The sequence below is a fragment of the Osmerus eperlanus genome, chromosome 4 (genome assembly GCF_963692335.1).
Source record: "Osmerus eperlanus chromosome 4, fOsmEpe2.1, whole genome shotgun sequence".
NCBI lineage: Eukaryota > Metazoa > Chordata > Actinopteri > Osmeriformes > Osmeridae > Osmerus > Osmerus eperlanus.
In genome coordinates this window covers 5,090,452-5,234,630 of record NC_085021.1, presented here as the reverse complement: position 1 = coordinate 5,234,630, position 144,179 = coordinate 5,090,452, and the positions used below count along the sequence as shown (strand labels likewise).

At 41.8% G+C, this 144,179-nt stretch overlaps 2 protein-coding genes across 5 annotated transcripts; one reads left to right on the top strand and one right to left on the bottom strand.

Annotated features, from left to right (window-relative positions):
- The first annotated feature begins 25,840 nt into the window (after nucleotides 1-25,840).
- cpne5a (copine Va) lies at nucleotides 25,841-116,581 on the top strand. 2 transcript variants are annotated; one of them, XM_062458286.1, is made up of 21 exons: nucleotides 25,841-26,261; nucleotides 41,728-41,768; nucleotides 43,095-43,141; nucleotides 59,250-59,353; nucleotides 60,513-60,552; nucleotides 62,281-62,295; nucleotides 62,500-62,576; nucleotides 70,630-70,693; nucleotides 74,477-74,580; nucleotides 74,915-75,019; nucleotides 78,668-78,709; nucleotides 79,208-79,283; nucleotides 81,051-81,104; nucleotides 82,779-82,840; nucleotides 106,947-106,993; nucleotides 107,373-107,554; nucleotides 108,489-108,616; nucleotides 110,052-110,154; nucleotides 113,236-113,293; nucleotides 115,258-115,331; nucleotides 115,502-116,581. In XM_062458286.1, exons 1-21 carry the CDS (start codon nucleotides 26,152-26,154, stop codon nucleotides 115,709-115,711), a joined length of 1,743 nt encoding a protein of 580 aa, XP_062314270.1. In that variant the 5' UTR covers nucleotides 25,841-26,151; the 3' UTR covers nucleotides 115,712-116,581. The 2 variants fall into 2 exon arrangements, with proteins under 2 accessions (XP_062314270.1, XP_062314271.1); XM_062458287.1 differs by lacking the exon at nucleotides 62,281-62,295.
- Nucleotides 116,582-124,433: 7,852 nt separating this feature from the next.
- dclre1b (DNA cross-link repair 1B) lies at nucleotides 124,434-143,169 on the bottom strand. Of its 3 annotated transcripts, XM_062458285.1 has the most exons (6): nucleotides 143,153-143,169; nucleotides 141,945-142,006; nucleotides 126,957-127,158; nucleotides 126,671-126,836; nucleotides 126,395-126,577; nucleotides 124,434-126,266 (listed from the first exon to the last, which is right to left on the bottom strand). In XM_062458285.1, the coding sequence occupies exons 3-6, from the start codon at nucleotides 127,146-127,148 to the stop codon at nucleotides 125,092-125,094; spliced, it is 1,716 nt and encodes a 571-aa protein (XP_062314269.1). In that variant the 5' UTR covers nucleotides 127,149-127,158; nucleotides 141,945-142,006; nucleotides 143,153-143,169; the 3' UTR covers nucleotides 124,434-125,091. The 3 variants fall into 3 exon arrangements, with proteins under 3 accessions (XP_062314269.1, XP_062314268.1, XP_062314267.1); XM_062458284.1 differs by lacking the exons at nucleotides 141,945-142,006; nucleotides 143,153-143,169 and adding an exon at nucleotides 127,487-127,945; XM_062458283.1 differs by lacking the exons at nucleotides 141,945-142,006; nucleotides 143,153-143,169 and adding an exon at nucleotides 127,298-127,447.
- Between the last annotated feature and the right edge of the window lie 1,010 nt (nucleotides 143,170-144,179).

The window sequence follows — 144,179 nt, the reverse complement described above, 5'->3', positions numbered from 1 at the left end:
GACCTTGGGGAGGAGGGACATTCCAGGATGTTTGTTAACTGTGTTATGTTATGTGTTACGTTGTTAGAATGATAAAATGTCAAGACCGATGTTTCTCCAAGACCAGCCTGGGGTTATATATATATATATGTAACCTATACCCCACTGGCTCTTCACTAAGAACCAGGGCCCGTATCCTTAAAGATTCTGAGAATCCTCTCAGAGAGCTCCTAACTTAACCTAAAAATTCCTTGCCAGGAGTTTTAGCTTAGAAGTGATTCCAGAACATTTTCAGTGAACTCTGAGCCAGGAATGGATGAAAAATCCTATCTTAGTGAGGAGGTGTGGTTGACCCCGTTGCTAGGTATGAGTCATCATTTCAAAAGCCGTGATTGGTTGATCCTACAAGTTTGATGAAAATGAACTTTTGGTGATAATGAGCAAAGGATGTACCCTCAAATCAATAAACATAATTATACACTCTTATGCAGACTATAATTGTAAATAATATTTCACATTCAATAAAATATCTGGAAAATGAATAGTAAGCTGTAGGGATTATAGCCTAACATTAGAATCTAAAATATGTGAAAACTTAAGCTCATTACACCCTGTTCAAATAATGATTTGTGTCTCATTTGCTCATATTAATATCCTAGCTGGCATATTTTGTACTTTCACTTCCATATGGACCCCATTGAAAACAAGATGGCCTATCTCAAGGGGCTGTCCTTAATGAAGTAGAAATTGCAACGTTACAACTCAGTGTGAACTTAACGAGGGTAACACAGCTCAGCTTTTAACAATGTCTGTGATTGCTGGCTGGTCTATTTATGAAGGCTTGTTAACAAATATCCTACAAACACAGAAAATGGAGAAAAAAAGGAATCGCAAGCCGAACTGGACTGAGGAGCAAGGTTTGTTGCTGGCCCAGTTGGTGAACGAACATAAAGGTATGTTACGAGGAAAATTTGGCCCAACTGTCACTAGCCAAGGCAAGAGGCGCGCCTGGGACACAATATCCCAAACAATCAATGCCTCTTTTCCACTGGTGGTGCGGACAGGCGACGATTGTGAGAAAAGGTGGTATGTGCTGCAGTCCAAGGCAAAAGATGAGATTGCAGCACACAAGCGGGAATCCTCACTCACAGGTGAGCAAAATACTATGGCCTACCACATAATCTGGCAACTTGCTCCTGCTGGCAAAGTTAATTTACATGCCTAAGTACTGTGTTCATTGACTGTTTCTTTCTAGGGGGTGGACCACCTGGCTGTCCCAGGTGGCCAACACCTGGGACAGCCGTCTTTCAAGTCCTGGGACACTCTGAGGTCAGTGTCACCGGGCTGCCAACAGGCATTGACACGTCAATGATGCAGGCCCTTGAAATGCAGCAAAGGTAGGACACAGGGTTATTCATATCAACAGTGTTTATTCATTGCAGAAGCCATTTCATGTGTTATCCATGCTCATTGTATTAAATTAATTTAATCAAAACAATAATTAAACTAGGCCTATGTATTTCTGTAGCATGGAGCCATCACAAGAACCGGGCCCATCAAGTTTGCCGCCTGAACCATCTGCAGCTGCTACTCAGGATAGCCCGGCGGATCAAACACCATTCCCATCCGCAGCACCTGCTCCGTCAGCATCCCTGCAGGAGAGAAGATTGCAACTCACAATTGATGTGTTTGAACAACAAAAAAAAGTCCTTTCCCTTCAGGAGGAGTACTACCGCCTTAAAATTGAACACCTAAAAAATAAACCATTTAGAGATTGTGTTCTGTGTCTTGCATTTAACAATTGCAGGTGATGTGCAGTAAAACTGTGGTAGTTCTTAATACCATCACAAGTTCTCAAATGACATGGGGCTACAGCTTGCCTGAAATGTAAATTTGTGAAGTTTGCCCTGTAAGGCAGTCCACTCTGGGCTAGGTTCCCCTGTGGAATGTGAATATCTTCTTCACCACCATCCTCATCGTTGTCTCCATCCTCATCGCCATCCTCCAGAGGTTCTGCAATCTGTCTAACCTTGCAAATATTGTGTAATATTGCACAGGCTATGATGACTTTGCTGACTTTTTCAGGCCTCAGCCGCACCTCTCCGTGGAGAACATGAAAGCGCCTCTTAAGCTGGCCTATGCCACGCTCCACCACCGCTCTTGTTGTCTTGTGGGCCCTACAATAGAATACAGACCTTTAATTATTTGATGGAAATATTGCACTACTTGGATGCTCTAACATATTGCTTGCATTTCATTTCCATGATTTTTGTATTGTTTGGCTTACCTGTTATAGTTTAGTTGGGGCCCTTGGCGTGGCTGGAGGTAAGGTGTAAGGAGCCATGGTTTGCTTGGGTAGCCACTGTCCCCTAACAAGTGGCAATTAGCTGGCACATAGCGTCTCTCAAAAAGCTGTCTGATGCCACTCTCGGAGAGCATTCTCGCATCATGTGTGGAGCCTGGCCATTTAGCCACAATGTCCAAAATCTTCCAGGCCGCATTGAACACTATTTGCACATTGATGCTGTGGAAATTCTTCCTGTTAACAAAGACAGCCTCGTCCTCTGATGGCGCAATTATTCTCACATGTGTTCCATCAATTACACCCACAACGCCAGGGAATCCTGCAATGTCCATAAATGCCATTTTATGTGTGTGTAAAGTGCGGGCATCCAGCGGGAATGAAACAAATTGTGTCACAATATTAGGTTGTGACAAAGCTGTCAGTGTTTGGGTGATGACTCTGCTGACGGAGGATTGGGACAGACCCAAGTCATCACTGCTGCATTGTTGCATTTTCCCTGTTGCCAAATACCTCAGGGTTGTGATTACTTTCTTCTCCGGTGTAATAGCGTTGTGGCGTCGAGTTGGTGAAGTACTTGCATCTCTAAGGAGATCCACCACAAACATGATTCCTGCACGATCCAATCTGTAGCGTCTCAATAATTCCCTGTCATCCAGTGTTTGCAGGACATCTCTCCTGCCTCCTCTGTTGGCCATTTTGTGCAGCTGCTTAGGGTAACTCCTAAGCCACTAAAAGTCCTCTTCCCTGCTCTTAGCAGATCTCGCCTTAGGAGCCCTTTTAACCCTCGTGCTGCCTTCGGGTCACATGACCCAAAGGTTCACAACGAACCATCGTTGTGTTTACCCAATTTCACCCAATACAAAAACAAATAAAAATAATTTTCTTTTAACCATTGCAATGTGGGGGGTCTGAGACAGCCCGACAGTTAAAAGAAAATGCTTCACTTTGTTTTTGTATGAGGTAAATTTGTCGCAATACGACAGTGGGTCACAATGACTGATGGGTCAGAATGACCCGAAGATAACACAAGGGTTAAGCGCTAGGACTCTTGAGGAATAGCTTTTATATTAACTGGGATTTTCGTGTCACTTTTAGGGGATATTCTAAGAAAACGTCATGCCTCTGAGAATTTTCTTAGAATTTGGCCGCTAGGAGCCACTTTTTGCACAAAAATTCTTTAGAGATACGGGCCCAGGGGTAGCTAGAACGGTATTTCCCACAATGGTTTGTTCAATTAAATGAATGGGGGAGGAGGCGGCGTACTAAAATAATGCACTATTCAAAGTACGGTAAGGTGCTCACACAAGCTACTGGTACAACAAGCAGACCAAGGCTGCGATTTCGTTACAATGCCTGTTGCAAAATGTCAAATCAAACTAGCGTAATTAAATCAACCCAAGAGGGCACTCTCACTGCAAAGAAACAAAAAGACAGAATAAGGCCCGTCCAACAAAATAAGTGACACACAAAACAACATTGGGAGGTGGTTTCACATGTAATTAAAAGGCACACAACGGCAAACCGCAAGCCCTGAACTGCTGTCCTATAGTAGTTGCCCAGGAACAGCGACTGGTTTTAAATAGTTGATTTCATAAAAATCTACGGTGGGAAATACAGTGGCTACTTATGATCCCTGAAAGTAGCAAACACCATATTAGCCAGTTGTGCATCAAAACGTACTGGTTTTACATGCAACTAGAAAGTGCATTTCCTGCAGAAAATGCCTTGGAATGCTGAAAGATGAATTATTTGTTTTTAAATTGCTGAAAATAGGCTACAGAATTAGAAAATACCCGCAAGCTGAAAGCTGAAATGAATTTCAAAAATGTGTGAGTCACACAAAAGAGGCAGCGTGGAAGCTAAAGTGCATCATCTAACAAAGCTAAATACAATGCGGGAGAATAAGTTTGAACGTTGTGAAGCAATCGAAGAAATAGTAGAATTTCAAGAGGCAGTGTGGAAACTGAACTGCATCATCTAACAAAGAGAGCTTAAATAGCCTACAATGCGGGAGAAGCTGAACTGTTAACCTGTTTACGCTCCTGTTTCGCCCGCGAGACAAAAATGCTGCCTCCCCCTTCCTCAGTTACGACGCACTAAATTCTAAAAAATATATTTTTTAGACGCTACACATGTTATACATCGTTGGAAAGCTACGATTCTTGTGCTTCCATTGAAATAAACCAATTCAAGATCAAGTCGCAATAGCAAGCAAAGTCAACGTCTTTTTCCGGTGAACATTCCTTCAACAATGCCAAAGAAAAAAGTTGTACTCACCCTAAGTTGTTCAAATAGGTCCAGGTGTGCAAATCATGCCATCAAAACTTGATCTGCGTAAGTCCCAAGGGTTCAAAGTATCTAACCATGTAAAGTAATTCGTCCAAATACAATGTTTTACGTTCATGAATAGCCATTATCCTTTGTTTCATTATGCAAGTTAGCCGACGGAAGAAACAACTTGTTCACATAAAAGTGTTATTTTCTCCGATTTATCAACGGAGTATTTACAAAATGAAGGTCTCAAAATGTCCGTTGAACCCTCCCCTTTTGATTGACACCTTGTTCGACCCAATAGGAGCTTCCATGCCCCGTTGACAGCCCTCTAAAGCCAACTAGGTCTGTGCGTCCTGCCCCCCCCCCGCCCCCCCCCCCCCCACACTCGTTCTAAACAAATTTCTCGAACTGGCTTCGACTGGCTCTGAAATTAGCTCGTTAGCCTTGTAGCTGACAGCTAGCTGAAAATGCCAATACCTCATTTGTATGCGTCTGTGGAGCCTTCAAAATAACAGTCGATTGCGCAATATGGTTGACAGAATCAGTGTTCTTTGTGCGCCAATCCTTGGAATCAGATAAAGCACTCCAATGTGTTCATGCTTCAGTTTTTGTGTTTCAGTATTACTAATTAGGGATTTAGCTATTATATATGATATTTCTAAGTACCAGAGATGGGCCAGAGATAACAATTATGAAAAATAATACCTTTTTATTTGACCTTGACCTTGGTTACAAAGGGTCATTTTGGAGTCTCCAAAAGACCCTTTTAGAAAATTCCTGGATGTACTCTTATAAAAACATGTGTCAAATATGAATATATTGTGGTATTATGTTTGACTTTTGATTTGAATTGGGTAAGGCTTCAACCTGTGGTCCAATTTAGTCTTCCAGATAATACCTACCACCTCTAGGCCTCTTCAGGCCTCTGTTTTCAAAACAAAATCTAGGCGGAAATAGAAATTTTCACTTTCCTTGTGTTCAAGCTTCTATTACTCAACACTAGAAGGACTGACAGGGGTCCTGACAACAGGGGACATAACTTCAGAGTGTCAGCTTTCAAAAGAGATCATTTACATGCATGTACTCCAAATGGTTCAAGAACAGCTTCCAATTTACTTTGGGTATGCTGTTTAGGCGTTTTCAGGCAAATTTAACAGGAACATGAAAAGGTTAAACTGTAGAAGTAGTATATTCGTTTTAGTAGCTGAAATTATAGTGCTCTTAGTCTTTTAATGAGACGAGTTGACTGAATAGCTCTGTCTTGTGACTCCACTAATCAGCTAATACAAATCACCTGTGTGAGAGACTGAGTGGTGCGTGTCTGTCGTTGCCACGGTGATGGTGCAGCTATGATTGCTAATGCGCTGAGGGTAGAGAATAACAGAAATGTATCTTGAATCCACACCTCAAACAAGTTAACCTAGACGCAAAACTATACGTCCAATCCAAAAAATAAGGATATTTTCCGAGACCCAAGACTCTGCCGAAACCAGAGATGTCCTTTATATTTCTATTACGACGATTTTGTCACCAGATTTGCATTGGTCTCTATGGGGCGAGAGTTGGACTTTGTCTCGCTTTCGTGGGGCTCTGAACAAATGTGTACGTCTGTTGGATTCAACAGACAACTGTCTACGACCAGCACAAAATTAGCTATCCAAAAACGAAGCATGAAGAGCGAGAATTGTGGCAATGCTGGCAAACTAGAAATATTTTTTCAACGACATCCGAAGCTCAGGCCTCCACTCTAAGCGTTTCAGTCTGCACTCTAGGGTTTCACGTACACACCCATGTAAATCTCAGAAACGGCTTGAAAAAGTCATGAAACATAATCAGTGATATTGAAAAAAGTTGAATAGATATCAAAAAGCTGAAAAAAGTATTTTAAAGTTTTAATTGTGGCTCTAGCTGAAAGATTGAGGAAGAAGAAGGATTTGTAAGTTGAAGAAGTTTAAAGAAGTTTGAGAGGATTTGAAAGAAAACTCCATTGGAAACCCATGTTAAAAATATTATGAATATTGATTTATATTAATTCAAGCATAAGAGGTACAAAGCTGAAAAGTCATAGCACCCATGGCCTGAAACTGCTGAATTTTTTGATGGCTGAACGGTTTTAATAGCTGAAGATTTGAAGGCGCTGAAAGGTGCCACGGAAGAAATAGAAGATAAATAATAACTAGAAAAGGCATTTCCTGCTGAAAATGCGTTGGAATGCTGAAATCTGAAATTATTTTTTTTAAATGGCTGAAAATACAGAAATGAGAAAATACCCGCAAGCTGAAATGAATGTCAAGAAATGTGTGAGTCACACAAAAGAGGCAGTGTGGAAACTGAACTGCATCATCTAACAACGCTAAGAGCTGATATACAATGCGGGAGAAGCTGAAAGCTGAACTGTTAAAAAGAAGAAGTAGGCCTAGGCTAGCTAGTCATAAAAAGAATATTATTGTCTTATCAGCTGAAATTATAGTTGGGATAGTAATAGCAGTAGCAGATGTGTGCATTGAGTGCGTTTACTCGGCTTTCTTAGTAGGATTCAATGTGTTGATGAAATGAAACATACAGCAGTAGGGCCGATACAGGAAGACACGGCGACACTTTGTTGCAGAAGGATGATGGTGCAAGTTTTGTCCGTGGAGCATACAACGATTAATAAATAAGAATCATGTAGACGCGTTTATTGAGTAATCGCATAACTAATTACACATGTAAACGGAGTAATCTATTATTGGCATAAACCGACAATTGCTAGTAATCGGGTTTCTCATGGTCAAGTAAACGTACCAATCACCTATTTGAGAGACTGAGTGGTGCGTGTCTGTCGTTACGGTGATGGTGCAGCTATGATTGCTAACGCGCTGAGGGCAGAGAATAAGAGAAATGTAGCTAGAATCCACACCTCAAACATGATAACCTAGACGCAAAACTGTACGTCCAATCCAAAATCTAAGGATATTTTCCGAGACCCAAGACTGCCGAAACTAGAGATATTCTTTATATGTCTGTGCAGTCAGAAATACGACTCTACCTGCAGTTTCGAAAACGTGTTCCTTTTGCTTTCCTGGTGCGTGTTTGTTTGGGTGCCACGGTGATGGCGCAGCTGTGATGGCTAACGAGCTGGGCAGAGAGAATAACTAATGTAGCTAGAATCCACACCTCAAACAAGTTAACCTAGACGCAAAACTATACGTCCAATCCAAAAAATAAGGATATTTTCCGAGACCCAAGACTCTGCCTAAACCAGAGATATTCTTTATATGTCTGTGCAGTCAGAAATACGACTCTACCTGCAGTTTCGAAAACGTGTCCCTTTTGCTTTCCTGGTGCGTGTTTGTTTGGTTGTCACGGTGATGGCGCAGCTGTGATGGCTAACAAGCTAGGCAGAGAGAAAAACGAACATTTACCTAGCATCCACACCTCAAACAAGTTGACCTAGACGCAAAACTATACGTCCAATCCAAAAAATAAGGATATTTTCCGAGACCCAAGACTCTGTCGAAACCAGAGATGTCCTTTATATTTCTGTGCGGTCAGAAATACGACTCTACCGGCAGTTTCAAAATCTTGTTCTTTTTGCTTTCTCTGACGATTTTGTCACCAGATTTGCATTGGTCTCTATGGGGCGAGAGTTGGACTTTGTCTCGCTTTCGTGGGGCTCTGAACAAATGTGTACGTCTGTTGGATTCAACAGACAACTGTCTACGACCAGCACAAAATTAGCTATCTATTGATGCAAAAACGAAGCATGAAGAGCGAAAATTGTGGCAATGCTGGCAAACTAGAAATATTTTTTCAACGACATCCGAAGCTGCCCTCCACTCTAACAGTGCGTTCACACTGCAGCGGAGCGGGCGGCGCGTGGCGTCGGCTTCCAATTCATTTTCAATGAAACCAGGCGTTGACGCTCGCGTAGGGCATTGTGGGAAGGCGAGCGGAGCGGAGCGGAGCGTTGCAAGTTGGATTTTCTCAACTTTATGTAAATGAGGAGCGTGAAAACGCTAGCGTTGGCCAATCGGATTGGTTTCTTGTTTCTTGTAACGTAGCAACTGTTCGTCATGGTAAACATTTCTAGGTTTGACAATTTCAAGATGGAGGAGAAACTTTTCGTATGTGTCTGCACACCCAGTTCTGTTCAGAACAAAGTTACTAATGTGACGAGCCTGAATTTAAAGATTACATTAAACTAATAATGCATGGTGCATGGTTGCCGATGTCGTCATTGTTCCTAGTGTGTTTTTATAGCCTACTTTTAAATGTAGTCGTCACATTACGTGACTGTTCTGTGCCACTGCTAGCTCGCTAGCCCAGCCTACAAACGACTGGTTGAGTGACCGGTGGCGTAACATGTATTCTACTGTAATCTTGCACTAGTAAAATCTTGCACTTACATAAATGTTGTGTAAAAGTGGTATTTTGATCGATATTGTGAGTACATGAACCCAAATCTGCACGCTTGGCCATGACTACAACAGTGACCTTAGAGAACTACAACTCTGTATTAACTTGTCTAACACGCCCCCGAGCGTGGTGTACTGTGGGAAGGCAAGCGATGCAGAGCGTTAAAAAACGCTGCAGTGTGAACGCACTGTAACAGTGCGTTCACACTGCAGCGGAGCGCGCGGCGCGTGGCGTCGGCTTCCAATTCATTTTCAATGAAACCAGGCGTTGACGCTCGCGTAGGGCATTGTGGGAAGGCGAGCGGAGCGGAGCGGAGTGTTGCAAGTTGGATTTTCTCAACTTTATGTAAATGAGGAGCGTGAAAACGCTAGCGTTGGCCAATCGGATTGGTTTCTTGTTTCTTGTAACGTAGCAACTGTTCGTCATGGTAAACATTTCTAGGTTTGACAATTTCAAGATGGAGGAGAAACTTTTCGTATGTGTCTCCACACCCAGTTCTGTTCAGAACAAAGTTACTAATGTGACGAGCCTGAATTTAAAGATTACATTAAACTAATAATGCATGGTGCATGGTTGCCGATGTCGTCATTGTTCCTAGTGTGTTTTTATAGCCTACTTTTAAATGTAGTCGTCACATTACGTGACTGTTCTGTGCCACTGCTAGCTCGCTAGCCCAGCCTACAAACGACTGGTTGAGTGACCGGTGGCGTAACATGTATTCTACTGTAATCTTGCACTAGTAAAATCTTGCACTTACATAAATGTTGTGTAAAAGTGGTATTTTGATCGATATTGTGAGTACATGAACCCAAATCTGCACGCTTGGCCATGACTACAACAGTGACCTTAGAGAACTACAACTCTGTATTAACTTGTCTAACACGCCCCCGAGCGTGGTGTACTGTGGGAAGGCAAGCGATACAGAGCGTTAAAAAACGCTGCAGTGTGAACGCACTGTAACAGTGCGTTCACACTGCAGCGGAGCGGGCGGCGCGTGGCGTCGGCTTCCAATTCATTTTCAATGAAACCAGGCGTTGACGCTCGCGTAGGGCATTGTGGGAAGGCGAGCGGAGCGGAGCGGAGCGTTGTAAGTTGGATTTTCTCAACTTTATGTAAATGAGGAGCGTGAAAACGCTAGCGTTGGCCAATCGGATTGGTTTCTTGTTTCTTGTAACGTAGCAACTGTTCGTCATGGTAAACATTTCTAGGTTTGACAATTTCAAGATGGAGGAGAAACTTTTCGTATGTGTCTGCACACCCAGTTCTGTTCAGAACAAAGTTACTAATGTGACGAGCCTGAATTTAAAGATTACATTAAACTAATAATGCATGGTGCATGGTTGCCGATGTCGTCATTGTTCCTAGTGTGTTTTTATAGCCTACTTTTAAATGTAGTCGTCACATTACGTGACTGTTCTGTGCCACTGCTAGCTCGCTAGCCCAGCCTACAAACGACTGGTTGAGTGACCGGTGGCGTAACATGTATTCTACTGTAATCTTGCACTAGTAAAATCTTGCACTTACATAAATGTTGTGTAAAAGTGGTATTTTGATCGATATTGTGAGTACATTAACCCAAATCTGCACGCTTGGCCATGACTACAACAGTGACCTTAGAGAACTACAACTCTGTATTAACTTGTCTAACACGCCCCCGAGCGTGGTGTACTGTGGGAAGGCAAGCGATGCAGAGCGTTAAAAAACGCTGCAGTGTGAACGCACTGTAAGCGTTTCAGTCTGCAGTCTAGGGTTTCACGTAAACACCCATGTAAATCTCAGAAACGGTTTGAAAAAGTCATGAAACATAATCAGTGATATTGAAAAAAGTTGAATAGATATCAAAAAGCTGAATAATTTAAAAATACTTTAGGGTTTTGTCAACATTTTAAAGTTTAAATGGTGGCTCTAGCTGAAAGATTGAGGAAGAAGAAGGATTTGGAAGTTGAAGAAGTTTAAAGAAGTTTGAGAGGATTTGAAAGAAAACTCTATTGGAAACCCATGTTAAAAATATTATGAATATTGATTTATATTAATTCAAGCATAAGAGGTACAAAGCTGAAAAGTCATAGCACCCATGGCCTGAAACTGCTGGATTTTTTGATAGCTGAACGGTTTTAATAGCTGAAGATTTGAAGGCGCTGAAAGGTGCCACGGAAGAAATAGAAGATAAATAATAATAAGTTGAATAAAGATTCAAAGAACAATACTTGGAATGCTGAAGCAGCATTCCAACAATAAAGATTCAAAGAACAATACTTGGAATGCTGAAGCAGCATTCCAACAATAATAAGTTGATTAAAGATTCAAATAATAATACTTGGAATGCTGCTTCAGCATTCCAACAATAAGTTGAATAAAGATTCAAAGAACAATACTTGGAATAGCATTCCAACAATAAGTTGAATAAAGATTCAAAGAACAATACTTGGAATGCTGAAGCAGCATTCCAACAATTACCACTTGGTGCACTTAATACCTGTACATCTGTGCTGAGGTCAGACTGCACACGGGAACCATGTATTTCTAGCACAGGACACTACAACGACAATAAGTGCATAATCAATACAAAGCAGTACAAACATTTCCCATTTAATCCCACAATTTACACATTTACCGTCTTAAAATCTCAGTTAAAAACACAAACATTGGTAAGCATAGACTACGTGGTGACGCTTGTCCTTACCCGCTTCACATTAATCACCGCCGGCCAGCTCTGATTGAAAACAAAAGACTAACTGTGGCGTGCCATCTACCTGTATTTAATTTAAATTAATGTGATCATGTGACAGAACCAGGTGAACCAGATGGCTCCCTGGTTTATCCCCCTCCCACCTGTCACATATATATATATTTTTTTAGGGTTCCTCCTGTAGGAGGGAACCTCTTGTTTTTGTTAGTATTCCTATTATTATTATTATTATTATTAGGGGCCAAGCAGCGAAGCTGCTAGGGCACCTATTGTTTTTGTTCGTTTTATTATTATTATTATTATTAGGGGCCAAGCAGCACAGCTGCTAGGGCACCTATTGTTTTTGTTAGTTTGATTATTAGGGGCCAAGCAGCGAAGATGCTAGGGCACCTATTGTTTTTGTTAGTTTTATTATTATTATTATCATTTTTATTATTATACTTAGGACTAGGAGTCTATGGCAGCCCATAGAACCTTATGGTAAAAAGTTTTGAAATTTGGCACACTGATTGGGGACAGTCTCTTGATTATTGTCGACCACTAAAGCACTATAGTGCCACCAAAGGGTCAAAGTTGGAGGTGTGTTTACGCCCATAACTTTTGAACCGTAAGACCTTCTAGACTTTCTAAAGTGAAGTATCATTGGATTCCTTAGATGTAGACGATTCGATTGGACCCTATGACGTCATTTTCGTCATGAAGGTTTTTCAGCCATTTTGTATTCTTTGAAAAAACTACTTTTTCAAACTCCTCCTAGGCCGATTTTCATGAAAATCGTATTAGATCATCTTCAGACTATGCCGACAAAAAATCATCAAAATTGTATTGATAAGTCAAACCGTTCAAGAATAACGCGCAAACGATTTTGACAAAGAGCACGCCAAAGCGGACGTGAGGCCATAACTCTGCAATGGTTTACCATATGGAGACGAAACTTCAATGTCATCACAAGCATTATTTGAGCGTAGGTGCACTGTTTCGGCACAGCGCCACCCACTGGTCAGGAAATATAAAAACAAATGGTTTGCTTATATCTTCTGAACAATTTTGTCATAAATCACAAGATTAGTCTCTTCTGATTATATGTGGCATACCAAGTCGAAAGATATCACATTGTCCCGTGTCCGCCATTTTGGGCGTCGGCCATTTGGAATTTTCATTCAAATTTTTTTTTTTAACTCCTCGTTTGCCGTTGCTCCTATTTTCATGAACATGTAATCAAATCATTTTCAGACCACAATCACCTTGATATGTCAAAATATGACTGAATGACAGCTGTTTATACTTGGGTCAAATTTGAAAATGCTTGCCACAGGAGAAACGGCTTCCTTTTTTATACAGTAACTGAACACAGAAATTCCCCGCACTGAGAATAGCTCACTGGGATAAGATGGGCTCCTTTGAAGTGCAAGGTCATAGGTTTGAATCCGGCCACAGCCATTAAGCATGTCATGATACTGGATTGACTGTTTAGTGAAACAGGAAGCCAGGTACGCCACAGTAGCTGTCTAGCAGTATAATCATAATGGTAACGATAATGTTACATTCTCAGAGGGTTTATACTCAAGAAGAGACAGATTTATTGTGGTTTGTAGATATAATGCTGTTACATCTAGCCAGCGCATCAGATTTATTGCATCATAACTTCTGAACAGTTTGACCAAAAATCACAAGATTGGACTCCTCTGATTCTATGTGGCATACCAAGTCGTATAATATAAAACATTCCCATGGCATGCCATTTTGGGTGTCGGCCATTTAGAATTTTGTCCTAAAATGAAATATTTACTGAACGCATTGGCCTATCATTACAAAACTCAGTATACATCTTTTGCCCAATGCCATTAAGGTAATTAAAATGTTTTGGGGTAGTGCCACCATTTAGACAAAATATATTTTGCAATTTTAAAAAAGCGAATATTTTTAAATTTGTTTCTTTAGTGACTTAATTGTTGGAATGCTGCTTCAGCATTCCAAGTATTATTCTTTGAATCTTTATTCAACTTCTTCATATTCTTCTTATTGTTGGAATGCTGCTTCAGCATTCCAAGTATTGTTCTTTGAATCTTTATTCAACTTCTTCTATTTCTTCCAAGACACCTTTCAACGCCTTCAAATCTTCAGCTATTAAAACCGTTCAGCTATCAAAAAATTCAGCAGTTTCAGGCCATGGGTGCTACGACTTTTCAGCTTTGTACCTCTTATGCTTGAATTAATATAAATCAATATTCATAATATTTTTAACATGGTTTTCCAATGGAGTTTTCTTTCAAATCCTCTCAAACTTCTTTAAACTTCTTCAACTTCCAAATCCTTCTTCTTCCTCAATCTTTCAGCTAGAGCCACCATTTAAACTTTAAAATGTTGACAAAACCCTAAAGTATTTTTAAATTATTCAGCTTTTTGATATCTATTCAACTTTTTTCAATATCACTGATTATGTTTCATGACTTTTTCAAACCGTTTCTGAGATTTACATGGGTGTGTACGTGAAAGCCTAGAGTGCAGACTGAACGCTTAGAGTGGAGTGGAGCTTCGGATGTCGTTGAAAAAATATTTCTAGTTTGCCAGCATTGCCACAATTTTCGCTCTTCATGCTTCGTTTTTGGATCAATAGATAGCTAATTTTTTGCTGGTCGTAGACAGCTGTCCGTTGAATCCAACAGACTTACACATTTGTTCAGAGCCCCACGAAAGCGAGACAAAGTCCAACTCTCGCCCCATAGAGACCAATGCAAATCTGGTGACAAAATCGTCAGAGAAAGCAAAAAGAACAAGATTTTGAAACTGCCGGTAGAGTCGTATTTCTGACCGCACAGACATATAAAGGACATCTCTAGTTTCGGCAGAGTCTTGGGTCTCGGAAAATATCCTCATTTTATTGATTGGACGTGTAGTTTTGCGTCTAGGTCAACTTGTTTGAGGTGTGGATGCTAGGTAAATGTTCTATTTCTCTCTGCCTAGCTCGTTAGCGATCACAGCTGCTCCATCGCCGTGGCAACCAAACAAACACGCACCGGGAAACGTCATAGAATAATCTTCAAAGGGGGTTCTTTATTAATGAATGAATGCAATATGAGTAGGCTAAATGCCTGAAAATATCACGAGAAGGGAAAAACTTAAAAGGACGTTTAAGTCATAGAGATAAGGTCAATTTTTACACCGGTCTGCCAAATTTATTGGGTGTGCTTCGGCGAGTGTTCTCTCACATATATATTTATTTTTATTGTTTATTTTCGCCCCCCTAAGGATCAGTCAATATTTGGACTACATAGACAACGCCTGTGTCAAAATGTTCGTCTTGGTCTCGATTGCGTTGCTTGTATACGTTCCGTTGCACGGTTTAGGAGGTTACAACGTTTTTGTGGCAAAAAGTGCCTTTAGTCAACGAAGGGTACTCAGTGCTAGCTACGTCAGCACACGTTGGCAACGACGCATAGATTGATGTGCAGTTGCACAGCGAGTATCGTGCTGTGGTGTACTAGCAGCACATGTACATTTAAGCAAATCAAGACCTGCATGTACAGTAAGTAATGTCACATTAAATAATGTATTTAAACTCAAGCTTGTGTGGTGCGTCGCTGTCTTCAATGCCACAGCCTAAACTTTATGTCAAAAGAAACATTCTAATTTCTGGCGCTTTCAAACAATCCCCTCAGTGACGTTTGTCTAGCAACAGCACCTAGCTTGCTCGTAGAAAACTTCTTTTGAATTAGCCATTTCCCCCTAAATTAATGTCAAACTTGTTTACGTTTTTGGGGGCATATTTTCAATTAGCAGACGGTACTGTTTGAATTGCGATTCCATCTGAACTTCTGCCGGTGACAACGTTGTTACAGTAGCTTGTTTCAAAGGGGGTTCTTGAGTAGGCTAAATGCTTGAAAATATCACTAGATGGGAAAAACTTAAGGGGACGAACCCACCTGCAACCGACGCAAGCGAGCACACCCTACAATTTCCCCAGAAATTGTACCTTCTCAAGTTATTGTTTATTTTCTCCCCCCTAAGGATCAGTCAATATTTGGACTACATAGACAACGGCGGTGTCAAAAGTTTCGTATTGGTAGCGATTGCGTTGGTTGTATTTTTATTTACGTTCCGTTGCATGGTTTAAGTAGAAATTGAGTTTTTGTGGTGAAAAGTGAAGCTAACGGTGGCTAATTTGCTAGCCACAGTCACTGACGTTACTAACGTCACTACGTCACTAACGTCACGAAAACACGCGTGACTACCTGTAGCAGAACATTCGTTTCGCATCTGTTAACTTGGGGGATAGCTAGGCTAACTATAGCTTTACTGCAAGGCAGCTGCAGAAACGCCACAAGCAAAGAGGCCAGGGTGATAACTATTTACTAATTTTACTTTGTGATGTGAAACACAATTGTGAAATGTAATTTACAATATTAGCTGATATTATTAAGGAAGTAGGCCCACATCTACTTTCGGAAACGGTAGTCTACTATTTCACTGAAGCATTAGCATCATGACATTAGCCTCTGTTGCCCGGGCAACACATACTACAGTGGTCTATGATGCATCTGTTTTCAATCGTTAAAATAAACATTCCTCACAAATACATTTTCGTTGTAGGATTTATTATGACATTACATTACAGGTAAACGATTTGTTGGTGAAATTATCATTACCCGTGGTTTCAAACTGACGTTGTGTCCTTGGGCAAGGCACTTCACCCTATTTGCCTCGGGGAGAATGTCCTTACTGTAAGTCGCTCTGGATAAGAGCGTCTGCTAAATGACTAAATGTAAATGTAACCAACGCAATCGCTACCAAGACGAACACAGCAGTAGTCTAGTACTGTACTGTAGTAGTAGAATTTACGGGGCAGCTTCTACACACAGGGCTATATCGCATTTTGCGTTGTTACTGACAATGATCGCTACCAGTGAGCTTTTTATGAATGAGCGATTTTCCACTACATAAATGTCAAGCTTATTTACGTTTTTGGGGGCATATTTTCAGTTAGCAGATGGTACTGTTTGAATCGCGATTCCATCTTCTACTGCCAGTAACGTCGTAGAATAATCTTCAAAGGGGGTTCTTTATTAATGAATGAATGCAATATGAGTAGGCTAAATGCCTGAAAATATCACGAGAAGGGAAAACTTAAAAGGACGTTCAAGTCATAGAGATTAGGTCAATTTTTACACCGGTCTGCCAAATGTATTCGTTTTGATTCAGCTATGAGGCTGCCTCTTGCAGGGGAAATGAGAAGACATCTATTTCATTCTACACTTCACTCGTATTTTGAGTTGTAAATGAGCAGCAAAAAAAATATGCTTTTAAATATATGTCATCTTTATAAATAATAAGTATGCATTTTTATATAAAATATACAGAAATATCAGTTGTAAAAATGTCATTAAAAAACGGACCCCTGTGCAACCGACCCAAGCAAGCACACCCTACAATTTCTCCAGAAATTGTATCCTCTCTAGTTATTTTAATGTAATCTTTAAATTCAGGCTCGTTACATTTCGGGACTTTGTTCTGAACAGGAACGCCCGCTCCGCCCGCTCCGCGCCGCCCGCTCCGCGCCGCCCGCTCCGCGCCGCCCGCTCCGCTCCGCCCCGCCCCCTCCGCTGTAGTGGACACGCACTGTATCTCATAATTATGACTTAGTATCTCATAATTATGACTTAGTATCTCATAATTATGACTTTGTATCTTATAATTATGACTTACGTATCTCATAATTATGACTTAGTATCTCATAATTATGACTTAGTATCTCATAATTATGACTTTGTATCTTATAATTATGACTTACGTATCTCATAATTATGACTTAGTATCTCATAATTATGACTTAGTATCTCATAATTATGACTTAGTATCTCATAATTTCGACTTACGTATCTCATAATTATGACTTAATTTGTCTTTTTTTTTTTTTTTTACTGGCGGGAATGGGCTTCCATACCAACGCCAGTCTCCCTTCTCTGCAGAACGCATTAAAAAAATTAAATAATAAAAAACAAGCCCCCCCCCCGGTCTGACGGCAAACCCCATCCTACCACATTTTCTGTGGGAAACCCTGAGAGAAGTGCAATGAGCTCCATGATATGAGAGGAAGGAAGCAATTTGAGTTTTATCTTGTGATTTAGAGAGGTTAATATGATAGAATATGTATGGACTGAGTTCCATATGGGGCAGCGTGGATCTAGGTCAACCCTTGTGCTGGAAGGATAGGCTCCTTGTTAAAGTCCCTGTGATAAAAAAAAAAATGCTTCAACACATAACTATGTAGTACTGAATAGTGGAGTTAGACCGTTAAAACGTTTTTCAAAAAATGTTTGTTCAAGAGTGTAGCAGGGTTTGCTCGTTTAAAGATAGAAATACTTAATTTATCATAAAGTCTCGGGGCACCACCCGAATATTGGTTTAGGACATTAGGGAATCCTATGTTTAATATGTAATAATCAGTCTCATCTTTAGGAATGAATTCGTTCTAAGTGTAGAGCCAATCGTAACATCAGTGAACACGCACGTCAAAATATCTTTACAATGAATTTATTCAAGTAAGGTAAACAGATCTTATGAACAAGTGGGATTATGGGTTTGATATGAGAGATTGGTTTCAATGAACAGAATAAAATGGTCTAACTTAAAGAAAGACAGAAATTGTACAGTCAATGATTACATCCTTAAAAATCATAAACAGAGCTCACGCCAATGCCATGTCGAGGAGGAAAGAGCGTTAGCCATAGTTACGTTTGATCAGGGGTTGATCAATGATGTTGAGGGCGGTTTGCGCCAAAGGTCCATTTGAAGAATCTGAAGTCACAGCGCGGCTGCGCTGGGTCATGTGACTGAGTCTGCGGGATCTCAGTGAAGTCGCATTTGGAATTGCGTTTTTGGTTCTTCTGTTGAAACATCCAGATAGTGACGCGTTCACTGTGAAGTTGAATCTCAGGAGAAGCTTGGCGACGTCCTTTGGAACGCCAATCCTGATGGCGTTCATGCCATGGTCGGTTTCGCTGGAGTCAGAGATTGATGGTCATCTTAGGGCTTTATACAGTTCGAGAGAGGACCCGTCTGGGGTCAGATGTGGATTGGGGGAAGCTGGGTTCTCAACTCCCCCCTCCTTCCTTCACACCTACCAAAGGTGTGATCTGATCTCTGGCTGGTTCATTCGATGGTTCAAATATTGTTCTGGACATCTTGGTACAGTTACAAAATATAGTTGAATGATTGTTTTATTATGATAGCTTCGTGTAGATACCAATAATGACCTGGTTATCTTTCAGGAAGAAGGAGTTGTTACTAGAATCAAGATTTCAGTGAACACAACATTAAAACAAAGTAACAAACATGACACAAATATCCCTCTCATAATTCTCCACCTTGTACTCTTGTGGTAAAGGTGAAGTCTCAAGAACTTTCCTCAAAAGTTCTGATCAAGGTATGTATTTGTTCAAATCGCCGCCGAAACGGATAGCAAATGGTCGCTGGAGACGTGTTGTCTAAATCAGGCCCTTTGAAGCTTGCAAGCTAGCAGGAGGGCTGATTAGGTAGATTGGGGAGGTCCCCCCCCCCCCCAATTCTATGGTTCCTTTGCATCGGCGTTTGGTGGGTAATCAGCATACTGAGGGTGTCACAAGGGCTGATTAGGTTTGTCTGATGTGATTGAATCACTCTTCAGGTGTGGCAAGATGTTGGCTCCGTGTGGTCTTGCGGACCTCACTACAAGATTTTTTGGGGCGGGGCTGAAATCATGCTCGATGACGAGCCACTGGGTATAGCCCCTCCACTAACACTCTAGTAACTAGAGAGCGCATAAGTTATTAAAACGAATAAACTGTTATTTATTGATAGCCTAATGTTATTTGGCTAAGTCATGTTATTTACATATTGATGACATATACTCTAGCTTGCTAACTTGCATAAAAGGGAGATAAAAAATTACTATTCGGTTGCAGACCGAGAAGGACCAGATTAATTCCCGGCTAGCCGGTCAATGTGCTCTAGAGGCTCAAATTTATACGTCTGTGTAAAGCCAATCTTACTAGTAGCATCCATTTTTGTTGTAGTTGTAGAGTTTTTGTTGTAGAGTGTTGTAGAGCGGTATTGATAGTTGAGAGAGAAACAGCTTTCCCGCGAGTGGGGGTGTGGTTTCATCGACGTTGGCGGACACGCCCCCAGCGTTTGTTCAAGATTTTGATCACTTATTTTTGTTCCTTGGAGATTTTTTTAATAATTTGAAGTTGGCTGGCTGGTTAGAAACAAATATTTTCTGTGGTGTGACAAACTCAGAACACATATTTTATTGTCACTTTACAGGGACTTTAAGTAAAGCGTGGAGAAGTCACCCCCCAGGTGGCTTCCATATATCACTGGTGAAGAGTGAGAACATAACATATCTGGAACATTCTCTTATTGGTTTACAATGCCTTTATTGTGTTTATAGAGCTTATTGCTTCAACTCCATTTAACTCATTGAGCTCATTGACTTCCTTTAGCATCATTGGGGTGTTTTATTAAGCAGTTTCTTTTTAAGATTTTTCTCTCACTCTATTAGGAGTCTTTTAACTGCACTAGATTACAGCTTTTGTCAATTTTGCCAAAACTGTTATCTTCTACAGTACAGGTAGACATGGGAATGCTGGTCTGTTCAGAAGGTTTCTCCCGGAGTCCTAGAAAGCTGCTGCAGTATCTTTTCCTTTTGCCGTGACTAATTAGAAGCATCTGTGTTGACTCAAACACTTCTTTTCTGATTTGTTGTTAAGCCTCCAGACCCTCAATTTCTATCCTCCAGATGTATGCATTGTATCAAGGGACGTTTCTTGGACTTTCGTGGGGTTTGTCTTCTTGAGGACGATAACTAAACTTTTTCTCTACATAGTCCACCTGCTTTGGACATTCCTGTACAGTGAGTGTGAAAATAAAGATTGGCCATTGCGCGGTAGTATGGAAGGGCTTGTTGAGCCAATCACACGCCCACCGTCGTCAGTGCTGTCACATGTGTTTAGCCCCAAGATCTGTCAAACAAAGTACAACATTCCTCCAGTATGGTTTAATTTGATTAAACTCTACAATTTTTTCTCCCAGTACTACAATCAAACTTCAGGAATGATGAATACTTCTTATTGTTTCATGCATGACAGGGCTAAGTAAATATCTTTTTTTTATCTTGCTACAATTTAGAATAGTATTAGACCAATCACTCACATTTAGGACGATTTGTTTATGGATGTGAGTTTGATATTGAAATATTTTGAAAGTAATGAAAATCCTCCTAAAGAGGCTGGAGATGGAACACTAACCATGAAACACAAAGTATTTTAACCGTGACTATGTGAAACTATAAATGATTAGTACAAATATATTAAGATTCAGAAATTGATGCACACAGTTATTTTTTCTGTATGAGTATTAAGCAAAGTAATGACAAAATAGTATTAAGCAAAGTAATGACAAAATCGTATAAAGCAAAGTAATGACAAAATCGTTTTGCTTTATCCACTTGCTTTCTTCTGCGTTCCTTTCTTTTTTCACAAAGCAGCTCTCAAGAAACATCAAGACCAACCTTCTCTGCACAAATTATAAAATAAAATAAATACATTCTATTTGAAGTCAACCAGCCATTTATCTCACATTGATCTAAAGTATTACATATAACTATTTCTTCAGTATACAATAAAAAAATGGAATGTCCTTTGAGGAAAACAATTCTGAGAATGGGGAATTTTTACTGCAAAAGTAAAATTACAACCCCGGGTGTGATTTGTTTGACATGAAGAGAAATGCAGATGGTCACCGTCTGTCTCCTCAAAATACCTGGCCTATCTATCTCAAAACACAACATCGATGAGAGGTTGTGGAAATGGCTATACTGGCTATACTTCTATGGCTACGACCATAGAAGAAAACACAAACACAGTATACTGAATAAAAGTTTTGTAGGCCTACAGACAAATGAACCAGCCACCAGCGTGGAACGTTGGAACGTCCCGACCAATAATTAGCGGCAAGGTGGGGGTTGTTTGAATCTAGGGTTATCAAAAATGTTTACCCAACATTATTAAACACACACCTGCGCCCACCATATAAATGCTTGGTTCTACCATTTCAAAGTGCGACAAGCTGCTTTAGCCTTCACTGACCACAACGACACATTGCTCTGTCTCTGTGACAGAGAAGAAGAGGTTAAAGAAATCACACATGCCACTGCTCAATCAGCCAATCGCAACGGATCTGTTTCCTGTAAGAGACACTGATGAGAAGCTTATACTCTCAGACAACCTCCTGGCTCTTTCTGCCGATGGCGGCTTCGCTTCGCATGTGGCGGTCACACGCTGTCGTCCCTCTGACACTGTGTGGCAAAAGAATGAACCGGGGTCAGTCATCTGATGCCATTGCAGCCACATGTTTGCTCATGGTCCATTTACCCTGCAGCAGGGGGTTGCAGGGCCCGGTCTACTCGCTGGGGCACAATGGAACTGTTCCTTTAGAATCTTGCACTGGAAAACATCAATAAAGCTTTATAAGTGCTGTTGTACACACCTACTCAAAATAGAACTAAGAGAACAGAAAGTCCTACACCACAGATCTCAATTGAGCAGTGAGTCTGCAGCACCATACTAAAGGGATTTTGTAGTCCTCTGTTCCCTGTACAGCGGAAATATATGGACTCAGACGACAGGCTTCAGATGGTTTCTGCCTTGTCTACCAGAACATTAAGAGGATCAACTGAGAGAGAGACTGATACGTGTATCTGCACAGGTTTAGCGTTACGTACTGAAATTAAAAAAGAACATTCCTAATTATGGGCTTGGCCATAAAAGACATTGATGATGTTTGTTTTGTAATTTTTTTTGAACGTTCACATAGTAGAAACGGTGCTTTTGACTAAGAGACAGACACTGGAGAGCACATTTCTTTATGGTTTCTCACGTTGGTTGAAGTGATACTCCCGCACCTCTAAGGGGTATCCACTGCAACTGAGCTGTAAAATCGCATTTGTTGTCTCTGTGCACCATCAAAGCGCTTAGAGAATTGGCATGGCAGATTTGCTATTTGGTTTTCAGCTTGAAAGAGCATACAACAGTCAAATAGGTTTGTGTCAGTCAGTCAGTCAGTCAGTCTAAAGGACCATGGTCTTAACTCCGTGAGGCTATAACAGCAACAAGACGCACACATGCGTTATGATTATTAGACCTCAGCACCTGCTGAGTCCCTGTGGCGTTATTTGTTTTCCTGATGACTTAGTCATCAGTACAGCAGTACAGGTGCAGAAGAAACAGTTTTCTGGGGGAGAGGGAGAGTGTGTACCCCGCTGGGTTTGGTACTACTGTGGGACTTCCAGCATGGGTCCAAGTGAACACACACAGTCCCCAGTGTGTGTTCACCCATACACATACACGCCCCCCCCCCCCCACACACACACACACACACACCCTGTAGTGCCTCCCACGCATAACCACAATTACACACGGACCAAAGCTGATGGATGAGAGTAGTGTTGACAAGGGCTCAGCAAGAGCTGGGAGACTTGGGTGTGTACTCAGGGGGACTCGGTATTAGCCTAACAGGCGGTACCAGGAGGGCCTAATTATTACTCCTTAATGATGAATAAGGGTTCCATGACTGTGTGTCCAGAAGGATCAGGCCTTCACCAACACCACAACCTCCATCACAATCAGAACACCCAAGTGCAAGTACTAGCTCCCAGTTGAACAGTAAATGGTACATTAACATAGTGTTTAGTCCTCCCACACAGCCTGACTCCCCACTGAGGCCTGGGGCATGATGGGTAACCTGTGGACGTCATACAGTTATGTAGACTGTGTGCGCCTGTGATTGTGTTTGTGTGCTTGATTAACATATCTAGCACTGTGCTCTGGTAGCAAACACCCAGACTAGCCTTTACGAAACGCTGCTTGCCAGCTACGCCACTGAAAATGTGAAATACAGTGGAGCAGGTGGGCTGCATTTTTGCTGTTGAGTGAGTTACACCCAATGAATGTGGTCCAGGGCAAGCATTTGCCTCTGTTGGTCTCAATGATGTAATAAAATGCACTTTTATCTGTAATATGGTTGCTAGAGACAATTATTTGTAACAATAGAAGAACTCTTGCTAAATATTCTTCACATAACCAGCTACATATAATACAATTCCACACAGGACCCTTTCAGCTCAATAAGGTCTTGAACATTCAATTTGGAATTGTATAGACCTAAAAAGGGTTTTATACTGAGGCTTTTTTGGATTCCTTCTATCGTTCAAAAGGATTCTTTCTAGACACCCCTTGTTGATTCCTTGAGTATATCTATTCGCTAACGTGTTCCATTGATCCCCTATATGTCATGCTGGAATAGATGTGTATGTCATTTTATTATTCTCAGTTGAGTTGTGAGGCTTTGGTTTGCCCAGTAGTTGGAAACAGGAGATACACATTGGGATGTATTTTTTCCTAAGAAAGCAATAGTGACTGTGTGAGTTACCTTCATGCTTTGGTCAGTGTAGGAGACAACAATCCCAGCTGAATAGCCTCCATTTCCAGCGAACTGACGGTCCTATTATGAGTGATAGGGAACACACACAAACCCATACTGATGGAACATGTGCCAAAGCATGTTCCTTACATAAGAAATTGTAAAAAAGAAAAAATAACTAAACAAAAAAAACTGTTTGTGCTGCTTTGTCACATCTTGTTCATGGTTTTGTGAGGCGGCAAGACCAAAACTTGTTTTCCAGTCAAGGTTTAGTAGCATATATTGCTTAGACAGTATAATGTTGGTTGGTTTTCTACAGATTAGTTAGGTCATTCAACACCTTTGAAAAAGTGAATTGCCATTTTATTAGAAAAACTAATGAACCAGGAGTCCAACGGTACTTAGGAATGTTTGGCTGGACTTGATGTTAGTTTCCTCCAGGAACACAATGAGTCTTATAGAGAGACTTGCTGCTCTTGTTGGTTATCTGTAACTGACTTTAAATTATTGAACTCGCTGTGAAATATATTATTGTTGCTTGCTTTTTCCATAGGTACACTCTTGCACTTTTGAGGTTCATGCTGTTTAATTGTAACTTGTCTAACTACATGCTCTTATGGTTCTTCCCTTTGGACTTATTTGGTTTTCACAATGTATGCTTCATGTTTGGTTACCCACAATGTTTGGGGCTATCTGGTTGTTATGTTCAGTGACCTATGCACTTTTATAAAGCTCTCTCTTGGAAGTCGCTTTGGATAAAAGCGTCTGCTAAATGCATAAATGTAAATTAACCACAATCATGCACAACTTAATTAATCAAGCCTGGTCTTGATTCTGACGAATCTTTACAAAAGTGTTATTTTTCAGTATTTTTTGGTAGGCTGTTTTGGCATCCAGTTTTCTAAAACGTTTGAGTATGAGTGCATTTTCGAGGTACTCTGACGTATCACTGCGAAAGTTGAATTATTATGATTGCTATGATGGAAATGTTCATTTATTACTTGGAGCGTTTCAGGGAGCCCCCAAAATAACATTTTCCAAAAATCCCCCACACACAACTTTTCACCAGAAAGCAATTTTTTTAAATGATAAAGGGCAGGATAAGGTTGAAATAGGCGATTTTAGTATCACTTTGGGTAAAAGAAACGGCTCGAGCGTCAAAGCATGATGGAGCTGTCCTGGAAAAAGGTGCTGAAAGCGCATCAGCAGCCTGTCAATGGAGAAGCTATTGCGGCGTGTGCATTTGGTGTAATCAATTTTGCATTAATCGAGTTTATATAATATTCTACGAATTATGAACAGTGCATTTATTGGTATATCATTGCTTGACGCAGGACAGGCTAGGCTACATGACCTAGATTAAAGCAAATCTAGGAAGAAAAATTCATTTTAAATGATTGTCTATATTTGTCATTCAATACACGCAAACAAAGTTTAAGTGAAGAGAGGGCTGGCTGTGCCGTTTGATTAAATCTTCGTGCTTATTAGTCTAATAATGATAAAGCCTATCTTTTAGGACTGAATTGATTAATAATAGGCTATGTCTTACCTATTAACTTACCCATTAGTGCCACTATGGTGATGTCCTTGCTGGTAATAGTAATTTGGACAGCGAAAACGATCAATAATCAATAATGTGAATGAAATGGCAGCCACATTCAGTAGGGTAGCCTATGTGAAAGAATGCATAAAGGGGGTGGAGTTCGAAGCTCTTACTTTCAAGACACTCCATTGCCAGGAGAGATCATTCTTAGCCTGAAGACAGTGAAGTTCATTTCGGTGAGTTGGTGGGACTCTTCATGAATCTCTTACCATTACGGTCGGTTTACATTCAACACACGCTTTCCATTTCGTTTTTAAATCACTTGAAGAACATTTAGGAGATTTGGCAGATCTATTTCCAGCTCCCGCATTGCCGTTAGTTATTTATCCGGTCTTTAGTGCGCTCGCTGCTCACCCGCGCCTGGCTGAGGGTGTGAGGGCAGAAGCTAGACACACGTTTGCGGCCAGGCTGTGCGAACCAGGGAGCTGGCCCGGTTCTCCCGCGTGCATGGAGGGAGACGTTATGGACAAACTGGAGGCCATGGCTGCAGTCTGTGACTTCGACCCCATCACAGGGAGCATCCCAGCCACTAAAGTGGAAATCACCGTTTCATGCAGGTAAGTCACAAGACAGTTTCTTAGACTCAAGACTAGTTTACTTTTATTTGTGCAAAGCTGCAGAAGTTTAAAATACGGCTCTATCGTTATGCGTTCGCAGCTTGGCTTGATAGTATTTCCATTCGAATCAGGCGTATAAGAATCTCCCAACTATAACTTAGAATCAAGTTTCTTTATGGTTCAGCTGTCAGGCCTTATAGACTACTGTATGTTTACAATCTAAAGTAGGCTACTGTTTAGAGATGGCTGCTATACCATCGCCTAAATCCCCTAACCTTTTTCCCCGAATTGCCTATGCTCAAACTGTCGCGTGCCATAGCTGAAATCGACCGTTGGATTTGCACTGCTCTAAATTCACCTCCCGGGGATGTGGCACATGCAGACTGGATAGCCCGGCCCAAGAACGATCTTGTTGTACTAAAAGCATTTGGCATTGTCTGCATTGCTCTAGTATAGCTTTGTCACACGCTCAACCTTGTTAGGAAATCAGTGCTTTTTCGGGGTGGGTTATGGACGCACGATCATACAGATAACTGTCGAATGACATCAGTGGCGAGGGGGGGGGGGGGGAAGGAATTATGTGACATTTTCTCAAGATCAATTCCTGAGGGGGACACCAACATTACTGCTGTAACACATAGCCTACATTGTAATATGGTAAATGTATATTATTAATATTATTGAAATGGACTTATGTTTACAGTGATTTATTGGGGGGGACAAATCATATTTTTCCCAGGATGGGGGGGGGGGGTCATGTCCCCCCCGGCATTTCCGCCTATGAATGACATGCATGCTGAACATTGACCAAATTGTCCGCACAAAACCGCTTTGGTTTCTGTGTAGTCGGTTTGACAAGGTGATGGTGGCTTTCCATCTTTTGACTTGTAGTCTTCAATTGGTTAAGGTATACTGTAGAGTAGACTGTTTGTTGTGATATGTAGGCTAAATTGTAACAGTAGCCATGGTATTTGAAACACCTCGTACTGGGGACATTTCACCTCTATGCATTTGGTGGGGTATATCTATGTGTAAATAATGTCTAGCCTCCAGTTTTCTCAAATCGAGTAATTGATGCATGCGTCACTGAGATATCTGTAATCAATAGGATGCCAGGCACAGCGGAGAGATGTATTAGGCTTTGATGGCCTCCACCGTCCGGTTTATTCGAGGGGGGGGGGGACAGGCTAGGTTGAGGGAAATGGATCAAGTCTAGAAAATGGTTTAAGGGCAATTGAGTGTAAGAACTGTTTTCAGATATTCTGAATTGCGTTCAAGCACCCCACAGCCCTCTTCAAGAGGTTCCATAAATTGATCATTCGCATTTCACAACACACCCATCAAGTGGCATAAACATCAGAACTCTCCCACCCATTCAGAATTACTGAATGGGTGGGAGAGTGTGGAACATAATTCATTCATTTTCATTAGGATTGACTACTGTATCAAAAGTGCAGTTAGTCAGATGAGGTACATTTCTATTAAAGCCTGCCTTATCACAGTGGGGACTTGGAAACACTGCTGTGATGGCTTACAAAGGGAGTTGTAATGTTGAGCCGGCTCTGCTTTTCATTTCGGCCCTTGTTCCGAGCGGCTATCATTTTGCACAGAGGTGCCTGACTATTCCATTCATGCTATCACAATAACAATGTTACGGGTTAGCATCATTTGTGCATTTTGTCCAGCGTTTTCCAGACAACTGTGGGTGTGTATGTTTATGTGTTTCAGTGTCTTGCAGACATCACTGCTAGTTGAGATTGTTTTTCGCCTTGTTTTGGTCCATGTTGTTTGGTTCTTTCTGACCCTCCTGACTCCACAGTGAGGCTGCAACAAACGATAATTTTGTCGAATTATCGACTAATCTAACGAAAATTAGAATGATTTATTGACTAATCGCCGAGACACTGTCAGTCACCATTTAATTTACTGTATTAACAAGTAGCTGACTTACTGATGCAGCATTCTGCCTAATATCTGCTTTTGTATATCATATAAATATGGAACAAAATAAAGGTGAGTGATAAGATATCCTGGCTAGTTCTATGTGTCCTCTCGTGCCGGGATGTTTCCGCTTTAAATGCTCCAACATGCACGTTGTACTCCCATGAAAGGCAAGTTCCGCTCTGCATGTATTATACACAACAGCATTTTTCATTTGAAATTTTGTTAAACTTTCCCACCCTCTCTAAGGTCGGCTTTGTTTGCACTCCGACATTCTCATAAGCACAGTATCGTCTTGTCTTCTATTGGATTGCATACAGCGTGACAGTCTAGCGCTACAGCGCCGCGCTGATCAAATTGCGTTATCGCAGGCCCTTAAAATACGTCATATGAGATCAAACAACTTGTCGACAACAGAATTATTTGGTGGACATTTTTTATTGTCAACCTTGCCGATAACGTCGACAAATTGTTTCAGCCCTACCAGCTGCTCAGTGTAGATGCTCCAGAACACTGTCAATCCACTGCTCTCTTCTCTGACTCTGAGGTTCCCCCAAAACACAATTGCTACTGTGTACATTACACCCAGATAGCTGTTCACACCTTCCCATACCCTCCTATCATCTATGGCTGATTCAAGTCACTGTACCCATATGGATATTTCCTGTTATGTCTTTCCCAAAGCTGTGTTTTAGTTTTTGCGTGACTTTTAGATCCCCAACTGCTTTTCCCATTTGTGTATTTTTCAAATAAACAGTCATGTAATAGCATCACTAGGCTCATGTGGGTGTGTGAGGCTAGTATAGGCATCAAGCACCTAAACTCTGTAATTGGTTTACTGAGAGTGAGAACCCTCAGATTGCTGCATACATGGAATTCCCAGCAACCCAATAGTTATTCTCATAACCCTCCTCGGTTATTACAGAAAGGTCTGTCAATCCAGAGGGACTATAACAGAACCACCTTCCTGCCAGTTTGAAAACAAAGTGCATCTCTGTGATTGCAAATTGTTTCCCCTCTCCGGTTCTGATTGGCTTTGTTCATAGGTCAGTCGCCGAGGCGAATGAGAGCCCTTGTTTCCTGGCTAAAAGGGCTGCACTCCAACCCTAAGACAAGATGGATTCTTGAGACTTGAGTGGGTCTCCATTCCTGTTGCTTGTCTCCCATGAGAGATATATGGCATTGAATACAGCTCAGTAAGTTAGAGAGGAAGACAGAGGGATGTCAAGTCTTGGTGCTGTTCCTGGGGATTGAGTGTATTTTCAGTAGTTGTGGCCTTGGGTATCTTTTTTGAATAATTTATATCTCTTGTATGTGGCTGTATCAGGATTAACGATGAGACTCTAAATCCAGTACTATTTCAGAATGTGTCTACAATATACCAGATGGTCTTGTTACCCAATCAAAATGACATGTGGTAAACAAGCTTTTTGGGTGCCATAGATCAATATGAGAAACAACAGATGTGTTTTATTACTAGTAGGCCATCTTGGAAAGTGCAAAAGCAGCCCTGAGACATATACCTCTAAGTTTCTGAGAGGTACAAATTTTTATTTCTTCCGTTGATTATGTGATTTCTTCCTTGTTCCTTTTCACTCAAGCAGGGGCGTAGCCACGTGGTGGCCAGGGGGGGCCACGGCCACCATTGGTCAGAAAATGGCCACCCTGCCCCCCCCCCCCAACTTCACAAAAAAAAGGTTTTATTTTATATTTTTTTATATATATTTTTTTAAACATTCCTGGACAGAAACGGTATAAAGCTGAAATAAATGCATTAGTATTTTTTTTATAAAGTCGGCTTATATTGGCATTTGTCAATATGGGGCTACAAGCCCCATATTCGCAACATGTTGGGCCACGCCCCCATCAACAGCGCAAGACACAAACCAACATACCTGCATTCTGACAGCGCTTCAATGGAGACTAGCAGCTAACCACTGGATACCGTTAGAAAACTGCTGCTCTGAGTGATGCAGTGTGTGAGTTTTAAAATAGTAGTTTTTGACAATCAAGTGCCACCCCAAATAAAAGACTGGCCAGAGCTGGCCCCCCCAGAAATAATGTCCTGGCTACGCCCATGCACTCAAGAAAGACCAACACCCTCCTTGCAGGTAAAAACACAGACAAACCTCCAGTTCTTGTCATTGATATTCCTTCTGGAATATCTGTGGGGTAAGAAAACACGGTTAATTTTAAGATAGTCTTTCTGTTAATGTTTTGACACAATTTGCCTAGGTGCTTTTCTGGTAATTACTTCTATGAATATTCGCGTACCAGTTTTTGTAAAATGGTCTCTTTCTGCCCTTGCTGTTGGTGCAATCCCCTCTACGTTTGCCACCGACTCATCATATCACCATGTTATTGCCCTGAAATGTTTTCTTTGTAATATCCAAGATTCATTCAATACACAAGGCAATATTATGCAGAATACAATATTCCCCAAAGGAAGTATTGCATTTTTTATGACTGCATTGTCGTGCTCCCCTTTCCCAACCAATCTAAACATCAGAAACACAATTTCAGGCACCAAAACTTTCTTTCTATTCCTCAAAATATTGATAGCATTGATTGAAAGTGTATTGTCTTGGATAAGTGGTGGTACAGTATGGCGTGAAGAGCCTTTAATGGATAACCACTGTCTCTTCTCAGCCACCTCAACAAGTTAACAATTCATTTATAGAATTTTTGCATACAGTACAGAAGACCAAAACATTTTGCAGCGCAATAAAACCCTTGCGATTTATATACAGTAGGCTATATGTGTAGCCGGTAGGGATGCAACGAAGAACGATTTTTATGGTACGATTATAGTCCGAGGAATATTCATGGTTTAACGATTACTATAGATTAATTTATTTCACAACATTAGGGATGTATAAAATTACATGAATATTCTTAAATTAAAGGTTACTTTTTGTACAGTGCAATGTACCGTATTTTTATAAGCCACATTTTCTACAAACCGCACCCCACCAGAATGGGAGCTTTGTGTTTGTAAATCTGAGTATAAACCGCACTGGAATATATGCCGCACTTGATACGGGAACAATGATACCAAGCAATGCACGAGTATAGTCGATCCTACAGCATGCCATTGTGTAACACACTTTGAAAACGAAAGTAAGTGCGTAATGTATGTTTTCTATTGCCCGGGAATTAAGTGTTTCTACTGTTGTTTTGTTATAAAAACGTGCTATAAGCCGCATCGAAATATAAGCCTCACCACCACAAGAAAAATTTAAAATCAGGGTATAACCCGTGGCTTTATTTCCGAAAAATACGGCACTGTATGTGCATGTAACACAACTTAAAGTTGTGTTAAGAACAACAAACACAAAAATAATATCATAACAATAAACTACTTAGAGAATGCTCCTGAAGACCTAGGCATTTTCAGGGTAACACTTTATTTCGATAGTCCATCTGTTGACACACTATAGGTTATCAGTAACTACTCAGTAGCATGTCAACAATTTATCAGTTTACATTCAACAAAACTGTTTCAACAGATATGTAGTTGTGCATTCAACTAACTGTCTGTAGACTTTCAGGTGCATTTCAAGTGTTGATCTACAGATTTCACTGAATGTGTCTGCTGATTTTCAAAGCTTGTTTTCAACAGGTCATTAACCAATATTCAACTAACTGTCTTTAGATTGTGTGTTGCCTTTTGATTGTCCAACTGTTGGCACACTATAAGCTGTAAGCAGCTACTCGGTATCATGTAAACAATGTATCAGTTGACATTCAACACAGTTTCAACAGACAAGTACCATACATTCAACTAACTGTCTGTAGATTATCATATGCTTTTCAAGGGTTGATATACAGACTTTACAAAGTGTCTGCTGTCTTTCAAGGTTTTTTAACCAACATTCAACTAATTGTCAATTAACTGATACGTTTACTATCTGTTGATAATTTATTGATTCTCAACTAAAGATAATGTGCTTCTCTTCTTGATTATTTACAAACTATTAGTAGGCATTCTCCACTAAATGTTTGTAGACGTGTTTTAGGACCATCCAACTAAAGTGAAAAACCATTGGGTGTAGTAGAATGCCTATAAACTATCAACAGAACACATTAACCATTTGTACATAAAGAGGAAAGTTTTGCAAAACCGATCACTAACACTGGTTAACTGAAGTCAATACCAGGCTATAAAGTATAGTAAAACAGACATGATAGGCAGCAAATGAAATAAAGAAAGCTCTTTTACTAATCATCACACTGGCAACGTTTCTTTTTTGTACAGTTACAGTAACAATTTACAGAAGAACAGAACATACTGCCAACTGTTAGAAACACTACATCACCCCCCTAAGCTTGTTCATGAACTTGAAGCTTGTTACAAGCATTTAGTATTTTACAGTAAAGGGGATGAGCTCTTTGTTGCTTTTCACCTTGTTACCTTTTCTGCTAATTCGCCAACTATTTACCACTTTTGTGAAATAAATCCTCTCCTTCCGTGCTTTTGCTCGGGTGAAATGAGTGGCATACTGCCACCCTTGCTAGGCGAGGGGCGTTGTGTCGAATGGAACACGCGTACCTGCTCAAATATAATTTGAAAACAATACATTCTATACTTTAAGGCCTGTATTTGGAAATTAACTAACAATCAACAGGAAATTTACCCAGTGGTGGAAAATGTACTGAAAATGGGTACTTAAGTACAAGTACTGTTCATTGCTCAGATAATACTAAATTACAAGTAAAAGTACAGGTGTTAAGAAAGTACAAACTACTCTTCTTGAAAACTAGTACTAGTTACCTTTTAGCTGGTGATATTGAAAGCTTTTTCTAAAAACCTTTTAATACAATCCGATATCCATAGAGAAAATAGTTAATTTCAACAACAACAAAAAAATTACCTTATTGATTGATTAAAGACTTTTTTTAGATTAGAGGTTGAATAAATGTAAGTCAAAATCACCGCAGATGGCAAACAAAGTTTGCATTGTATTAGTATGAGCTGCGCTGCTGCATGCATCAAACACATGACATTCCAGTAACTTCATTCCATGCTGTGTGTTCAAATGCTTCTTCATATTAATTGTATTTCCTCCCTTCGACAAAATAGACTTTTTTACACGCGTTACAAGTGGCGTTGTCATTTTGTCGTGTGAAATACAACCAAACTTTAGAACACTTCTGCCTAGTTGCCATGTTTGCTGCAGTCTGAATAAACTATAAAAGTTCACGAATGCGCAACGGCACAGAGAACCGTTAGCAGAATCGTTAAAGAATTTGGCTGGCGATTCCAAGGAATCGGTTCACTGGGAACCGGTTCTAAACAAGAACCGGTTCTCGATACCCATCCCTACACATGCGGTTCTAGAGGGAGCAATCCATGGGGGATGTTGAGTGTCTTTTAAATCTCCACATGCGTGAACTTCTATCTCAGTCTTGTGAATTTAGGTTGTCAAAGTGTGCATAGTTACTCGCTTCTTTTCACACATCCCCCTTACCGTGGGGCACCTTATTGGTTATAGAAACCAGCCAAATTACGCAATTATTACATAGTGGGGTTTGTCTCACCAACATAATTGTGTGTGCAAGATAAAAAATAATAAAAAATTGCAAGCCTTAGACAATAGCATTAAATTATACACCAATGTGTTAGCTGCTACCCCAGTGCACTAGACCGTACTTCGGAGTCTTTACAAGTTCTCTGCCTTTGTGTTTTTGGATGACACAATAGCCTAGAAGCAGATCACAGACAAAAAACTGGTAGAGTGCAGCTGCTGACAAAGCCACCCAGCTCCAACCAGCACTGAGCTTCAACTTCCTCCAGGCATATTAAAGTTATTTCAACACCTGAGAACAATCTCTGTGGTAGGAAGACATTCTTCATTTTCCACAGATGACTATATAATTCGGGTTGGTAGAGGACGCAGTATTTGTCCGGTATTGCTTTACCCTACATTTGTGGCCTCAACACGTGCAGCACATGCCAATTCATTTAGAGAGATTGATTGATTAAAGCACTACTATAATCAATGGATTCCATGGCCGGGAGGGATGCAGGGGACTGCGGTGGGGGAGACTTCATGGGTGTCTGGGGGTATTCATTCCTGGCTGAAACACATGGCTGGGAGCATAGGGGGCATATCACATCCAGAATTCTGTGACAAATGGTTAGACGTGAGGGCCATCCCTGCCAGTTCTGGATGAGATTGCTGATTGCTATTCTCTGGGGGGCGTCCTGTGACCTGTGGGTTGGCGCTCCACTAACCCGGCCTTCCTTACGGAATCAATGAAGGGGAGGGGTAACAAAGGTGCTAGGGTGTGTACTACCGGTGCTGTTCGATCGATCAAAAAACGATTGTGGCATACGGAGAAATTGGTATTCGATCTGCTTAAACAACCTGGTGGTTATTTGCCAATTGGGTGGTTTTTCTCCCTCAGCCTACAGGTTTTTTTTATCACATAGCAGAAGATTTAAAGTGTTAAAGTAATGTGAGACCATGTTCTGTTCTATTGAGCCATGTTCCATAGTTTGCTAAGTGTAATTTAACAAGATATTTAAAATGGTCGGTATAAAATTAGCTAGTTTGTGCACCATCATTGTCCTTAGCAGGTTGAATTTATTCAGCTGCCGCAGGAAGTACATCCTCTGTTGTGCTTTCTTGGCGAGGGAGCTGATGTTCAGTTCCTACTTGAGGTCCTGGTAGAGGATAGTACCCAGGAAGCAGAATAATAATAATTATTTCAACACACCCAACTCCATAATGCATACTCACAAAACGTCAAATTTGTCCATACAGGAAAATATCATGCCAGGCCACTTAAATTAAAACTTTCACTTTTCAAAAAGAGTTTCTATTTCATCGCTTTGCCCATCCGTCAGTTCCACCATTCCTTGTTATCTATGTGTTGTTTTGACTGATGAAAATATCCAGCTCCATTCAGCCCCATGTCTCTGCCGGGTGGCTGAGAGACACAGTGCCAGGAGACAGGGAGCAGACCCTCCAATTTTGGAGATGTTAAGATAGTGAAACAGAGTCTCACAGGTCGTTGAAGCGGATAATTATTATGCATGAACCCCAGACACAGTGAAAATGAGTTTGGATCAGAGGCATTCTGGCCTGTGGAGCCGACAGTGTTATTAATAAAGTTTCAGTTGGGATTGTGTGACACTGGCACTGTGTGGGGCCAACAGAGATCTAAAGATGCACTTAAACCTTTCAGGGATGCTAATGACATCCTTCCTTGATTCTGTGTCTGTGTTGGTGTTTAAATTGTGTGTGTGTTGAATTGTATTTGATTTGTTGGATGGGGTGTGTGGTACACAGGAAATGTTTGGTAAACATCTGAAATAGTGAAAACATAATCAGTCAGGCTTTTTGATATTTGACCTCAGAGCAGTAATGTGTAAATTGGAGGGAAGTTATAATTTGATGAGTAAACATTTCACTATACAAAGATCCTTTCATTTATTGACATGCTGAGCTGAAGGGGTCGTCACAATATGTTACTGTCAAGCATGTTGACATGATTGTGTCTAACTTTTGTGTTATAAAATGTACATAGACAGAACTGTAATATTCGACAAAATATTGAAAAATATTATGAAACTATATTATACTACTATGTTTAACTATTACATTTAAAAACTATACTAGGCTTTAACATTTTAAGTTGGGTTTGGTTTCTAGGTTTTTTGCAGAGTAGCCCTACTTGTTGAAGTGAAAGTGCTGTGTAGTTATGTTAACCAGCTAGTTTGCTGAATCCCTGGCACCTCTCATCTCCCTATTCTCCCTTCCAATCTTCTCAGAAGGTTTTTTCTGTAGTTCTCGTTCTTATGGGTCTTATACTTGTGTGTCAGTGTCTGTGCTTGTGTGTGTGTACTCCGTACAGTATGTGTACTTCTGTTTATATCTATTTACAAATGTGACATATTGATAGTTTGTGTGTTTCCAGACAGCGGAGGGAGAGTGATGGGGTGAAATTGCCAAGAATTCTCACTTGGCAAAGTAGAAAGTGTTCTGTCGAGGTTGGTACAGCTAGAGTATCATTATGCACATCCCCCAACTCGTAGCGTCAAGGCCTCAGTCTATCTACAAATGCTTGGTTACATTGGGCAAATAGTAGTAATTTCCTTCCTAATCTAAAATTAACGTAGTCATACACAGTGTAAGGGGTTAAATATTGGCCAAACAACCAAAACGAATTCCCCTATGGTTTAAAGGAAGATGGGACCTGAACAGTTTATTAGCATGAACCAAATAATGCCAATACAAATAGAATTACAGTTATTTGACTCTATGGGTTAAATCAGAGCAAGAATGGTCAAAGTAAAGTTAAAATGAAATACGCATTTAATAACATTGCAAATGAATGAAGTCAATTACAAGGCAAACATGTTACAAAATGAAGGCTTTAAATCTTACCTACTCTACCATGATCATTGTAAATCAGAGAGAAAGCAAGAGGTGAGCAAGCAGTAGGACAGTAGGACAAGGGAGAACTGGTAACCCTTCCTTTTACAGTCGTCCCTTAAGTACTAGGTATTTACATAGAAAGTAAAGGGTATGTTATGTGTTTTATTGGGTATTACCGATTGGTACCAAGGCGGTAAATACCTAGATAATGCAAAGTATTTACCCATTAACTAAATACTAACGTGCTGGTTATTACTGGGTAATTTTCACTGGTCCTAATTAGGTAAAGACAGAAGACAAAACTTAGTATTTACCTGGAAACTTATAAATATTACTATTTAAATACCGCTGGTAGTAAGTTGGTAACTACGGGAGGTATATATGGTAAATTTTAATGTGTTATTGGGTAAATACCACTGCTACTAAGTAGGTAAAGACGGCCAAGCTCCAGCAGAATTACGAACAAAATACTTTACTATTACCCTGCAGTTACCTAAGGTTTATGTCGGTAACAGTCCACGTCTAATGAGAATATAAGATAGTACTTTACAATAAAATACCTTTTCAGATACATTTATCGATAATGTCCTCATTTACTTGGCTGGTATACCCATAGATATATATAAACACCATGTTTTACCTGGTATCGCCTTGGAACGTATAGTACAAGTTCACACTAAGGGTAACGTTGACAAAGTGGTATTCGCTTACAAAGGATATAAGAGCCTGGTAACACCATGGAAACAAACACGGCTTCTTTTTACAGTCAAGTTTCAGATTACTTACTGAGTAAATAGCCATGTTTTACCTGGTATCGCCTTGGAACGTATAGTACAAGTTCATACTAAGGGTAACGTTGACAAAGTGGTATTCGCTTACAAAGGGTATGGTAAGAGCCTGGTAACACCATGGAAACAAACACGGCTTCCTTTTACAGTCCAGTTTCAGATTACTTACTGAGTAAATAGTCCAAACATGCGTAAGAACATACCCAGTATCCAAGAAGATTTACCATGACAGTAGAGGAAAACTCTTCCCGCGGAGGTAGGTATACCAGCCAAGTAAATGAGGCCATCATCGATGGCCTCATCAAATGTATCTGAAAAGGTATTTTATTGTAAAATACTATCTTATATTCTCATTAGACGTATACCGACATAAACCTTAGGTAACTGCAGGGTAATAGTAGAGTATTTAGTTCGTAATTCTGCTGGAGCTTGGCCGTCTTTACCTACTTAGTAGCAGTGGTATTTACCCAATAACACATTATAATTTACCATATATATCTCCCGTAGTTACCAACTTACTACCAGCGGTATTTAAATAGTAATATTTATAAGTTTCCAGGTAAATACTAAGTTTTGTCTTCTGTCTTTACCTAATTAGGACCAGTGAAAATTACCCAGTAATAACCAGCACGTTAGTATTTAGTTAATGGGTAAATACTTCGAATTATCTAGGTATTTACCACCTTGGTACCAATAGGTAATACCCAATAAAACACAAAACATACCCTTTACTTTCTATGTAAATATCTAGTACTTAAGGGACTGTAAAAGGAAGGGTTACCGGAGAACTGAGGAGACGGTCTCAGGAGATGAAGAATCCACAGAACAATGCATTACAAGTCCCTTTATACACAAGACCAACCAATCAGACCAAATCTTGAATGGGGTGTGAGAGCCATCACGTTGAGACCGTCCAGAAACTCCAGACTTTAGCATGAGAGGTGGGGGCAGGTTTGACACCCAGCCTTATAACAGCCCTGTAGTGAAGACTGCCTTGGGGAGTCAGAGGGAGGTCTGTGAGTGCTGGTTGTGTCAGCGTCTCTGAACGCTACTCAGGGAGGAATGCTGCAGGTAGTCTGTACTTATATATATTCCAAAATGAACAGAACTGAATAATTGAACAGATGGGACTGAAAGAAAAAGCAACACCCAGTGCCACAATCACACAGAAAGTCATCAGGGAGCTGTCACTAATAAGGAAAACCAGATTGCTTATATGTGTGATTGATTGTGGGGAAGGGGATTATGAAGATTACATAAACTAATGTAGGCTCCATACAATCTGGATAGCTCTTTGAAAGATGGAAAGATTCATGCCAATTCAGTGCTTTCAAAATAACAAACAACCTGAAGAGTAGGCCCAAGGCGAACTGTGGTGTAGTTTTCTATAAAATGAATGACGTAAAAACACAAATAAAATCACACATGATCCTCACGGCAAGAAATCTCTATCTTAACGTTGACCTTTCGCTCCCCTTCTCCCATAATGCTCCCCTTGGCCGTATTATCCATGCGTTGCACTTCTTGTCTACCCCAGCCCAACCTTTCCGCGTCTGAGTGGAGAGGGGTCGCAGGCGAGTGGAGAAAGAGTGTATTCTTTACTCGAGCTTCCTTCAACCCAGCCCTCAAGCCGTTTCCCGGTGTCTAATGCACTGTATGGAGGCAACCTCCTCCTCTCCTCCCCTCTTTCTGAGAGAATCCCAGACTTTTCAGATCACATTTGTCTTGTACTCTTAGAACAAACGAAAAGTAAGAAGAACATACCCAGGTTGCCAGGTTTTCGTTACACCCCTCCACCTATCTCAGAACCCAGAATAGATGCTCTCTCCTGAAGGTGCCAATTATGAGTCTGACAACTTCTGCAGAGTTGGGAAAGGAGCTGTTCACCGGGATGATAAAGCACTGCAGGCCTGAGTGTTAACCCACCCACCGCGGCATCATTCCATTAACCCCCCCCCCCCCACACACACACACTTCCCCCTTGATTACTCCTGAGGAGGAGAGATGGCTGCTTACATGTCGAGAAGATCCACATGGAGAAGAAGAATGGGAGTCAGATGGCAGATGGCTAAGCGGTTAGGGAATTGGGCTACCAATCAGAAGGTTGCCGGTTCGATTCTGGCTGTGCCGATTGACGTTGTGTCCCTGGGCAAGGCACTTCACCCTACTTGCCTCGGTGGTATGTCCCTGTACTTACTGTAAGTCACTCTGGATAAGGGTGTCCCTGTTTCTTGGGTTGGTACCGAAACCCGGTGCTAATATGTACTGGACCGAATCAAAACGCAGATTTCGGTGTGCCATTTAAAGGTTGTGTAGGCAAGTTATGCAAAGCTAGCTGTTTTAGCTTCAATTCCAAAGGATTCAAACCATAATATCCCACCCCCTCCCTTCAAAGCCATTCCCACAAAACTATAGTAACGCGCATTGAAGGGGCAGAGTGCGCGCCGGTGGGTAGGTAGACAGATAACCCATCCAACCATTAGTCAGGGTACGGCTTAATGATCGTTTGTGTTTATTACAGTCTTGCGACGCCCAGTGTCGCCCACAGATGTCAGAATAATTTCATATTACCGTCAAACCTTTATATGTATTTGTTGCTATCAAGATGTTACGTTTATTTCGGCACATATGACAAAAAGTGCTTCTCAACAACACCAACCCTGCATTTAAATGCCTGTCGATTGAAATATTTGCCCTCTGGTGCTCCGAAACGGACGTATACAGGAAGCATCATCACCACACATGATTGCTAGTAAAATTATACTGCATTAATGTGGTGTCAGAATAATCCGAAAAATAATTTCCCGACTGAGAAGATTCACGTGAATGCACGTGAGTTGAAGAACATGGCCATTTTTTTTCACTGTCGTTTTGTGGCTCTTTTTAAGTAAGTATTTTTAAGTATTCTTTTTTCAAGTATTGGTTCAGGCACCGTATAGGCACCAGAACCATTTTAAAAGTATCGATTTGGCACCAGTATTATAAAAACCCAAACGATACCCAACCCAAGTCGTTTCACTCCTTCTAGGAACTGTGATACGTAAATAAACGAATGTGCACTTCTGTAGGTCATGTTTCTTTTGTGGGTATGAATGATAGGCCATGTTCGGGGCACAAAGAACTAAGAAGCTAATTTCAAAGGTTCGAGCTTCTACTCTTGCTAGTGCAACACCTATTAATTAGTCCTAATCCATGCAGATCTGAAAACTCCCAATTGAAATTCCTGCAGTGATCAATAAGTAAATATAACTGTGTTGATGATGATCAACAAAGATGATTAGACAAAGAACAGACTTTATTAATTCTTCATATTTCCTAGGCGAATTAGATAGTCTTTCCCCAACCCCTAACTGGTGGGAGCCTCTGTGAGATACATGTCAAACTAACTGCCACTGATGAATTTGAATGTTCCAATGATCACATCGTTCTGAGCTCGGTGTTTCAACAAACTCTGTTTCTGACTGATTAAAGGTAAATTAATTAAAGAGGAATGGGAACCGATGTGACTCTCTTTCTCCCTCTTGCTTCCTCTTACTTTGAATAAGCTTGTCACTTTCTTGTATTCCCTTATCAACAATAGAGCACCACCATTTAATGGGCAGCAGATTCATGTATTGACAGGTTGATGTCCATAAAGCAGAACCTATTGATAACCTACCAAAAGACCAGATATGTGTTATGACTTTTTGTTTGTTACTTGTTCCAACTATCTAAGTGAGTGGGTCAGATAAACAGTTACATCATATTTGTTGTTCCACAATTTCTCAGTTTAGCACTCCAGTGAACACCTTATCAGAGACAGTACAGTGGAAGCTTCCTGCTCTGTTGGTACGTTCTATTGGAAAAGGTGACAGACAAGCTAATTGGTTGAGGCTAATGGCAGTAACAGGTGGATGAGACGAGTTGGCTCGATACGGCTGACTGTTATCTCCGTGGATAATTACAGCCGCAATGCTGCAACCAGGTCAGCTTTAGACTAAATGGTGACTGTAACCCAAATGAAGTTACAGCTAATGGCACCAGGCACACACACAAGCACACACTTTTTACCAGAACTATAAAATTGTTTTCACATAAACGATGACTCAGAAAGTCAACTTTTGATTTGTTTTGTTAATTGCCCCTATTGTCTTATGTGGTTCCGTGTGTACAATGCTTATGTTGCTAATACAAAGGTTGTATCAACCTTATTCTGTATTCTGTAGATGACAAGCATTGCAGAGACTATAGACTAGAAGGCTGTAATCTATGATCATGAGGAGTCTTTGCATCTGAAGAGATGGTTTTACGCTGTGGAATTAAATGTAACTCTGTGTTGATACTGAGGATATTTATTTTCCTTTCTTTCAGAGATCTGTTGGACCGAGACACGTTCTCCAAATCAGATCCATGTAAGTACTGTACACCTACACACGTAGTGTTACAAATGTAATAGTAGTATACATATGCACATACAATTGCTGGGTCTGCAGAAATGTTGTCCCAGATAATCATTTGCCTAGTATGGTCTGTAAGTGGGTCTCTGGCCTTCCGTGGTCTGTGGGAAGACAGGTCAAGAACTACATATCAGCTCTCAGGGAAGGCAGCAGACGAACACAGGAAGGCTGCAGAGGTCTGGCCAGTTTTAAATAAGTGCTCTTCCTTTGCCAACCGCTGAATTCAAGAGATCAAAAGTCATGGGTCATGGGGCATCTCTTCCTGGTGAAGATGGTAATGATCTTGTTGGTGGTGTGGGAGGAAGTTATCTACTCTATACAGAGCATTTGGGACTCAGGTCTGGTCTGCTATCGTGCTTTCAAAAATGTTGAAGATTACACACGTTCCGCCGCTCCCTGCACGTGTGTGTACCACATGTGAGACGGATGACAGATTCTTCTTCCCCTCCGTCATGTCTTCCCTCGAAGACAACGTAACTTTGCCGCCTTCTCTTTCTCCTCTTTTTCTCTTCTTTTTACTCCCCTTCTGCTGAGCTTTGCCGTGATTCTGTTTACTCTGCAATTTCAAAGGCGTTCCCTCAATAACCGCATATCATTTGCACAGCAATGTGACAGCATTTCCTTTTAGAGACAGAACGAGGGGAGCCTTAATGCATGCCGCATTTCAACGGCAGCTTTTGAATACAAATGGATTTTTACGCTGAGCCACAGCACTGGCGAGCAGGGGTCCCTCGGGGGTCTCGTCATGGCAGCTTTTCTATTATAACCGCCTAGAGGGAGTGGGGTGGGTGGGGGCCCAAAGAAGCCTGAAGGGAGTTTAGGCTTTTGTATGTGTTTGAACGACTGGAGCGGATGTCGCCCATCTCTTCCCCCTGCTGATGAGATGATTGAACCTGGGTACGTGTGAGAGGTTGCATCCCTCATACCCGCTGTCGGTGCCATTCAAGGCCCATAAAACCCAATAAAGATGTGGAACGAACCTGCTGTTTGGATATTGTGTTTGGGTGGCGCCATACCAGGTTCATTTTCTTTGCCTTACAGGGTTTGTGAGTCTCTCCTCACTTGCGTCTAGTCAAATGCAAGAGCAGACAGTGAACAATGACAATGCGTAATGCCATCCTGGTGGGGTGTACATTCGATTTGAGGGGGAAAAAAGTGTTGTTTTGCTGAGTTGATTAGGTGTCTTTGTGCTTGCTGAGACATGTAGGAAATGATTACACAATGACACTATTTCTCTCTCTCTCTCTTTCGCTCTCCCCGTCCTCTGCGTTTTTCCTTCAGTGGTCGTCCTGTATACCCAGGGAGTGGAGACCAAGCAGTGGCGCGAGGTAAGCACTGAACATCACATTCACACCAAGGGCATCCTCAACCTTCCTCTCTTCCCCACCTAGTCTGAGTCAGCATCACTCTCCGGCCCTGTCTGTCAGCACATAAACACTATGGCTGTCAATCAACCTCCGATCACCAATGGATTGACTGATGAATATTCATGGAGCGGTTTTGTGCTGTGAGTGATTTGCCATCACAGCAATTGTGATGCGTACGGTGTACCTATAAAGAAAATCGACCACGTCGGTGACCTCTTGGACTGTCAGTCAGAAGACTCTTGCTTGCTCTGTGTTGTTCTTGCTTGGGACATTTTCTACACTAGCTATCGGTACCTTCTGAATGCAGTGTGTAGGACTACTCTACACTATTCCGCATCCCTATACTGTATTGATTACACAGTCTCGTCACTGGTCCTCTGAACAGCATTTGTTTATTGACTCTGATACCCTATGGTTTTATTTCCATGTAGGGAGCACCCAAACAAGGTTTTTGTGCTATTGACACAGGAGAATCAGATAGTTAGACTCCCTATGGTACAAATGGGCAATCTCAAGGGATAAATGTAATGGAACCTGTAGTGGAACCTCTACTATAGCAGTGTGGGGGCCTACTCTGACTTTATCATCCTGGCACTGGCTTACAGCAAACCACCTTGGGGTTCAGTCTGTAAATCTCTTCTTTTTAAAAGAGATATTAGCACTAGACTGCTATGTTGGGCGGCTCATGGGAGTTAGAGCAGAGTAAAGCAGAGTGAAGCTGTGTGGGATTGATATAGCTAAGCGCCTTGTTGCCCTGTCCCTCGTGTAATGTGTTTTTGTACCACCCCCCCACCCCCCGAGTAGATACAGTCAGGGCACCTTTTCTAACCGCCAGCAGCCGTCTGTAACCCAATTCCTCCTCTGTTGGTTTGACTGCCCCCACGACCCTCTCTCTCCCAGCATCTCTGACTTTCCTCTGTCAAGTTCCTACAGCCACAGTCCATTCAAGTTCAAGTATTTTTTTGTCAGGTACACAAAACACAAGGTCAGACTGGGCACTGACATTCTAAAGACAAGACAACGCAAGCACCTGGCATGACATAACATAAAAAATAAGTACACAGAACATAATGTACATCTATACTAAGCTTAAATAAGTAAAACTTCCTAAATATACAGATAACAATAAATAATACAATATACTAACTATAGGAGCAAAGTCCAAACTGGCATTCCTTGGAGGTGCAAAAGAAAAGAATCGTACGCGTAGAAAAAACGCTAAACCAGAAATCTTAGAAAAACGTAGAGTACAGGTTTTATTGCCCCAAAAACTTATATGCAAAAAACTTACATCTTTTTAGTGCTTTCAAAACGGTAAAATAAATATTTCTTCTTGCATGCTGCTTGCCTCCATTACCTTACAGCCTCATGGCCTTTCTTACTACCATTTCTCCTGTGAGTGTGGCCAGGCAGAACTGCGCAGGCGCGCTGCATGCCTACAAAACATTTAATAGTACAAAATAAATGGAATAAATAAAAGAATATACACCTTGTACATATCCAAGAAACAAATACTAATCACACTGTAAACCTGTAATTATTAAGAAACAAAAATAACAGGCAATTTACACAAACGTTGAATTGGCTCTTACATTCCAGCCCCTAATTGTCTTTGATTTCACAAAACAATTACATTTTAAACAAAGGAGCCAAACAGAGTGATCAAAACTTGAAACATACACTGTTCTCATGGCATTCAAGAAAAAGAAAAACGAAGACTATAAGTCTGCGCCTAAAAGTAAACAAAGTTTAGTAACAGGCCTTAAAAGAACATTTGTGTTTGTTTTAACTTGTGCTTGTCTCACAAGACCCTTGTTGTCTGCGAATACCTGCAAAATTCTGCCCATTACCCAAGAGTTTCGTGGAGCTGTGTTATCAACAATCAGCACAACGTCCCCAGTCTTAAGATTACTTGTGATGCCTTGCCACTTTTGTCTTTCTTGTAGGTCTGGCAAGTACTCTTTCACCCAGTGCCTCCAAAACAAATCAGCCATATACTGTACTTGGCGCCACCTACGCTTGGAATATAGATCCGATTTGTCAAAAACTCCAGGAGCAAACACTGGCTTGCCTTTTAATAGCAACAAATGATTCGGCGTAAGAGCCTCAAGATCATTCGGGTCACTTGACACCTTAGTAAGGGGCCGACTGTTAACGATTGCCTCAACCTCACATAGAAGCGTTTGCAAACCTTCTTCATCCAATGATTGCTGCTTTACAAGAGAATTGAGAACTTTTCTGATTGTACGTATCTGGCGTTCCCAAACTCCTCCAAAATGAGACGCGGCCGGAGGATTAAAAACCCACTGAATGCCTTTTGAAAGCAACATGCTCTGAATCTTGCATGCGTCTAACCCCTGTATAGCCTCACGTAACTCCCTTTCTGCCCCAACAAAATTTGTACCATTATCAGACCTAATTAACCGAACTTGACCCCGTCTTGCAATAAATCTGCGAAGAGCATGTATACACGAATCTGTGTCTAAGGAGCTTGCCACTTCAATATGGATAGCTCTTAATGCAAGACAGGTAAAAATGACCCCATACCTTTTAATCAAAGTTCTTCCTCTTTTGATTTCAAATGGGCCAAAATAATCAAGACCTACATTTGTGAACGGGGGTTCATCTGGCATTATTCTGTCACGAGGGAGGTCTGCCATAAGCTGTTTGTTGGTACTGCCATGTAAGCGCTTACATCTCACACACTGAGTCCAAATCTTTCGTATGGCAGCTTCCGCTCTAGGAATCCAATAACTTTCTCGCAACCTTGACAGAATGTGGTTACGACCACTATGACCTAGTTAAACATGTATAGATCTTAAGATCAGGTTCGACACATGATGTCCTTTTGCTAAAATAGCAGGATGCTTGGATTCTTCCGGCATTGCTGATTTGCTAAGCCTACCACCCACGCTCAAGATCTGGTCCTGTAAAACTGGCGATAACTTGTAAAGAGCGCTACTGCGCTTTACCACCTTTCCTTGTTGGAGAGTTTTGACTTCCTCAGGAAACATGACTGACTGACTATAACGCCTTTTTAATGTCGATAACCGATAATGTAACCTCTGGCAAAGAAGCTTTGACGTTCTTCATACTCCTTTCAACATCAGACACCACCATGTTGTTTTGTCCCACACATTGAGACAGCTCTTTTCTTTTCTTGACCAGCAACCTAAGTACGTTCTTAACCTTAAGAAGCCATGCTACAGCTTTTTTCAACCTGTACCAGTCTGAGTAGGGCAAAACAAACTGAGAAGTGTAATCAAAACCTTCGATAGACAAGGAGTTGACTGTGGTTTCCTTAACCTCTGAGTCGCCGACAGACATCTTGAAAGTGTTAACTGATATTACTGGCCACTCTAAGTTTGGCTCTGCTAAAAAAGGTGGACCTGAAAACCACAACAGCGATTTAACCCTTGTGTTCTCCTCGGGTCGTTCTGACCCATCAGTCATTGTGACCCACCGTCGTATTGCGACAACTTTACCGCATACAAAAACAAAGTGAAGCATTTTCTTTTAACCGTCGGGCTGTCTCAGACCCCCCACATTGCGAAGGTTAAAAGAAAAGTATTTTTATTTGTTTTTGTATTGGGTAAAATTGGGTAAACACAATGATGGTTCGTTATGAACCTTTGGGTCATGTGACCCGAAGGCAGCACGAGGGTTAAGAAAAGCATCTGCAGTGAGACCTCTTGAGGCACTGTCAGCTGGATTCAATGACGTGTTTACATATCGCCATTGTGAGATGTTTGAAAGCTCCCTAATCAAAGTTACTCTGTTAGCTACAAAGGTTTGAAACCTTGCACTTTCATTGTTGAGATACTTTAGGACTGTAGTACTGTCCGTCCAAAACACAGATTCCTGGAGCTCCATGTCCAACTCAGATTTCAACATACTGTCCATTTTTGCAGCCATTGCTGCAGCAGTAAGCTCAAGACGTGGCACAGTAACTGGTTTTAATGGGGCTACTCTCGCTCTACCCATAACAAAAGCACAGTGCTGTTTACCTTCCCTGTTCTTCATAAGTATGTATGACACGGTGCCATAACCTCGTTCGCTGGCATCTGCAAAATGATGCAGCTGGGCTGAAACGACTTCACCAATGTCAATTGGTTTTATACATCTCTTAACCTGAAAATTGTTTAGTTTTTGTAGGTCTGCCAACCATTCAACCCATTGATGTCTGAGAGTCTCAGAAATGCTGTCATCCCAATCGTGTCTCATTCTACAAAGCTCTTGCAATATCTGTTTTGCAAGAAGAACAACTGGAGACAGAATTCCAAGGGGATCATAAATGGAGCTGACCATAGACAATATCCCTCTCCTTGTCAACGGTTTTTCCTGTAGATTTACCTTGAACCTAAAGGTGTCCGTCTCTATACACCACCTCACTCCTAAAGCCCTTTCCATAGGCAACCTGTCTTTCTCCAGATCCAAGTCTTTCACTGCCTTTGCCCTATCCTCTTCGGGGACAGATGCCAACACACTTCGACTGTTAGAAATCCACTTGGTTAAAGTGAACCCTCCAGACGCACATATAGAACGCAGATCACGAATCAATGCGATGCCTTGTTGCTCAGTAGCCAAGGACCTTAAACAGTTGTCAACATAAAAGTTTCTCATCACTGTTCTAGTTACCTCAGGCTCGTATAGGTCCCTGTTGTCCTCTGCACACTTTTGTAGTGCATATATTGCGCAACTTGGAGACGACGTGGCACCGAATATACAGTTAGGTCCATAAATATTTGGACATTGACACAATTTTCATCATTTTGGCTCTGTATACCACCACAATGGATTTGAAATGAAACAATCAAGATGTGCTTTAAGTGCAGACTTTCAGCTTTATTTTTAGGGTATTTACAGTACATCCAAATCAGGTGAACGGTGTAGGAATTACAACACATTTTATATGTGCCCCCCCCCCTTTTTAAGGGACCAAAAATAATTGGACAAACTAACATAATCATAAATCTAATTGTCACTTTTAATACTTGGTTGCAAATCCTTTGCAGTCAATGACAGCTTGAAGTCTGGAACCCATAGACATCACCAGACGCTGGGTTTTGTCCCTGGTGATGCTCTGCCAGGCCTCTACTGCAACTGTCTTCAGTTCCTGCTTGTTCTTGGGGCATTTTCCCTTCAGTTTTGTCTTTAGCAAGTGAAATGCATGCTCAATTGGATTTAGGTCAGGTGATTGACTTGGCCATTGCAGAACATTCCACTTCTTTGCCTTAACCCTCGTGCTGCCTTCGGGTCACATGACCCAAAGGTTCATAACGAACCATCGTTGTGTTTACCCAATTTTACCCAATACAAAAACAAATACAAATAATTTTCTTTTAACCTTCGCAATGTGGGGGGTCTGAGACAGCCCAACGGTTAAAAGAAAATGCTTCACTTTGTTTTTGTATGCGGTAAAGTTGTCGCAATACGACGGTGGGTCACAATGACTGATGGGTCAGAACGACCCGAAGATAACACAAGGGTTAAAAAACTCTTTGGTTGCTTTCGCAGTATGCTTCGGGTCATTGTCCATCTGCACTGTGAAGCGCCGTCCTATGAGTTCTGAAGCATTTGGCTGAATCTGAGCAGATAATATTGCCAGAAACACTTCAGAATTCATCCTACTGCTTTTGTCAGCAGTCACATCATCGATAAATACAAGGGAACCAGTTCCATTGGCAGCCATACATGCCCACGCCATAACACTACCTCCACCATGCTTCACTGATGAGGTGGTATGCTTTGGATCATGAGCAGTTCCTTCCCTTCTCCATACTCTTCTCTTCCCATCATTCTGGTACAAGTTGATCTTGGTCTCATCTGTCCATAGGATGTTGTTCCAGAACTGTACAGGGTCTTTTAGATGTTTTTTGGCAAACTCTAATCTGGTCTTCCTGTTTTTGAGACTCACCAATGGTTTACATCTTGTGGTGAACCCTCTGTATTTACTCTGGTGAAGTCTTCTCTTAATTTTTGACTTTGACACAGATACGCCTACCTCCTGGAGAGTGTTCTTGATCTGGCCAACTGTTGTGAAGGGGTTTTTCTTCACCAGGGAAAGAATTCTTCTGTCATCCACCACAGTTGTTTTCCGTGGTCTTCCGGGTCTTTTGGTGTTGCTGAGCTCACCAGTGCGTTCTTTCTTTTTAAGAATGTACCAAACAGTTGATTTGGCCACACCTAATGTTTTTGCTATCTCTCTGATAGGTTTGTTTTGATTTTTCAGCCTAACGATGGCTTGCTTCACTGATGGTGACAGCTCTTTGGACTTCATATTGAGAGTTGACAGCAACAGATTCCAAACACAAATACCATACTTGAAATGAACTCTAGACCTTTTATCTGCTCCTTGTCAATGAAATAACGAACTCCCATGAGGGAATAACATACACCTGGCCATGGAACAGCTGAGCAGCCAATTGTCCAATTACTTTTGGTCCCTTAAAAAGGGGGGGGCCACATATAAAATGTATTGTAATTCCTACACCGTTCACCTGATTTGGATGTAAATACCCTGAAATTAAAGCTGAAAGTCTGCACTTAAAGCACATCTTGATTGTTTCATTTCAAATCCATTGTGGTGGTATACAGAGCCAAAATGATGAGAATTGTGTCAATGTCCAAATATTTATGGACCTAACTGTATGAACGGTCATCCTATATTCCTCTATATTTAGTGCAGCCTCTTCCTGCCACCACAGAAACCTCAGCAGGTCTGTGTCTTTAGCTGGAACCCTAACCTGATGAAACATCCCTTCTACGTCTGCTGCAAAAGCAACCGGCTCTTGTCTAAACCTAATTAACACACCAACAAGAGAGTTGTTCAAATCAGGTCCCTGCAACAGCTGAGAATTAAGAGATTTTCCTTGGTAAGCAGCCGCACAATCAAACACCACTCAAAGTTTGTGCTTCTGGGGATGGTACACCCCATGATGAGGAAGGTACCAGGTTCTACCAGGGATACCTTTAACCTCACCATCATCGATTTTCTCTGCATGACCCTTTTTTAACATGTCATTTATGAAGTTGCTATACTCCTGATGGAAACCCACGTTTCTTTTGAATTTCTTCATTAGAAAATGAGCACGCTGCACGGCAACTTCACGGTTGTTGGGAAACACTGCATCTTTTCTCTTTAACGGAAGATCAATGCAGTAGTGACCATCGACAAGCTTTGCGGATTGAGACACAGACTTCATGAACTGCCTATCCTCTATAGACATTTCCAATCTTTCGGCCTGCTGACATTCAGGAAAGTCATACTTCAGTTGCTGCTGAGCGAGATTCTCTAAGCTTACAACAGAAATCTTATTAGCCATCGCCAGTGGCGCTTCCTCGTCCTTCTGAATACCTTCTCTAACCAAAGGTCCGTTAACGACCCAACCTAATATTGTCTTGACGGCGTAAGGCCCATCTCCTTGGCTATTGATGACTCTCCATGGCTCGAGTGCCTTGGGTATGTTTGTCCCTATTAACAACCCAACTTCCGCATCAATTTGAGGGAGATTTACCTCCTGGAGGTATTTCCATCTTTTGACATCACATTGTTGCGGGATGTTCTCTCTTCTAACAGGTATTTCCTTTTGAGAAAAAACTTGAGGAAGATCAACAAACTGATTCCCGCTCAGACCGCTTATCTCGAGATAAGTGAGAACGCATGTACCAACAGACCTCTCCTGACCCATTGTACGTAGCACAATGTTTGACCTTTTGCCGGTAAGTTTCAGCTCATTCATTAACTGCTCAGTACAGAAAGTGGCTGAACTACCTGTGTCCAAGAATGCATAAGTCATCACTTCTTGACTACTCTTTTTTGACTTAACCCTCGTGCTGCCTTCGGGTCACATGACCCAAAGGTTCATAACGAACCATCGTTGTGTTTACCCAATTTTACCCAATACAAAAACAAATACACATAATTTTCTTTTAACCATTCCAATGTGGGGGGTCTGAGACAGCCCGACAGTTAAAAGAAAATGCTTCACTTTGTTTTTGTATGAGGTAAATTTGTCGCAATACGACGGTGGGTCACAATGACTGATGGGTCAGAATGACCCGAAGATAACACAAGGGTTAACTCTGACTGGCACAATGGCAAGAGCGCATGTCGATTGACCAGCCCCAGTAAAGCCACACATTTCATCACTTGTGACATTTGAACCTGCATCAGCTGATAACTTTTTTTGACTATGAGGGGTTAAAGAGCTCTTATCCGTTATATGAAGCACAGTTGGATGCTTCAGCGTACATGTCTGACAAGTAAGTCTCTGTAAACAGCCTTTGCTCAGATGTCCTGGTACCAAGCAACCATAGCACAACCCTTTACTCTTGAGAAAATCAAGCTTATCATTGTGTGGTTTATGTTTCAGAACGTCACAAAATTCTAAGCTATGCTCATTGCTACAGCACGGACACAACTTACTGTGAACTGCAGTCCCCTTTTGTGCTCTTTGTTTCTTAGACTCTGGAACCACGATTGCACTGGTTGCAAAAGCATTTTTCTTTTCTTTACTCATTTCACTTTTCGATCTGTTTCATTGTAACTTTGTATTGTCTTTTGGTGGCTTGTTGTCCTGAATATTACCAAAAAGTGGATGTGAAACAATCTTTGTTTGCTTCTCCACAAAACTAACCAGGTCAGAAAATCTGGACCTTCTACCTGTTCTTTCTTGATATTCACAAGCCATAATTCTCAATTTTTCTCTCCATCTGAATGGAAGTTTTGATAAGATGGTGCGCATATTGCTAGGGCTATCCATCTCTTCTACATACCCAACGCTGCATACTGTATTGCAGCAACCGGTAAGAAAGACAGCAAATTCTGTTAAAGCTTTGCTATCCTCAGGCTTGATAACTGGCCAATTGAGAGCTTTCTCAATATATGCGGTAGCTATGGTGAACTCGTTACCAAAATGTTGGTAGAGAAGTTTCTTGGCCTCTTTGTAGCCTCTGTCAAAAGGCATGTCCTGACAACTGCGTACGAGTAGTTTAGGTTGCCCCTGAGTAAACTGCTCTAAGAAATACAACCTATCTCTATCATTCTGAGTTTTACTCTCTACCCCATGCTCAAATGCTCAGATAAAAAAGATAAATTCGAGCGGATCGCCACTATAGACTGGGATGTTCATAGATGGGAGAGCAGATAAAGACTGTTGTTTTATCAGAAACTCAGCTATGTCGTTTTGACGTTGCATGATGCTGAACAGACTTCCTGCTTCAACCTGTGCTGGGACATTTGCATCAGACATAGACTGTTGAACATTATCAAACCCTCGTTGAACACTAGCATGCTTTGTAAACATATCAGCATCAGTTGGAGCATCACTATAAAACGATTTTGGAATAACTACATCATCCAATGCAGTTTCGACCTTTTCCTCTGTTTTACTGCTCGTATCTACGATTACAACAGCCTTTGACGCACGATTAACAACAGAACCGCTTCGTACTGTTTCGTACGTTGATAACACCTGAAGCTTGGCTTCGGCTGCGGCTATAGCTGTTTGAAGCTCCAAGTTTTCTCTCTTTGCAGCGAGCGCTGCTTCTTCTAACTCAAGCTCTTGTTTTTGCTTCAGAGTACTAGCTCTTGCTAACAACTCCGCTCTTTCAGTTTCAACCTTTAGTCTAGCGGAAGTTGTAGATGAAACGTTTGACCCTATTTGACTACTAACGGATGCTTTCCTACAGAGGGGTATTTGAGAGTACGAGAGTATCCTAGAAACGCTATCGTCGCATCCAATCTCATCGTCACATTGTTGAGCTTCGCAAGGTCGAACCTTTACTCTTTCGACCCAATCCTTAACCTTATCCACAAAATGCTCAACTGCTTGTGCTTTAGGTTCGAACCAGTTTAACTGATCTAAGTATACGTCATCTTCAGACATAAGCTCTTTAGCCGCACTATTAATGTCTTGGAACACAGCAAAGGACTGTGCAAACTCACCAGCTATACATTCATATACATTGTTCACGTTACCAGAGTCCTCTAGTAAGGCTTCGATTTCGCGCATCTGCCTAGTCAAATGTCCCAACTTGGCTCTCCGAGTTCCTATTAACTGGTTTAGCCGTTCCTCTTGGGCTTTGACAGTCATCTTCGGCACTCTTTTCGAAGCAGCTTTCCCGTCCTCTGGCTCCATATTAGTGTCCATGCTTGCAGCGCGTGACTAATCAGGTGCAAGAACCACTCTCTTGCGTTAGCATAAGCTAACTACACGTAGAGCTAGCGTGTCCAACTCAAAACAAGTCAGAAATGGTTGAAAATCCATCGAAAAGCGTGGAAAAGTTAATTAAGTCCACTCAAAGATTGTCCTTCAACAAAATTTACAGATGACAATATGTTCCAGGCTTAAAAATCGAAAATATCTCCGCGGCCAGAAATTCTCCTCACGGATACGTAGCACCTAGTTAGCTAACTTTCTCGTGTTACCAAAAATAAAAATAAAACGAGATTTTCAATAAACAACAAAAAGAAGATTTATTTTACTAAATATAGGAGCAAAGTCCAAACTGGCATTCCTTGGAGGTGCAAAAGAAAAGAATTGTACGTGTAGAAAAAACGCTAAACCAGAAATCTTAGAAAAACGTAGAGTACAGGTTTTATTGACCCAAAAACTTATATGCAAAAAACTTACATCTTTTTAGTGCTTTCAAAACGGTAAAATAAATATTTCTTCTTGCATGCTGCTTGCCTCCATTACCTTACAGCCTCATGGTCTTTCTTACTACCATTTCTCCTGTGAGTGTGGCCAGGCAGAACTGCGCAGGCACGCCGCATGCCTACAAAACATTTAATAGTACAAAATAAATGGAATAAATAAAAGAATATACACCTTGTACATATCCAAGAAACAAATACTAATCACACTGTAAACCTGTAACTAGAGAGGGTACAATTTCTGGGGAAATTGTAGGGTGTGCTTGCTTTCGTCGGTTGCACAGGGGTCCGTTTTTGAATGACATTTTTACAACTGATATTTCTGTATATTTTATATAAAAATGCATACTTATTATTTATAAAGATTACATAGATTTAAAAGCTTCTTTTTTGCTGCTCATTTACAACTGAAAATACGAGTGAAGTGTAGAATGAAATAGATGTCTTATTTCCCCTGCAAGAGGCAGCCTCATCGTTGAATCAAAACAAATAAATATGGCAGACCGGTCTAAAAATTGACCTAATCTCTATGACTTAAACGTCATTTTAAGTTTTTCCCTTCTCATGATATTTTCAGGCATTTAGCCTACTCATTGCATTCATTAATTAATAAAGAACCCCCTTTGAAGATTATTCTACGACGTTACCCGGCAGTAGAAGATGGAATCGCGATTCAAACAGTACCATCTGCTAACTGAAAATATGCCCCCCAAAACGTAAATAAGCTTGACATTTATTTAGTGGAAAATCGCTCATTCATAAAAAGCTCACTGGTAGCGATCATTGTCAGTAACAACGCCAAGTGCGATATAGCCCTGTGTGGAGAAGCTGCCCCGGTAAATTGTACTACTACTACAGTACAGTACTAGACTACTGCTGTGTTGGTCTTGGTAGCGATTGCGTTGGTTGAATTGGATTTAACGTTCCGTTGTACGGTTTAGGCTGAAATTAATTATTTTCATGAACAGATGGACAACGTTTAGGCTGTGGCAATGAAGTTCAGGTTAGTAGTTAGATAGACTTTTGATTTAAGTAAGGGGAGTGCCGAACATGTTCTGTTGCCGTTTGACTTGTGTAGATGTTTTTGTAGTGTCTCGCGTAGGCTACAGCGTTGCAGTGAGCTACACTGGTTTGAAACGACAGGTAATGATAATTTCACCCACAAATCGTTTACTTGTAATCTAATGTCATAATAAATCCTACAACGAAAACGTATTTGTGAGGAATGTTTATTTTAACGATTGAAAACAGATGCATCATAGACCACTGTTATGTGTTGCCCGGGCAACAGAGGCTAATGTCATGATGCTAATACTTCAGTGAAATAAAACTACTGTTTCCGAAAGTAGATGTACTTCCTTAATAATATCAGCTTATATTGTACATTACACATCACAATTGTGTGTCATATCACAAAGTAAAATTAGTAAATAGTTATCACCCTGGCCTTTGCTTGTGGCGTTTCTGCAGCTGCCTTGCAGTAAAGTAGTTAGCTTAGCTATCTCCCAGAAGTTAACGAGCTGCTAAATTAATGTTCTGCTAGAGGTAGTCACGCGAGTTTTCGTGACGTTAGTGACGTAGTGACGTTAGTAACGTCAGTGACTGTGGCTAGCAAATTAGCCACCGTTAGCTTCACTTTTCGCCACAAAAACTTAACCTAAGCCTAAACCATGCAACGGAACGTAAATCCCAATAGAAGCAACTCAATCGGCAAATATTGACTGAGTTTTAGGGGGGCAAAAAGAATAATAAAAATAATAATATATATGTGAGAGAACAAAGGTTGTGCTCTCGCCGAAGGCTTGAGCACACCCAATTATTAAGAAACAAAAATAACAGGCAATTTACACAAACGTTGAATTGGCTCTTACACTAACCCTAAATACACATAAAACCTATTACAACCCTATAACCTATTCTAACCTAGGTGGAGTACAGTGAGTGCAATAGTGCAAAATTACAGATAGTGCAACCAGCAGCTGAAAGTGACAGTGTGTAAGTAACTATTAAGAGGTCAATCAATGACTATGTCAATGACCATACAGGAGCCTGATGGCGAAGTACAGTTAAGTACAGTAGTGCAATGTTACTGATAGTGCAACCAGTAGCTGAAAGTACTACATTCCAAGTAGGAAGAATCCTAAATTCTATGTTTCATTGCATACATTTATTGCTTAAAAGTCAGTGACTTTTTGTTATTTTTGTTGTTTGTTGTTGTCAAGTACATGGCTAAGACCGTAGCCTATAATTCTCAAGTTTTCTTTCCACGTTTCAAGTATTTGGCTTTTGCAATAAGTATAGGCAGGGCCTACATTAGAATTATTGGCCTTGCTCCTCTGCAGTTTTTCTATCAATCTAAGTAGTATAATCTCATTTTGTAATAAGGTTACATTTCATGTGTAATCATTCAAGTTGAATATGTAATTACATTTCTCCCATCAACTATTCTACCCCTTCTATAGTTAATTACCAAAGGTGTGTATAGTTTTAGTATTCTTCTGAGTATGGGTTGTAATGTCAAACCAGGCTGACCTTTTCAGACACTAATTACATGGAGCCTAACCATTATTCCAAGTTTGAACACTACAACTGCAATTCATTCTATTTAAAGCTGGTATAGGCAAGTTTTGCGAAGCTGGCTATTTTAGCTTCTATTCCAAACGATTCAAACCATAATATCCCACCCTATCAGTTCAAAGCCACTCCCACAACACACATGAACGCGCTGCCTGACTACAGAACTGCCGGGAGACTAGTCTAGTTAGTCCACGAAAGAGAGAGATTTTGAGAGAGCAGCATCGTTTTTTTCACAAATTACCCCATGTCACATTCACATGTAAGAACACACACAACACTATCATAAACATGGCTAATGTTAGTACTCACTTCCTTCACTACTGGGAAATTCTATAATAGAATTTATACCTATTGCTGGTGAGCTATCAACAGCTGGCAGCGGTAACATTAGCTAGGTACAGTAAGTTATCAGTCAAGTGCAGGGGCAGAGTGCGCACAGGTAAGTAGGTAGACATAGAGGTAGCCCCTCCAATCATTAGTCTCGGAACGTTCTTAACGATTTGTCGTGTGTCACGGCCACAGCCGTGCCCCCCCCGGTTTCAGTTTTTTGCCCTGCCCTAGTGTTTCCCTGTCATTGTCTTCATCTGTTCTCGTTAGCGTTATTGTGTCCACCTGTGTGTCGTTTGGTTCTGTGTATTTAGGTTTCTGTTTTGTGTCCAGTCTTTGTCTTGTCCTTACCATACCTGTCCGTGTGAGTACCCTATCTGTTCCCGTTTTTGAGAAATAAAACCCTTGTTTCTGCCATGCCTGCCGACTCCCCTGCGTTTGGGTCCAACCCCACCTCACGTCGTGACATCGTGTTTATTACAGTCCTGCGATGCCTACAGATGTAGGATTGATTTCATATTATTGTCAAGCCTTTAGATGTGAAGTTATTTAGGCAAATATGACAAAAAGTGCTTCTCGAAAACATTGCCTACACCATCTTTAATGTCAGAGGGATGGAGGTTATGCACTTGCAGGGCTTTGAGATTCCCCTTAGCAGGTGTGGTCTGGGACTTGGAGGCTACAGTAGTCTAGGCAACCTGGTCACCCTGGCTTATTCCCCTTAGAGAAGACACACACAGCTTACTTCTTCAGCCGATGGAGGCTAATCTTAATACCCATTCTTTTCTTCTATGTAACGAGTCCGAGACTAAAGTCAACGTGCTGTTGGCCACCAGCCAGCATCTTTCATCCTTGAAATATGTATTCCACCTCGTCTTTGCAAGATATAGTTGCCTCTCAATCTATGAGCTAAGGAGCTCTGTGTCTGACAGAACAAGATAGGTGGAGGAGGAATGGGGGGAGAATTAATAGAGAAAGTGGTGTAGAGGTAAAAAAAGGATGCAATAGCAAGAAATAGGGAAGGGCACAGATGGAAAGCAGAAGGACATGCAGTGTTTAAAGGGAGTGAAACTTGGATGGTCACAGAGGATCCCCTTTCATGTTTAATTGTAGTACACACCCATCTACATCCATATGTCTACACAGTACTGTCCGACTTCCCAATCCAATCTGGAATTTCAACAGTGTGGTCAAGGGAATTCTGGGATATATAGTTCCCCAGTCCCGGGCAAGTCCTACTTGTCCTGTCTCAGTTAATTGGAGGAATGCTCAAACTTTCCCTCCATCAGAACGGCACTGTAGTCCTGGTGTTTCATCTTGTCATTAAGACCTAAGTCTGCAATAATTAATTCACTCTGTCATTTTATGGTAACACTTTCTACCCATCATCATTTATTCATGGCATCCCCATGTTGGGTCTCAAGCTATGTATTATTCATTTTGAACACAATTAGCGCAGAGGACCAAACTGCAGTGTTTCTCTCCCCCCTCTCTCTCTTTCTTTAGGTTTCTCACCCCCTCTCTCTGCCCCCCTCCCCCCTTGCTGAGTTTGTATAATTTTCAGCTCATGCACTCTACCAACACTGGAGACCCTCTCCCAGTGTTTGCAATGTCCTCCAAGTCCCCTGCAGTCTCCCCTGCAGAGGCATCTGGAGACCCCTGGATGGACTGACAAGTGTTTCTGTTATGTAACAAGAACAAATCCAGAGCTCTCGTGCACACACCCCTCCCCCGCCTCCCCCAAACACCCCTCTCTCCCTCTCAGTGTCACTCCCTCTCCACTCCACTACTGTACGAGAGGAAGTGGGGAGAAGGCATGATGGAGAAAATGTAGTATTAATTAACTGAGTGGCAACAAGAGCCACGATGCTGCCAGCATCGCAAGCCCTCCGCCGACAGACAGGACAAGTACAGAATAGAGTGGAGGAGAGATAGATGTAGAGAAGACTAGGAGCCCATCATCCATTATATTTAGATATGATTATCGATTCCTGCCTGAACAAATCTGTTTATCAGCTTATGTGTGTCCACAGAGAGACAGGGAGGGAGAAGGAAAGATGGAAGGGGGGGAATGATTAGTTAGCCAGAGAGAAAGGGAGTGAGAGAGGAAGACATAGGGAGAGAAGATTTATATTAAATATACAGTAACAGTCAAAAGTTAAAGGAAAATGTGTCCAGACTTTTGACTGGTACTGTATAATATACTGTAAATAGTGTTATGTTTGTTACAATGTTTAGATAATGTAAGTGGAGTGAGACATGTACAGTTAAAAGTCCCAGTGAATGTTATCTCCAAATATCAGTAATCATGGAATGCCTCTTGTCCAATCAAATTACTTGGTTGGAATTAATGGTTGTGTAAAATAATGTAAGTACCTGTATGTTATAGCATGAGCGACAATGTATGTATGTGCTGTCAAGTTATTTTCCTCACAGCCCAACTCTATCTTCCGTTCTGTCTGTCATCACTTCTTTTGCTCTTTCCTCCTCTCTGTTCTGATCTAGTTTGGAAGAACCGAGGTGATTGACAACACACTAAACCCAGACTTTGTCAGGAAGTACATTCTGGACTACTTTTTCGAGGAGAAGCAGAACCTGCGCATTGACGTGTGAGTTATTCAGTTTGATCCAGTCCTCCGAGGACAAGGCTGTGTGTGTGTTTGTGTGTGTGTACATGTGAGAGATGTACAGATATGCCTATCCAAACCTTTCTTCCCTCCCATTCCCAATTCTCAAGCTATTATTCTTTTCCTTCTTTCCAACTTCCCCCTCTTTCCGTCCTTTTCCAACACCTCAGCTCTCTCCTGTGTAATTATTAATCGCCTCTTTTGATTGTTGCGTGGCGGTGAGTTAGATTGGTATGGTGCATGGTGGGGTGAGATTTTATAAATATTTTATACGCTGGATTTTATCTTCCATTTTGGAGCTCGCTGAGCAAAGCGAATATCTGAAGGCCGGTACCCTAAGAATCACACAGTCCTCTGGCATACTGTTGCTGAATAGCCCCCGTCTTCTCTTTAAAAGGCCATATCAGCCGACAGGCGCTTTGACAGCTGAGGCAGGATCATTTTCTGAACTCCCCTCATTGTCAAACAGACCTGAACAAAAGAAAAAGAAATCTGAGAAGCTCCTTAGCCTCTTTTTTCTTCCTTTCACCCGTTGCTGAAAACATTGATAAACATTTAGTAAAGTATCCGAGGATCTTTTTGCAAATTAACGGCTTTATTGGATGTTTTTCATGATACACCATATCTTCACTTTGAGGAAGGAGAGGAAGCATATCCTCTCCCGATTATCGTACACCACATTAGCATTTCTTTTCTATAGCAAAGGTGGAACTAAGGGCTTACTGAAGTTTAATTACTTTTACTGCAAGTTGACTGACAGCTCCTCCAAACGTTTGTTTCTGAACGTGAAGTCGTCTCTAGCGATGTCAATGATGGAGAGTGTGGATGTAGAAGCTTATAGAATTGTCCTAAACAATGGAAACAGTGAATTAACGGTAGATTAGGTGAATGAATGGTCTTACTGTTTTTAATGATGGCCTGTCCATGTGTTCCAAATTTAATTAACGGTCTTTTAATGGGTCAGGCTGAAATAAACAGCCTGACCTTTTCGAGAGACGTGACTTTATGGTTGACTTAAGTTGTGTTGTGTCCATGTTTACTTTTATCCACTCATTTAAGATGACAATTCAAAAGTCATGCCTCAGATTTCCTCTGCCCCTCTAAGATTTGGCTGTCTCTCTGTGTTTTCTTGTGATTTCAGATATGATATTGATTCCAAAAGTCCAGATCTGGCCAAACATGTAAGTGGATGAAGCTTTTGTAAAGAGCCTGCCACACCATATCAAATGCTTGTTGATTTGCTTTGCCCTAGCATGGAAATGATTTGATGGAAACCTTGGTTTCTAAAGCATGCCCCACTTGTTTTGGTTTTATGCAAACCACAGTTTGTGTCTTCCAAATGGTCATATACAATTTGCACCAAACATCTTGACAGAGACACATTTTTGATATCTGTCTTCTGTATTTGTTGGATTTTATATGGTGAAAGTGCAGACTGTTAGCTTTAATTTAGGGTTACTAATCAACACAAAACAGATGAACCACTCAGATATTTGAATTCTTCATGCACATTGTCCTCCCATTCTAGGGTACTACATATATTTGTTCAATTGGCTCTAAAGCTACGCGCAGACAGGTGTAATAATTTGTGTTTGTATGCGTAAAAGAAGTTGTCATGACTAGTCATGTCTAGCCATAATTTTAGGCTTTTGCATGGACTGCTGAGGACATAAAATCCAACATTGTCCATGCAATTGAATCTGTGAAAGTGAAAATACATATTTACGGAACAATAGTCATGTCCAGAGCTGTTCGCTTTGAAACAGAAATAAAACAAAATAGACTATAGTTAAACTATTGAATATAGTCTGGTAGACCAAGGAAGACCCATTGGAAAGTAAATAAACTGGTTGCATTTATTCATTTAGCAGATGATTTTATCTAGAGTGGTGTACTTAAATGCAAAATAGTAAGTACAACAGATATTCAAGGACTATAAGTGAACAGTTCTAACAGCATTGCAGTAATTAATGCTTAGGAACAGTCTGTGTTCCAAAACAGTACAACAATAGGGTTCATCCAATATGCATCCAATATTGCTGCACTTTCACTTCAAGGTCCTTGTTTCCTATAAAATGGAAACAACACAGGACCAAAATAACAAATAGTGTGTCAGTGTCCAAATACTTTTTCCACTGGACATATATATGTATATTTGATGAAAACGTGCAATGTATATTTTGGGACGAGAAGGTGGTAGTACAGTGCTCCCTGAAGCATCTTTGATTCAGGCCAATGTGTCACATGGAAGCATTGCCATGCATTTTCATGGCTGATGAGAAATCATGAAATACATTTCCAGATGTGATGCATATTCATGAGTACATTTCAGTACGGACTGAAACATTGCCTATCACCATTGTCAAAGCTTTTCAAATTTATTTTCCTCATATTTTCTGGAATGTTCCATAACAAAACAAGGAATGGTCTCTCAGGTATAGTTTAATGAAGACGAATGAATGTTTGTTATTTTACTTTACTGAAGATGCTTTGATAAAAACCCATTTCTCATACACACACATTACTCATACACACACAATGAGAATGTATTTGTAGTGCATGGTTTGCATATCACCAGAAAATGTATTATGATTTTTACATTTGTAATTTTTCTGTGTTTTGTGCATTTTGTTATGTATTCACATTGGTTTTACTGAACAACCTCACTCACACACTCAAAACAACTGTTCGCCTCTCTCTCTTTCAATTTCTTTCTTTTGTTCTTTCTTTTTTACTTTATTTTGCTCTGTGCTTCTCTCCCCTCTTACACTTGTTTGACATTTTGGACTGTTTGAGTCTATTGCCTCCTGTCCCATGAAATGCTTTGTTGTGTCAATGCTGCTGCCCGGTGTTCCCCTCCTCCTCTTCCTCCTCTTCCTCCTCCTCCTCTTCTTCCTCCTCCATGGAAGCCCTGCGACTTCAACGTACGTGTCCACCTCCTTCAGCCTACTCTTTATATCACAATGCTTTTCAATGAACGCACGCCACGCCACTCTGTTACCTCACGCTCCTCACACAGTGTCTTTGTCATCCCTTTCTTGTTTACCGCCTCACCCCCCCCCAAATTCGTTCCCCAAACCTTGCTCCTCCCTACTCTCTCTACACTTCCCCCCTGTTCCCCGTTCCAGGACTTCCTGGGCCAGGTGTTCTGCACCCTGGGGGAGATTGTAGGCTCACCCGCCAGTCGCCTGGAGAAGCCTCTGGGGTGAGTAGCGAGCCCCGCCACACGTACCACACACACCACGGACCACGCACACATAACACACGCACCACACATGCGGTCGGCACCCGGCCGGATCGGCCTACCAGTTTCCCCGTTGACATCTGGTCCGACATAAAAGCGACTCTTCCGGCATCGGAAAAATCAGCGTGCTGTGTTGAGATCTGTGTTTCCTCATGCAGTCAAATGACACTTTGGCTCGCCGTGCGCCTGGCCAAGTGGCTCCCCTGCTGGTAGGCACACTGATAATGAGAACTCTTAGCAGATACTCGCTATCTCCATACGAGGCTATGTTCAGTCAGACGAGACTCGGTTCCTTATTGGGCTTCACACGTTCTCCTGTTGGAAGGATGACATATATATATATGTGTCCTCCATTTTGCAGCCATCTGCCGATTGCATTATCCGAACAGATTAGACCAGTGTGCTTAGATGGGGTAATTGAACATGACCGGGGGCTCCCTCTGCACAATGACTGCCATTAGGGGAGCAAACTGCCATGTAGAGGGGCTGAAAGTCAGCATGACAGCAGGAAAGCCCCCCCACCCCCTTCTCGGTTAAAGACACACACAATGTGCCAGTGTGAAGACTGCTACAGCTGTGTGTGTGTGCCCTTTTATAGTTGTGTGTGCGCACGCATACACACGTTCTCTTGCTGCGGGAGTGGTGTGTCCGACCCTTCTGAAGAACTTGAGGCGTGTTGCTCGAGCCCAGCTAGAGTATTCTGATAGGAGATAAGAACTGATCCCCTTCGGAGTAGAGGGAAGAGGATCAGCAGGTTGTTTGCCGATATGCTGTATAGGCCTGCTGTTTGCCCCCTTGTGATACACGCCTGGGGGCCCCAAAGCAGATGCTGTAGACAGAGTGGAGAAGTTTTCACATATTTCCGAGCACCTTGGTTCTGTTGTAAACTCTTGAGTAGTGTGATTCCAGGTGGGAGTGATGTGTGTTGTGTCAGGCCTGGATGTGTGTTGTGTTAGGCCTATAATGTGTGTTTGCACTGGGTAGCAACTTGGGATTCTTAGCTGTATCTGAGTTAGAGCCTCACCCACCAACCATAATTGTTGGTGATGAAAATATTTATATATATATTTATATATATATTTTTAATATTTATATAAAACTTACTTTTCTTAAGGAATGGGGTATTCTATAGGATACCTGTGTCACCTGTCACACAATATTTAGGTAGATAATTGTGTTGTTAGGGTTAGGGTAACTGTAACAGGATTACAGTTACCCTAGGTTGTAACTGTAATCCTGTAGCTCTTTGTAATTGTTCAGTGGTAAAACAGTTTTCCCCCTCTCTTGTAACAGAGAACTTTGCTGTTGTTTTAATGGCTCTTTGCTCTGTTGGCTCTGCCCGTACATGCGAGCTTCATCTTTCTGCTGTGTCTTCTTCTCTGGGTCTGAACCACACACAACCCCCCCCCCCCCTTTCCCCCAAGCAACACACTCAATTACACATACGTACACTGCCCAGCAAGCATAACTAACAAAGCTCAGTGCATTTTCCTGGAGCCTTGAATATCCTCATGTATTTTCAAAATGGAAATATAGGATATTTAACACTAAACCATTACAGGACTTACAGTCTGTGGTCATAATTAGGGTCATACATCAGTTTGGGAGGGCCTCAAAGGGCACTGGAAATGGATTGGTGACCGTTGCCAACAGAATGGCATCTTTGATTGAAAATGCTCATTTTAAATGTCATTGTGGCTATCAAACGTATGGGCCTGTTCGAGGAAAATCTTAATGAGATGTGAGATTGTTTAGGAACTGGTCCCAAAGGAATGTTGTAGTTTGTTGTCACATAGTTTCAGAATTACCATAGTTTAATAGTGTTCCATATTGGTGTCAATGATATCAATATGGCATAAAGCAGATAAAGCTTTGGAGCCATCTCATTGGACCGATAGAGGAGATTACAAAACTGTACTGTAGTCTGTATATGTGTACACATCGTATCCTTGGCACATGGCAAGCCGCTGTGGCAATTCATGGACGGGGAAAAACTTGACAGAAGTGCTTTCAGAGAAAACTGGAGCAAAGCGAGAACCCGTTTGTCTCATCTCGACTTCAGAGCCTCCTGCTTCTTTAAATTGTTGGTTAATAAATTTTGCTGGCTGACTGGGGGCAACACTCCATGCTGTTCTCCACAGATGAAAAAAAATAAAACGCTCTGCAGATTTAAATAATGAGAGAGTGAGGAGGGGGGGGGGGGCTTGTAGTCTATGTACTATACAGAATGTTTATCTGTAGTTTTTTAAGGGTGATTTTGGGCTGACCTGTAAGTAGTGTTCATCGTGGGCCTCTCTCTATTATGGGACATTTGAGCGGGCCATTAGTAATCATGGTTCTCTAAGCTTTTCTAGGCAGCAATTGAAATACCAAAATTAAGCTACATCAAGCGTCACTCGCTAACGAGGTTGTCTCACTAATGATGCCCATTCCTACTAGATTCGGGAAATTGCTCAAACATTGCTGGTCGTACAATAGTTTTCTCGTCTAATTTCTTGCACTAATGATTTTGTGGTGAGCCGTTAGGAACCAATAATATGCTAATACCCCTGCGCATGTTTGCTGGTACACTTTGTGCTTCTATTTTTTTGTGTTTGTTGCTCTTCACAAGTTGACATTTAGTGCAATAAATCGTTTTGTTTATATGTTTGGGAGGGCTTTGCTTGGGTGCCCTATAGGGAAATCTCTTGGGTGCTCCACTTCCTGGGAAAATATAACATTTTCTGTTAACTGTATACATTCATTTAGGTGTTATTTTGAAAGGGTTCCGGAGATTATCAGACAAAACAACTATAATGCTCTATTGAAACAAGCCGCCTCAGAGACAAGACCATTAACTGAATATATTTTCAGAACAGAATTAGTGCTTTGGGCCCACAAACCTAAACAAGGTACATGTGGTAAACAAGGTACATACCACATTCTAAAAAGGTTTCAAAGAACCCCCCCTCCCCTTACCCCTTCAAAACACCACCTCAATGTCTCAGGATTTCACTGTGTTGAGTTGGTAACACCACCTCCTGCCCACCACAAAGCCCCATTTCTGTCCCTGGGAGGGTCCATAAGCAAAACCATGACCCGAGGTCAATCTTCCCCCGTGTAACATGATTACCAATATGAATTCTATCAGTCAGTTCTATTCCATCAGTGTCAGGTGAGGCGCCTGAGGGGGCATCCCCCCTGACACTGCGAGGATATGAGAGAGAGAGAGAGAGAGAGAGAGAGAGAGAGAGAGAGAGAGAGAGAGAGAGAGAGAGAGAGAGAGAGAGAGAGAGAGAGAGAGAGAGAGAGAGAGAGAGAGAGAGAGAGAGAGAGAGAGAGAGGTTTCAGAGCTTGCTCTGAAACCTTGATGTCTTTATCCTATATTGGTGTGTGATGAAATGCGATGCTCTATTTTTTCCACTAGTACATGAGTTTGATTGATGAGTACTTATGTCTGTTGGAGTTTGGGACTTCTCTGTAGAAGAGAGAAAAAGGATAGGTGCAAGAGAAGGACAGTAGAAAAAAATTATATATGGTTTCTGTTAGGAGGAAGAAGTTCTCCCAGAGCATGAATAAATGTTCCAGTGTCTGCAGGAGGCTGATGAAAGCTTTGTTTATTTATCCATACAGGGGATCACACAGCCATGGATTTATTCATCAAAGCCGTGTTTCATAATTGACGTAATCAAAGTTAGAACAGCAAACTCATTACTTTGCCAAAATGTCACTTGGAATTGTCAGCACCCCAAATGCCATCGGCGGAGAGTGTGTTCGCACATATTCATCCTTCAGAGACTCATTTGGAAATGCTTGTGGTGTAGTAAGGCTTCCTTTGATGCCAATAATACTATTCAGACGAATACCATTGTGTACCTACTGCGATGTGAGTTATAGTGTGCTGTTAAATAAGTGCTGTATATTTCCCATTTCACAAAGGTAATGAATAGCAACTCACTTTTAGCCTCCACAATGCAAAGAACATTATGCTGTCTTCAAGACCAGGCATTCATAAAATGAATGAATTTATTATTATTGAATATTACATATTTAATTGTTTACACCTTCCTCATTGACTCAATATTGAGCATCTTCTTCATGTATTTTTTCAGTTAGGTGTCCTTTTTTAGTTTAACTTTGCTTTTGATATTCAATATTTAATTTATTGGTTTTAAAGCAGATGCATGGTGCAACCCTGGTCTTAAAGGCAGGGTAGGCAAGTTTTGCGACCCTAGCAATTTTAGATGCATTGGTTACTATCAGGATGTGAAGTTTATTTCAGCAAATATGACAAAGTGCTTCTGAACAGCAGTACCTACCCAGCCGATAAATTATTTATTAGTCTTTGTGGACTACTGTTGTTACCCTCTTTCCTTTTTAAATTAGCCAAATGCTCTTTTCATCCACTTTTTAAATCCTGTGGCAAGGTTAAGGTTTACGGATGCCCATCCACGTATGAAGATCAAGAGGATTATCGGGTATAATCCCATTTTTGAATCCCCACAGTTTCTGCACATCTACCAATTATTTTCGGTTCATGATCTGCCCCCTGCCCCACAGGTTAGCATGGCACAGTGCCCCCTAATCTCCCTCCACTCCATCTCTGTTTATATTAGTTTCAGCTCAAATGAGTGGGACATGCTCTTTGAGACAAATCCTAATCCTAACCCATAGACCAGGATTCAGCGGATGCAATGACCTGGACAACAAATGTGTACTTACTCGTCAAAATAGGTACTTTGGTTCTGCTGCACACTGAAGGCTTAATGTCTCAAGAGTGACAGATATATGTGGACTTGTTCCCTCCTGCCCCCGTAAAGGTAAAGTGACACTGTGAAATTATCTCCCCGAGTAGGTGAGAGGACTATTGATAGAGCCACAAAAATAAGACCTTTAGAAAGTGCAGTGTGTGTCATGAGAAGCAGGGGTGTCGTTGTTCATATAATCCGTCCCCTTCCCCAGTCTCCCACCATGCCTCAGCCTGACGAGAACGTGAACCGCTCCTGCCTTCTCAGCCTCCTCCAAATCCCTTCAACCTCAGTTTCCTACATTTATCATCTACTGCATCCACTGCAGTGTAATGGAGTATATCCGTATTCTAAATGAGGACTTGCAAATGGAAACTGCCTGAGGAAGGGGCGAAATATAGGACAATATTTAAACCTTCGAAAATGCTTAGTTTTGCATGAAGAACTCAAACGTATCCACTCTATCAGAGTAAAGGAATCTGCCTTTATTTAGAATTCAACTGCATTTATAGTTTATAGAATCTCTCATGGTCAACATATTTGGCCAGCGGTCTGTAAACTGCAGGAAACAAGATTGGTCTTTATTCCAGTTGAGAATGAAATATTCCCCTGAAATATCTGATTTTGGTGATGCATAAAAATTAGGTATGGGACTTAAGTATTTCTTACAACGTGTGACTGGAATACAGCTTACACATGGGGCCCCAGTGACTTGATGGGTTATGCTACGCTACACAACAGCATAAGAGATAACAGATAACAAAAGATAACCCGCAACAGTGTTAATGCTTTTGCTAATGCCCCTGTACTACCAGGATACCTATAGTATCATATATCATCACATGGTACTTTAACCATGATTATATGATATATGAGGCCAGGTCTGATTGTACTGAATGCATCCTCAGTCTTCTTTGTGATAAATATTCTTATCAGAACGCTTTTGAACAGTCTTCGCTTAACAAAAATCCAACAATACTCCTTCACTGCTGTGCCGATCAATTCATATGCTTTATGCATTGGTCTGTGCCAGGCAAAATCAGACAGACACAGTAGAATGTATTCATTATCCCTGAAATTCAGATAATATTCACTTATTCAACAGGTTTTGAGTTTTTTGAGTACCTTCTCCAGTTGAGAGAAAGCCAGTCACTGTCTAGGCTAAGCAGTGCCACCTTTGAAGAAGCTCTACACAGAGTTAGGGTAACTGGGGGTTAGCCATGTACTAAGCTAGCCTAGCATAGTTCTCTTGACAGATTCCATACATCACATTCCGCGAACCACTTGCTTTTCAGATATTGCAATGTTGGATGAGAAGTTAAATTAATAGGTGCGATTGATTTGGACCATGCAGTGTGACACAAAAGGCTCGGTGTGCCGTTGGAACATCATCGTTCATCATAGACACACGACCCACGGGCTACATTTCACAAAGTTTCATCATCATCAGCGGCTGCCATTCGTTTCCCATGGTGGCCCAGCTTGTTAACGACTGCTCTGTGAAGGCTCTCTCTCTCTACTGCAGAACAGACAGCCATCCCACCTTCATATTCAGCCCTGCTTGACTGAAGTATTCTTAACATCTTATCGTGCGAGGGAAGACAAACGCAGTACACATCAATGATCACATCCGGCTAGCGCTAACCTTTACGTGTGAGCCGCTGCCACAAAATCAGGATCCGCATTCATTAATGTATGCTTGGTTTAATGGCCCTACAACCCCACTGTAACTGAAAATCCCCTCCCTCCCTCATTGGAGGTTATTTCCCCGGGTGATATTGGCTGTGCCCTCCTGGATGACCTAGGGATATGGCTCGACTGCGCTGGGAATAGGTTTGGTTCCTCCATCACGTGCGCAAGCTTCATCGCCTGATTTAAAGACCTCATCAACCTGTCTGGTTAGGCTGACTCGGAAAATAAAACATCAATAATTAAGGGCAAATTAATTCAACTTGAGATTGGCCCCTAACAAGTGTGTGTACTATCCGTTTGTCTGGGATCGGTCTTGGGAGGGCTCAAGGTTTTAGCCCACCTTTGACTGTGTAGTCAAGCAGATCTTTAATGTGTTGCTTAGACCTGTGGATGTTACGGTATCAGAGTCCAAAAAGATAAACGTTCTACAGGTAGTTACAGATAGATTTTAGGCTTGAGACGGTTCCATATGAGCCAAGAGTACAGCAGAACCTTCGCAAGAACAATAAAGGTCGATTTTCAATTATGCAGAAAGTGCAATTCCCTTAAGCACTCAATAGACAGATAAGAGGAGGAGAAGGTGTGCTATCTGTCTGTCAAAAGGTCATCATTGGGTCCTTGGTGTTCGCTCATCTCACAGAGAACACGCTCCTAGACCCACGTGTGAGCTTGTGGCAGGTTCCTCCTCTAAGCATGCACAGGTAACATCCCGTCCTCAAACGCAACTGTCAGGCCCATCAGTTGTCCCAGCTGGATGTTTTATTTGCTACAAGTCTGACCTTCTGATGATAGGCATCCAGCCAGGAACACAACAGGGGTCACATGTAATTTCCCAACCAATATCTGGACGAATGACAGGCCTGTCGGTAGCTGGAAAGGACCCATCTGATTGAATGGTAGATATCCTGGTCCTCCTCAATGTAAGAGTGTGGGTGGCTCAGCTCATCATCGAGACTGAGAGACTGAGAAATTGTCTTGACGGAAACCTCATTTTTGTCCCACAAGGGTACAATCTAAGTGGTATATACTGAGTACTCATGAACAATGCTGTGGTGGGTTGCCAGAGCTATTAGATTGGCAGGTCATAAGGGAGATGAGGTATCTGATTCCTACTCGCAAACACACACACACACACACACACACAACAGTGGAGTTTCAGCGGAGTCTCCCTTCTTTGGCATAGTGGGACCCACCCAGTGCTCTCATTTGTCTTGATAAGCTGTCAGAGTTGGAACTAATGGTAAACAAGCAAAGGCTTGTGGAACCTTCCAGCTAATCCACCAGTTCCTTTTGGACAAAAAGCACTGTAATACTTTCTCAAGAAATAAGGAAGCTCCTCAAATGACACATACAACCAAAGTTTACTTTACAGCGGCTCTAAAATGTTCATCCGAGATTCTTTTCAAATTCCCTTATTGAATTTCTTTAAAGGTTCCATTCCTTTTTCTTCTTTCTCAGAAATTCCCTGCACGCAGGAGATATAGTATGTGCTTGAAAAGCTGACAGATCTCTGTAATGATTTTTTAATGTGCCTTCTGTCACTTGGTTTGATGAATTGTGTTACATTTTATGTGTTGTTGTTGTTTTTGTTGCAGTGGGATACCTGGTAAAAAATGTGGCACCATTATCTTGTCTGCCGAGGAGTTGGGAAACTGCAGAGTGAGTACAGAGTGTTTTCATCATCATATTTTCTCATAGTTCCTAAATGTTAGTACCTCGACTGACATTCAATCTGAAACACACTTATGCATTCCATAAGGTGTGCAAAAGTTTTATAGTATCAACCAGCCTTAGATTTGACTAATGACGGCATATCCATGTCTGCTAGGGTTGCCGATGGTCCATTACCGTATATGGAATGATTTTCGTGGTGAAGATCCATGAATATCAATAGCTCCTAAATCACGCCATATTTGTTCCAGTCACTGGAATGGCCATTTGCTCCCACACACGCTGTTAATCTAGGAATCAGTGTTAACTGCTTGTGTCCATTCATTCATTCTCTCTGCACCGTTAAATGAGAGTAGTAAATAATCTCATTTGAGCTGCTGCTGTTAGCGCAAAGCTGGCAAGACTTATTGGGAACAATTGCCCTCCCAGGATGACTGTAAACCAATCTACTGAGCGGCTAAGAAGAGTGCAGTGCATCCTAATACACCTTCTGGCCATATTAAAACAGATGAGGTTTGTAACCCGTTTGTCCACATTGCTCATGAGCTTCCTGAAAAGGTATGTTATTGTACTGTGGAAGCCCCCAACAGTGAACGGCAGAACCCTGGATACTAAGAGGTTGACCCATAGCTCCTAGACCGTGTCTTACAGTGAGTCCATTGACGTTACCGCATTATCCGTTTACGCAGGGCTCGCAGTAACAGCACGATAACCTAGCCCTTTCTGACTGATGTGTCATTATGACACTCGTGGAAACAGTACCAAAGGGCATCTGTGAGTCACAAGGTGCGATGGATCTACGATGATGGGAGTTAGTTTCATCACGCAAAAGTGCCACTTCCACTCTGGATTGCCAATATAAATGCAAATGATCGTTATCACCACAAAGACGATCGTCTCTTCCTCACCCCTCAAGTGTTGATTAATGAAACAAAGGTCTGGAAGCCACCCTCAACCTGCAGTGATTATGTCTGAACTCAATTTAGGAAAAAAAGGAAACACCTTGGCAAAGTTTAATGGCGTGGCAGAAAAGTGGGGTTATGGTTGAATCAGAGGAAACTGGGCAACCCTACTGTCAGCAGAATTCTCTGGCTGACGACTTAGAACAGTTTTAGAGCTGCCTTAGATCTGTCTATATATTTGGATGTTGTTTACCCAAACAGGTCAACTGTGTGAACAGAGTTGGTGGAGCGAGGTAAACATTCACTCTTCCTGTGGACCCCTGAATGACTACCGTTGGAAAAGGCTGCTTCGAGTGGACTGCAGGTGCTTGTCGTGCTGACTAGGTGCAGGTTGGCCCTCACCTGCTCAGAGAGAAGGTTCCAATAGGTGTCATTAGAAAGGCTCTGATCAAAGAGGGTCGACTTGGCTGTCATTACTCACGCTTTGGGTCCACACTGAAGGGTTGTGCATGGAAACGTCCGGAGCTTTGCATCTCTTACATCAAGTTCCAGGCCAGAGTGAGTCCAATATAAGACTGTGTGTGCAGTCTAACTCCAAACAGTTGGTCAGTATTCCAACCTGGTTAAAAAGAATAAAAACAAAAATGAACTACAGTGCTTTTGACCATGGTTCTAAGATACATCGAGTACTGAGTTTAAAATAAAAGAAATTCTCATGGAACACCCCCGTGGAAAGAACACTGGTATACTCAAGATGGTTATTATTCCTTTCAGATTTGCATAATCCATGCATTCTTATTGCTGTGCCAGGACATACTGTAATGATCACCAAGGGTGTACCGGCATCCGTTAAAATGTGAATGGATCGAACAAAAAGTCAGACTGCCTCTGTGCCAACTTCATTGTGTGCAGCTCCCGTGCTCCAATTCTTTTGAGAGGCCGGTCACACATTTTGAAAGCCCGGCGGTGAATTATTATGCCACACCCACCCTGAGCTCCGATAGCTGCTAGACCAGAGAAGGATGCGTTCTGCATACTGTACTGTAGTTGCATGTTCCCTCATGATCCTGGCACCCCAGTGACTGAGGGAAATGAATGCAAAAATAGAGCATCAGAGAGTTGCGGTGTTGTCCATGGATTCTGCCAGCTCAGGCCAGCCTGGCAGCATACAGTTAGGCTCTGTAGCGGATGCCAGGCTGCACTGTAAATAGATATTGTTGTTTTAGGTGATGGGAACAGTGAGCCACTGCTAGAGAGTCTCTCCACGGCATCCTAACATAGGAAATCTCACCTGTGAGTTAAAAACATTACAGTCGTGCGATAGATTGCTAAAGAACCACATTAAGGACTGTAAGGTTTACATGCTGTACAGCATCAACAGAACTGACTTACATCCGTTTTCCTGTCTCTTCCACTCTTACTGGGAGGAAAACAGTTGTGGACCCAGAGACTGAGACGATAATCATGCCTCAAATAATCGGGTGGGAAAGTGGAAAATGGAAATAAAACAACAGCTTGGCTCCCATTTAGCCACCGCTGTCCTAATCAGTAGACAACCCTCTACAGTGATAATTGAATAGAGCGGAGCTTATCAGAAGCAGGCCAATTTGCTGGAAATTTGACTCTTTTATTTCCTAATATTTGATTGAATCCGAGGTTATCTAATATCTCATCTGTCCCTGTGTTTGCAGTGATCATATTAAAGTTTGAAAGCACAGTTGTGGTTCCGGGTTTTCTGGGCTTGCAGTGTGTTCAGGATGTAGGGGTGAGAGGTCTGTTGAGGGAGTCCTGTGTTCCGAGGGCCTACCAGTGCCCGGTACCATACCAGCAGGTCTTTGTCAAGATTGTAGCATCATTCTTTCATTCCTGTATGGTGAATGCTTCTTCAGTAATAGTGCCAATATCCAGCCACAGACATTTTTCTTGGATCTACAGCCACCTGGCAAATGTGCTTCCATTCCTCGCACACATAATGCACGAAATAGCTTCTATAGAGAGAGAGGTGGGCAGAAAGAGAGAGGGATAGAGTGAGGAAGCTAGAGAGAGTGAGAGGGAAGAGTATGGGGGAAAAGGGAAAGAATCAAGGTCATAGAGTGGAGGCTTGCATGCTTCAGAATGTTTTTTCTCAGTTATGGGTGGGCAGAATTAATGACACCACCCCGACTTCTCTCTGTTTCCTGGTCCTACTTTGACCACATTCTCATGCACTTCCGTAACCGTTACACTGACCAACACCTCATTTAAACGGCTACGGATTCCAGAGTGGTATTCATTGTCTCTAAGGGCTGTGAGCAGTGAAAGGGAACCTTAATGAGTATAATTATGGTAATACTATGCCTTTTAAAGTATTATTAGACACACATGCACAGAGAAAGAGAGAGAAGCAGCAAGAGAATATGTGCGATTTTCTCTCTTTTTATGGTGGATTTTCCAGCCTTGTGCTCCAGTCATTTGTGCTCCAGTCATTTTCACATTCTCCATTCTCCAGTTGTGGTCTAGGTTCTTGAATTATTTGCCCAGACACGTAGATAAATGAGTATTAATTATTTAGGTCTGACAGATGTGACATTTGCTTTTGCCTGCATCAGGATGCAGACCGTTCCTTGCTTTTATTTGGTGCTTGGGTGCTTTTATATCTCGACACAAGGCATATAAATCAACAACAGCAAGCATACACTCTAATCTCTCAGGGATTTACTCTGTCCTCTCCCTTGCCTTGTTGTCTCTTTGCCTCTATCTATCTCCCTCTCTTTTCCTACCTCCATCTCTCTCTTTCTGTCTCTATCTCTCCATCCTTCTCCATCTCTCTCTCTCTCTCTCTCTCTCTCTCTCTCTCTCTCTCTCTCTCTCTCTCTCTCTCACTCTCTAGGATTGCGCCACCATGCAGTTCTGTGCAAACAAGCTGGACAAAAAGGACTTCTTCGGAAAGTCAGATCCCTTCATGGTCTTCTACAGGAGTAACGAGGATGGGACGTGAGTAATGAACACACACCCCTTTATTCAGCTGCCGTAGAGAGAGATGTGTAAGGGCTAAGCTGATGGATCAACAAGGTGGGAGAACGGAGGAGTCGAAAATGGGTCTGGGAAGCTGCAGGAAGGACCGGCATACAAATATAGTGATGCTGGCTTTAGAAACACTGGCGCAGTCTCACAGCAAACTAAGTACGATTATTTCCCAGAAGGCAACAGCTGGTACTGATGTTTGAGCTTTGGTGTGTGAAGTGAGGGAGGTTGCTTTTAGGACATTGATCATTATTGGGTTTTGGGGTGTGTGCGTCTGCTTGTGTGTACGTGTGTCTCTCCACAGGTTCACTATCTGCCATAAGACTGAAGTGGTAAAGAATACACTCAACCCTGTGTGGCAGGCCTTCTCCATTCCTGTCAGGGCACTGTGCAATGGAGACTATGACAGGTAAGACAAGCACACACACATACGCACACCCACACATTTTAGCACAGGGGATTTGGTGGTGCACAATTTTGATATGTTGTGCAATCATTTGAAAATGGGCCAGGCTCAGCAAATTTGGACACCATTGATTTGTCAGTGTTATTTTATCTGTGGCCAAAATTGGAGACTTACAACAGAGTATTATATCTCTTAACTGCCTGCTCGACTAGGCTGCACACCTATTGATTTGTCTAGGCGCTGGCAATGGCGGACTTTTTGAGTCTCTGATTGGCTCTTCCCATCGTTTGTCTAATCTGTTGTGAGCAAAAATAATACGTTTGGATTGGCCGTACGTAGGACTGAAGGTTCTTACCGTAAGGTTGCCAGTGGACAGTGCCACATTTGACAGTCCCATCCGCATTAGTGGTTACAGTATGTTAAGCACTTGGGACTTTTTTATGAATCAATGTTTTATGAATGAATCTGTGTTGAATTATTCCATTGGCCCAGACCGGGCATTCCTCATTGAACACAAATGTGTCTTAATGGACTCGTCTGGATTGATAAAGGCCTAATAAAATATGTGATGTAAAACGTACACAAAGAGAGGTAGACTAAGAGAGATTCTTATCTCTAATAATACCAGGAATCTGTGTGTGTGTGTGTATCTGTGTTTGTGTACAAATTAGAATGGGTTTAGTTTCCCACGATCATCTCAAGAACCAGGCACTCTGCAAAGTTCATATTTTGCAGGTGTCCTTTTTATAATCCAATGGAGTGACGTTGTTTGGACAAGCATTTCGACATAAAATAATGAAAAAACAATTTTCCGCCGGTTTGGCTTGCTCTCTCCGCTCACGCCATCTTGAGTTGACTGAGCTGCACTAAGCTAGCTCTCGTGAGCCCAAAAAATATGGATATAGTGAGCCGAAAACAGGCATAAGACATAAACAATATTATTTATGTCAGTGCGATACAGAAAATCTAAGACTATTTTACAGATGAAATACTGGCCAGCTAACTAAGAAAAAACTATATTTAGCCTGCAAGGAGGCTGCGCTCTGCTTCCCCTCAGTTTTGAGTTTATTGGTTTCACCTGTTGCTTGTTTGACCCATTTTAGTTTGCTATTTAAACCCCAGTATTTTGTAGCTTCTTTGCGAAGTCTTACTCTTTTCTTAAATAGTCAGTCTGAGACTTGTTACATTCAGTGTTGTCCGTTTCTCTGATCGACCATTTGCCTGTCTTCCGACCACGATTTTGAAATACATATATTGCCCTGTTTTCCTGTGTACCGACTTTTGCCTGTTCCTGGATGACCCCGTTAAATAAAACACCTCTGCACTTGGATCTGAGTCTGTTCTGGTTACATAAGCGCTGTATGGTGAATTAGGCCTATAATTATGACAACTGGCTAAACCATTGGGCATGTAATGACTTCTGTTATGAACTAAATGTCTAGATGTTTGTGGTGGTAAGACAATTAACAGAGAACCAATATAAAAAAAATTGATCAACATAACATAAGCAATTAATAACGTAGGAAACAGCAGATAAATGAAGGCTACGTAATCATTTGCATGAATGTACTAGAGCATTGGGCATTTGTTTAAAATAATGAGATATTGCTTTTATGATGTGCATAAATGACTAGATAGATGAGGTTGAACAAGTACTTCAGAGATGACAGATAATTTCATTTGTGATCTGAGAAAAATAGGTACCAAAGCCACTGAAAAGACTGTCATCACCAGCTGCATATCTATCTTTAATTCCAGAAATCTGTGTGTGTCACCGACATCATCACAGGCGCTGTGCCCTATCTGTAGTTCCAATAATCTGTATTTGTGTGTTTCACTGCATCTTAATCACAGACTGCATCACGTGCACCGTGCACTAGTTCTATATAATTGTGATAATGGGAGGATAATTAAAGTAACTCTCCAAGATGCTCCAGATAGTGTGATATTGCATCATCCTTCCTAAATCAAAGACCTTCGTTGTAGTCAGAATCCTGGAGTTTTTCCACTTGTCAGAGTTCTGAGAAACCTCCTTGGCCTGTATTCGGCGTTTGATTTCCGGGTCTTGTGTTTCTGTTGTGCTCCCTGCTTCAGACACTCCGTGGGGGATCGGTTTTCATCTTGTCCGATTTCTGACGTATGACATGGTCTCTGGGGTGACTTATGAGTGCCGTCATCACATCCATGGGGTTCCTGGCATGCTGGCGAAGATGCCTTTTTTGTATTTGTTCCTCTTTGTGTTTTTCTGGAAGTGGTAATAGCCTCTTAGTTTTCAGGATCTGCTCTGAGGCCGGCCCCTTGCTGAACTTGTTTGACTTGGTTCTTTAACTCGAGAACTCCTATCTTCGCATCAGCGAGGAATGATTTGGCTGGCACCCTAATTTCCAACTGATCTGTTTATTTGATTATGTCTGTCAATCAGTGGTCTTCCTCTCACTCCCTTTCGTTCTCTCTCTCTCTGTTTGTCTATCTCTCTGACTCTCTCTCTCTCTAGAATATATTCTCACATTTTGTCTCGCTACCAAACACTTTGGTGTGAGGATAGTGAGGCAGGACCACATTTTTCCTCCTCCTCCTCCCCCTCGTCTTTCTGCTCTGTCCCCTCCTCCCCCACCTCCCTGCCCTCCTCCCACCACTACCCCTCCACCTCCTTGTCCTGGATTAACTGAACTTTGATTGACAGGTCCTGGAGGGCAAAGCCACCTGAGTAATGTGCCAGAATGGGAGTACCCCATCCCCTCCCCACTTTCCCGCCTCCATTTCTGTCTATCCCTCTCATGTTTATATTAGGTTCCCATCCCCCTGTTTATTTTGGGATGCTCATTTGCTGTGCTTTTGCTGCTCTGCCTATGTACTTTAGCAGCTAGAGGAAAACGCACATTGCTAAACTTAGAGCTCAGTCAACACAGACTCTCTCATTCTTTCTCTCTCTCACTATTTCTAGCTCTCTTCTCTGCTGGGAAGTTTTTCACTTTCCTTCAACTTTTCTCATTGTGTTTCTTATCTTTAAATAATGATTTTTCCAATTCATTGTTAATGTTTATCTTGCCTCTATGACAAGCATTTAGTTGTAAATGTTTGGAGAGCACATATTTCTTCCTCGTTCTGCCACTGTTTTCTACCGGAGTTCATTTTGAACTTTACGTCCAATAACCAATTAACTCCAGGGTTACAAATCATTTTTGCACCGTCAGACTAAGTCCTTTCTTTGGTGAACATAATATTGAGTACATAATTAGATAATGTGGTTTCAAATCGGTCCAGCTGTGTAATGTCCTAAATTAATTTGATGGGATAATTGATTTTTTTTCTGCCCCTAGTTAATTCAAAGAACTCCTTGAATTTAAGATAGAGAAAGAAAGAGAGCACTTTGTAAGATTGATTTAATTCTGTGCTCGCAGATTAATGAGATGTAATAGCTTAGTTTCACCACAAGACCAAACAAACAGCTAGACTCCAACTCTTGGAGATATTTTAATTACACTGTAGTCGTTCTGGACTGCATTAATAAGAAGACTGCCTCGAAGGACCCTGGTACATGCCTGTTGTTGATACAGTTCTAAGTTGCACACACACAGCCACATGCACAAATGCACACAGACACACACTCTCTTTCTCTCTCTTACTATAACCCTTGGATCTGTTTTGCAGAACAATCAAGGCTGAAGTGTATGATTGGGACAGAGATGGCAGGTGAGGGTTTTACAGTGCACTCATACACACACACACACACACACACACACACACACATGTATGGTTAATCCTTTAAAAATACCTTTTTATTTGGTTCCACAATATCTCACAACAAGATGAAGCAGTTTCCCCTACGCACAGCAACTCCCCCCCACCCCACCCCTTCATATCTCTGAAAGCTCTCATTCATCTTGATCATGAATGACACACTACCTCTATCACCAATGGAATCTCTCTGTATAAGCTGCTTGGCCCACCTTTTTCTTCCACACAGACCGATGACAAATAGAAATATAATGTTGGGAATCTTTCCTAAATGACCTGCTACTGTGTACAGTAATACATGGTACAGTTCTGGGAACTGTCATAGGTGTAACAGACCAGCCAACGGATCACAGGATTGAGCGGGAAAGAAGCACATTTTACTTCTTGAACCCACAATGCATTTCTGCTTTTGTTGTCCTGTGTATGTGACACTCTGCCTGCTTTGCCTTCCAGCCACGACTTCATTGGTGAATTCACCACCAGCTACCGAGAGCTTTCCCGAGGTCAGAGCCAGTTCAACGTCTACGAGGTGAGAGGTTGAGAGGCAGAAGGAAGACAGGCTTATGTCTTCACCTTTCTGCTCTGCCTCTCTGTACAGACTAACCATAATTTACACATTTTCAGCAATGCCCGTAACCACTATAGGTAGAAAGGGGAATTCAAATTAGCATTCCAATTTTGCCTAACCTCTTGGTGTTGAGCACCTGAGAGCTGTTAGCCGTGTGGCCGGGGAGTGATTGAAGACGGGGGAGTGGGTTTGTCGGTGTTAAGGGATTAGCCAGTGGAGGAGTGACTGTTACAGAACCAACACTTCTGGTCAGAGACTATCACCCCCCCCCAGATTGCCATTAGTCTCTGGTCCGTGGAGGACCCAGGCTGGCCCCTGCTCATTAAAACACTCTGCCACGTTACATTAGGTGGTGAATTAGTCATGGAGGCGAGTTGGCTTGAGAAGGAGAGCTAGAAGGAGAGTTAGGAGAAAGTAGAAAGAGAAAGGCTTAGTGGGGAAGGGGCTGAGGGACGAAGAGAAAGAGGGAGGGATAGAGAGAGGGAAAGAGGGAGAATGAGAGGGGTGGAGGGAGGGAGGTAGGGAGAGAGAGAGGGAGGTAGGTGAAGAGGGAGGGATAGAGAGAGGGAGGGAGTGAGTGAGGAAGAGACCGATGGAGTTATATAAAGACTGTGGGAGTGAGGAAGAGAAAGAGGGAATAAGGGAGGGATGATGTTGGTAAGTCAAAGAGGGAAGAATGGAGATAGGGAGAGGGGGGGGGAGATCGGGAGCAGGAGATACAGAGAAGAGGGGTGGTGTTGCGGTGAGTGTTGGGGTTCAAAAGAGTGCTGAAGAGAGTGAGACCGACCATGGAGCCGGGCAGCCGATGCCCTTTCACTCTGCTGACACCACATAACTAGTGATGCATTCATTAACCTTCACAAGGGCAACGTTATCAATCAGCCCACACACACGCACACTCACTTTTCACATTTCACTGAGCCACAGTGACTAATGTATGAATTTCAATAGGTTACCTATTTTTACTTAGTAGTACACATACATCCACCCACACAGACACAGACACACACATTGTATTCTTTATCTGCTCTAGAATTAGAAGGACTATGCATTTTAGATTATGTTAGCCCAGCGTTAAACACTACATTAGTGTTTAAAAGAAAGTGATGTGCTCTAATATACTAGTGATCTAATGTGATTTTGTGGGGGGTGGTGCAGGTGGGGGGAGATGTGCTGTAGAAGATCTGTGGAGAGGGGGAGGGAGGCAGACTCTTGTAGTAGATGAGGAGAGCCTAAGGGCTATGGGGGAGGTAATAGGGGAGGCTTCCAATAACTTGATATTGACTTGAAATTCAGCATAGCTTGTTTGTAGGTGTTACAGTTTGTGTGTGTGTGTATGTGTGTGTGTGCACAACTTTACAGTGTTTTTGTATAACCTTGGAAAACCATACTCGCATGCCTGGCCTCCAGTCATGAATGAACAATGATCTCAGTTATGCTTGGAATCTCGTAGTCATCACCTCACCTCTCACACATGTGGGTGGTATTTCCACAACTGTGTGTGTGTGTATTTGTAGTTTTGTGTCTTTTAGTGTGTGTGGTTTTGTGTGTATGTGAGTAGGTGCAGGTGATACAGGTGGCCCGTGCAGAAGAGAGTGCAGTTGAGCTTGTGAGCTATGGCATCAGGAGGTGTATCACTGTTGTCTCCAAACTGTGGTTATCGGACACATGCAATAACAAATGTGTCAACGCAATCTTACCTCCCCCTCCCCTGTTTTCTCTTTCCAGGTGTTCAATGCCAAGAAGAAGATCAAGAAGAAGAGGTACATGAACTCCGGGACGGTGAGTTTCTAGAACCCCCCCACCCACCCGCCGCCCGAGCAAAAAAGATGGCCATTCATAGACGAGACACATTAAGGGCCGTATCTTGCACCCAGCGCAATAGACTTTGTCAACGACGCAAGTATCATTCCTAGTTTGCACTCGACGCAAAGCTGACTTTTCCCTCCACAGACGCACGTCGGTAAATTAGGGAATGACCTTGCGCTCCCGGGGGCGGTTCAGCGAAAAAAAGAGGCGTGTTCCGGCGCAAACGTTCCCTGGTGCTATTTTGCAGTTTCCGAAAAACAATTCCGCCACACACCAGTAAAAACGTAGTCTAAAGTCAATGGCGTGTTATTCAGATGCTATTTCAAGGGCGCATGCTTGGCCCATGCACGCTGCTGGCGACGTTACATTGTTTTGATTTATTGTATGGTTGTGTTACATTTCCTTCATGTCAATGATTAAAAAGATTTTCATGAGAAATCTCTATGTATGTGAACTAGATTTGTAACAATTGTGGCAATTTCCTCCCACGCCTGTTTAACCGAAGCTAATTTGGGTGGGTTTCTTCTCCCATCCCAATAAGAATCAGAATCAGAATTCGGTTTATTCGCCATGTATTTTACACACACACAGAATTTACTGTGGCAGGAAGGTGCAAACAATAAACATATATGGGTCTTAAATGAAGTAAAAAAGTACAATGGTTAAACTAATTCTAAGAATTAATTTTTTTTTAAATATAACGATTTACAGAAATAAAATATATATAAAAATAAGACTATGATGTGATATGAATGAGCAGCATGAGTGGGCAACTTAGTGCAATGAGAAAACTGCTCTGCCTTTCCCATACAATTTAATTTCTCTATCTTTTACGGCCCTGACGAGAACATCGGTCTCCTCGGCTGTGAACCGCTCCTGGCATGCGCCTGGCAAATCCGCCGTTATAATAGCAATCCGCCATGGAACAAGCGCGCCTGATCTTAAAGGGAATGTGAGATGATGCTCTGATTGGTTTATTGCACGTTACGCCCAAAGCACACCCATTAGTAATGTAGCTACTTCAGACCAACCCAATTTTAGATTTGCGCCAGGCGCAAAATAATTAATCCCGCCGGTATAATAGCAACAGCGCCGTAGTACCGCCCACAAAGTTACTTGCGCTTTGCGTTTTGATACTTGCGTTTCAGATCGTTAAAATAGGGCCCTAAGAGCTTTGTGCCCAGACGATGCAAATCGGTGAGGGACAGGAAGTCATTACATCATCCCCCCCTCCCCCCGCCCCGCCCTCCCCATCCCACTCTCAGTAAGGTTGAATGGCACACAGTCGACAGACAGCTTTAGGTGCTGGTGAATGACGCGCACCGACATTTGTGAGAAAGTCTTTCTGCATTGTCATTGCATGAGCACTTAGAATGCAATGGCTGAACACGCTGGCTACATAATTTAACTCCTAAAGAGCTCATTCATCACGCTATCAGTGAGCAGTGAGTGGATATCCTTCCTGTTTTGCAAAATACTAATCAAGTGGCCGTGTCATAGGCGCTTTTGGGTGATAAATCACTTCTGACTTGGGTGGGATTTGTTTTCCGAGGGCAACAATTGTGTTGATTAGGTGTCGGTGTTAATTACTTGTGGGGATGATGTGTATCAATTAGGTAAGAGCTGTTTTTTTATTTTTTATTCCAGGTGTCATTGCTGTCATTCTCTGTGGAGGCGGAGCACACCTTCCTGGACTACATCAAAGCAGGGTGAGTTCAGATGCCAGGAGCTCTTACAGTGAATGCAAACACACACACACGTGTCAAATGTATTTACAATGGTGGGGCTCAAGTTCAACTGTGTGTAATTTCCATCAGCAGGTGATATGAAATTGCTCCAAGAACTTATCGCCCACTTTTGTGAAGAAAGCTTTTTAAACTCACAGTTTTCCTAGCAATGTAGGTGCTGGAGAAGGTTGTTGACCTCCAGTTTGTAATCAACTTCACAGACTGGAATCTCTGAGCGTTGGAGGTCCTCATGGCAGATCCAATAAATGCTGAACCACTATGACATTAGAAGAGAACAGAAACTCTTTCACAGCTGCTGAGAGACCTACTGCTGTTACACAGTACTAGGCTACAGGATACTCCCCTGTTGAAACAAACTGTTCTACTGTATATACGATCATATACGGTTACAGCAATCAATGCTTTAACTTGAGTAATCTAGCATTATCTACATACAGTTTATCAGTGCAGTATTAAACGATGCCCAAAGGAGGCAAACTTTGTCTGACTCTTAACCTGGGACACCGTACATATCAATATGAATGACTGCTGAAGTGCCAAATGGGTTTTAGCGCTTAAGCTTGCCCTGACCTGTCACATAGTGTATGTTCACAAGTTCAGTAATCACACCATAGATTGAATAGATAGCTTTTATTGAAGCAGAGCTGGTAGCAGAGCCGAGCCCGATGGTGGAGGAGGCTGGTAGCAGAACCGAGCCTGGAGCGGTTGGTGGAGGCCGGTAGCAGAGCCGGGCCTGGGGTCCGGGAATGGACTCGGGGTGTGGCGGAGTCCTAATGGGTCACGGCCGAACAGAAGCTCAGCAGATCCCTTGGGAAGCCTGGATAGATGACAGGGAGAAGCAGAGAAGGAAGGGAAGGGTGGGAGGGTGACAACAACATGCTAGCACAGGGACCAGAGGAACGGAAGATACTTTATACAGAACTCTTAATTGACAAAGGGGAGCTTGGTCACATTCTTCCGTGCTTAACTGGGCTGATGCGTATTAGTTGATTGGAGACTGGGCTGATGCGTATTAGTTTGATTGGAGAAGAAGGAGTCTTGGTGTGCCACCTTCCTCCCGAACTTTAGTTAACCCTTTCAGGCCTAACTCCATTAAATGTTTCCCAATGGATGCGTGTCCTGGTTTCAGCCCACGGCACAATTACCAGTGTGGCTAGACTGTCCCAGATCTGTCAGTGACCCTCCAGGTCCCTTGCTGGTCTACAAACACACATACACACATACATTCACTTACACACACTCACACCTACAAACACACAGTGGTAAGGAACATATTTCTCCATCATCCTTGCTGGACCATCTGCCTTCAAGCCTGTGTTCTCACAGAAGGTTTCCTGCTAATCACTACCCCAGAGAAGAAGTCGTTTTTCTGGATAGGAGCTACACAGGGCACATTTAACACGTTTAAGCAAACATTGAAAAATGCACTTGCTTGGGATCTTAAGTGGGTTCTCCCTTTAACCACCCTGATTCTAATAGCCAGTGAGCAAAGCCATATAGAATTTTGTTTGATTTCTCGCTCTAAAGGGTAAATATGATTTATTTTTCTGACGCACAGACACACTGAGCGGCTGAGCGGTTATATTAGGTTTTTATTTGTACTGGAGTGTGATGGGGATTTTAATAGAGGGCATAAAGGCCGATAGGGCCCACACTTGTCAGGCTGAGAAAGTTTAATGCATGATGCATAATTCTTTCACGGTGCAACATTGCCGATTTCTTTTTGTAAACGACATCTTAAACAAGATTGCCCGTGTTAATGATTACCTTAGGGTTTTTATTGTCTGTGTTGTTTCTCCATGGTTGAAGATAGGACACTATAGTGTATTGAGAGAGGATGACATGGTTGTTTTATAATGCCAACTTGGTTTCAAATTTCTGTCCAAGTTGAGAATGCTAAAAACAAGCTGACAGATGAGAAGGATGTATAAGGAATGATTTGGAATGATAGAGAAGAAATACAATTAGAAAACGTGTATTGGCTGTAGCTGATGTTTGTAATTGGGTGTGCTTTGCCTTCGGCAAGGGCACAACCTTTGTTCTTTCACATATATATTATTATTTTTATTATTCTTTTTGCCCCCCTAAAACTCAGTCAATATTTGGCCTACATAGACAACCTAGGTGTCAAAAGTTTCGTCTTGGTACTGATTGAGTTGCTTCTATTGGGATTTACGTTCCGTTGCATGGTTTAGGCTTAGGTTTAAGTTTTTGTGGCGAAAAGTGAAGCTAACGGTGGCTAATTTGCTAGCCACAGTCACTGACGTTACTAACGTCACTACGTCACTAACGTCACGAAAACTCGCGTGACTACCTCTAGCAGAACATTAGTTTAGCAGCTCGTTAACTTCTGGGAGATAGCTAAGCTAACTGCTTTACTGCAAGGCAGCTGCAGAAACGCCACAAGCAAAGAGGCCAGGGTGATAACTATTTACTAATTTTACTTTGTGATATGACACACAATTGTGATGTGTAATGTACAGTATAAGCTGATATTATTAAGGAAGTACATCTACTTTCGGAAACAGTAGTTTACTATTTCACTGAAGTATTAGCATCATGACATTAGCCTCTGTTGCCCGGGCAACACATAACAGTGGTCTATGATGCATCTGTTTTCAATCGTTAAAATAAACATTCCTCACAAATACGTTTTCGTTGTAGGATTTATTATGACATTAGATTACAAGTAAACGATTTGTGGGTGAAATTATCATTACCTGTCGTTTCAAACCAGTGTAGCTCACTGCAACGCTGTAGCCTACGCGAGACACTACAAAAACATCTACACAGCTGTTTAGAAAGTCAAACGGCAACAGAACATGTTCGGCACTCCCCTTACTTAAATCAAAAGTCTATCTAACTACTAACCTGAACTTCATTGCCACAGCCTAAACGTTGTCCATCTGTTCATGAAAATAATTAATTTCAGCCTAAACCGTACAACGGAACGTTAAATCCAATTCAACCAACGCAATCGCTACCAAGACGAACACAGCAGTAGTCTAGTACTGTACTGTAGTAGTACAATTTACCGGGGCAGCTTCTCCACACAGGGCTATATCGCACTTGGCGTTGTTACTGACAATGATCGCTACCAGTGAGCTTTTTATGAATGAGCGATTTTCCACTAAATAAATGTCAAGCTTATTTACGTTTTGGGGGGCATATTTTCAGTTAGCAGATGGTACTGTTTGAATCGCGATTCCATCTTCTACTGCCGGGTAACGTCGTAGAATAATCTTCAAAGGGGGTTCTTTATTAATGAATGAATGCAATGAGTAGGCTAAATGCCTGAAAATATCATGAGAAGGGAAACACTTAAAATGACGTTTAAGTCATAGAGATTAGGTCAATTTTTACACCGGTCTGCCATATTTATTCGTTTTGATTCAACGATGAGGCTGCCTCTTGCAGGGGAAATGAGAAGACATCTATTTCATTCTACACTTCACTCGTATTTTCAGTTGTAAATGAGTGTAACAGACGTGGTCTTGCAAGCTCCGTCAGAGGTATCGGGCAAATCGTCCCTCACTGGGTTCGAACTTACCACCTCTGGCTTCCCAAGCACCACCACTACCAACTACGCCAACAAAAAGCTAGCTATTCGTTGATGCGGGTGGCCTGTTACATACCTGAGGAGTGAGTTTCACCGATACACACCGGCTACATTCACCCCTCAAACTCACTCCGGCCGGTTAGCTGATGCTAACCTAGCGATCCGGGTCACGGCACCAGTGTAACAGACGTGGTCTTGCAAGCTCCGTCAGAGGTATCGGGCAAATCGTCCCGCACTGGGTTCGAACTAACCACCTCTGGCTTCCCAAGCGCCACCACTACCAACTACGCCAACGAAAAGCTAGCTATTCGTTGATGCGGGTGGCCTGTTACATACCTGAGGAGTGAGTTTCACCGATACACACCGGCTACATGAGCAGCAAAAAAGAAGCTTTTAAATCTATGTAATCTTTATAAATAATAAGTATGCATTTTTATATAAAATATACAGAAATATCAGTTGTAAAAATGTCATTCAAAAACGGACCCCTGTGCAACCGACGAAAGCAAGCACACCCTACAATTTCCCCAGAAATTGTACCCTCTCTAGTTGGGTGTGCTTTGCCTTCGGCAAGGGCACAACCTTTGTTCTCTCACATATATATTATTATAATACGGGTGGATGAAATCAAGCATTCTGATTGGTTGAGAGGGAGTTCTGGGGTGTGCATTATTGAGCGATAAAGTACTGTGCGCCTTTTTACATTTACCTTAAAAGGGAAGCGTTCCATATTAGTGCGCACTCAAAAAGTAACTGTACACCTGTTTACAATTAAGCTGAGGAGCGTTCCATATTGGTGCGTTATCAAAATAACGCGACCATTATTAGTTGTCATTTCAAGCTTGACAGTAATCACATCAACAACATGTTTCATGTGAACTAAGATCTTTTGGGGGGGGATGATCAATGTGTAATAAACCTTGCCTCCGCTATGGAGCGTAGATAGTCAATGCAGGCTAGTGCGAGTACACCGCTGGACATAGGAGGGAACACTCAAGATACAAAAAGGTTACTTTATTTGAATTCATAGAAGAGAGCATTGAGCCAGGCACACAGATCTTCCGGCAGTAGTCAGAGCCCCGCACATAGAAACCCCCCACCGGGCCAACCAAGGTGTCTGTCACTTGGACAGCCCCTCTAATTTAAACACCCCCACGGGGCACGGCAAACGTGTCTCACCCTACACACCCACGCTACAATCCCCTTAGGGCACGGCAAGCAATGGCCACACGGTGCTATCATACCCACACTTCACCGCAATGTCACGCGTGTCTCGGGACCGCTGGTGGGGTCTCTCTACTGTACGGGAGCGCCGTTGCCTCCCGCGGTACACTAGCTCGCCGCCCTATGACTTTAAAATGCGACCTCCCTAAAACTGGTCCTAAGCGGTTACATACACAACAAACAAGGGATAGAGTTTAAAAACACTAGGCCTATATACTCAACTCTCCGGGGGTTCGAGACCCTCCCCTGGGGACTGCGCTTTGTGAGGCCGCTCCAAAGACAGCAGGAGAGCCTCCTCCACAGGCTGGGAGCGGACAAGGGTACGCCTATAGCCCCGCTCTAGGTCACCCTAACCCGCCAGGAACCTCGCCCTGTCCCCCCTCGCTGTCTTCACGCCGGCAGCCCTAAATGGTCTGCGAACGCCGCCACCCCCCGATTGCGTACTGTGTATTTCTATTTCCGCGATATCCACCACAACGGCTCCCAGACCAACACAACACCCTACCGATCTTCTCCTTTTTATATCCCTCTCGACACTCCCTTCAACAGGTGCAGCCACTTGCCTAATTGTCAGCGCAGCGCTTGACCGCTCCCCTAACTACCCCCGTCATTCACTAAAAATGGTTAGCCGAAGAGGATGATTCTAAGCAAAGTCATCAGAGACGAAGGGGACATGAGAAACGTGTTCCACGGATGCACAATTAATGGAGATATCCAAATCAATATAACCAAATCTTAACAACAGCCTTATTCTATCGAGTAACTCGTAACTATAGTATAGCCTATACCCAGTGCCTACATTTGAATGATTTAGAATGTTTAGGCCTAATGTTTAAATTAAATATTATTTTATTGAAAGTGTCCCATTGTCATTGTTGTTATTTTAAAGGCAACTTTTATAAAATGAGCATTGAGAATGAATGAGATGGTGCGAGATCTAGCTAGGCTAACAAACGTGAAGTTCACAATGCTGTTTGTCCGTTGCATAGCAACAGCCACACGTACGGGACTATTTTCTCTCGGCTACTGAAATGGATACATATCGTTTGTTGGCTATAACTATTGTGTGCTGAAAGACAGCTTACTTTTTATTTACTATTTATAATTTCGCTGGTAACCGTATTATAAAAGCAACTAGAGAGGGTACAATTTCTGGGGAAATTGTAGGGTGTGCTTGCTTGCGTCGGTTGGACAGGGGTCCGTTTTTTAATGACATTTTTACAACTGATATTTCTGTATTTTATATAAAAATGCATACTTATTATTTATAAAGATGACATAGATTTAAAAGCATTTTTTTTTTGCTGCTCATTTACAACTGAAAATACGAGTGAAGTGTAGAATGAAATGGATGTCTTCTCATTTCCCCAAGAGGCAAGAGGCAGCCTCATCGTTGAATCAAAACGAATACATTTGGCAGACCGGTGTACAAATTGACCTAATCTCTATGACTTAAACGTCCTTTTAAGTTTTTCCCTTCTCGTGATATTTTCATGCATTTAGCCTACTCATTGCATTCATTCATTGATAAAGAACCCCCTTTGAAGATTATTCTACGACGTTACCCGGCAGTAGAAGATGGAATCGCGATTCAAACAGTACCATCTGCTAACTGAAAATATGCCCCCCAAAACGTAAATAAGCTTGACATTTTTGTAGTGGAAAATCGCTCATTCATAAAAAGCTCACTGGTAGCGATCATTGTCAGTAACAACGCAAAATGCGATATAAAAACACTATTGTTATTCTGCATACTTACTTTTTTTTTTCTCCCACTTTTTTCCGTCGCCTACTCCTTTCACACCGTTTAAGCTAGAAACACCGTTCAAACTTCATTTGATAAAGTCTGAACTGCTGTAGCGTGCTATTACTTTTCTCATTGATAACTTTTAAAGTTTTTAAGGTATTAAAGTTTAAAGTGCTAAAAAAAACTAGAAAGGTACATTTCCTGAAGAAAATGTGTGTGTTTGCTGAAAGCAGTCAAAACGATTGTTTTGATGGCTTGAATAGTGAAGAAGGTTTTACAAAATGTTTAAAAGAGGTAGGCTATGTGCTTTAAACAATTTTATAAGTATATCTGTCATTGTTATGCATTGCGATAGTTTTTACAGATGAAAAAGGATGCAAAAACAACTGTAAACTAGAGAGGGTACAATTTCTGGGGAAATTGTAGGGTGTGCTTGCTTGTCGGTTGCACAGGGGGGTCCGTTTTTGAAATGTTTACAACTGATATTTCTGTATATTTTATATAAAAATGCATACTTATTATTTATAAAGATTACATAGATTTAAAAGCATATTTTTTTTGCTGCTCATTTACAACTCAAAATACGAGTGAAGTGTAGAATGAAATAGATGTCTTCTCATTTCCCCTGCAAGAGGCAGCCTCATAGCTGAATCAACGAATACATTTGGCAGACCGGTGTAAAAATTGACCTAATCTCTATGACTTAAACGTCCTTTTAAGTTTTCCCTTCTCGTGATTTTTTCAGGCATTTAGCCTACTCATATTGCATTCATTCATTAATAAAGAACCCCCTTTGAAGATTATTCTACGACGTTACCGGCAGTAGAAGATGGAATCGCGATAGTACCATCTGCTAACTGAAAATATGCCCCCAAAAACGTAAATAAGCTTGACATTTATTTAGTGGAAAATCGCTCATTCATAAAAAGCTCACTGGTAGCGATCATTGTCAGTAACAACACAAAATGCGATATAGCCTGTGTGGAGAAGCTGCCCCGGTAAATTGTACTACTACAGTACAGTAGACTACTGCTGTGTTCGTCTTGGTAGCGATTGCGTTGGTTGAATTGGATTTAACGTTCCGTTGTACGGTTTAGGCTGAAATTAATTATTTTCATGAACAGATTGACAAAGTTTAGGCTGTGGCAATGAAGTTAAGGTTAGTAGTTAGATAGACTTTTGATTTAAGTAAGGGGAGTGCCGAACATGTTCTGTCGCCGTTTGACTTCCTACAGCTGTGTACAGTAGATGTTTTTGTAGTGTCTCGCGTAGGCTACAGCGTTGCAGTGAGCAACACTGGTTTGAAACCACAGGTAATGATCATTTCACCCACAAATCGTTTACTTGTAATATAATGTCATAATAAATCCCACAACGAAAATTTATTTGTGAGGAATGTTTATTTTAACGATTGAAAACAGATGCATCATAGACCACTGTAGTATGTGTTGCCCGGGCAACAGAGGCTAATGTCATGATGCTAATGCTTCAGTGAAATAGTAGACTACCGTTTCCGAAAGTAGATGTGGGCCTACTTCCTTAATAATATCAGCTAATATTGTACGTTACATTTCACAATTGTGTTTCACATCACAAAGTAAATAGTTATCACCCTGGCCTCTTTGCTTGTGGCGTTTCTGCAGCTGCCTTGCAGTAAAGCTATAGTTAGCCTAGCTATCCCCCAAGTTAACAGATGCGAAACGAATGTTCTGCTACAGGTAGTCACGCGTGTTTTCGTGACGTTAGTGACGTAGTGACGTTAGTAACGTCAGTGACTGTGGCTAGCAAATTAGCCACCGTTAGCTTCACTTTTCACCACAAAAACGCAATTTCTACTTAAACCATGCAACGGAACGTAAATAAAAATACAACCAACGCAATCGCTACCAATACGAAACTTTTGACACCTAGGTTGTCTATGTAGTCCAAATTTTGACTGATCCTTAGGGGGCAGAAAATAAACAATAACTTGAGAAGGTACAATTTCTGGGGAAATTGTGCTCGCTTGCGTCGGTTGCAGGTGGGTTCGTCCCCTTAAGTTTTTCCCATCTAGTGATATTTTCAAGCATTTAGCCTACTCAACCCCCTTTGAAACAAGCTACTGTAACAACGTTGTCACCGGCAGAAGTTCAGATTCAAACAGTACCGTCTGCTAACTGAAAATATGCCCCCAAAAACGTAAACAAGTTTGACATTAATTTAGGGGGAAATGGCTAATTCAAAAGAAGTTTGCTACGAGCAAGCTAGCTGCTGTTGCTAGCCAAACGTCACTGAGGGGATTGTTTGAAAGCGCCAGAAATTAGAATGTTTCTTTTGAAATTAAAGCTTAGGCTGTGGCATTGAAGACAGCGACGCACCACACAAGCTTGAGTTTAAATACATTATTTAATGTGACATTACTTACTGTACATGCAGTACATGCACCACAGCACGATACTCGCTGTGCAACTGCACATCAATCTATGCGTCGTTGCCAACGTGTGCTGACGTGCTGACGTAGCTAGCACTGAGTACCCTTCGTTGACTAAAGGCACTTTTTGCCACAAAAACGTTGTAACCTCCTAAACCGTGTAACGGAACGTAAATACAAATACAAGCAACGCAATCGAGACCAAGACGAACATTTTGACACAGGCGTTGTCTATGTAGTCTCTATGCTCGCCGAAGGCGTGAGCACACCCAATTATAGTTGGGATAGTAATAGCAGTAGCAGATGTGTGCATTGAGTGCGTTTACTCAGCTTTCTTAGTAGGATTCAATGTGTTGATTGAATGAAACATACAGCAGTAGGGCCGATACAGGAAGACACAGCGACACTTCGTTGCAGAAGGATGATGGTGCAAGTTTTGTCCGTTGAGCATACAACGATTAATAAAAAGAATGATGTAGACGCGCTTATTGAGTAATCGCATAACTAATTACACATGTAAACGGAGTAATCGTATGGCATAAACCGACAATTGGTTTCTCATGGTCAAGTAAACGCACTCAGTGGCGTAGTAGAATAAAACAGTTCCATTAGCAATAGTAGTAAAAGAGATATTAGCAGCACCTGCAGAGTCTCCTCTTGTAAATTGTATTAGGTTGAAATACTATCAAACTCTGTCTTGTGACTCCACTAATCAGCTAATACCAATCACTTGCGTGAGACTGAGAGGTGCGTGTCTGTCGTTGCCACGGTGATGGTGCAGCTATGATTGCTAACGCGCTGAGGGTAGAGAATAACAGAAATGTAGCTAGAATCCACACCTCAAACAAGTTAACCTAGTCCACCATACATCAGACGAGCAAATTTTCGAGCACTTTCGATACAAGATACAGGCCATGTTAGAGTTGATATATATAAGGGCTCGACAATAACGATGGCCCGAGGCCAGTAAAAAGTAACGTCGGGACAGTTAAACTAGCAACTCACTGGCCCGATCGGGCCACTGCAAATTATTGATTGGAGAAAAAAAATTGCATTGTAAAAGTTAACATCCTTCATATGTTTTGCTATCTGCTAAATGCATAAATAACTTTGCGCGCACAGTTGGCAAATCAAGAGTTTAGTAGTGAGTGACCAGTGGTTGTCAAATTGTAATTCTCTAACCTCGATACATTTTTTAACAACTGGCGCCAGACAATAAAGTGAAGACGGCAGCAAAGTAGAGCTACGAGCTCAAACGGAAAAAACTTTTTTTTATGGAACGAAGCGCAGGCACCGACAATTTTCGAAAACAATCCCTGACCAGCCATGCTAGCAGACAGCACCTGGTTTGCGTGACAGCTAAGCGGATGGTTGACAATCAATCTTCCAGGTCGTTGACCATGCTGGTCAGGAATTTAAATGTAGATGCCCATCGTGTTATTGCACGACTTATAACAACGGCATATCACGTAATTAAGACGGGCCAGCCGTTCGCCTCATTCCCCCAGGCTATCGAACTGCAGCAGAAGAATGGTGTCGACTTGGGTACTTAGTATCATACTGATGAAATGCTATGTAAGCTTTTATATATTAGCATTGAGGGACCAGAGGTTTCAGTTTCTGCCAGACAGAGTTGTGCAGAGATGGCTGTCAGCAGGGAAGAGAGCACGTCATGTTTGAGGTTAAAAGTCAATTGTTTTGCTGACTATTACCTTTAAAATTTTTATCACTAGAAATGTGATTTCATTGTTGTTATTTTTATATCCAGGATATGTTTAATAAATGGTTAAACATGTTAACAGAATAACACAATTTATTAGTCTTTGGTTTTGTTGTAACAATGATAAATTACAACTTTTGGAGGGGGGCCAGTAAAAATTGTTTTGGGGCCAGTAAGTTTCAAACCCAATGGCCCGGTGGGGCCAGTGCCAAAAAATGTTAATGTTGAGCCCTGTATATATATAATTGTGTGGGCAATGTAGACCAGCAGACAGATTTGAAATATGATCTTTTGTTATGGCCATTCTAGTGACACTACGACTGTCATCATACGGCGAAACCAGGTCACATAGCTAGCTACGTTTTTCCAGACATAATATTTGTTACCTAGCTACAAACAAATGCTGCGTAACTGAAGAGTATTTACTTTTTATTGGCGATATTGACAACAGAGGTTAAGGAACTTGTCTTTAATCAAAAGATGGTCTCCGTTTTCAATTTGAAGCAGTACATATGGCTTACTGTAGAAAGTCTCCCATTGCATCCTCTCTCTAGCTTAGCTTCGGCTACAGATGGACGACAATCACTATGCATGCATTATTCACGCCTACGGTGTTAATACAGTCTGTAAAAATACCACTTTGACACACTTGCAAGATGATCCGCTGGTTAGATGTAGCATGATCTTATTTACTACCCACAATAGTTCAACTTTTTTTGCAGCAGCATTTTAATCAGTTAGCTCCAGGTCCTCTCTAAAATACATTTCAGACCAATTTGAAACCTGAGCAAATGACTTTCTACTAAATTTTCAAATTCTTCTGAATTATTTCTCTTTTTGCATTGTTCTTCTCTTTTCTGTAGTTTTATTCCTTCGTCCAGCTCCAGCCCCTTTCAAAAATACCTTTCGGGCGGTTTGAAGCTTCAGCTTATAACTTTCTATGAAATTTTCACTATTTTCAGCTTTTTTTAGCATGGTCAGCTATCCCCATTCAGGTTTTCAGCATTCTCACTGCTGTTTCGCAGGAACAACCTTTTCTAGTTGTTGGAATGCTGCTTCAGCAGTCATAGTCATGCACTAACCTACATGAGAATATGATATGTGTTTGCAGTGGACGGATAGACCCCCCCCCCCCCCCCCGTTGAAATGAACGATTGACTCGAAAAAATATTCGTTAATTTTACTGAACGAGATTCAAAGAACCGAATCAGTAAAATGATCCGAACTTCCCACCACTAATAGAGACTAATTCAAATCTAGTGACAAAATCGTCAGAGAAAGCAAAAAGAATAAGATTTTGAAACTACCGGTAGAGTCGTATTTCTGACCGCACAGAAATATAAAGAACATCCCCAGCTAACACATGACGTTGCGGCAACGTTGCCAGTAAGTGCTCAGTTGGTAACCCGCGACGTTACCTTCTGGCAACGTCGTGGCAACGTCGTAGCAACGATAAAGGTAATGTTGCCAGTTGGTCCCATGGACAACGTTGCCACGACGTCGTACCTTGGTCGGCTGGTTACGTTATTTTTAGACCCGTGGACAACGTTGCCGCGACGTCGTACCTTGGTCGGCTGGTTACGTTATTTTTTGGTCCCCTGGACAACGTTGCCGCGACGTTGTACCTTGGTCGGCTGGTTACGTTATTTTTAGACCCGTGGGCAACGTTGCCGCGACGTCGTACCTTGGTCGGCTGGTTACGTTATTTTTTGGTCCCGTGGACAACGTTGCCGTAACGTTGTACCTTGGTCGGCTGGATACATTAATTTTGGTACCATGGGTTAAGTTGCGGCTAAGTCGCTCTTTGGTCGCAGGACAACGGATCTCGAGTGCATATAGTGGTTTATCCAGAGATGGAGAGATCACACTGGACTGCTCTCAGTTCTGACACTTTTGCAATGTACCCATAGTCTACATGAATTTCAATCACACACAATATTAAATGTTGCACCCAGCACTTATAAATGTAGACAATGCATGTAATTCATGTGCAGCTCAGCCCCAGCATGTCATTGGTCATCAATTTTCTCATATGCAGAAACATAGCTTTAATAAATAAGACTGAATCTGGAATATAATTTAGTCTTTCATTCTTTACTATAAACATGTACAAAAGCAATCAATGTGTGATGTGTAACATGATTAAGCAAACATTCTTTGTATAGCACACCAAAGCTGTATGACACACAATGCAAATTTGTGCTCCAATAATGTTTGTGATACAAAATTGTTAAATGTGACCAAAAGGTAAGCGACTCTAAGCGAGAGTTTCATTTCCAAAGACAAGTCATCACAGAATATTACAATTCTTCCTTAGCAAACCTGCCCCTCAGTCTGCCCCTGAGCAACAACTTTGCGCATGCCCATTTCAACGCATCGCTCAAATTGGGGTTTCAGAAGAGATTTTGCAGGGGTTCAACACCGTCTTGTACGCATTGGATTTCAACTGGAAATTAGCTACTTCAAAGGTGAGTTTCTTTACAGAAATATATAAACATATTTTAAGAAATTTGATGGGGCATGCTTATACGTATATGTTTGAAATGTAGGCCATTTAGCCTGTTTATGTGCTATCAGATTCACATTGTTTACGTTAGGATTTCGATAGCTACAGTACAGTAGAGGTTAAACCCTCCAGAAAGTTATGTTGAAATACTGAAAATGCATAGGCCTACATGTTTTCAAAGTTTAGCGTCTCACAAATCACCCACAAAAGAATCAGTGAAAATAAACGTTCAGAACTGTTAAAAAACCTTGTCCCAAAATAGTTTATTTAGCCCGGAATTTTCAAAGACTGGAGCTAGCCTGATCACGTTTTAATCACAGCAATGGCGTCTATAAAAGTATCATGTCACTAATTTTTCAAATTTGTACATGACATCTTTTTTTGGATAAGTTTATTCGTTTTAACCTTTTAGATGCGTGAGTTTTAAATATTTCCGACGCTTCCACCAGTTATTTTTCCAAAACGGCAGCTAGGTTGCTTTAATTAGCTTCCGTTACCTAGCAACCTAGCATAATACTCGTAGCAATGCTACTACCTGCTAGTGTTACTTGTTAGCCTACTAATTGTAAATTTTGAAGCCATAATATAGCGTTTGTCATATAGTTTTTGTCTATCGGAAAACAGTCGGTTGGAATGTTCAGAATCACACATGTGCGACGCTACGATGTGGGGCCCTGCTTTCGAACGATCACATATGTGCAATGCTACTCCTTTTATATCAATATGCTATAACTATGTACATAAACTACATTCCATTTTCATTTCTGTACAGATTATCCTACCACCGTCACACGGCCTAGCACTGTGTCCCTGGGAAATGATGGTAAAGTAATGAATGACCGTTTAAAACAGTGACAATAATTGTATGAGCCATGGCAACCTAAAGGCTATGTTTTGAAGCAAAAGCATGACTTAAAACTTTTGCATCACCAGATTCCATACCCCTAGATGTCAACTCTGGTCTGGTGGAGGTGAACCAATTGGGGGCCCAGGAAAACAGCTGGCAGCCAGGCAAGTGCAAATATGACACTCAAAAAAATATATGCTTTGTATACAACCATTCAAGGTAACATTTGTTATTTACATAAATGTTACAGCTAATCTAGAAGAACCACAGTGTATGCCAATCATGCTAACTCTTGTAAACTTGTTTTACTTGTCTTTAATGACAGACACATTACAGGTTATGCTCCGGAAGATGGAGACATTGGAGGAGAACCAGCGAGAGGCTCTCCTATTCAGGCGACTACAGGGCAGACACACTGAAGAGGTGCCAGTGATGGACCTACAGGTGGCCCAAACACAGGCTGAACTCCAAGACGCCTTAAGCGAGGAGCGCCTTAAGGTGCTGGAGTTGCGAAAGAGAGTGGTAAGTGTTTGGAGATGCCATGAACTATGGCTTACACGCAGCGTTTAACGTTCACATTGGTGCTGACAATAAGTTCATGACTTCTAATTCCAGACGCTGTGATGAAGTGGAAGACGGGACTGGGAGAGAAAGCTGTGGAGCTCCTCATAGAGGAGACACGCAAACACAACCCGGCAGCCTGTTCAAAACAAGCCAGGTGAATGAATCATGATTGCAGCTTCCATATCCAACCTTTCACATGGCTATGTGACAAAAATCTAGAATCACATGTTTTTTTGATGATGTATATTATTTTAGATGTGATTTTTTTATGACTTGTATAGCGCCTTTTTACACGTGCAATTATGTTGATAGAACACTAACTTATTTTGTGCTTCATTGTCAGGGCCAACAGACAGGACCTGTAGCGGGGACTGGCAGAAGATTTTAATTCACTGTTTGGCACTTTGTTTGAAATAAAATGACAATGTTACATGGAAATGCTGCCTTGTTTATGATTAGCTGGAGTTAGGCTACACATCACACAAACCTCCTAAAGTTGGCTACCATGTAGCCTATTATACAAGAACAAGTAGCATTTTGGGCAAATGAGGTCTGCATATGAACCGCCCCAATATAAGCAGTAGAATTGAGAAATATAGGTTACTTAGTTAACGTTGCAGTTACGGACTGGCAACGTCACAAAATTACGTTGCTAGGAGGTCGCGGTTACGGACTGGCAACGTCGAAAAATTACGTTGCTAGGAGGTCGCGGTTACGGACTGGCAACGTCGGAAAATGACGTTGCTAGGAGGTCGCGGTTACAGACTGGCAACGTCGGAAAATAACGTTGCCACGACGTCGCGGTTACGGACTGGCAACGTCACAAGATTACGTTGCGGTTACGTTCTGGCGTCCCACAGATGCACGGCGACGTTGCGGCAACGTATGTTTGGTCATCGAGTGACGTTGCGGCAACGTAAGGGCAACGTAACTGTAGCTGGGTCTCTGGTTTCGGCAGAGTCTTGGGTCTCGGAAAATATCCTTATTTTTGGGATTGGACGTATAGTTTTGCGTCTAGGTTAACTTGTTTGAGGTGTGGATTCTAGCTACATTAGTTATTCTCTCTGACCAGCTCGTTAGCCATCACAGCTGCGACATCACCGTGGCACCCAAACAAACACGCACCAGGAAAGCAAAAGGAACACGTTTTCGAAACTGCAGGTAGAGTGGTATTTCTGACTGCACAGACATATAAAGAATATCTCTGGTTTCGGCAGAGTCTTGGGTCTCGGAAAATATCCTTATTTTTTGGATTGGACGTATAGTTTTGCGTCTAGGTTAACTTGTTTGAGGTGTGGATTCTAGCTACATTAGTTATTCTCTCTGCCCAGCTCGTTAGCCATCACAGCTGCGCCATCACCGTGGCACCCAAACAAACACGCACCAGGAAAGCAAAAGGAACACGTTTTCGAAACTGCAGGTAGAGTGGTATTTCTGACTGCACAGACATATAAAGAATATCTCTGGTTTAGGCAGAGTCTTGGGTCTCGGAAAATATCCTTATTTTTTGGATTGGACGTATAGTTTTGCGTCTAGGTTAACTTGTTTGAGGTGTGGATTCTAGCTACATTAGTTATTCTCTCTGACCAGCTCGTTAGCCATCACAGCTGCGACATCACCGTGGCACCCAAACAAACACGCACCAGGAAAGCAAAAGGAACACGTTTTCGAAACTGCAGGTAGAGTCGTATTTCTGACTGCACAGACATATAAAGAATATCTCTGGTTTCGGCAGAGTCTTGGGTCTCGGAAAATATCCTTAGATTTTGGATTGGACGTACAGTTTTGCGTCTAGGTTATCATGTTTGAGGTGTGGATTCTAGCTACATTTCTCTTATTCTCTGCCCTCAGCGCGTTAGCAATCATAGCTGCACCATCACCGTGGCAACGACAGACACGCACCTCTCAGTCTCACGCAAGTGATTGGTATTAGCTGATTAGTGGAGTCACAAGACAGAGTTTGATAGTATTTCAACCTAATACAATTTACAAGAGGAGACTCTGCAGGTGCTGCTAATATCTCTTTTACTACTATTGCTAATGGAACTGTTTTATTCTCTCACATATATATTTATTTTTATTGTTTATTTTCGCCCCCCTAAGGATCAGTCAATATTTGGACTACATAGACAACGCCTGTGTCAAAATGTTCGTCTTGGTCTCGATTGCGTTGCTTGTATTTGTATTTACGTTCCGTTGCACGGTTTAGGAGGTTACAACGTTTTTGTGGCAAAAAGTGCCTTTAGTCAACGAAGGGTACTCAGTGCTAGCTACGTCAGCACACGTTGGCAATGACGCATAGATTGATGTGCAGTTGCACAGCGAGTATCGTGCTGTGGTGCATGTACTGCATGTACAGTAAGTAATGTCACATTAAATAATGTATTTAAACTCAAGCTTGTGTGGTGCGTCGCTGTCTTCAATGCCACAGCCTAAGCTTTATGTCAAAAGAAACATTCTAATTTCTGGCGCTTTCAAACAATCCCCTCAGTGACGTTTGGCTAGCAACAGCAGCTAGCTTGCTCGTAGCAAACTTCTTTTGAATTAGCCATTTCCCCCTAAATTAATGTCAAACTTGTTTACGTTTTTGGGGGCATATTTTCAGTTAGCAGACGGTACTGTTTGAATCTGAACTTCTGCCGGTGACAACGTTGTTACAGTAGCTTGTTTCAAAGGGGGTTGAGTAGGCTAAATGCTTGAAAATATCACTAGATGGGAAAAACTTAAGGGGACGAACTCACCTGCAACCGACGCAAGCGAGCACAATTTCCCCAGAAATTGTACCTTCTCAAGTTATTGTTTATTTTCTCCCCCCTAAGGATCAGTCAATATTTGGACTACATAGACAACCTAGGTGTCAAAAGTTTCGTATTGGTAGCAATTGCGTTGGTTGTATTTTTATTTACGTTCCGTTGCATGGTTTAAGTAGAAATGGCGTTTTTGTGGTGAAAAGTGAAGCTAACAGTGGCTAATTTGCTAGCCACAGTCACTGACGTTACTAACGTCACTAACGTCACGAAAACACGCGTGACTACCTGTAGCAGAACATTCGTTTCGCATCTGTTAACTTGGGGGATAGCTAGGCTAACTATAGCTTTACTGCAAGGCAGCTGCAGAAACGCCACAAGCAAAGAGGCCAGGGTGATAACTATTTACTTTGTGATGTGAAACACAATTGTGAAATGTAACGTACAATATTAGCTGATATTATTAAGGAAGTAGGCCCACATCTACTTTCGGAAACGGTAGTCTACTATTTCACTGAAGCATTACCATCATGACATTAGCATCTGTTGCCCGGGCAACACATACTACAGTGGTCTATGATGCATCTGTTTTCAATCGTTAAAATAAACATTCCTCACAAATACATTTTCGTTGTAGGATTTATTATGACATTAGATTACAAGTAAACGATTTGTGGGTGAAATTATCATTACCTGTGGTTTCAAACCAGTGTAGCTCACTGCAACGCTGTACGCGAGACACACTAGTCTAGTAGCTAGGCTAACTGTGCGTTCACACTGCAGCGACGCAAATCGCTTGCCATCGCTCGCCTTCCCACAGTTCACCACGCTCGGGGGTGTTTCCAACAGATTAATGTAGAATGTAGTTCTCTAAAGTCACTGTTGTAGTTGTCATGGCCAAGTGTGCAGACTTGGGTTTACGTACTCACAACATCGATCAAAATACAACTTGTATACAAAATACAAAACTGTTTAATAGACATACACGTTGACATGTGTAAACGTTTTATTAGGCTATATTACTCGAAGTCTCTGCCAATCTGTCGATACAATAGGGAGTTCCAGCCGGGCTAGCTAGCTACAATAGTTACCACAGAACAAAGTTACGTAATGTGACTAGACTGCACCAACTAGTACAAGCACCAACAACTTCGGCAACCTTGCGCCATGCATCGTTTAAAAAAAATTAACATCTCTGTACGAATACAGCTATGTATCGTACAGGACTGGGTAGGCAGCCACACAAACGATTAGTTTCTCCTCCACCTAGAAAGCTAGAAATGTTTACCATGGTTGCTACGTTACAAGAAACAAGAAAACACTCCGATTGGCCATCGCTAGCGAAAATCGCTCCTCATTTACATAAGGTTGAGAAAATCTCAACTCGGTCGCGTCGCTACCCACAGTGCACCACGCAAGCGATTCGCCTGGCTCCATAGAAAATGAATGGAAAACATGTCGTTGCTCGCATCGCGTCGCTGCAGTGTGAACGCACTGTTACAAAAACATCTCCGCACAGCTGTTTAGGAAGTCAAACGGCGACAGAACATGTTCGGCACTACCCTTACTTAAATCAAAAGTCTTTCAATAGGTGAAACTATCTGACTAGGGACTACTAATCTGACCTCCGTTGCCACAGCCTAAACTTTGTCAATCTGTTCATGAAAATAGTTAATTTCAGCCTAAACCGTACAACGGAACGTTAACTCGATTTCAACCAACGCAATCGCTAGCTACCAAGACGAACACAGTCTAGTACTGCAGCTTCTCCACACAGGGCTTTATCGCATTTTGCGTTGTTACTGACAATGATCGCTACCACTGAGCTTTTTATGAATGAGGGATTTCCCCCTAAATAAATGTCAAGCTTATTTACGTTTTTGGGGGCCTATTTTCAGTTAGCAGATGGTACTATTTGAATCGCGATTCCATCTGAGATAGCTACTGCCGGTAACGTTGTTGTTAGAATAAGCTTCAAAGGGGGTTCTTTATTAATGAATGAATGCAATATGAGTAGGCTAAATGCCTGAAAATATCACGAGAAGGGAAAAACTTTAAATGACGTTTACGTCATTTTGGTCCGTGTACTTTGCGGCCAATGGATTTTCGTTTTGAAATAAGAAAACCAAAATCGGGAAACAAGGTGTTTCCCGACTACCATTTAGAAATAGGAAAACAAAAAACGGAAAACGACACATTTTCTGTTTTGATAATAGAAAACGGAAAACAAAAAAACGACCCGTTATCTGATTTTCTTTGATGTGCTTAAACATGGAAATCGGGAATTAAAATAGTGTGTGGAAATCTTCTTTCTCAATTTTGCCTAGATTTTTGTGTTGTGACCCGGAAGTTGCTCCCACGAGCTTGACAGTCACATATTCAGGATGTCAGCAGAGGGCGCATAGCAGAGCAGATGAACGATAAAATCGCTCGCAGAGCAATCGAGCCTCAATGCAAAATTGGATTAGGCCTACATCGGACTGAAGCATGGTTCCAGAGTCTCATCAGCCACCTCACAAAATAAAGAAGGTTCTACACCAAATTTGAATATTCTTCTAAGAAAGTCAGCGACCGGATATAGGCCTATTTTATAAATTATTTTAAAGTGAGTCTCTTTGACTTTTGGCGAAATGGGCCATTTAATGAATTTTTATTTTATTTTTTATGGACAATGCAACCATATTCGGAACCTGTACACACAATCCTCTGTTATCAAAAACATATTTAGATTTCAAAGCATCACTAATATATGTATTATTACATTTACTGTCAAATAAAGTACAATCATTAATAAAAACATTTGGTAAAGTTGGTAAGGGTTATTCTTACATCTAACAATGTGCTTTGAACTAACTGTAATAATGGTATCGGTATTGCTTTACAGATCTTGTTGTATTCTCTATAAGTACAGTTTAAATTATATTTGTCGAAGAAAGCTTTATATTCCAAAAGGTTACCAGACATCTATAACATCATTCACAAACACAATGCCCTTTTCATACCAATTATATTTAAACAATGATTTCCTATTGATTACAATGACCCTATGGTTCCATAAGGATCAAATTCTTTAAGATATAATATTTTGGGGCACGAAGTTGATAGGCTCAAAATTTTGGTGGGGCTCGAATTTGTGCAACCTGAATTTCCGAGTCTTGAATTTTTGGGTCATATTTTTTTTCATTGAAATATGTATTCATATGTGAATTTGGTGTTGTTCAAATTTCAATATTAAGTATTCAATGCCTTTTAAAATTCAAAACATGTCACTGATTTGCTTCCATACAAATGGCAGCGCGCCCTCTGCTGACATCCTGAATATGTGGACCAGAGTGACTGTCAAGCTCGTGGGAGCAACTTCCGGGTCACAACACAAACATCTATGCAAAATTTTGAAAAAAGATTTCCACACACTATTTTACTTCCCAATTTCCATGTTTAAGCACATCAAAGAAAATCAGATAACGGGTCGTTTTTTCGTTTTCCGTTTTCTATTATCGAAACAAAAAACGGAAAATGGGTAGTTTTCCATTTTTTGTTTTCCTATTTCTAAATGGTAGTCGGGAAACAGCTTGTTTCACAATTTTGGTTTTATAATTTCAAAACGAAAATACAACCGCAAAGTACACAGACCCATTTTATACCGGTCTGCCAAATGTATTCGTTTTGATTCAACTATGAGGCTGCTGATCACCATTCCCTCTTGCAGGGGAAAGACAACTATTTCATTCTACTCTTCACTCTTAGTATTTTGAGTGGTAAATAAGTAGAAAAAAATATGCTTTTAAATCTATGTAATCTTTATAAATAATAAGTAGGCTATGCATTTTTTATATAAAATATACAGAAATATCAGTTGTAAAAATGTCATTAAAAAACGGACCCCTCTGCAACCGACGCAAGCAAGCACACCCTACAATTTCCCCAGAAATTGTACCCTCTCTAGTTCAGGGTTGCTAGTTCACAGTCTCTGAAATGAACATTCTAACTGCTTAAGGAACGTCTTCTTGAACTGCTTAGATGTGGCGTTCAAGCTTTGTGCAATCTGCTGCATAATGTTTTCGAGAGATATGGAAATATAGAGAAACAGAGGGGAGAGGAGAAAGGAGGCTCTGCAGGAATCACGTCAATGTCCTGGCTCTTGTTCCTTTGTCTCCCGGTGACCCATCCCCACACAAACAGCCACGGAAACAGCCCTGCTGTTTCCATCTATGCATGAGATGGTTCTCGTTTGCCGTCCAGGGAATTGGCATGGCAAGGGCTTTTTAAGGCAGATCAATTTGTACAAAATTCCCATCAACTGGGGCTGACGTGCACAAATTGAGGAGAAAGAACATAACTACTTGGGGATGAAATTGAGTTTGGTAAACGAAAAAAGCGGAGGAGTAAAACTGACCACTGAACACAAATCCTTAAAAATCTGCAATATGTCAGATTGCAGATGCATCTCCGGGGTTTGTCTCGAGGTTAGACTGATTGTCCAGATGATCTAGATAGAAAGTAGGCCAGGTACTCCAAATAATACTAGTTCTTCATAATCTGTGAGGGGTCTCTCCATTGTTAGTCTTTCATAGTCAATCCCTCACTTCTCATTGGAGAATATGCCTACACTTACTGTATTCCTAAAATATGAAGGACTAGCATGTGACAAACAACACACAGGCAAACACAGGGAGCACAGTCCTGTCTTTGTACAGCCATGCTGCCATCAAGAAATCAGCCAGCATACAAGAATGACAATATTTCCCTCACCTTCCAGGTAATCCCTTGAACGGGAGATAGAGATGTAGGGAGAAATAGGGAGACAATAATCTGCCATAGCATTCCTCTGAAGAGAAATGGGGGATTCCATGGTCCCGGAGGTTCTTTATCAGATATTACCTCAGAGGAATTGAATATTCCAGTGAACATATTTGATTCACTGGAGGTCAGACTGCATCAGTATTGGTGTACCAAGAAATGTACCTTAAGGTCAAAATACATTGTCACAGTGTTTCCATGCCACCTGGTGATAGTATTCACCTCACCTTTCCATGTTAGTTAGAATGCTATCATAGCTATGTGTCCTACAGTTGTCCTATTGTATTGGAATCTTTGCGAGCTGTCTGACCGTTATAAAAAGATCTTGGTTTTGACCAGACTAAAAAACAAAGCACCGGTGAGTTTCAAGGGAAGGCACTGGACTGAGACACTTCCCCAGCTGTGTATTCAGCATGTGAATGTGAATGCAGATTAATGAGCTGGGCTCAGCGTTTCCCCAGCAGGAGAAGCTCTGCCATTATCTGGAATACAACGTAAGGCACAGAACTGGCTGCCTAGAAATACTGGATGTGAATGGATGCAAGTGAGGGTGGGGGGTGGAAATCACTGTTAATCACAATGAAAAGGCCTCCTACCAATACCCGGGTCTATCTCCCCCTCCTTGCCGGGGGGTTGACGAACTCGAGGGGGGAGTGGTGTGTGTATGTGTGGGGGGTATCCAGTACCTTTTCAAGGTCCTCAGTTATCATCTTTTGCTTTCCCGCTCATGAATAAAATATGACACTCGCTAGGCTGTATTCTACAGTACTGATATGGACACAGGAACGGAAATCCATGATTATTCCCCATTGACAAAATACACATGGGACCTAGGGTCATAAACTACTGATGTGAATGACAACGATGATGATGATGATCATGCTGAGCTTGGTAATAGTGGTGATGCTGATGTTTTTTGGATGTTAAAGTGTTTGGATAGTGAAAATTTTTCTACAACGAGTTCACAGATGTTTTTCAACCACCAGGGAACGTTGGTTGTCACTCTCGTTTTCTCCCCATTACGTATTGCCACTTTGTCTGCTGTCAAATCATTACAGCCGACTCCCTACATTACCGTGTTTTGAGGAAACCGTTTGGGAAATCACGGCTTTAATCTCTGCTTACGAAGTTCTGATAGAAGGCTCTTGTTGTTTAAACTTGCTAAACTTGTTTTGGGAAATATTTTAAGGACCATCATGACGAGTGCTGTTATCAGTAACAGGCTACAACCAATTTAATTGCTAACCACTCCACCAAAACTTTGTAGCGTTTTCAGTCATTAGCTATGTTTTAGCCCCTTAAATTTCTCAGTGCACTCCAGTAAATGCTGAATCGACAAATAATTATCTTCCTAATACTGTCATTGCCCTCCATCAAACAAAAGCTAAGTTCTGTAGGGAGGTCAGCCGAGTGCATTTTGGTATCCAGGTGCCTGCCCATGCATGTAGTTCAAATGAATTGGCTAACTGGGCTGGAGGCAGCTGTGAGGATCTTCTCCCAGGAGAGGATCAAGATAAAAGTATCTGTAGTGGCTCAGCTCTGCTGAAGGGTGGTAAGCTCAGCGCTGAAGCTAGCCTTATAGGTGTGAGCTGGACCACAGAGGCTGGCCAAGGTCTAAGGTAATTGCAGGTCTCCGAGCCGGACAGATGGGCAGGATTAGACCTCTGAGCTGAACCATTGAGATGGAACCACAACTTGGCGGGTGTTAATGTGTGTGTGTGTGTGTGTGTGTGTGCGTGTGTGCCTGAGATGGGGGAGAGGGGGACACTTCTTGATGAGGTTGCCAGCACTAGTTTACCCTAATTGCCCCTCTCATTAATGAGTAAAGTGCTGTGACCGACAGGTTGCAATGTGTGTTTGCAGTGCAGTGCTCCACAGCTCTGGGACTGAGGGTCTGGCCTCTGGCTGATCTATCTCCATCATTCCGTGTCTCTCTCTTTCAGAACCCAAATTCACTTCACAGTGGCCATTGATTTCACAGCATCCAATGGTGAGCACCATAACAACTTCTACTCGACTACTTCTGTGCTGACTGACAGGTTGGAGTGGAAAGACAATAAAGCTCCCCCTTTTACTGAATCATCCAATAGTACCAGAAACACAGTCATTAATTTATTCTTCAAGGATTTCTTTGTCACCTCAGACTACTTTTGTCCATTTCAGCTGTTGTTTTCACGCCCCCAAATAATGTCTCCTCACCCCAAGTTGTGGAGATAGATACCACATCCACCATGAAGCTACAGTGCTAGTACAGTAACATGTCTCATAGTGATGTCAAAGGTCCAGCAATAGTCGCATTAGAGACGCCAGTCCACCCTTCTCCTCTCCATTACTGACCGTTCCATCATCCCCCCTCCTGGCTACCCCAGGTAACCCATCCCAGTCCACCTCCCTCCACTACATGAACCCATACCAGATGAACGCTTATGCCATGGCCTTGAAGGCAGTGGGGGAGATCATACAGGACTACGACAGTGACAAGATGTTCCCCGCCCTGGGCTTCGGGGCCAAGCTGCCCCCTGACGGGAGGGTGTCCCATGAGTTCCCCCTGGTAACTATCTGTCTCTCTATTTAACTGTCCGTCTGTTTGTCCATCCATTCATCTATTCATCTATCCATATATCTGTTTATCTAACTAGCGTCTGCCTGTCTCTGTTGGTCTGTCTGTCTCTGTGCTGGTCGATCTGTCTGACCTTGTCCATGGCCCTCTGGGTTGGGTTGCTGGGTGTGTTGCTGTTTTGCATTGCCGCATCTGTGTATTAGCAGGGCTACAGGGACCTGGTTCAAAGCCAACAGCTTTATTTTTCCTATCTGCCTCCTTTTATGTAACTCATATTCATGAAAAATGATACTGTTTTCCCTATAGAGATGGTATGCTTCCTTGTTTGTGTGTGAGTGTGTTGGTTTGGTTGCCATACTTAGCATTTCATGTTCTCTGCAAACTGCATGATATGTTTGTGTTTCTGTACACGTCTGAGTGTGTAGGCATGTGCGTCTGGGTGTGCGATGCATGTGAGCCTTTGATAGATCCGAACGTGCATAAATTAAAATTGGGTTTCATTTACCTTTTATAGTGCAAATGGAGCTTGCAAATGCCTGAAGGAGTCTCAAATCAATTTGGTTTCTCTCAGCCAGCTAATGGTCTCTGGCTGCTGTACAGCAGTGCTAATGAGCAACCAATCACCTCCCTATCATCTGCATCACACTCTGATTTTCATTAAGACTTGCTTCTTACTGAACAACTAATTCACTTGTGTGGTTTTACAGGAAATATCTCTCGTGGTCAGTGGCTGCTCTTCTGACAGAGATAATTCAGTATTTTTTTAATCCGTTCCAAACAACCTCAGTGAAATATATTATTCTATAATTTATTATTTACCTGCTGCGTCTTGTGAAAGGGCAGCTGAACAGATGCGGGGCAGGTTAGGATTTTCATAAACAGGAAGAAAATTGTATTCCATCTAGTATGTTGTTTTTCTTCACAGAACGGCAACATTGACAACCCCTACTGTAACGGGATGGAGGGAATCCTGGAGTCTTACCATCAGAGTCTGAAGACAGTACAACTTTATGGACCCACCAACTTCGCTCCGGTTGTCAATCACGTTGCGAGGTACGGGGGAACCTCTGATGCACATAGGCATCTCACCGGCTGAAGGACCTGCCTTCTCACCCTTATATACGTTGTTGTGTACTTTTAAGGTGAAAGAGAGATAGAAAGCAATTCACTGTCCTTGACTGAATAAAAGTAGAAAGGCAAACACGGGTGGCTGGGTGGGAAAACAACAACACAGGAACAATGCGTGTCCAGATTATAGCCCTGTTTCTGTAAGCCCCTTGCGTCCACATCCTTACCCTTGCCTGGCTGTTGTAGGTAAAGACCCATTTTCAGCTTGATATGCAAGCACCAGACACCAAACAATCAATTAGAAGCAGCCACAACAATAAAGGATGGTGGTTTTACAGAATGTCCCTGAACTAATGAGAGAGAAATAAACAATCCTGAGGAGATGAATGGTGGTGGTGGTATGTGTGTGTGGAGAGGGGGGGGGGGGGGGGGTCAAGTGTCTGGTTGCACTAATGACTGACCATCATTGTCATCCCGTCCTGGGAGGGGCATGCACCTTTAATCTTACAAACACCCCAAGTCTCATCCTTGCGATGCTTGACCTCACCTCCCCTATTTAATTAAAACGCCAGCCCCCAGAGAGACACAATTGACAGGGCAAATTGAAAAGCAAGAGAAAGTTCCAGAGAGTGACCTGTAGGTCCACACTGGATGTTCTCAGCTTTGATAATAATAAGCCTGGTGATGGTGTTGCTACAGTAGCACTTTTTCTCTCTCTCTCTCTCTCTCTCTCTCTCTCTCTCTCTCTCTCTCTCTCTCTCTCTCTCTCTCTCTCTCTCTCTCTCTCTCTCTCTCTCTCTCTCTCTCTCTCTCTCTCTCTCTCTCTCTCTCTCTCTCTCTCTCTCTCTCTCTCTCTCTCTCTCTCTCTCTCTCTCTCTCTCTCTCTCATCTCTCTCATCTTTCTCTGTCATTCTCTCTATCTTTATCTCCCTCATTCATCCTCTCACAAACACGCAATCAAACTCGGCCAATTTAGCGCTGGGCCATCAATAATGCTCTGAAGAAAGAATACCGGGCTTGCATAAACACATTGGTGAATTATTCATTTTGGAAGACACTTGATATTGAATCTAGGCCACTCGCAGTCGTCAGCCTTGTGTGTGCTTATCTAGATAGACCTATGGGGGTTTGAATATACAGCTCAGAATATATATATGTTAGGCAACTGTCACATGCTTGTGTTTGAAATGTATTTTTGCATGTGTGCAAACACGCACACCTACACTCAGCCTGTTGTAGTTGGCATAAGATGAAATTGACGTGCTTGAATTAGGGCTCCTTTGTCAGGCCTGATCCTAGTCACAGTATCTGTAATGTATATATTTTTTCAATCAGTTTTGATGGATGTCTATCTGGCAGTTGTAAATAGTCTGTCCAGTTGCCTGTGTCTTGAGCTCTAACATGCTCCTCTGCTCCCCAGCTACGCTGCAGCTGTGCAGGACGGTTCCCAGTACTTCGTCCTGCTCATCATCACCGACGGCGTCATATCAGACATGGCCCACACCAAGGAGGCCATCGTCAAGGTGACGGCCATGTTTCTCTCTCCATCGCTCTTTCTTTTTTAATTCTTTTTCGTCATTCTCTCTCTCTCCCAATCTTATTCTCCACTTTTCTCGCTTTCTCCAATTTTCTCTCTCTGTCTCTCCCTTTTTGAGGGTTTTATGTTGGTATAATAGGTGGGCAGCTGTGAAGCCCTCTGCGGCATTCCTTGAAAAAAATTGCTTCTGGATTTTGATTAAATTTTCTCTCCCTATCTATCTTATCTTTCTCCTTCCCTGACTCCACTTCACGTTACCCCCGGGCCCTAGCAGTGGTGCTTTTTACTCCACAGAGAAGCTCTGCCGCTTACCCAGCATTCTTAGGGACAGAACCTGTGTCTGGGGTGCTGCGGTAGCTGTGAAGGTTAGAGAGTCTGTCGCTGGCTCTTCCTTACAGGATTCTACTCTATTTACTCCCACATGCTGGGATGTTGGCCTTCAAGTGTTTTTCACCATGTCAAACTAACTGAATACTTCGTTCATTTATTGCCTGCACTGGACAGTACCATGTGTCAATTACTGTAGTTGAAACATTATTATTAACTCCAGTCTAGTCTAGACCAGTCTAGTTCAGTCCAGTTTAGTCTAGTCCAGTACCTTTCTGTCCAGTATAGTCCAGTCCAACCCAGCGGTCCATGGGAGCGGAGCAGTGATCGGACACCCCCCCACCCCCAGCAGACTGGGTTTAAAGGGAATTTGCGACTGTTAGTCAAACCATTAGAACAGCCACACCTTCCTTTTAAGATCTTGTCTGCTGCTCTAACCTGCCTCTGCTAAGCCTGCTATCACCTGCTGTCAGCCTTGCTGTACCTACGGACTGTACTACCCTCACCTCAGGGACGGAGGACTGAACAAGCCTCTCTTGTGGGATTTGCAAGGTCTTGACTTTTTTGCTTGTTCTTTGAACAGTCTATCGGTTTAAAGAGTCATTTAAAGATGTCGAAAGCAAAAAAACACATCCTCTGTATTTGAGCTGAATCATGAAATGTGATGAATGTAAACGTTTTTTTGGCCAAACTGTCGAAAGGGGGTGAGGGCTGTGGTGCTTTGTTTTTCGTCCCCACCGCAAATCTGCTCTTCTTTCAATTTAACAGGATGGCTTTTGGAATGAATATTAGCTCAGGCTCCTCTCTTTGATGTTCAGTCCATCTCTCTTCAGCTCCTCCGTTCAGCATTCTGAATTATAGACGAGGCTTGTCTCACTGACATGATTGGTTGGTATAGCAGAATACTGGCCCATAATTCAGTTGGGCTTTGCTTCTTGTAGGGGGGTTGGGCGGTTCACCGGCATGGCAGATGGGGGAAGCTGCCCACCTGGACTGATTTGTCACACGCAGGTTGCAATCAAACTCATCCACATTTGACAAGTTTCTTGCTTTAATGCCTTGGAGAAAAGAAAAAATTGTTATGTAGGTTAGTAGCTGTGGACCTATTAAAAGTTGCTGCGTATGTGGTTTCTTGAAAGAGAGAGAGAGACAGTGGTATAAATAAACAGCTTGCTGGTGTCAGTTCCCAGGGTTTCCTCTTTGTATGTAAAGCAACTAATGGTTTTGACTAAATACATTTGTGGTTTATTGTTTATTGGGATGTAATGGGATGTTGTGCCTATGGGGTAAATAAAGGTGCAAGTATGTGTGTTTGGGGAAAGAATGCGAGGGGAATGTGGGAGTGAATGATGTGAAATATGCAGAGAGAGAGGGAGAGCAAGGTGGGGAAAGATTGAATGAGTGAGAAAGAGACAAATAAGGGTAAGAGAGAGAGACAGAAAGAGGGGGGAGTTGGTGGGGCGGAAAGTAGCCCTACTCTTAAGTCTGTTTACTCTTATCTTTGACATGCCTTTCTGCCCCAGGAGGCTTTCAAGGAAAGCTGGCCTACTTTCCCCCAGCATCCCCTTTCCAAATGTATTCCTCCACCATAGGCTAAAATCATTCATTTATGCTTGGGCTTTTACGGAGCCCTTCTCTGAGAAGCTCACAGGCCAAACCTGTGGCCTCTGGTGCTCCCTCTGTTCTGAAGCTATCTGCTCGACACGCTGGTGGTGGGGGAAGGGGTGGCATATAGATTGGTCCATTACATTTGTGATGGAATAACTAGCATATTCAGTATATAAATAAGGAAAATGTGCTACAGATGTGCAATTGATAATTGATACAAGTTAATGCAGTTTGTTTCTGCTTTAAGAGCACTGGTGCTTGATTAGTTGTTTTTAAATGACCTGCTTCTCCACCAATCCCATATGTCAGACATCATGAATATGAGATGTGGAACGATGTCGTAAACATGACAGGAATGTGTCTGAGTGGTGGTTGTGGGGTTTGAAAACGATTTGACCTCAAAATATAGAAAGTCCTTAGCTCTTCACTCACACTATACTGACACTACTGCCTCAGTTTCAACTGACTGTTTTGTATAGATTGGTATTGTACTGTATACATCCGTCGCTTATACATGGTAAAGGAGTATGTACTATCACATCTGTAACCGTGATGTTTGTTTTTTTCTTTTCAAGGCCAAACTGTTCATCTCACCCTGGTTCATGGTTTTGTGAATGGTGTCATGACATGCATTTCACATGGCAGCCTCTCACCCTCAAATGGTTCAACTATGTAGTGGCTGTATCTGTCAGGCCCCAGAGGCATCACTGCACACTGACAACACTGGCTGCAGTTCACTGTTATGATTTCCCCTGGCTGTCGAGCTAAAGATGAGCAGTCATTGTATACCATCGTCAAGACACCAAGTAAACAACATTCCGGATTGAGAGAATTATTGAGGGAGCTGTCAGCAAGTATATTGTGTGCTTACTTTATGTGTGTCAAACCCTAACATGCACACATGCCCATGTTATAACGTTTCACTATAGTCCAAGGATGCCCATGTTGTCATTTGGTGCTCTGTGTGGGTTACCAGATCATCAGTAAATATGATTACAGCAGTATCCAAACCTGATAACTTGTTGTAAACAGTCAGAGGGTTTAGTGTATCTGTATGTATGTTGATAAGTATTCCATCACTGACTGTTCCTGATATCTGGGATTGACTTCCTGGTTCTTATGTTTGTCACAGGCCGCTAAACTTCCTATGTCTATCATCATTGTTGGAGTGGGACAGGCCGAGTTTGATGGTAAGATAATACTCCCTGAGTTCCACGTAAAAATGCTTCAGCCAAGAGAGCTGTCCAACACACGCATGCTCCACTACACACCGCCAAATACTCTGTTTACAGAGAATTGGTTTCTGGACTACTTCCATGAAAAAAAAAGAAAATGAAATTATGATACTTAACCTACACTAGGAATTCTTTTTTTTATTTTTTTATCGCTTTCACTTGATATATTATTTGGATGCAAATAATGGATTATAATTAGGCTCCACTGTCTGCCGTGTTGTCTAATTGGTGGTTTTTGGCGGAAGTCCCTAGTTAATAAGCAGATGTCAACCAGCAGGGCTTGAACCGAGTTCACAGCTGTTGCATACAATTTGAATATTTCAACATATGGTAGCGTCTTTGATGCTCTGTAATTTTGGGATATGCCTTTCTAGCGGATCTGGAGAAAAAAAATCACTGAAAGTACACTACCGGTCAAAAGTTTATTGAAATTTAAGCAGTTCCAGTGCTGAAACCTGAAATTGTACAAAGCAGTAAACTGCCAGAGGTTTCGTTTTTCAGGGAACAAGTAGCTTGTTTGCTTCACCATCAAAAGGCACTTGGTAACTGGAGGAAGCTCTCTGGCAGACCCAAAGACACAACCGAATCTGAAGTGTCTGACAGTCAACAGGCTGGGCCATAGGTGGCTTCAAGGACAACAGTTTCAAGCAGAACTCAACACTGGTCTAATTAAGCAAGTCTTGGTTCCAACTGTGACGCAAAGACTTTGAACTACAGGTTTGACAAGTTGAGTGACAGTGAGAAAACCATAGCTAAGTTGGCAAAAATAAGAAAAAGAGGTTTGCCTGGGCCATAAAGCACCGCCAGTGGACTACTGGAAACAACTGGTCATAGGTCTGGAATGAATCGATTTATCTACATTTTTAATTTTCAATTCATCACTCAGGGTTTTAGTATGCCTTCGAGTAGGCGAAGGATACGACACCAACTGCCAAATATGGAGGAGGAAGCGTGATGGTCTGGAGTTCTTTTGCTGGATCCAGGGACTTTCACAGGTGGCAACCTGACTTAACAGAAACGGCAGAGCCATGCAACCCTGTGTACCCTCTGGTAAACATCTAGATGGACAGGGCTTAATCTTTCAGCAAGTTAATGACCCCAAACATACCACCAGGCTATGCCAGAACTACCTCAGAAGAAAAAAAACAAGACAAATCATGGAAAGGCCGACACAGTTATATGACTTAAACTCCATTTCCATCTGGTAAGCTGCTGCCACTGCCAAGGACAAGAGCAGACTGCAGCTTATCATCCGCACTGCTGAGAAGGTGATTGGCTGCAATCTGCCTACCCTCGAGGACCTGCACACCTCGAGGACCCTGAGGTGAGCGAGGAAGATTGTGGCCGACTCCTCCCACCCTGGACACACTGTTTCAGCCACTCCCCTCCGGCAGAAGGCTGCGGTCTATTAGGACCAATACCACACGCCACAAAAACAGTTTCTTCCCATCCGCTGTTGGCCTCTTCAACAAGGCCAAGGGCTCACACAGACTTTAATCACTATCTGCACAATGACACCTCGACACCTTGCCACATTGCAATTTGCACTATGTTACACTATATGTATCTTTTGGACTATTTGTAAAAATATATATATATATATTGTAAATTATGGCTACTTTATATTTTTATTTTTATTCTAAATCCCCTTAGTATTAGTTAGTTATATGTTGAATGTATGCACCTTCCTGACAAAGTAAATTCCTTGTCTGTGAAAACTTTTATGGCGATTAAAACCCTTTCTGATTCTGATTCTTTAATTTCAGAGTACAATGAAACATTAAACAACATATATTTAGGAAATTTTGACCTGTAGATTAGTTCTGTTTAAATGGTTTAGGGACACTTTGTGGTTAAGGTTGACATTCATTGTTGAAGCTGACATTAGTCTTATAAACCGTTGTGTCTTTTCTCCGCAGCAATGGTGGAACTGGACGGTGATGACATCAGGATCTCCTCCAGGGGGAAGCTGGCAGAGAGAGACATTGTACAGGTAGGACAGGCCGTCTTCCCTCCTTTTCATCTCTCTTTCTCCTCTATGCTTTGTATCTTAGCAGCCCAGTTAAGAAGGTGTCCTGAAGGACTGTACCCTGTGGCTCGGGATGTTATGTGAAAACAATGGAACCTTATCCAACCCTCCCCTTCCCCCTCCTCTACCCTTAGTTTGTCCCGTTCAGAGACTACATGGACCGCACTGGCAACCATGTCCTGAGCATGGCCAGGCTGGCCAAGGACGTACTGGCGGAGATCCCCGATCAGCTCATCTCCTACATGAAGAGCCGTGGGATCAAGCCCTGCCCCCCCCCGCCTACCTATGAGCCCGACGAGGATGAAGATGAGGACGACCACCATGCCCAGACCATGCCCATCTGAGACCAACCCAAACCATGGTGGTGGAAGGAGGGGGAAAGAGCAGGAGGAGGAGGGGTAGGGAGGTGGGATGGGAGGTGGCAGGGGGGGCACTGCCAGACGAACCCCTTGATTCCTAGATCTCCCCCCCACCCCGAGCCCACTTTAATTGAGAAATGAAACACTTGGAAGCACCTTCGTTAATATTTATTTGGTTGTCATGTCGAACAGATTAATAAGACTCCATTTTGTTTTCGGAGCAACATTTTGCTTTTTCTGGGAGGGGGAGGGAGGGAGAGTGGGTCGGAATACGGGGAAACTAGCTGAAGCTGAAGATCAGGGAGTTTCTTCTTTTTGAGCATTCTGTCTGCAGGTTGCACAGAGAGCTGAGAGGAGAAGAACATGAGGAAAAGGCGGAGACGAAAAGCAGTGTGCTATAGAGGGATGTTAGGTGTTTGCTGTCAAAATGGTGAGGTGGTGGATCGCATACCCTTCTAGTGGGGACGATATCAATATATTAGAATGTGCCAGTGTGTATCATGTTTGTGGATATGATCCGTTTGGAATTGGTGTGTGTTGGAATAGGGAAATCATCTGTATGCTTATTTATTTATTTATTGTAAAAACAACTATTTATTCATGTCTGGGATCTAAAATCCAATTTCTCCCACACATATTTCCATACTATTTTCAAATCAGTGATAAAATATCCTTTTTTAACTTTTGAGAATAATATAAAAGCATGTGATAGAGAATTTAGTCATAGTTGTTATTGATCAAGAATGCTTTACACTATTGACCGTAGCCTTTAGTCTACAGTATGCAGAGGATCATGTTCCAGTACGTAATCATATGCTCATTTATCAACCAAATATTTTTTTTCCAATTCATCAACTTTTTCCAAAAACAAAATGCACTACCAACAGTAACAAATAAGAAGCACAAAGATCATTATAACAAGATAGAGTTCAGAAGAAAAAGTCACCCTTACAGCTACCACAATAGAGGTCCTGGAAAGGACTGCACTGTTTTGAATAGCTTTGTATCATAAAATGTCTTCCAGACTACTTGACTACTAAATTAAGATCAAATGTAACAGTATTATCTAATCCAGTCATATAGCCTACTTGCATTAAACACAAAGATTAATCTATAAGTGGCATTCATGGCATTCCTTTTGGCTGTGTAGACCAGAAAACATGTATAAGCCCAACCTCTTGTTTGACTTTTCAGAATCAGAATGGGTTTTATTCGCCATGAAAGTTTGCACAGACAAGGAATTTGCTTTGGCAGGAAGGTGCATACATTAAAAATATAGGAATCTTACATTTAAATATGAGGACTAACTATACTAAGGGTATAGCAATACTAAGTGGAACTAGCAATACTGAGTGGAATTTGAATTAAAGTAAAATATACAATAGAATATAAAATTAAATATAAGTTGCCGTAATTTACAATATAAAAATACAAAAAATACAAATAATACAAATATTTACAAAAAATACAAATGGTACAAGATACAATTGTGTGATGCAGTGCAAAAAGCAATGTGTTTTTAGGACATTAAGTCATAAAGGTGAGTGTGAACCCTTGGCCTTGTTGAAGAGACCAACAGCGGAAGGGAAGAAACTGTTTTTGTGGCGTGGTATTTGTCCTGATGGACCGCAGCCTTCTGCCGGAGAGGAGTGACTGAAACAGGGAGTGTCCAGGATGGGAGGAGTCGGCCACAATCTTCCTCGCTCACCTCAGACTTTCCATACTGTGGTAGCGTTTTTTTCTGGGGAGCCCACTATTAGAATGCAAAATCCTCTTTCTTAAAAATGCTATGCTAAGTTGCTAACTGCAACTGCACAGTTTCTATGGATAGATGTTCCCCATGATTATAACATATGTAGACAAAATCTGCATATGTTATAATTTAGGAATTTGAGCGAATTTTAAACATATGCTTTTAGTGTTCATTCCTGAGCACCTGTTGGGTTCATGACTGCAATTATTTTATTTTAGTATTTATTTAAAGTATTTTTTTTTAAATTATAATCAATTCGCCGTGCACACAATGTAGAATTTCACGAGCAGTCCAGACATAACCGAATATCTTTTTCCAAATGTGCCTACTGTATCGACACTTGCATATCTAAATTGAATTAAGCCAGGTTTTGTTTAAGCAACAACACTGAACGTAATCACAACTATGACAATAATTCCATTCAGTATGTTCAATGTTGCAAACAACAGATTCATTCATTGCATTTTGGTATTGTGTGTTATGTACATGTTTGAGGACTATAGATACATGCAATACAGCTTGCTAATAGAGTTGGACGATGTCTACTGAAGTAACTTGCTATACAAATGCAAAGTATTTGTTGTAAAACCTATAAGTCAACCATTGTTTACAACAGTTGTAGACATTTCTTCATGGAATGCATGAACATTTTGGAAAAGGAGGAGGCATTTGATGAGAGAACCTTCTGAATCCTTTCACATAGTTCTGGATGTCCCATCTCCTTGCCTTGACACAAATATGGTATCGTAGTACTCTTTTTTACCTAATTAAAAATGGTGTGATTTATTTACAACATGAACAAATACAAATAATTTGATATATCCGAAACAACTGTTTTTGTTGTTGTTGTTTGTTTATATCCCTTGAATAGAAGGTTGTTACAAGATTGTTCACCTGTATTGCTGTACCAATTTGGAACTGTTTCATTGGATACTGACTGTGTGCATAAGCCCTGTATAAATAGTGGACTTTGTATACAGTGCCAAAAGATGTTCTGTTGCACTTAGACTCTTTAGAAAATGTGCATGTTTGTGCCAAAAATGGCAGCAGGTTTCTCCCGTAATCTTAAATGAAACTCTCTGAGACATCCTGCTACTTTAGTCATTTGTTGCTTTAGGATGATCTTTAGGATTGGCAGTTAATCCAGCATGTTCCACAACTCTCTCTTCTTTTCATTCCTTTTCTAGTCGTCTTGGTTGCCCCTCTTGTCACTTGTCATATTTATACTTGAGTTGTTTACAAACTGCTCTTGGTCTCTTTTCCTGCATGCTATATAATTTCCAAACCAGATGTTGGACATGATTGTCGTTATACTGTGGTTTGTGAAATGCTTTGTAATGGATTGCCTTAACTGAAGATTAATAAAACAATGACAACTTTTGCAGAATTGAAACAGTGGTCTTTATTTAGCATGGAGTTGACAAACAAAGACAACATAAAGATTGTACTTATGGCTATTCAAGATGCTTTGAAGAGAATCTAACATTGACATACCATTGTGATGAATCCTGTCCCTTTTACAAGAGGTATTTCTTCCTGACATATTTGAATATGTTCCACACTCATGTGCGACCTTCAACCAATGAGTGAGTGTCTCTGCATGTTGGCTTCAAAGTTGTGTTTTTCTCAGCCTTATGAGATGCATTTGTGACTAGTCAAGCTGTCCACCTGGGGGAGAGCGACAACTGCTTGAGCTATAAATTACCAGCCAATTGGTTGCCGCCACTGCCTTCCTCAGTGAAGCAACTGAATATTCACTAAAGAATGGGTGGAAAACAGAATAGGTATCTAATGAGACAGAATGATCATGTTCCAGTTTTGATTTGAGCCGGTAATTCATGGAGGGGATTAATGAAGTAGTTAATGCTGATTTTAGGGCTCATTAACTCTAGGATGATTTTTTATTGAATACAAGCAACAAAAGAAATTCTAAATGAAAGCTTAGCTTTAATAATCTTGTTCTGCCACATGACCATATTGTTGCAAAAGGTTAAAGCTTCAACCAGATTGTTGGATTGTTGGGATGAGACTGGTTCACAGGTTTGAAAAAAGATTCAATTATGTGTGCAGCATTCTCAAATTAGTAGAGGCAATTAAGAGGCCAGCATATGTTTCAAAAGTTTTATCCCATCATCTCTAAAAAGAACTGCAAATTGTGTTTAAGTACATTTGCAGTGAAGTTTTAGATCTAATTCCTTACAGTGAGACTGAGAATTACGCCCAATTTAAGGTTGCAGGTAGATACTTCAAAACAATGGATTTTATAAAATTACAGATAATGTTTCTAACGAATGGGAATAAAAAGCACCATGTAGGAGTAAATGATCTCAATGGCCAAACTGCTCAGTAGGGACTGTTATAATGATTGCCTCTGGGTGTAATTCTGAGCTCTAAGCTTCAGAGAGGCTGGTATAGGAGGACGTGTGAACATGCTCCATCGGACCTGATCGATGATCTCAACCCCTACTTTCTCTGCTTACAAAGGGATGACCCAATATTGACCTGGCAGCCAACCAAGACTGCTTATCCTTTGTGTCGTGTCAGCACTGTGCTCCTGTGCACGGAAATTGTCTCACAGTTTGGTAGCAGCAATGTGGCAATTTTCTCCAAATTTTTTCCCAGGGTGAAGGGGTTAGTAGCAAAGCTTCTGGAATCCTAATCTAATAACCTAATATCCTTGTGTGGTATTTTACAAATACACATTCAAAAGTTTGGGTTTCTCACAACCTCTTGCACTATGCTGGTTCAGCGAACCATTTACTCCTCAAGTCTCCCCCAAGACCACACAAGCACCATTAACAATTTAATGCTGTCCCTTAAAATGCTAATTTACGTGCCACTTACGCCACCGCCAGACAAATAGAGTACACGTCCAAAGCACTCCAAAAACTCATGAGGGCTTTGCTTGCCATTAGCAGGGAAGTGTGATAGAGGCTGTTGTATCTGGGTTAGGCACATAGACATGAAATATGATTTATTTGAATGCAACCAAGAGTTTAAAGGTTATATTTACAGAGACAGACTCAAATGGTATGATGGTTTGTTTGCTTATATTAAAGCTGGTGGTACTGGTAAGACATTTTGTGTAACATTGTTTTTATCAGCCTCTACCAATACAATACATGTATACAATACATAGTATACCATATGTATATATAAAATAGTAAGTAACTTTCCTTTTAGCTATCAAACTTTAACTTTTATACTTGCACTGTTACTATTCAAACATTTTTTTCTGGTAGAATTTCCATACCTAATCACAACTGTTATGTGGGTGAGGATGGCCCTTATGTTGTTTTAGCAAAGTGGGGGGAACAATCAGTGTATTTAATAATCTCAAGTTGGACAGAATGAATCGTATTTACTATTTGCTCTGTGAGAACAGCCTTTTCCCCATACCAACACATTCATTATAGAAAAACAACTCTGTAATTGAAAGTGTCAGGGATGCGTTAGTGATTTCACTGCATGCATTGAGATGCTGTGTGAAACAATGGAACACGCTATTGGGCTTCTGAGGAGAAAAGAATGATCCAGACTAAACAGTAGAATTGAATACAAATTAGTTTTTAATTGCATATGTGCTGGTTGGAATACTGTCAGAGATTTGCGATTGTAATAGAAAAGGCAGAGATTGCACGAGGTTACACCTGGATGAGGAAATTGTATGCGCACTGTGAGATCCCTGTAGGAGGAAGACGAGTGAGAGACAGGGGGAAGGAGGAAGACTCTGAATCTATGAAAAACAAGTGAGGCTAAGGTGGGAAGACCTCTTAGTCTGTGTGATTATGGTCTGTACATACAGTACATCACACACAAACAAACCGGGCTGCGTTGAGAGGCATGTTCGCAACAGGCTAGCATGAGTCTGCATTGCCTGCCGTGCCAGCTGTCCTGTACCCACTGCTGTGACTGCGTCTCAGGTACTCCATGGATTACCCCTGCTCTCCAGGTGCTGGGAGCTAGCTCTCTGATCTCACTGGCAGGGGAAAAGAGAGGGGGGGAGGGCAGAGGAGGGAAGAGAGAGAAGAGTGAAGAGATGAGAGAAGAAAGTTGATAGAAAGGTGAGAGTAAGGAGTTAGGAGATATGAAAAGGAGAGGGGGGAGAGAAGTAAGGGGCGAAAAGAAGAAAGAGTGGCAAGTGTGAGAGAGGAGATAAGGGTACGGGATGAGAAGAAAGGGTGATGTGAGGAGAGAGGTGGGGGGTCTAGCTAAGGGGGGGCGGTGGGGGGGCGACCCCATAGGGAAGCACCATGCTCTGACTCAGCGCATCTGGTTGGTGCCCTGACTAAGCCTGAGGGTTGGGATTATGCTACAGAGAGAATAACTGCCATGCTCGTGTGAGTAGACTTAGAAGCCCCTGATGTTGATTCTACTGTTTTCATAGAATAGTTTACAACTTTGAAGAAGTGTTAAAAAGGGTCATGTTGTTTCTACAGGTTGTCATCTTTTCCCTAACCAACAAGTCCGAATTTGTGATGTATCATTAACTCTCTCACAACTTCCAAAATTAGGTCAAAACAGTATTCTAAGAGCTTAATATTTAATTGTGCTTTTGGAATTAAAAATGAACAATGAGTATTGGAAAGTCACAATATGGTGGCGACTGATAGTTGTTATGCTTGAAGTTGGCAGCTCTCAGCTTTAGTCCCTCAAATCCTTTTTTCTTCCTCTCCGCTGTACTCTTCTGTGGCCGCTGCGCTTAGTCTCAGCTCAGATGAGTCCTACTCATCCTGCAAAGTGCCCCCTTGAATGACACTCAAACACAAGCATCTTCTTTATTTTTTACTGTCTCTCTGCTCTGAGCCTCTCTTGCTCGTGCACACTCAATATCGTCTTTCTTGTTTACTCGGCCCCTCCACTTTCTCGCTTGCTCTCAAACACGTGCATACTCTCTCGCTCTGACTTTCTATCACACACACACCTCATTTTTGTCTTTCTCACACACACCTGCACATCATTTATGTATTTCTCACACATGCACACACACATAAAGCAGGCAAAAGACACACTTGGAGAGTTGTCGTCCCAACAGGTCTGGCACAGCTCAACCTTATGCCACAATATACCCTGACCCTGCTGTTCAGCCTGGTTTTGTCTCTCCTCCACAGTCTCCCTGCCTAACCGGGGAAAGAGCCCCCGGCTCTACAAAGTGAAGAGTAGAGATGATATCCATCTTAGCATCGCGTGCCCTAGCTGCTTGTAGCTCCCCTGCTAAGACTGGGTATCGGCTGTACCCAGCTTCCTGCTCTGACTCCTGTCACCCAGTGAGATGAGGCTCAGTGAGGTTGACTGTAGAAAAGTAGTTGTGTTGTCAATTTTCATAGGAGCGGGATTCACAAAGAGCTATCCATGGTGCTGAAATGTTCGGAGCTAGAGGGCAGTGGTGCTGTGTTATGTGTGCGTTACCTCAAATACCTTTTATTGAACCGTTTGTCTTTGTCGCAACAATTAAATTGCGTGAGACATTCTCTCTCCTTAGCCATATCCTAATCTGTGCATTACGATTCAAGAGTAACTTCTCATATGGCTTCTTGCTAGAAAAGCATATACTTAGCATATGACACTGCTATGAACTTTGCACAATTGTCTGATTTTGAGCTAAAGAATGGAGCCCTATCTTGTTACCTTAGAATTCTGATGACTTATAGACATTTTAATAAGCCCAAATGTATCTTACGCTAACAGGAGCATATGATAATAAGATTACCGGTAAATATTAGCTTTAGCTCAAGGAATGTCCCTCTGAATTCAAATAGGGGTATTACTCTGGATCTGGTCCAATTCTCTTGGCATAAAATGGTGGCCTTTGCAGGTAACGTCTATGTGGTCTTGTCAACAAACTAATGGTCTTACATTGGAATATGTTGATCATTCTCTATGTATACAGTATTTTTATACTGTATGTTTATTGATCGAGTCCTGATACATGCTGCCCATGCACTCTCTATGCCCTGTGTTTCTGCTAGTCCTCTTGGCTCTGCTTTGACTGTATGCCTGTGTCAGCTCCTGTATTCCCCCAACATGTAAATACACACACATACCCATACTAGGCTGACTGCTAATCCCTAGCCCTGCCTCCATTCATCTCTCATGCAAAGACTCCTTGTGGTTATGAAGTCAGTCATTCATCCTTTATGTTATACAAGAAATTCCTCTTGGTCCAGCATGTGAATTAAACATCCCCCTGACAACACTGACAACGTCCCCTCTGTGATGATGTCACAAGGCTGGAAATGAATAAGGCTCTTTACGGAGCCAGCTTTTTAGATTTCCCTAAAGACGGACCCCCTCACTGAATGATCCATCGAGACTATAGGATGTATTCCTGCCTGTCTGTCACTCTCTACAGATCATTAGGAATCAGTGTGTTTTGATGCGTATGATAAATACAGTCACACACTGTGCAGTCACAGTGAATCCCATTAATAATGCATGCCAACTGTATTCATTCTTCATTTAGACATGTACAGTTTGTAACTTTTATATATGTACATGGCCTTGTTTCCGTTCTGCAGAACACCTACAATATTCCACCCTTTCCTTCCCTCTCCCGCTCAGAGTGGAAAAGATTGTGTTTGATTAGACCTTGTTGGATGAGGAACAGGGTGATGGGAGACATGGAGGACAGGGGTTTAACCTGGGCAGGCTGGTTGTAGTGACAGACAGGTATACACTGGGATGAGTGAACAGGCTCAAGCTCCAACTGTAAAATATAACTATAATGAAGTGGGTGTGCTATTTATTTTCAATCTTATATTCCTGTTGAATTTTTCATCCATGCTATATACGTTTGTACCTAATCTAGAATTAATGAGGTTCCTTTAACATGTCTTTAAAATTTAAAATGTTTTTTATTTAATATTATTAGTAAGCGACTGCCATCTTCAGGTGGAATTATGCTATTACAAGCAACCCTTTCATTACAAAATCAAGACAAAAATGGGCATCACATTTTACATTTAACATATCTATCAAAAGCTTTACTTCTTAAATACAGTAACAAAGTTACAGATGGGAGGAGCGCACAATCATTTACCAATTCGTTCACAATGAATTGGTGTTTCAATCCTTGCAGCAAACAGTCAGTATTAGGAAGTCAACATATCTGAAGTAAAGAAGTATAAATACTGTTGTGTTCACAGATGAGTGTCTGGTTCACTATTATGATCGTAGGATTAATTATTGATGTACAATTTATGTATATATGGTACACATGCTAGCCCCCAAAAAACACTTGAGGGGTGGGGGGGGAGAGAGAGACTGAAATGGCTAGTGTTCAATTCCAAGTCATTGTAGAAATGTGGGGCTCGTAATTCAATCCTTCAAAAAGGCTCACATAACAAATATCCTCCACTAGTAGAAATGTCGTCTGTCAACTAATGGTTACAGCTTTTCGTTGGCAAACATGTTTTAATCTCTCTATTAAAAACTTGGTGAACCACTGCTGGCCTTCATCAACATTTTCAGAAACTACCGATTATCTTGTTGTGTTGACATTGTTCAACAGCTCAAAGTACAAGAAAGAGGTTTCTATTAGAAGGCAAACACTTAGATAATTGTAAAAAATACATACAAATTTGTTTTAACCCTTCTCGTTATTAGAGCAATCTCAGCAGCAGAGGGTGCCATTTCCTTCCTTGACGACATGGTGTGGTTTCAGGCTGAACTTCTGTACCAGGCTTTTGTCAAGGAGACCACTGCACACAGACAGATCCTCCTCAGAGAATGGTAGCTGCAGCACCAGAGCCTGTTCACACTCAGTCAGGAGCTCAGACTGGGTTCTACTGTTGCAGGGAGAAGCTCTCACTAAGCCATCCCACTTACAGCTGACCTGTAATAGAGACTCACTGTTTTCTAGTTCTTCTGGAAGTCCATGGGGAGGGCTAGGGTCGTCGGACTCACTAATATAGTTCAAGGCAGTGACACTGTCGCAAGGAACATACTGTGGCTGACTCACACCTTTAGGCTTCAAGGAGGTGACGGTGTTCCTTAGTATCTCCTTGGGGGCAAAGTTGCTCTGGGTGAACTGGCTAAACGACACACTTTCCATTATCTCCATCTCATCAGAGACTCTCTGGACAACCTTCAGGCTCCACAGGTCCCCAGCACCCACACTCTCGCTGGTGGGAGAGGCATCGCTTGGGTCCATAATGGTGCAGCTCTCTGCACCCACCTCAGCCTCTTCCACTAGGGAGCCTCTCTCCCAGGCGCAGTCTATCAAGGGGGTTCTGGAGCTCCGGCTGGGGGACTCGAACACCACCCCCCTGGGTGTGGTTCGGCTGTGCCGGCGGGGTTGGTTGGGGAAAGCAGTCACAGCGAACGGGACCTTGGGTTGGGCTGCCATGTAGTTCTGGACAGACTCTGGGACCAAGACCTCATGACGCTTCCTGCGGGGCAGCAGGGCAGAGAAGGATGGGACGCAGCTCCCCACGATGGGAACCACGGAGGTGGGCCGCAATGCCGACACAAAGTCCTCCAGCTCCTGGTAGGAGGAGTGGTCTGAGTAGGGCACTACGTGAACGTCAGGGTGGAAAGAGACCAGGGGCCTGCTGGTGGGCAGGATGGCCAGGGTTGGGTACTCCTGGTTCCACAGGCGCAAGTTGGCTGAGCGGATCTGCGACTGGTCCACGGCTCGGATCCGGCCGGCTCCCGGCTCAGTGGTGAAGACATCGGGCAGCTCTAGGACTTTCAGGGTTTCCAGTCTATCTGGGCTCACCTCCACCCAGGTCTTGAATTCTAAAGCCAGTTCCACCAGTAGGCACTCCTTACCAAGGGTATACATACCTGCAGGGAACACAAAAGTCACAGAAATCATCAGTTGTCTGATGTTTACATCAGAAACACGATGATTTATTTGTTAGTTGCAACTCTGCAGTGCTTATGAAGAGAGTCCACATAGATGAGGCCCTCACCGATGACCAAATTGTGGCTGGGGTGACTGCGGATGATCTCCTTGATCTGCTGGGTAGCTCGTTGTCTGGAAGGCAAGGTGCGTGTGGGGTCGCAATTGGTGTTGTCCAGGTACAGGACATCTATAGTGGTGTTGGTCCTCAGGCATTGCTCACGAAGCATGGACGGAGTGTATCTGAAGTCACCTGGAATTTGCGAAGTTTATTTCTTTAATATGGAAGTTAATTTGAATATTTTTCACATTCATTTATTATCTGTAAACAAATTAAAAAACATGCCAGTGTAGAGGATGGTGCCAAAGTAGCCTTGGAAGAGAAACATGACAGCCCCAGGGCAGTGGTTGGCATCCAACAGGGTGACCGTCAGCTTCTCCTTGCCAATATCATCCAGTGGGAGTAAGTATGGCTCACCCAACTCCAGAGGGTGAATCCATTCCTCTCTCACCTGGAGAGAGGATATACCATTGATAACAAAGTAGCCAGGAGTCCAAAGGATTATGATTTTGATACATTACATTTGGAAAATGTGTCTGCCCTGCTGTATCATGATGATACTTGTTCTCACTTGTAGTTTAAGTTTCAGCAGTGTGGCTGAAACTGGAGAGCAGTATATGGGTCGGTTGCTCCAGGTGGACGTCAGACAGGCGGTGTGGTCACTGTGCATGTGGGAGAGGAAGAAAAGGCGTACGTGCGAACACTTGCGCACTTGCCAGAAGTCCACGGCCAATGGAGTGTGGGGAATGAGTTTCCCGTTCATTTTCAGAGTTCTAGTTTTCAAAAACAACAGCAGGAGAGTGAGAAACAAGCTAGTGAAACAATGGCTTCGTAAATAATGCTATCCATCTTTACTACCATACAGTAACAAGGAAATCAATTTAAACATTATTCAACAGAAATGGGGCTTACTGTCGCAGATAGCTCCCTGCATAGCCTGTATGCAGAAACATACAGATGTTCCTACTGTATTATTAGCCGATAGTGCTAGCTACAGTACTGTATTTGTGCAACCAAACGGTTATTGGGATTGGGAAGCCTTAGCTACTTAACAATTAGCACAAAAGCATGATACACTATAACGTTTTGAGTTGTACTCACCTGTGTAGTGTGGCATTTCATAGCTAGTTAGCTGAATTGGCTGAGTGCTACCTAGCTAGCTAGCTTACTGCTGAGACTCCTGATTTGTAGTTTCCAACGTCATGAGCCACAAGCCGTTTCTTCTCAATGTAAATTATGAATGCATAAGGTAGATATCAATCTAGATGTCATTACAATGCCAGTAAAGGGGGCACTTTTGGTCCTTTAGAACTGTAAACAGGGTTCGAGGTTTTCATGTCGCTGCTCTTTCACAGCCAGCCACCGCCCCGCCCAGATTAGCTGCGCTCCGCTCTTTTTTGTAGAATTGACTTCAACCATTGTCAATGTTATGTGCGCACATATAATCTGTCATATTTGTTAGAATCTCATATTTTATGGTTTAAGACTAGAGTTACCGTAGTTTTTTGAGCAGTTATAATCCTCAAAAGTAGGTCATTTGACGTGCACCGTATAAAAACGGTGACCATGGCCCATACAAGGCTATCATTGCAATTGATGATTTCCAACGCCACTTGGAGGAATACAATTATTGTCTCTGAAAATATGCTCTGCGTGATTGTATTTGGGAAACCCAACATTTAAAAAGGAAGGTTTTTTTTATTTCAGGGCTGCAACCAAAAGTTTTTATTTCAGGGCGAAAACAACCAAAAGTTTGCCCCTTGATCTAATGGAAGAGGGGTAAACTTGACAGTGTATATTAACCAAATATTCTGGAATTGCAGTTATTTTACTATTAAATCAGAGCAAGAATGGTCAAAGTAAAGTTTAATTAAATTGATAACTTGTAACATTGCAACTGAATTAAATCAAGTACAAGGCAAGCATGTTAAAAAAGTAAGGTTCCTGCTCTATTATTGGGTGTGCTTGCCTTCGACAAGAGCGCAACCTTTGTTCTCTCACATATATTTATTATTGTGAGAATGCTGTTAAGCATTCTCACAATTGTTTTCCTGTTTCTCTTTATTATTGTGAGAATGCTGTTGTTTTCCTGTTTTTCTTTATTGTTGGAATGCTGCTTCAGCATTCCAAGTATTGTTCTTTGAATCTTTAATCAACTTATTGTTGGAATGCTGCTTCAGCATTCCAAGTATTGTTCTTTGAATCAACTTATTATTGTTGGAAAAAAATCAGCAGTTTCAGGCCATTCCTGCTATGATTTTTCAGCTTTGTAGCTCTTATGCTTGAATTAATATAAATCAATATTCATAATATTTTTAACATGGTTTTCCAATGGAGTTTACTTTCAAATCCTCTCAAACTTCTTAAAACTTCGTCTACTTCCAAATCCTTCTTCTTCCTCAATCTTTCAGCTAGAGCCACCATTTAAACTTTAAAATGTTGACAAAATATTTTTAAATAATTCAGCTTTTTGATATCTATCAAACTTTTTTCAATATCACTGATTATGTTTCAGGACTTTTTCAAGCCGTTTCTGAGATTTACATGGGTGTTTACACGCTGTTTACATGGGTGTAAACACGCACCAGGAAAGCAAAAGAAACACGTTTTCGAAACTGCAGGTAGAGTCGTATTTCTGACTGCACAGACATATAAAGAATATCTCTGGTTTAGGCAGAGTCTTGGGTCTCGGAAAATATCCTTATTTTTTGGATTGGACGTATAGTTTTGCGTCTAGGTTAACTTGTTTGAGGTGTGGCTGCTAGGTAAATGTTTGTTATTCTCTCTGCCCAGCTCGTTAGCGATCACAGCTGCGCCATCACCGTGGCAACCAAACAGACACGCACCATGAAAGCAGAATTGGGTACACGTTTTCGAAACTGCCATGAGTTGTATTTCTGACCGCACAGTCATTTAAAGGATATCTATGGTTTCGGCAGAGTTTGGTCCGTATTTTTTGGATTGGACGTATAGTTTTGCGTCTAGGTTAACTTGTTTGAGGTGTGGATTCTAGTTACATTTCTGTTATTCTCTCTTATAATCGAGCTAGCGCGATGGCTCTCCATAACTAAAAACGTTTCGACTTCTTTTCCACAATCGACCAAATTGACCAAACAAGGTATGTACATTGAGCTTAAAGTGTACATAATCTAGCTAGATCGTTTTTATTTTAGCAAGTTTCACAGAAATCTGCAAAAATCGAGGCTCAAGACTGTCATAGCTGACCGTCACGAACAGCCAAACCGGAGCTGGGGTAAGTGTTTGCTGCAGCTGGCGTTAATCCTACGAACAAACGCTTCGTAACTGGAAAGTTTTTTACTTTTAATTGACGATATTGAACACAGATGTTAAGTAAATTGTCTTTACTCTAAATATCTTCTCCGTTTTCAATTTGAAGCAGTAAATCTAACACAGTAGGAATTCTCCCAAGACATCCGCTCGCTCTGCTTTGACTAATAAATATGTTCTCAGTCCACCATAGACGAGCTAATTTTCGAGCACTTTCGATACAAGATACAGGCCATGTTAGAGTTGAATAGTGTGGGCAATGTAGAACAGCAGACAGATTTGAAATATGATATTTTGTTATGGCCATTCTAGTGACACTACGACTGTCATCATACAGCGAAACCAGGTCACATAGCTAGCTACGTTTTTCCAGACATAATATTCGTTACCTAGCTACAAACAAATGCTTCGTAACTGAAGAGTATTTACTTTTTATTGGCGATATTGACAACAGAGGTTAAGGAACTTGTCTTTAATCAAAAGATGGTCTCCGTTTTCAATTTGAAGCAGTAGATATGGCTTACTGTTGAAAGTCTCACATTGCATCCTCTCTCTAGCTTAGCTTCGGCTACAGATGGACTACAATCACGATGCATGCATTATTCACGCCTATGGTGTTAATACAGTCTGTAAAAATACCACTTTGACACACTTGCAAGATGATCCGCTAGTTAGATGTAGCATGATCTTATTTAACTACTACCCACTATAGTTCAACTTTTTTTGCAGCAGCATTTTAATCAGTTAGCTCCAGGTCCTCTCAAATACATTTCAGACCTTTTGAAACCTGAGCAAATGACTTTCTACTAAATTTTCGTCCAGCTCCTGCCCCTTTCAAAAATACCTTTCGGGCGCTTTGAAGCTTCAGCTTATAACTTTCTACTAAATTTTCACTATTTTAGCATGGTCAACTATCCCCATTCAGGTTTTCAGCATTCTCACTGCTGTTTCGCAGGAACAGCTTTTTCTAGTTATTGTTTATTTTCGCGCCCCTAAGGCTCAGTCAATATTTGGACTACATAGACGACGTCGATGTCAAAAGGTTCGTCTTGGTCACGATTGCGTTGGTTCTATTGGGATTTATGTTCTGTTGCACGGTTCAGGTTTTAATAAAGTTTTGTGGCAAAAGTGAAGCTAACGGTGGCTAACTTGCTAGCCACTAGTGATGTGTCGTTCGTGAACGATTCGTTCATTTTGAACGAATCCTTCACGAATACTCGGGAGTAACGAGTCCTCTCGGGACTGTTGCATAGGCTCGTCCAAGTAAACATAAATGATTAGTTCATTTCCCGACTCGGTCTTCAGGTACGAGTCTTTGGATCATTTTTCACGTGACCTGCATAGGCTCTGTAGTGGTAGCTAGAGGAAACGAACGATTCGTTCATTTCCCGACTCGGTCTTTCTACGAGTCTTTGGATCATTTTTCACGTGACCTGCATAGGCTCTGTAGTGGTAGCCAGAGCCATAGAAAAAGAGAGTTGCGACACTTCCATATGGAAGCAAATCGTTACCAAAATTCAAATGCAAATGCATTTCCAGAAATGCATTTGCATTTTAAGAATGTGGCTGCATTATTTGACTCATAAATGAAATTAGTAATCAATCATCCTATTTGCATTTTAATTTTCTTCTTCAAGAGTGCTCAATCTTTCACTTAATTAAAATGAAAAAGAAATAGACATTTGAGATTTAATTTTCAAAACATGCCCCAGCAAATAGATACCGAAATTCAATTTGAAATGTAAAATGGCAGAAAATCCCGCTTGATGTTGGAAATGGAAGCAGGGTTTTCAGTGCTTTAGTGGCGATCTCAGGATAGCCTTCATCCGAAACACCGATAGAGTTGTTGTCTCAAACAGGCTTCATTGAGTGGTAACTATCACTTGTCATGTGTCAAGAGGAAGAGACGCGCATGATACCGTTCAATAAAGCCCACAAACTTGCTAAAAAATGAGTAAACACACGTCTTTGCAGAGCTTTTTTGCTCAGGGGAAAAGGCCCACGGAGAAGGAGAGAATCAGGTCATTTTTCAGAATAAAACGTCTTTCAGACTCTGATAATCAATTAAAAGGAAATAATGTTATTAATTCTTTTTTGTGCGGCCCGGTACGAAATGACCCACGGACCGGTACCGGTCCGCGGACCGGTGGGCACCGGTTGGGGAACGCTGCTCTAAAGACCCGGCAATTCAATCAATTTCCCGGCACATTTGCAATGTAATGCAATGTAGATGTGCACACCGCCCCCTACCGAACAAGATGGATAGCTCGGTCAGCAGGGAGCTGAAGAAGAGCGGCTACTGACGTCACTCTGCTGCGCCGCTCAGAATGCTTTTTCGGTCATTTTGCATTTCTGCAAATGCATTTGAATTTGAATTGTGGTCACGATTTTACAGCCACGTTCTTAAAATGAAAATGCATTTCTGGAAATGCATTTGAATTTGAATTGTGGTCACGATTTTGCAGCCAAGTTCTTAAAATGAAAATGCATTTCTGGAAATGCATTTGAATTTTCAAATTTTACATTTCAAATTGAATTTTGGTATCTATTTGCTGGGGCATGTTTTGAAAATTAAATCTCTAAAATTTTTCATTTTAATTAAGTGAAAGATTGAGCACTCTTGAAGAAGAAAATTAAAATGCAAATAGGATGATTTATTACTAATTTCATTTATGAGTCAAATAATGCAGCCACATTCTTAAAATGAATTTGAATTTTGGTAACGATTTGCTTCCATACTTCCATTGACTCCCATTGTTATCGAGGAATGCGGAAGTAAAGCGTGTCACATGCGACCTGTAGTTCCAAACATTGCATTTTCCACCGTTCAACCCCATTCATTTTCAGTGTCTCCGAAGCAAGTTGGCTGGTAAATTGATGAAAATCCTTCATTTTTTCATATTTCTACCACCACATATCAATTGTTATTAGTAGTATTTCATATAGCTAGCTTTAGATAAAGTTTATCGTAAGATTATAGCTTGTTTGATTCGAGACGCAGTTAGAGCTAGACTGTAGGTCTAGCTAGTATCTAACATAAGCAACACTTTTACTGAAGCTAGCTAGAGAGCACGTGTATCATAACCAGAAGTCAGTTGGCTTATAGTCTGTCAAATTAGTTCTAATTAATGGTGTTCGTTGGCATACTAAGTAAGTCTTCTATATATAGCTCTTATTAGCCTAGTTAGTAGAGCTAGCAACAATGAATTGCAGATTAAGGGGTCCGAAGCAAGTTAGCTGGTAAATTCACGAAAATCCTGCATTTTTTCATATTTCGACCACCACATATCAATTGTTATTAGTAGTATTTTATATAGCCAGCTTTAGTTAAAGTTTATCGTAAGCTTGTTAGATTCTAAATGCAGTTGGAGCTAGACTGTAGGTCTACGTAAGCAACACTTTTACTCTAGCTAGCTGTAGGCCTACATGTATCATAGCCAGAAGATCACCACAAACAAAAGGAGTGGAAGAACACTGGACATATTGTACAATAAAATGTTTTATTGAATGCAGTTGGTTGCCTTGTTTATTCTGTTCTATTTACCAAACTCCTTTCTTGTCTTAAATTGAGCAGTTGCTGGTGATAATGGTTAGATTCAACTTGCATCAAGTACTACAAATATAAGTAGTAATGTGGTTGTTAATGTGGTAAATTGTAAGTGGGCTGATGAATAAAAAACGTTTAACAAGTCCCATTTGCTTCAACAGTCGAAGGTTAAACGTTAAGTGGAACAATATAGTCCTCATAAGGCTACTGTTTGGTATGTACAGTATGGTACAGTACAGTTGGTATAGTATGGTAACTAGCATAGCCATTTCTAGCTCTGCTTCACAATATTGCGTTATGTATTATAAGTTCATGTAATACATACATGTTAATAAAGTATCAGACATACATGATACAACACACCAGTACCCAATTGACATTGTGTTAATATACCGAAAATTTCCGTGAATCGAGATGGTGCTGCTGTCTGTCCCGCCGAAAACCATTCAAACAGGTTGACAGCAGTGGGGGTTATGTTGAACTGAACGAATGACTCGAAAAAAGATTCGTTCATTTTACTGAACGAGATTTAAAGAACCGAATCAGTAAAAGGATCCGAACGTCCCATCACTACCGCCCAAGCCCCCACCGCTCGCCCCTCGGCTTGAAGCAATGGCCCCGGTGGATGTAGGTGGTATTGCATTTCTTGTTAGACTTCCGGCTCTTCCGGTCGTTTTTATTCTATTAACTCCAGCCAACATTTACAAAACTATCGCCCCCAATAATTTGTAAATTTGAAACCAATCCGAAATGGGTAAACTACGTAGAGTTAATATTACTAGAGGAAGCAACTTTTGTCTTCCAAGATGGCGTCCCCATTCATTTCTATGAAAAGTGCTCAGTGGCGCAGTGAGGCAAGCGAGAGCACGAAACTGGACCACGCCATCTTTCCATTTCCGACTCTTCCGGTCTAGCTTTAAACATTGGCTCCCCCCCCCCACCCCGTTGAAATGAACGAATGACTTGAAAAAAAGATTCGTTCATTTTACTGAACGAGATTCAAAGAACCGAATCAGTAAAATGATCCGAACTTCCCATCACTACTAGCCACAGTCACTGACGTCACTAACGTCACGAAATATCGCGTGACTACCTCTAGCAGAACATTAGTTTAGCAACTCGTTAACTTCTGGGAGATAGCTAGGCTAACTGCTTTACTGCAAGGGTGCTGCAGAAACGCCACAAGCAAAGAGGCCAGGGTGATAACTATTTACTCATTTTACTTTGATGTGAAACACAATTGTGAAATGTAATGTACAATATTAGATGATATTATTAAGGAAGTAGGACCACATCTACTTTTGGAAACGGTAGTCTACTATTTCACTGAAGCATTAGCATGACATTAGCCTCTGTTTCCCGGGCAACACATACTACAGTGGTCTATGATGCATCTGCAGGGCTCTCAAGTGTCACGCATTGAGCGTGACAGTCACTCATTTCGGTCTTTTGTCACGCACTCCCGCCACACATTGTATTTATCACGCAGAAAAACGATTTATTATATATTTAATATGCCGCAGCGCCCAACCGAAACTTCTCTGACCGCGCCGCTCTCACTATGTAACCGGCAGGAATCAAGCGCGTCTCCCCTGGAGTTCTTAGTCGAGCCTGTATTGTACTTTATAGTACTTCTAATAAATAATGGACCAGAGACCAAGGTATAAGGTTGACCATTTACTTGGCATAACTTCAAGTCTGAACGCTTGCGCATGTGCACTCATTACATGGCAAAACCTGCTCACTACATCTCCCCCTTTTAAACTGATACTTTCAGGATCTTTACATAAAACTTAAATCATATGTTGCCAAAGCCTAATGTTGATTTTACCAACAAGGCAGGGGATAGCTGGCACCTTTAACATCTATAAACATGAGCATAGGTGAACTAGTTAATTCACAACACATATCTAGACATCCATTCCACATCTCATTTTCCTTGTCTTTTTTTTTTTTTTTCATATGAACACAGTACATAACCTAACAGAGAGGTAGGGTGGACTGCCTGATCCTCTCTTTTGTGGTATGGAGGTTATTCTGCTCCATGAATACTCACAACACTAAACTATAAATTCAGTCTTTCCACAGGCTTGACTTCTCTGCCAACCCTGGTGTGGAGGCCCGAGTGTGGCTGGTTTCCAGACGGTGAAGGCACCACTCTCAAATGTGAACGGTTTCTTCGGAGACTGCCTGTTGAGGTTTGGATCACGTATGAACGTGGTGTCCCTGCTGAGCCAGAGACGACTCCTGTGTGTGGTACATTCCGTATCCAAACTCTCTGACCTGGCTGGAGTGGTGGCGTCTCCCGTGCTCTGTGTCGTCTGTTGTATCCTTCAGCCTGTTATCCTTAAGCTCCTGGTCTTTCAACTCAAAAGCTCTCATGTCTGGCCATGCTGGTTTGAGAGTGCTTGGACAGACTGGAAGGGGTGTTTGGATGTTGCGGCCCATCAGGAGCTGCGCTGGTGATACTCCATGGGCAAGAGGAGTTGCTCTGTACGCCATAAGCACTTTGTGAGGGTCCTCACTCTTCTGCAACAGGGATTTCACAGTCTTTACTGCACCTTCAGCTTCCCCATTGCTTTGCGGGTAACGGGGGCTACTGGTTACATGTTGAAAGTTGTAATCCATAGCAAACTCTGCGGCAGCAAACTGCGGTCCGTTGTCTGTGACGAGTGTATCTGGCACCCCATGGCGGCTAAAGATGGCTTTTATTTTCTTAATCACAGCTGTTGCTGAAGTGCTTGTGAGATTGGCAACCTCAATGTAACGTGAGTAGTAATCAACGACTACTAAATACTGACCCTTCTTCCACTCAAACAAGTCAGCTGCTAGCCGTTCCCATGGGCGTGATGGCAAGGGTGTGGTCATCACAGGTTCTGTGGCATTTTGACTATTTGGCACAAATTTCACACTGACGTACCTTCTCTCTGATTTGATTTGTCAGCCCAGGCCACCACACTGCTTCATGGGCCCTGGCCATGCATTTCACCATGCCTTGGTGCCTTGTGAAGATTCACCATGCCTGGTGAATCTTGTCCAAGATGTCCTGTTGCATGCTTGCTGGAATCAGTAGTCTCCTTCCTTTCATCAACAGGCCATCCACCTCAGGTCATTTCTGTATTGCCAAAAGTGCTTCAACTGTGGCGCAGAACTGTTTCTTTCCCACCCTGTATGGATCAGGGAGGACAGCTGCTTACACACAAGATCTTCTTCTTGTGCTCTTCTTATTTGTAGCAATTTCTCAGGTGTGGCTGGGAGTTGCCGAATGACCTCATTGATGTGAGCTGTCACGTCATTCTGGAGCGCAAGGTCTTCCTCTGTTGCCGTACACAGGAGTGGAGCTCTTGATAGAGCGTCAGCTGTGATAAGATTTTTCCCTGGCACATGTACTATCGAGTAGGAAAAACGCAGAAGTCTCAATCTGAAGCGCATAATACGAGGCGGGACGTCATCCAGCGGCCTTGAGCTTAGAAGACTGATTAATGGTTTGTGGTCGGTTCGCATCTCAAAGTGTAGGCCCAGGAGGTAGGTCTGAAATCTTTCGCAAGCCCAGGTGACAGCAAGGGCCTCCTTTTCGATTTGGGCATATCTGCGCTCTGTCTCAGTCATGCTGCGAGATATGAAAGCCACTGGCCTCCAGTCTCTTGATTCTTGAAGCTGAGACAAGACCCCTTCTAATCCATAAGAGGATGCATCTGCTGAAACCCTGGTCTGTTTCTCTGGACTGTACTGGGCAAGGACAGTAGATGAGCTGAGCTCCCTTTTCACCTTTTCAAAGGCACACTGCTGCGCTGCTCCCCACATCCACATGTTGTCAGCTTTCAGGAGGTCTCTGATTGGCCCTGTGAGCTCTGCCAGGTTAGGAGAGAATTTTCCCACATAGTTGACCATCCCCATGAAGCGTTTTATGTCGGCCACGTCTTTGGGTGGCGGCATCTCTCTAATCGCCCTGATCTTCTCGGGATCTGCTCGTATGCCCTCTGAACTGACAATGTGTCCGAGAAATTTGACCTGCTTCACTGCGAACTGACATTTGTCATTCAGAGTTAGGCCTCGCTGCTGCAGCCTTTGCAATACTTGATGCACTCTGTCATCATGCTCTCTGGGCGTAGCACCGAACACCAGGATGTCATCTGCATGACACAAAGTTCCCTCCAGGCCGTCAAGCATCTGTGTCAGTCGCTTCTGAAAGTGTTCTGGTGCGGACGATATTCCAAAGGGAAGCCGATTAAAACAATAACGACCTATCGGTGTGATGAAGGTGGTGAGTGGAGCTGAGTCTTTGTGTAAAGGCACCTGCCAAAAACCCGCAGTGGCATCCAGTTTGGAAAAAATCCTAGCTCCAGTTAGCTTAGCTAGCGTCTCGTCGACAGCTGGAAGAATATGTCGCTCCCTGCAAACATTTTCGTTCAGGCGGGTTAGGTCGACACATATTCTAATTTTTCCATTAGGTTTTGGTACTATAACCATTCCAGCGCACCACTCTGTAGCTTCCTCTATGGGAGAAATAACACCCATTTCCTCCATCCTTTTGAACTCTTCTTGAACTTTTCCCCTTAAGGGCAATGGTACACGGCGTGGCACAGAGAGGGCAAAGGGAGTGGCATTTTCTTTTAATTTAATTTTGTATTCTCCCTCTAGCTTACCTAAGCCACTGAAAACTCTAGGATATTGTTCTTTGTAGCTTACTTCAGCTGTTGTGATGGCTTGCACTGGACTGAGCAGGCAGAGGTCCTGTATCGCTGGTAAGCCAAGCAAAGGTGTCACTAAGCCTGGCACAACATACACCTGCTGCTTCGCTACAGTTCCATTGTGGCTAATATCCGCAGTAAAATGTCCCTTCACCTCTATGGGAATGTTACTTGGTCCACACAGTCTTTTTGTTGTCGGTAACAGCTTTCCATGTCGCCTTTGCGAGTACAAATGTGCCGGGATAGCTGTCACTGCAGCGCCCGTGTCCAACTTGAACATCATCTGCTGACCATTCACTGTGACCGACTTCTGCCAGAATGTGCTGGATTTCGTACATTTCATTGTGCCCAGGAACAATCAAATCAAATTTCAAATCAAATGTATTTGTATAGCCCTTTTTACACGCAAGCATGTCACAGAGGGCACACAATGTCTCTACACGTTCCTCAAAGTCACTTTCCTTGATTTCCTCCACTCTCATTTTAGTTTTGCAGACTGCTGCGAAATGTCCCATTTTCTTACATTTCTTGCACTCAGCAGTGCGTGCGGGACATGCAGTCAGTGTATTTTCATGTGTTTTTCCACATCTGCCACATCCATTTGCATTTGCAAAAGTTTGCACTGTTCTGTCCTTTGGTTTAAAACCACTTTTTACATGTGGAGAGTATTTCTGTTTGAACTTGAATCGAACTGCATCCATGTTTGCATCCGTGCTATCCATGCTACTCTGTCTTAATGCAGGCTGTTGCTTTTTTATTTCGTCACTTTGACGGATTTTTGTGATAGCTTTCACGAGAGTCAACTCAGAATCTAGCTGTAACGTCTCTGAAAGTCTATGGTCTCTGATGCCTACGACAAGGCGGTCTCTGATCATCTCATCTCTGAGAATTCCATACTGACAATGCTTAGTCAGTTTATGCACAGCAGTAATAAACGCTTCGACCGTCTCACCAGTCTCCTGACAACGTTTGTTGAATTTAGCTCTTTCGTAGATTACATTATGCTTGCATATGAAATGCTTATCAAAAGCTTGCTTTACTTTGTTGTACTTTTTCTTGTCCTCTTCCAACAGTGCTAACGTGTTCAAAACATCATCCGCCATGTGCCCCATGGTGTAAACTAGCGAGTTAACTTGATACTCTTCACTCTTTGCATCGAGTCCTGCCGCTATGCGGAATCTTTCAAAACGTCGGATCCAATTAGGCCAACTACCAAAGTCTCAAGTCAAAAGCTTCGGGCGGACTTATTGAAAAAAGAGAATCCATTTTGGTTTACCTTAACGATCCCCTCAATCGTACCAACGTAGCTGCACGTTAGCGTTATCTTTGCTAGCTCACTAGGCAAATTCAAGTTCTTCTTTTGTAGTCAAACTGCACGGAACATTCCGGTCACTTGTGTTGAATAGTTGCATTCATCTCAGAGGCGAGGACGACGACTTCTGACACCATGTATTGTACTTTATAGTACTTCTAATAAAGGATGGACCAGAGACCAAGGTATAAGGTTGACCGTTTACTTGGCATAACTTCAAGTCTGAACGCTTGCGCATGTGCACTCATTACATAGCAAAACCTGCTCACTACAGAGCCTGCCACTTATCAGCAAAAAAAGAAAAAGAAAGAAAGCATATCCTGGAAAGTTTTGTTCACTCACAGAGCAAACCACCTGAGCTCGAGCATCACTTTGAGCACAGAGTATCATGATCTCCTGTTTTAATGTTACAACTAATTCAAAACTTGTTTGACACAAACAATGACAACTTGACTGCTGTTAGACAATGTTTCCCAGATAATGCTCAGAACAAGTAGTTTAGGCTATATGGACTAGGTCATATTTTCGTTATCACACGGTGACTGACATATTGTCACATTATAAACATCTCTCTCCAAATAGGCTTAATAATGTTATTAGCACTAAATTAATGTAAGTTTATTGCATAGTCGATATAGGTCACTTTTAAAATCATAATTATATCCTGGCCATGGATGCATTAATCATTGCTGTCTTTCAAATATGTCAGTTAAGAAGCAATTATTTTTGAGAGAATATAGAGATAGAGAATATATAGAGAATGTCACTCTTGCCTATCTTCAAAACTTGAGAGCCCTGCATCTGTTTTCAATCGTTAAAATAAACATTCCTCACAAATACATTTTCGTTGTAGGATTTATTATGACATTACATTACAAGTAAACGATTTGTTGGTGAAATTATCATTACCTGTGGTTTCAAACCAGTGTTGCTCACTGCAACGCTGTAGCCTACGCGACACACTACAAAAACATCTAACGTTAGCTAGTACACAGCTGTTTAGGAAGTCAAACGGCAACAGAACATGTTCGGCACTCCCCTTACTTATCAAAAGTCTTTCAATAGGTGAAACTATCTGACTACTAACCTGAACTTCATTGCCACAGCCTAAACTTTGTCAATCTGTTCATGAAAATAATTAATTTCAGCCTAAACAGTACAACGGAACGTTAAATCGAATTCAACCAACGCAATCGCTACCACGACGAACACAGCAGTACTGTAGCTACTGTAGTAGTAGAATTTACCGGGGCAGCTTCTCCACACAGGGCTATATCGCATTTTGCGTTGTTACTGACAATGATCGCTACCAGTGAGCTTTTTATGAATGAGCGATTTTCCAATAAATAAATGTCAAGCTTATTTACGTTTTTGGGGGCATATTTTCAGTTAGCAGATGGTACTGTTTGAATCGCGATTCCATCTTCTACTGCCGGTAACGTCGTAGAATAATCTTCAAAGGGGGTTCTTTATTAATGAATGAATGCAATATGAGTAGGCTAAATGCCTGAAAATATCACGAGAAGGGAAAATTTAAAAGGACGTTTAAATCATAGAGATTAGGTCATTTTTTTACACCGGTCTGCCAAATTTATTCGTTTTGATTCAGCTATGAGGCTGCCTCTTGCAGGGGAAATGAGAAGACATCTATTTCATTGTACACTTCACTCGTATTTTGAGTTGTAAATGAGCAGTAAAAAAATATGCTTTTAAATCTATGTAATCTTTATAAATAATAAGTATGTATTTTTATATAAAATATACAGAAATATCAGTTGTAAAAATGTCATTAAAAAACGGACCCCTGTGCAACCGACGCAAGCAAGCACACCCTACAATTTCCCCAGAAATTGTACCCTCTCTAGTTGTATATTGTAGAGAGAAATTGAAGCAAGCAAGCAGAATAAAGAACAACGCTCCTAATTGTCTTTTATACCCAACAATTTTCTGTAAGAACAACCAATCAGACCACATATTGACCCCAATATATGAATACTAATGCAACACTACATCACACAATAAGGTGTGAAAACCATCATGCTTCAAGATCAACTTTATCCAGCAACTTCAGTCTTTAGCATATCAGAGGTGGGGGCAGAGTGTCTCCAAACCTACTAAGAGTAACTAGGGGGTCAGAGCGGTTAGGGAATCAGGCTATTAATCAGAAGGTTGCCGGTTCTATTCCCGGCCGTGCCAAATGAAGTTGTGTCCTTGGGTAAGGCACTTCGCCCTACTTGCTTTGGGGGAATGTCCCTGTACTTACTGTAAGTTGCTCTGGATAAGAGTGTCTGCTAAATGACTAAATGTAACTAAACACAATTTAAACCCACATTGTTAATACTTACACACAAACTCACTTAATCGTGACTAAATTCACTTAAAAGTTGCAGCCCTGAAAAAAAACAAAAAAATCCCCACCCACAACTTTGACTAGAAAGCCTTATTTGAAAATATGATAGGGTGATCAAAGGCAGAAATTCAGTTACTGGGTTACACTCTTGGTTTTACTTTAAGCAATTATATTTTGCTTGTATGACACAAAACAAGCATCCTCCTGAACAGGCCTTCCCCCTGAATTTTCCTATATAAAAAATCCCCTAGGTGGCAGTAGGAGCAAAGCAAAACACACTGAAGATGCTGTGAATTGAGCTGTTTCCTGGCAACGGTGCCAGAGCTCCCTTCCCCCACCTCTCACAAGCACAGCTGATTTAAGGTTTATACCTGGGGATGCTGTGCAGCAGACACACCCACTTTATATCACACAGCTGGGAACCGACCCTCCACTCCTGCCAAGAAGGAAATAAATTAAGAAATAATTTAAATATAAGAAACTCCCCTAGAGATGAACCTGCCAATATAAACTGTTGATGTGATTAATCATGTTGATCCAATGATGAGGGAGGCTTTAGAGAAAGATCCCCATGTGTGATTATTGGAATAAGGCAGCAGAAATCAGTCCCATTTATATGCGTACATCTCAGGGGAGGGCTTTCTGAGAAGAATTATACTAATCTTTAATAAAAAAGAGAGACAGCTTGCCAAAAGTAAGTAGAAAGTTATCTTTCTTGTTTACATTCCAACACACATGTTTTAGGGTTAGGCGTAATCTACATGCCAGTCATTACAATCGAAATCTTTTTTTTGTGAGAAAATCAAAAAGCAACATGCAAAATTACAGTTCACCTTAAGATCAAATTTGTGGAGCCCAACACAGGATGAGTTGTGGTCTATTTGTTAGACAAAGGCAATGATGACATCCTGGCCAGATGTCTAATGTGTCAAGATTACAGATATGGCTGTCACACTCCGTGATAACTTTAATCTACCTCATTGTTGCTGTGACATCTCCAACATTCTTTGGCATATAGTCTTTCCCTGACTATTAAAAACTCTCACTCTTGCTACGTTAAACATTCCCTTTTTGTTATGTGTAATGAACAAGGTGAAAATATTTTATAGTGAAATAGTTGATTATTGATCTGCGACAAAGGGGGAGACTTTGGCCAACAGATTGCTCTCAGATGTGTATGAATGGAACCTTAAGTTCCACAACACTTTCAAGACCCACACAGGGTCTCCAAGGCATTCTTGACATTGGCATTTTATCAGCCCCCATGAATGGAACAGTAATGTGAAATATCTCTGTTGCCACCATACATCTGAGTCAACACATTTGTTCTGTCAGGAGCTATGTGGTTCCCCCCCCCCCCCCCCCCCCCCGCCAATATAAGGCCCCCGTCATACACACTTCGGTGTTGCAGCAGGGTATTTATGAAAGTGCTGAATTAACCAGAGAGATGCCTTAGCCTTGCCTTTCCCACCCAAACTCAGCCTTCACTCAGCCCTTGCAGGCAGACAGGCAGGCACACATCATAAACACTACATCATTCAAGGAAATTATACTGCTGGCATACTCACCCCTTACTCACACAGACACACACACACACACACTCTATGAGACAGCAGGGTGTCTGAGCTCCTTCGATTGGACATGCAGAGAGTATTGACACCACAGGCACTACTCTTCTTGCTCTGCATCAGGTGGACAGTACTGGAGAACACCATCAAAGTAGCACAGTGAGTCAGAAACGGATGAGCAGATATTTAGTTCTGCTGCAGGGCATTGGGTGTTGTACACCCAATGCCAGTTCATTAAACCTAGGCTTTAAAGGGCTGTGTGTGGAGCTCCTGTGGACTGGCAAGGGGTGTAGTTTAGGAATGCATACTACATTCAGAGCATCTGGTGATCCAAGATGGCGCAGATGATGGCAGCCTCGGCAAGTTGGTGCGTCCTGTTTTCTCTTGTTTTGTCTGTAAATTAACCTCTGAAATCCCCAAGATCCTAATTAACTGTCTGGTTGGAAACACAGACACAGTCAAGTGAAATAAACATTTCAAGTTTACTAGCTACAGTACATGCTTTCTTGTGCTATATGGTCTAACAAAGTCTCACAATGATTTGAATGATAGCAACTAAGGTGCATTAACTTATTCTCTCTAATGAAAGTACTGTCAACTACTAGCAATATTATGCCTCTGATAGCTACCCTGAGTCTCATGTCCTAAATAATTGTTGAGGTGGAAGGGTTGACGTTATATGGGGGATTTCTTTTAAATTCAAGCAATGTGAGAACTATTGCCTTTTGATGTGCTGCAATTGTGCAGTTTTGTGTGACTGGGCAATTAATTTGCAGATAATGAATTTGACGTATTTGTAACCTTGTTTTTCTACACTGAGTTTCTAGTACCTGTAATTCATAGCAGATAGAGATTTCAATTTGACAATCTATGTTAAACTCGGTAGTTGCATTACCCAAGATTTGGGAATGATAAACCTTAGAACCTCATTCACTCTTCAGATTACCACTTATGTTAACCACTCATCATCACTTAATCATTTATACTTTTAGCTCTGACTTGACAAGGTCAGTGTCAAATCTGCCAATCAAGGGCAGA

Excerpts from the sequence above, each read along its gene's own strand:
- dclre1b (XM_062458283.1), bottom strand. The coding sequence starts at position 127,338 with ATGTTTCTGCATACAGGCTATGCAGGGAGCTATCTGCGACA. Across the intron at positions 127,159-127,297 it reads GCAGGGAGCTATCTGCGACA|AACTCTGAAAATGAACGGGA; the intron begins GTAAGCCCCATT and ends TTTGAAAACTAG. Across the intron at positions 126,837-126,956 it reads TGCTGAAACTTAAACTACAA|GTGAGAGAGGAATGGATTCA; the intron begins GTGAGAACAAGT and ends TCCTCTCTCCAG.
- cpne5a (XM_062458286.1), top strand. The coding sequence starts at position 26,152 with ATGGAGGGAGACGTTATGGACAAACTGGAGGCCATGGCTGCAGTCTGT. Across the intron at positions 59,354-60,512 it reads CAGAACCTGCGCATTGACGT|ATATGATATTGATTCCAAAA; the intron begins GTGAGTTATTCA and ends TTGTGATTTCAG. Across the intron at positions 74,581-74,914 it reads AGGAGTAACGAGGATGGGAC|GTTCACTATCTGCCATAAGA; the intron begins GTGAGTAATGAA and ends GTCTCTCCACAG.